The sequence below is a fragment of the Lethenteron reissneri genome, chromosome 21 (genome assembly GCF_015708825.2).
Source record: "Lethenteron reissneri isolate LAM-NWPU_2019-01 chromosome 21, ASM1570882v1, whole genome shotgun sequence".
Classification (NCBI taxonomy): domain Eukaryota; kingdom Metazoa; phylum Chordata; class Hyperoartia; order Petromyzontiformes; family Petromyzontidae; genus Lethenteron; species Lethenteron reissneri.
Window position 1 is genome coordinate 14,829,820 of NC_083799.1, and position 142,161 is coordinate 14,971,980.

The 142,161-nt window shown below is 47.4% G+C and overlaps 1 protein-coding gene and 1 pseudogene across 3 annotated transcripts; one reads left to right on the plus strand and one right to left on the minus strand.

The window, feature by feature from the left end:
- The first annotated feature begins 12,405 nt into the window (after positions 1–12,405).
- LOC133345288 (zinc finger E-box-binding homeobox 2-like) lies at positions 12,406–58,767 on the plus strand (annotated as a pseudogene).
- A 13,152-nt stretch (positions 58,768–71,919) lies between these two features.
- LOC133345291 (rho GTPase-activating protein 15-like) lies at positions 71,920–102,098 on the minus strand. Of its 3 annotated transcripts, XM_061555924.1 has the most exons (15): positions 102,019–102,098; positions 100,934–101,002; positions 97,745–98,005; positions 92,470–92,550; positions 91,267–91,328; positions 87,918–87,990; positions 86,747–86,833; positions 85,490–85,588; positions 84,534–84,639; positions 83,887–84,000; positions 82,623–82,721; positions 81,510–81,587; positions 79,320–79,457; positions 77,550–77,655; positions 71,920–75,899 (listed from the first exon to the last, which is right to left on the minus strand). In XM_061555924.1, exons 2-15 carry the CDS (start codon positions 100,991–100,993, stop codon positions 75,722–75,724), a joined length of 1,542 nt encoding a protein of 513 aa, XP_061411908.1. In that variant the 5' UTR covers positions 100,994–101,002; positions 102,019–102,098; the 3' UTR covers positions 71,920–75,721. The 3 variants fall into 3 exon arrangements, with proteins under 3 accessions (XP_061411908.1, XP_061411910.1, XP_061411911.1); XM_061555926.1 differs by lacking the exon at positions 102,019–102,098 and having other exon boundaries at positions 92,470–92,529; positions 100,934–101,071; XM_061555927.1 differs by lacking the exon at positions 102,019–102,098 and having other exon boundaries at positions 97,745–97,957; positions 100,934–101,052.
- Positions 102,099–142,161: the final 40,063 nt, after the last annotated feature.

Below are 142,161 nucleotides of genomic sequence, written 5' to 3' on the forward strand. Positions count from 1 at the left end.
ATGACAGTGCTGCTTTAAGAAAGGCCCCGGTTGGAATGTTAGTGTTGTGCAAATTAGTTCAGAGTACGTTCCTATTTTTGCAGATCTGCGGTCATTCGAAAAATACCCAGCGATACTATTGTGTGTTCATTGTGATCGTCATCCTCATCAACACCACCACCACCACCATAATCCACGAGCAATTAATCGCTGGACAAAGGCTTTCGCAAGCTCTAATGACTTGTGTGTGCGATTTACATAACATGAACTTGTTAACATGCTTTGTTCTACAAGTGTGTGCGCGCGATTGTTTTCACAAGGCAGGAGGGATTGCTGAACTCATAACCCCCGGTTAAAAAAGCAATACTGTAATTAAATAAATACGGTAATATAACATAAACATGTCTATTAACCCGAGTGAAAACAATTTAATCATACCTGGCCCTGCAAAATGCATTGCCAATGGAATGTTTAAGCACCTTACAGCCATGACAGTACAGTGTGTTGATATTAACATTTCATTAAGTGAATAATGAAAGCCATAACGTGAACCATTTTTTATATAATTAAAGTATTATTTGGTTATATGCAGAAGAAAAACAAATCCACGCAAAGATGTTTTTTTCAATGTCTAAATGCAACCAGATGCGATGCTAACATGGAGAGTTATGCTCAAATTCCATGCCCGTAAACGTGGTCATTTGTCCCCTTTATTAATAATGCAGCAGGGATTTGTGTTGTGTAACGACAACACAAAAAATCCACTAAAGAAGACATCTGTTAGCAGACTTCACAGCGGCGGTGGGGGCTAAACTAACCTGGAGCTGGGTAATTTAAACCTGTGAGTATTTCAGTATCCCCCCTCCACCCCCCCCCCCCCCGTGAGACGTGGTGCTTATTCTGTCACGGTAAAAAAATGAATATATACTCTTGATTCTTTAGGTAAAGAATATAAAAAAAATAAAAGATAAAAAGGTAATACCTATCCCAGTATAAACCCCATTGACTACGGCTTCTCTTCAACTTCAGTAAAATGTATTGCTGTGGTTGTCACACCTGATGATGACTGCTTGTGTTGCAATCTAAACGTCGTGATTAAATGTATTTATTTTGTATCAATTTTTTAAAATCTTCTTTACCTACGTGACTTTACCGAAAGAACCAAGAGTATGGATCCTTGCAGTCACGAAAACTTCAAATCTAGAAAAAACACAAGAAGTGCAGGGTTACGCCAATGACTAAACAATAGAACATGTTTACATCATCACGTGACTACAAATCCGTGTCGGGGTTACCAAGGTTACAGTCATTTATATTTGAATGTCTGCAAATGTCATTCGATATGCTGCGTTAGTAGTACCTGTGACAATGCTTCAAGTGTCTGATAATAATCATGTATATATATTTTTGGGAGTAGACTCAAACTACAGTAAATATGTGCTCGTAAAGACTTCAAATGCTACAATGGAGGACTTTAAATCAATTGTCAATTCCTTACATGTTACAGAAAATTGTCTGTACTGGTAATTATGCTTTATGAAATTGCCTCTACCTATGACTTGGATATGAGCATACACAACCCCAGCTGAAGTGAGTGAGAACACAACACGTTTGTGTATGTTAATATCCAAGTTGATCATAAATTATTGTCCAAGTGCTAACAGCAACTGTCCACCTCTGAATGTGTCTATAAACCCCTGCGGTGTCTCTTCAGCTCGGCACCACCACCACCACCAACTCGACTCCAGCTCCATGACACGTCAGTGGGCTGGAAGCACACTACTGCTGCTGCTGATATAGCATGCTGAGTGGCGTGAATATCAGCTGGCTTCTCTCCAAGGCAACTTAGCAGCACGCTGCTGCTGCTGCTGCTGCGAGTGTAAAACCCAAATCCCAGAGCAGGGATAAAGCTGTTCCTTTATGCCGGTTAACAGCTGATAAACAATATTTTTTTCCGTGCATTGGTAACTAAAAAAAAACATGCGTTGCGAATGCTGTACGTTCGAAAAGAATTTGGTCATTCACGAGGGCCGTGCTACAATAAAAAAAGCCTATAATGATAGATTCTAATGTAATTAATTTACAATGGAGTTAAAAACAATTTAAAAAGGGGTTTTACCCTTTCTGGTGATGAAACAGGATGTATTAAAATGTTCAAACACAAAAAATTAAGAACATTAGGGAACAGTTTTTTTACAGGGGTATAAGAACATTTTTCAAGGAATCAAGTCTTGCAGTAACCACACGTACTTGTGCTGAACATGCAAAAAACACGCTCTGATAATATATGCATTGTCCTGAAGTTTTGTTTATACATAACCTGCCTTGGTCGTTACCCTACTATTACTGGCAACTCTTATTGTGCATGGGAGTCGTTGGGTCTGCGAAAACTCCGATTATCCACGGACATATGCTTCCTAATATCCGTGATTTACTATCACAGATAAGCGGAGTACAATTACAGATAACTCGATAGATAATAGGATGCGCAATATCGTTAATTGATCAGCATTTTATAGGAAATATGTCATTGAATATAGTTACAAGTGGAGAAAATGGTACTCGAGCAAAATAACTGATAAATACATAAAGACACACAAAAACACACTTTTACACATATGTAACATACCGACACTAAAACACGCACACAAAATCACACGTAACTTAAAAAAAATTACTACTATACATCTTATCTCAGCAACACATAGGCTTAAAGGAGGGAACTATGACATCACAGAGGCCATGTTGCATGGGGTATTGTCCCTGCTGGCAGCCGATTGGCTGGTGTCAAGCTCGAGCGATGACGTAAACCCTAGCGACCACTGCCACGCGTTCAGCGTTTCTATTTCGCTGGGTGGAACACAGATATATACTCCTCGATTTGCACGATGCATTTTCGGAGGGGCCAACCAATCGTCCATCGTTTTGATGCCAGTTCAGTCTCAGGGGGTGCGTGCGTCTATTCTCGTGGGATCCGATGTGATTTATAGGAGGTGCATTTAATGGGCAGAGTGCTTTGGAGTGCTTTTCTATTGAACGACCTGTTAGCACAGAGCGTTAGGTGGGCGTGTCAGATTGTGTACAGATGCAGGACATTGTGTTTGTTTGTCTGTTGTCCTTCCCCCCGCACCTCCGATTCGTACGGTTGGCTACGTACGGTGCGAAACAAGTTCGACGCACATACAATGAATTGCAGCAGTTGTGGCGTTGTTACATTGATTTCTTTTACAGAATTTGATGTTTTCGAATGAATGTTCTTATCTGATTGAAACGTTGCAGTTATTAGTATTTTTTGTGATTCAATACATATCTGAAAAATAATGCAAGGCTTGCATTAATAAGTTACAGGCAGATCTCGTTTAGCGCGGCCCCGTAGAATGCTGATTCGCGGAAGCGCTCTTGGTCCCGGAGAAAAATGTTATTCAAAGAAATTAAGAAAATGCTAAATTCGCTCACGAATGAGAACACACAGCAGCGAGAAAAAAAAATCAATTTTAGGCGACCAGAAACACGTAGTAATATCAATGTTGTTAGAGGTAACGCGGTTCTTGAATTGAGCAAGGTTATTATTAGCAGAACTTGGGAAAAAAAAGAGACAATGGGAGGGAATTCCGAAGACGAACAGTGCGAGGGCCAAAGCAGAAAGGGAAGTATTTGTTTAGTTCCCTGTAGCGATTACCACCTGCCAAAGCATACCATAATCCACAATACACTACTGAATGAAGGCATTCGCAAGTCGTCATCAGCCGCAATCACACATTGACAATTCACAATCATTAAAACCATTACATAACTATGAAACATTTAACATTCAATAGTGGATGCCAAATATATGTTTCGCCTAAGGATGAGGACAGAGACGATGAGATCAATAGCAAATTTCCTCCTCCACGCACCGAGCGCTGCTATCATAAACATATCTCATTACCTGACTTAAACACGTCTCAATACCACAGACATCAAGTCCATCTGCCAGCCAATGGCATACCAAGGCCCACTCAGAGCTTTAGCATGGCTGCGTGTCGGCCAACTCCTCGCAAGATTATCGTTTTATTCAGACGCCAACGGAGATAAGACAAATACAATCATTTACAGCCCTGTTTCAATCCACTGCTGGATCAATGCTTCTCGGGGGTGGGGCACCATGAGGTCTCAGTGGGGTTAAGGGAGTAGCCAGGGCCAGCTCAGATATGCCCGTGCCTCCGATTACAACGGTTGGCTACGTACGGTGTGAAAAAAGTTCAGCATACATAGTACATGCATCACTTGCCACTGCTCTTATTTATTGCATGGTGGCCTGAATTTAGAAGAGATAGTCTGTGACACGCTTTCCTCGTATTAAAAATCCCAGAGGTCATACGACATCAACTCTTCTGCTTTTCTATTTTGTCATGAGATGTTCGGTATAAATAAATGACCAATACTGGCACAACCCTGTATGTTGGAATTGTAGACAAAAAACAGTCCATCACTCAATGCATTTGTCCCATGTTTGCAATAGTGTCTGAGGTGTTCTTCAATATGCTTTAGATAAAATACGCCCAGTGTAGCACGTTTCATGTCAGGGTCCTGTAAACAAGATAACATGAGCCAATGTACTTTGGACTCTGGTCTTGATAACACTGCAATGTAATTACAATTCCCTAATCAAAGTAAAGTTGTTATCCTGTATGTCGAAATGCCTATTTGAAGTACATTTTAGATAATGACACTCGTCATAAGTTTACATTACCTGAAAATGGCCAGAGGTTAAAAGTGTGTTTGGCATCAAATTATTTTTTTTTATTATAAAAGTGTCAATAAAAAATAGGCGCACGGATCAGGTAGCATCTTTCTGTTGAGTGACAAAGGCAGGTGTCAGGGACCTAAATACCTCACATACTCTGCCTCGACAGTATATCATTCCATCCTTTAACAATCCTGGACAGCCTCCGGGCTCACTTGGAATGACGACGTGAAGTTAGACTCTCATAATGTAACCGGATACACTGCAAATGTGCCAATCCACGAGCAACAGCGGAGGCCAAGTTTGCGATCTCCAGATAAGCACTTGGAGAATCCGTGAACTCGCCGGGTGCTGGAATGGCGAGACAGGAAACCCGATTCTCTCCGTCTGGTCTGCTGGCATCAGGCAAGCGCCGGGTCAGGTGAGCAGCCCCTCCGGAAGAGATGGGGGAGGGGGATGAGCACCCCGGAGGAGCTGCACGATCTCTCACGTGGCGTCCTTGAGCCCTTGCCCACGTTCTCAGTGACGTCCCCCCGTGCACTGCACGTGTAACGTACATGGACAGGTTGTCACAACAATCTCGCGGTGTGTACACTATGCGGGAGAAATTAGAGAACTATACTGTTTATATTCGATTTAAAGCTTTCGTGACTGCAGGGATTCATCTTCTTGGTTCTTTCGGTAAGTCACGTAGAAGGGAAATAATAAAATAATAAAAATAAAACATAATCAAATAATTCTCACGACGTTTCGGCCACAACGCAAGTAGCCGTCCTCAGGTGAAGACCAGGTCTGTCGGGGAGACAGCGTCTGAAGTTTATATTTCCTGAGTAAATGGCAGTTGGACAACATGTGAAGATGTTCATTTTCTGCCAGGAAGAGTATACACGTATTTATAATGTTACTTCAGCTGTGATCTTATTTCAAAGTAGAATATAAGGTTTGACTAAGAGTTGCCATCTCGTGCTGTATACCTCCGAATTAGATTTTTCGTTGCTGTGCTTTCGTATAAATTAGTTAAAGTTGAAATCCATCATCTGTCATGATCTATCCATTGCTGACTGACAGGATTCCCCAAGTCATCGCCATGTCTCATGGTCTCGCGCGATAACCACAATCATATGGGGCCCGCACATCAGCTGATCTCATAAGTCTCTCTTCACAGCGGTCATCTTGTCAGACTGCGTTCCCTCCTTTGGCTGCCATTCCGTCATCAGTGTTAGCCATCGGCCATTATCTCTTCTCGTGGTGTGTTTCCGCTTCTAGCCTACTTGCTTTTACGAAGTTAACTTGATGTCTGTAACTTGTGCATGTTCTCTGATACATGTGCAACTCTGTCTATTTGTGTAATTTTAAACATGCGGCCTCTCCACTCATCTTCGTGCATTTTTCAGAAAGTTCTCAATTTTCTTCATCAGTGCGAATGTCTTTTAGATCCAAATGCAACAGCAGGATAATATGCGCCGATGACACACTTGGGGCACATTGGTACGTTGCTTTTCACTCTCAAATCCAGTGGTCTAAAAGCACTCAAAGCTTCTCTCGCTCGCCTCTCATTCAGTGATTTGGATCGAGGTCTGCCGTCAATAATTGTGCCGATTGACAAACTCTGAAGTGGTTTCAAGCTGGAATTAGAAGATGTTAAACGTACCTGAAAAGGTGTCCAATTTCCCATGGAGGCAAAAGGTTCAAGTTAAGTTGGTTTTTGCTTCATATTTAACATGTAATGATGCATGCGAGCTGTGTTTTGATTCTTAGCGATGTTTATTTTCATACATCAACGTACATTCCTTTACTCAATTATTCATAACTCTTGTAAAAACAACCCAATAGAATTTATAATTGTACATTCTACAGCACATAAACCACTAATATATTGCAGCAGTTGTAAAACTTGCTTTAAAAGTTATATACATTTACTAAAGAATGTGAATGTGCAAATTAGTGTCCATTATATTTAATTCTTTATTGGGCTCGGTTATATTTTATTCATATAATCACAATTGCAAAGAGCAAATAGGCAAATACGCATTCCTGGAATGTGTCCACACACTCAGTGATTTGCCCGAGGAATAACCGACTCGCGTCTCCGCGTTCAGTGCCCGATGTCACAACCTCGCGTCTCAACGACCACTTGACAGTGATCATGTGATCGGAAACACACCGTGACACATACAAACCGGTCGTGTCGTGGTATTTCCCGGTGTTCTGGCAGGATTTCCATGTGTCTGTCCCTGTGTCCATTCCTCATACCATACGCTGTTGTTTTCTACTTGTCTCAGTGTATTGAGATGGTTCCATGTGGCCATGTCTATATCTGACAAACCCCTTATCAGTGATTCTAGATTTTAAGTTTTCGTGACTGCACCGAGATGGTTATCTCCCCCCCCCCCCAGCCTCATTGGCTCCTCCCTGCATAGCACCCTATATAAAAACACGTGCCTCTGAATAGCTCTCTTCATACGCTACAGCAATTTTACTGGAGCAGTTACACCTGATGACGGAGACTTGTGTTGCTTACGAAACGTCGTGAGTTAATTTATTTTAATTGTTTTACCTACGTGACTTTACCGAAAAAAACAAAGAGTATGAACCCTTATCAGTGCCCTACCTTATTACAGACAAATTCAGACCGTATTGGTCATCCCGTGCCCCTTATACATGTCAACGTTCATCCTACAAAGTCCCATCACAAGGGAGAAACACAAACAAATCTATATGTTGATGTTGTTGCTTTGCACGTATTGAAACGGATGTACGTCGCATGGACCTGAAAACTCAATTCCCCTGTACAGGAATACGGGTATGCATGTCCCATGTTGTCTCTCCTCATCTCCATGGCAAGGCTGTGTCCCACTGCCTGCATCCCCATGTGTCACAAGTTACTAGCATAGGTCCCGAGTCCTGTCGTCGATTAGCACGGCAGGCTACGTACGGCGCGAAAGAAGTTCAACATACGTACTCTCCATACAATCGTTGCCCCCATGATTACATAATACGAACTGTCTGACAGATAAGACAGACACAGAAATGGACAGGTTCATACAGGGGAATGCCATAGGCAGGTGATTAGGTCGATGGAACAACTGTAAAATACACACACAGGCAGATAAATTGCCAGGTATATATGATGATATGAGACAGACTGCCAGCATAGTGAACAGCAAGATGGACAGACACACCAAGTAATAACTAATAAAAGCAGGCAGTTATATAGAGAGATGTGCAAGATAAGAATAGTGGATTGACACATTGAAAGACGAGTAGTCATATAGGTAGATAGGCAGGTTGACAGGTTGACAGGTAGGTTGCCATATGGACGATAAAACGGCCAGACAAACGATTGAACAGGTACACGAACAGCCAAGTTGATAAATGGATAAGCAGACGGATGGATAGGGAGATGGAAAAGATAGGTAGTCAGACAAATACACGTATAGACAAACTTAAGTAGTTGGGTACGTATTTTAGCAGAGAGTGAGACAGAGCGGCTGTAAGACAGACGCACAGGTTTGACGTTTTCGTGACTGCAAGGATCCATACTCTTTGGTTCTTTCGGTAAAGTCACGTAGGTGATAAAAAAATAACTAAATTAAATCACGACGTTTCGATTGCAACACAAGCAATCATCATCAGGTGTGAAACTACAGCGAGTTGAGTTTTTTTCTCGCTGTGGTTTCGCACATGATGATGATTACTTGTGTTGAGATCGAAACGTCGTGATTTAATTTAGTTATTTCTATTTGTATTTTTTTAAACTATTTTATTTTTATTCTTTTTTTATTTTCACCTACGTGACTTTACCGAAAGAACCAAAGAGTATAGACATACAGGTGTGCAGACAGGTGGCTCGTGAGACTGATGGACAGGCAGTGGTGCAGGTAGATGGTCAAAGTCAGGTGTTCGATGAGAAAGACATGCAGGGAGTGGGACAGACAGGTGGTCAGATGTGTGAACGTACAAACACGTGTCCAGTGAGACAGAGTCAGAGGCCTGGTGATACAAAGAGAGGTCCGGGATGTGGACAGCTGCCCAATGAGACAGACAGATGAACATGCAGATGTCTGCTGAGATAGGCAGGCGAATAGACAAATTCATCCGACATATAAGCAGTGAAACACACAGGTGATCAAACAGAAATATTAACAAATTATCCGATGAGCAGACGCGTGCCACATTAAACGAGACAGATCAGACAGCAGGTACACAGGCAGGTGCCTCTGCGAGGCAGGTGTTCACCCGGGTGGACAGGCAGACACGCAACTACACCACAATGCACAGGCGAAGGTGCATCAGATAAGCGCACGAGTGAGCAAGCGAGCGAGGCAGCGCGCGTGTGAGCGTGAACGTGATTGAGCGTGAACGTGGGTGAGAGAGTGAGCGTGTGAGTGAGCGGTGAGCGCGTGTTAGAGTGAACGTGAGTGTGTGTGAGAGTGAACGTGATTGAGAGTGAACGTGAGTGAGCGTGTGAGCGGTGAGCGCGTGTCAGAGTGAACGTGGTTGTGTGTGAGAGTGAACGTGATTGAGAGTGAACGTGAGTGTGAGAGTGAACGTGAGTGAGAGGGTGAGTGAGTGAGTGAGCGAGTGAGCGGTGAGCGTGAGTGAGTGAATGAGTGAATGTGAGTGAGCGTGTGAGTGAGTGAGCGGTAAGCGCGTGTCAGAGTGAACGTGGGTGTGTGTGAAAGTGAACGTGGTGAGTGTGTGTGAGAGTGAACATAATTGAGAGGGTGAGTGAGTGAAAGAGTGAGCGGTGAGCGTGTGAGTGAGTGAGCGGTGAGTGTGTGTGAGAGTGAACGTGGTGAGTGTGTGTGAGAGTGAACGTGGTGAGTGTGTGTGAGAGTGAACATGATTGAGAGGGTGAGTGAGTGAAAGAGTGAGCGGTGAGCGTGTGAGTGAGTGAGTGAGCGGTGAGTGTGTGTGAGAGTGAACGTGGTGAGTGTGTGTGAGAGTGAACATGGTGAACGTGTGTGAGAGTGAACGTGGTGAACGTGTGTGAGAGTGAACGTGGTGAGTGTGTGTGACAGTGAACGTGGTGAGTGTGTGAGTGTGAACGTGAGTGTGTGTGAGTGTGAACGTGAGTGTGTGTGTGAGAGTGAACGTGGTGTGTGAGAGTGAATGTGGTGAGTGTGTGAGAGTGAACGTGGTGAGTGTGTGAGTGTGAACTTGAGTGTTTGAGTGTGAACGTGAGTGTGTGTGTGAGAGTGAACGTGGTGAGTGTGTGAGAGTGAACGTGGTGAGTGTGTGAGAGTGAACGTGGTGAGTGTGTGAGAGTGAACGTGAGTGTGTGTGAGTGTGAACGTGAGTGTGTGTGTGAGAGTGAACGTGGTGAGTGTGTGAGAGTGAACGTGGTGAGTGTGTGTGAGTGTGAACGTGAGTGTGTGTGTGAGAGTGAACGTGGTGAGTGTGTGAGAGTGAACGTGGTGAGTGTGTGAGAGTGAACGGGTGAGGTGTGGTGAGATGTGAACGTGAGTGTGTGTGTGAGAGTGAACGTGGTGAGTGTGTGAGAGTGAACGTGGTGAGTGTGTGAGTGTGAACGTGAGTGTGTGTGAGTGTGAACGTGAGTGTGTGTGTGTGAGAGTGAACGTGGTGAGTGTGTGTGACAGTGAACGTGGTGAGTGTGTGAGAGTGAACGTGAGTGTGTGTGAGTGTGAACATGAGTGTGTGTGTGAGAGTGCACGTGGTGAGTGTGTGTGAGAGTGAACGTGGGTGAAAGTGAACGTGGTGTGTGTGAGAGTGCACGTGGTGAGTGTGTGTGAGAGTGGACGTGGGTGAGAGTGAACGTGGTGAGTGTGTGTGAGAGTGGGTGAGTGTGTGAGACTGAACGTGGTGAGTGTGTGTGAGAGTGAACGTGGGTGAGAGTGAACGTGGTGAGTGTGTGTGAGAGTGGGTGAGTGTGTGAGACTGAACGTGGTGAGTGTGTGTGAGAGTGAACGTGGGTGAGAGTGAACGTGGTGAGTGTGTGTGAGAGTGGGTGAGTGTGTGAGACTGAACGTGGTGAGTGTGTGTGAGAGTGAACGTGGGTGAGAGTGAACGTGGTGAGTGTGTGTGAGAGTGGGTGAGTGTGTGAGACTGAACGTGGTGAGTGTGTGTGAGAGTGCACGTGGGTGAAAGTGAACGTGGTGTATGTGAGAGTGAACGTGAGTGTGGGTGTGTGTGAGAGTGCACGTGGTGAGTGTGTGTGAGAGTGCACGTGAGTGTGAGGGTGAACGTGAGTGTGTGTGAGAGTGCACGTGGTGAGTGTGTGTGAGAGTGCACGTGGTGAGTGTGTGTGAGAGTGCACGTGGTGAGTGTGTGTGAGAGTGCACGTGGTGAGTGTGTGTGAGAGTGCACGTGGTGAGTGTGTGTGAGAGTGCACGTGGTGAGTGTGTGTGAGAGTGCACGTGGTGAGTGTGTGTGAGAGTGCACGTGGTGAGTGTGTGTGAGAGTGCACGTGGTGAGTGTGTGTGAGAGTGCACGTGAGTGTGTGTGAGAGTGCACGTGGTGAGTGTGTGTGAGAGTGCACGTGGTGAGTGTGTGTGAGAGTGCACGTGGTGAGTGTGTGTGAGAGTGCACGTGGTGAGTGTGTGTGAGAGTGCACGTGGTGAGTGTGTGTGAGAGTGAACGTGGTGAGTGTGTGTGAGAGTGCACGTGGTGAGTGTGTGTGAGAGTGCACGTGGTGAGTGTGTGTGAGAGTGCACGCGGTGAGTGTGTGTGAGAGTGCACGTGGTGAGTGTGTGTGAGAGTGCACGTGGTGAGTGTGTGTGAGAGTGCACGCGGTGAGTGTGTGTGAGAGTGCACGTGGTGAGTGTGTGTGAGAGTGCACGTGGTGAGTGTGTGTGAGAGTGCACGTGGTGAGTGTGTGTGAGAGTGCACGTGGTGAGTGTGTGTGAGAGTGCACGCGGTGAGTGTGTGTGAGAGTGCACGTGGTGAGTGTGTGTGAGAGTGAACGTGGTGAGTGTGTGTGAGAGTGAACGTGGTGAGTGTGTGTGAGAGTGCACGTGGTGAGTGTGTGTGAGAGTGAACGTGGTGAGTGTGTGTGAGAGTGCACGTGAGTGTGTGTGAGAGTGCACGTGGTGAGTGTGTGTGAGAGTGCACGTGGTGAGTGTGTGTGAGAGTGCACGTGGTGAGTGTGTGTGAGAGTGAACGTGGTGAGTGTGTGTGAGAGTGAACGTGGTGAGTGTGTGTGAGAGTGCACGTGAGTGTGTGTGAGAGTGCACGTGGTGAGTGTGTGTGAGAGTGCACGTGGTGAGTGTGTGTGAGAGTGCACGTGGTGAGTGTGTGTGAGAGTGAACGTGGTGAGTGTGTGTGAGAGTGCACGTGGTGAGTGTGTGTGAGAGTGCACGTGGTGAGTGTGTGTGAGAGTGCACGTGGTGAGTGTGTGTGAGAGTGCACGTGAGTGTGAGAGTGAACGTGAGTGTGTGTGAGAGTGCACGTGGTGAGTGTGTGTGAGAGTGCACGTGGTGAGTGTGTGTGAGAGTGCACGTGGTGAGTGTGTGTGAGAGTGCACGTGGTGAGTGTGTGTGAGAGTGCACGTGGTGAGTGTGTGTGAGAGTGAACGTGGTGAGTGTGTGTGAGAGTGAACGTGGTGAGTGTGTGTGAGAGTGCACGTGGTGAGTGAGCGAGTGAGCGCGTGTCAGAGTAAAAGAGAGAGAGAGAGGGAGCGCGCACGCGTGCGAGTTAATAAAAGTGGAGTGAGCGAGCGAGAGAGGAGTGGAGTGAGCGAGAGAGCGAGAGGAGTGAGCGAGAGAGCGAGAGCGAGTGGACGAGTGAGTGAGTGAGTGGAGTGAGAGGAGTGAAGAGCCGAGCCGAGCGGGGGAGGCGCGTATTTAAATGCGACGGGGCCGCGGGATGAGTGCGCACAGCGGCGGCGCCGAGGAAGCAGCACCTCGCCCCCCCCCCCCCGCTCCTCCTCCTCCCCATCATCACCACGACCATCACCACCACCACCACGACCACCACCACAGTCGCCGAGCAGGCGGAGACATGGCCGAGCCGCGCAGGTGTAAGCGCAGGAAGCAGGCGAACCCTCGTCGCAAGCACGGTGAGTGGAGTGAGTTGAGCTGCTGCTGCTGCTGCGTCGTCGTCGTCGTCCACCCGTCCGCGATGTTCGCTCTTCACACCGGTGGGATTCGTCCGGTGCCGGGGGTTGAGTGGTGTAAGTAGGGAGGGTTGTAGGGGAGAGAGAGAGAGAGGAAGAGGAGTAAGGAGGTGTTAGGAGGGGGCTAGCACCTGAGCAACTCCTCCCCGGAGCGACTAACGGTGCCTCTCGGTGCGTCCGCTCGGCACCGTTATCCCTGCCGGGACCACCTCCTCCTCCACCTCCTCCCCTGTTGCTTCTGGAGATTTAAGGGGGGCACCCCCCCCCCCACAACCGACGGGGGTTCTCTGGGGGAGTCCCACGGCGGAGGAGGAGGAGGGGGGGTCTCGACCAGATCCACCCGCAGCTCCACTCCGACAAGTTGAGCAGAAGACGCCGGATTCAGCGACAACTTGAAGACGGGCGGAGGAGAGGCACGTGGGGGGGGGGGGGCAGGGGACGTAGATAAGGGGGTATAGCGATAGGGGGGCACAGGGATATGGGGGATAGTTATGGGGGACACAGGGATAGGGGGTATGGGATATAGCGATAGGGGGGCACAGGGGGTATGGGGTTAGTGATAGGGGGGCACAGGGATAGGGGTATGGGGTATAGCGATAGGGGGGCACAGGGGGTATGGGGTTACCGATAGGGGGGCTCAGGGATAGGGGGTATGGGGTTAGCGATAGGGGGGCACAGGGGGTATGGGGCTAGCGATAGGGGGGCACAGGGATAGTGGGTATGAGGTATAGCGATTAGGGGGGCACAGGGATAGTGGGTATGGGGTATAGCGATAGGGGGGCACAGGGATAGGGGGTATGGGATATAGTGATAGGGGGGCACAGGGATAGGGGGTATGGGGTATAGCGATAGGGGGGCACAGGGATAGGGGGGGTAGTTATGGGGGACAGAGGGATAGGGGACAATGCCAACTGGTATGGGGATAGGGGACAGGGCTACACGGCAATAGGAGACACGGGGATGTGTGACTGCAGTGTAGGGGATAATGTAATAGGGTTGGGGTACGGGGGGTGTAAGGGCTACGACCTATTGTGGATGCAGGGATAGCGGGTAGGGGTACAGTGATATGGGATTACTGCGGCTAGGGGATAGTTCACTACGATGCAAGGGGGTGATGTGAGAGGGGTACCCGATAAAGGGATAGGGGGACGAGGGGTAGGGGTCACGGGGATACAGGGCAAGGGGTTAACTGGTTAGAGCGTTCATGGATAGGGGGGCAGTAAGGGGGGGCACGTGTCACAGGGATAGGGGGGCAGTAAGGGGGGGCACGTGTCACAGGGATAGGGGGGCAGTAAGGGGGGGCACGTGTCACAGGGATAGGGGGGCAGTAAGGGGGGGCACGTGTCACAGGGATAGGGGGCAGTAAGGGGGGGCACGTGTCACAGGGATAGGGGGGCAGTAAGGGGGGGCACGTGTCACAGGGATAGGGGGGCAGTAAGGGGGGGCACGTGTCACAGGGATAGGGGGGCAGTAAGGGGGGGCACGTGTCACAGGGATAGGGGGGCAGTAAGGGGGGGCACGTGTCACAGGGATAGGGGGGCAGTAAGGGGGGGCACGTGTCACAGGGATAGGGGGGCAGTAAGGGGGGGCACGTGTCACAGGGATAGGGGGGCAGTAAGGGGGGGCACGTGTCACAGGGATAGGGGGGCAGTAAGGGGGGGCACTTGTCACAGGGATAGGGGGGCAGTAAGGGGGGCACGTGTCACAGGGATAGGGGGGCAGTAAGGGGGGGCACGTGTCACAGGGATAGGGGGGCAGTAAGGGGGGGCACGTATCACAGGGATAGGGGGGCAGTAAGGGGGGGCACGAATCACAGGGATAGGGGGGCAGTAAGGGGGGGCACGAATCACGGGGATAGGGGGGCAGTAAGTGGGGCCACACGACACGTGCAAACTTTGCGTGTTTTGTGGCCTCTGCTGCTGCTGTTGTTGTTGTTGCTGCTGTTGTTGTTATCGCTGCTGCTGCTGCTGTTGTTGTTGTTGTTGCTGCTGTTGTTGTTATCGCTGCTGCTGTTGTTGTTATCGCTACTGCTGCTATCCTCTTCCCCACTGTCTTGTGAGCTTGTCCATGTTGTTGCCAGTTGAACACGAAGTTAAGTAAAGGCTTTCGCGTCAAATATCTGCCATCATATAGCTGTGTTTGTTGTTGTTGTTGTGGGGGGGAGGTGATGATGGCGGTGTTTGATCTCGTCAACATACACGTGGCGTCAACAGAACGTGGTGGCAAGTTCGTTACTGGTACAGCAACACCGGTTGTGTGGTTGGGAGAGAAATAAATCGGCATCATTTTACACAATCGAGTAGTAATCAATAACCGGCATCGTCAGGCGGGCAGACAGATTTGTGGAGAAGTTTCTGTTGCAAAAATAAATAAAAACTTAGTTACTACTGGCCAATACTATATCAGTTTTTTTAATAAAACAATCTCAGATAAGCTTGGAGAGAACGGCGACCGTGAGTTTACCCACATGGAAGCCACCGGTTGACTTGCACACAAAAACAAGTTGCTTACCAGCCTCCTCCCCACCCACCCCCTCGTTTGTGTATCGACCCCCGAGGGTTGATGAACTCGGTTACTGTATTACTGTACAGTATTACTGTACAGTAATACAGTAACCACCTTGCAAACTAACTCTCATGGCACCATACAAGAGAGTAAGTCGTCTCTGAGCCCTTGCGATGGAGGTGTTCTTAATGAACATTGAGATTGGGGCGCTGCGGTGGCTTGGAGATGTTAACTACCTCGCCTGGTGTGCAGGAGATCGTGGGTTCGATCCTGGCCCTGACACCTGCTGCTGTATATTTGGAGTTTGCGTGTCTCATCATCATCACGGTGGCTAGGAGATGTTAACTACCTCGCCTGGTGTGCAGGAGGTCGTGGGTTCAATCCCGACCCTGACGCCTGCTGCTGTATATTTGGAGTTTGTGTGTCTCTCTCATCATTATCACGTTTGCTAGGAAATGTTAACTACCTCGCCTGGTTTCCAGGAGGTCGTGGGTTCAATCCCGACCCTGACGCCTGCTGCTGTATATTTGGAGTTTGTGTCTCTCTCATCATCATCATCACGGTGGCTAAGGGATGTTAACTACCTCGCCTGGTGTGCAGGAGGTCGTGGGTTCGATCACCAACCCTGACGCCTGCTGCTGTATATTTAGAGTTTGTGTGTCTCCCTCTCTCATCATCATCACGGTGGCTAGGAGATATTAACTACCTCGCCTGGTGTGCAGGAGGTCGTGGGTTCGATCACCAACCCTGACGCCTGCTGCTGTATATTTGGAGTTTGTGTGTCTCTCTCATCATCACGGTGGCTAGGAGATGTTAACTACCTCGCCTGATATGCAGGAGGTCGTGAGTTCGATCCCGACCCTGACGCTTGTTGTATATTTGGAGTTTGCATGTTCTCCTCATGGTCGCGTGGATTTGTCTCCGGGTCATCCGGTTTTTACCTCTACGTTTAGGATCAACATGCGTTTAGAGTATTTGGCTGCTATAAACTTACGCATAAGCCGCTTCGTTGAGCTATGATTTGTGGTCAGGTCGCTTCTGAAAAGAACGACATGACTCAGTGGGCCTTATTTGATAAAAAAAGTGTTTTTTATGATCATTGGGATGTGATGTTCTTGATGACCATTTAAATGTGATGTTCTTGACTCTTGGAATGAGGTGATCTTGATGACCCTCGTGATTTTAATGATGTTCTGATTACCATTATTGGTATTTGACCTTCTTGATGCCCATTGGAATTATTTGTTCTTGATGACCCTTGAAATGTGATGGTCTTGATGACCATTGGAGTGAGGTTCCCTGGAAGACCTTTAGGATGAGTTATTCTTGTTGAGCCTTGACGTGAGCTGGTCACAGAGACCCGATGGGGTAAAACGGTCGGGAGAAGTTTTGAGAGGTCAAGGAGAGTGGTGGGGTGAGGTGTTCGGGTAGTATGGAGGACCCCTATATATTTAAAACCTCTGCTTTTGAGTGCCAATAGGGCTTCAGCTGTCACCACATGATAGCGATGTCTGTGGATGAACGCTGTGCCTTCACCACCCCCCCCCTTGGTAGACCTCGCGCATCTCCGTAGACCACCAAGGGGACTGTGACCTGACACTTTGTCTCCTCTCTGGGTCGTTACTCCTTGCCTATCCTGAACAAGCCTTGCCCCTGCCGTGTCCTCATTTTCTCCCACATCCTCCCGTGGCTCACCCTGCTTCCCCCTGGCCGTCCCTGTCACTCATTTATCGTATTGACCCCCACGTATCTCAAGCTCCCACTCAGAATGCCCTTTTCTGTTGGTGGCCCACCTTACCTTTCGGTGACCCCTCTACGCTGACTTTTCTCTAGGGGGGCCCTATCTCTTCACTAACCCTCAGCGGCCCCTGTCACCCCCTCCATTCAACCCCCAGTTCACATTACTAATGGGCAACCTCCGCTCAGCTTGCCGCAATCTCTCAATTGGCTTCTCTCAGCTCCCACCTTGACTGAGTGCTCGCTCGCTGTGTTTTGGTGGTGGTTGGCCTCCTGCGTAGGATCTCTAATGAGTGATGCGATGCTACTGATGTATCATCCCGCACACCACCGATAAAGCAGGGGGAGACGGGCAAGGGGGTAGCCGAGTGGCCTCATTAGAGTGCCACTTGGCGCTCTGCTGCCACGCGTTCACTCTGCACTTTCTTCACACGCTATTCAAGCTTTTTAACGAGTCTAACGTTTCTCATGTCAGCAGCACAGTTGATCACTCGTATTGCTTGAGTGCAGAGTGGCGATTATGAATGGTTTTTAGCGATTGTTTCTTTGGAAATGTGAAAAAAACCAGTTTTGTCCTTTTCGATTTAAAGCTTTCGTGACTGCAGGGATTCATCTTCTTGGTTCTTTCGGTAAAGTCACGTAGAAGGGAAATAATAAAATAATAAAAATTAAACATAATAAAATACAATTCTCACGACGTTTCGGCCACAACGCAAGCAGCCGTCCTCAGGTGAAGAACAGGGCTCATTCAGACGCTGTCTTTCCGACAGTCCTGTTCTTCACCTGAAACGTCGTGAGAATTGTATTTTATTACGTTTAATTTTTTTATTTTATTATTTCCCTTCTACGTGACTTTACCGAAAGAACCAAGAAGACAGTTTTGTCCTGTTTATACTGTCCATATATTAGTTACTCTACCGTGTACGTGTTTGTGTACGTAGCAGTGTGTTAACATCGCCACTAGGGAGACAAAGGCGGCCGGGCGTGGTGCTGGTCACCCACCTTCCTCACGTGCCGTGCCGGCCTTCATAGGTGCTCGCTAACAGCACTGTTCAGGCTATAACGGGGGACATTTGCCTTTGTGGAATTCACGCACACAATGTGCCTGCGAAGGAACCTTGTGTTGTTGCGGGTTGTGTTTTGGCTGCTTTTGGTCTGGGTCACAGTCACAGCCCTCCCTCTCTGTGGGGGATGCTCTTATTCAATCTCACACAGCCAGCAAAGCTGCGTGATCCCTGATCTCCTTAGTTTTCTCGGTGCCAGGTGATGCAGTGCTGGGATGAATCTCGCCTCTAATCCCACACTCACTCTGCCTGTGCGTCCGTGGATCAGGTGGAAACGAGGTGTGGAGGGGCAGGACCAGCTGTTTTCGGCAGAACTATGATACGGCTGTGGCTCACGATGAATCAGTGCCCGGAGAGCACGGCAAGAGGCTTTTTAGCTCATCGCGATGGGTCGTGTTGAAATGTGCTCACAAATTTCAAAAAAACTCTGCACGGCCATTGCATTTTTTTTTGCGAGCGACACTGAAAACTACCGCTTCAAAAATCTACGGCTTCTACTTGACGCCATAATGTACTGGCTAGATGAAACGAGCAATCAAAGCTTCGAAACTTACCATGTTTTATTAATGTCTCAAGTGTTGTTGCTGCATGTTGTGGTGGTAGCTGGTAAACATGACGATGACATAAAATGCCTGTTCACTATATTTTTCTGGCGGGGCTCAGTAACGAGAGCGTAAAATGTGCTTATTCAGCTCCAAACGTGGAGCGGGATTCATGTTTACATGCCGCTTTACAGTGCCCTCGTTGTTAATTGACTAAGCTTTTTTCCAGATACAGTTGCTATGTGGCTTAGGTGATTCCATGTGTGTTTCGTTTATGACCCCATTGAGTCATATTAATATCTATTTGTCAATGCTGAAGCGTGGAAAGTGCAAGCAGTATTTTTCAAATTTTGCTAAAAAAATATTAAGGCTAAACTTTTTCGAACGTCCTTTTTGTCCCGAACATTTTTTTTCTTCGAACATACACTTTACACGTGCGAACTGATTTAGTTCTAAACTCGTAGGAGAGTAAATTAAAGTGCTTTACTTGCAGTTGAAAAGTGAAAATACGACTCCCTGCTTGATACATCATAACTAAATACAAAAACAAGTATTTTCAATAATAGCTAATGTAGAGATTTTGTAGCTTGGGATAATTTGAGACTGCCCTAAAAGTATCAGTGAGAAAGTGATGAAGATTTTGCAGAACTCAATTCTGTGTGTGTGGACACCCCAGTCCTGCGCTGTTCTTCTCGTGCAGGAAAAGCGGTGACCTACATTCCTCTATTTGGTCTCCTACAATCCATTGAGAACAAAGCATGCCTCTTCTTGCGAAGGAGCCACACACAAACACGCCGCTAAATCCAGCCTCTTTTTACAGCAATCCAGGGAACAAAATTTGCATTTCACGTATGAGGCTAGAGCTTGAGTGGGTGGGGGTGCCTGGGACTTGGGAGGTAAGGAAGGTTTCAGTCGTTTCAAGGGGAAATAGCTGGGGTTCCTCCAGCTATTGTGCACGCTTCCCCTGGATACAGGCTTGAGAAAGAATGAGTGACAGGCGTTGGATGGTAGGGAGGTACGGTGGGAGTAAGTGGCTTCATGGGGCACGGGGAGAAAAGCCACCTTCATGAGCCATCTGTCAGCACAGTGCCATGTGTGGGTTCTTGCTGCCCGTGGTGTCATTGCTATCTGCTTAGCATTGGCGCGCTTGTGTCTTGGGCAAGTTGTGGAGGTTTCTGTTGATTGCAGAGGAAGTTTTAGGTGTAGAAAGCTTATTTATGTTACATAAACAAAAAAAAGATCCTGTATACGTGTGCAATGGACGTTCTCTTATCCACAGTGATGTGGCGGACCAATATCATGGCTCCTATTATCCACCGGATAATCCGCGATTTTTCTCTATTTATCCGTGGGGGAAATAATTGTCAATAATTGCGCGTAAATGGAAGAAGAAAGCCGTGGATTATAGGAGTTTTCACTGCCCTATGGCTGTCGCAGATCATTGGAATCTGGGGTCATGGGGTCACAGATATGAGGAGTTCTCCTACAACACACTTGGGATGTTTCGACGTTATCTAATGTTTTTATACCAATATATTGTTTGTTGTCCACTTGAAGTGAAATTCAAATTTGCCTTTTTATTTACATGGGCACTGGGACTGGGTAAGATCGTGTTGGTGGTTTACACACTTTGCTATCAAGCTCAGGGAGCACTTGTTCAAAGGCATTGTGGGAATAATGTCCAATAAGTGCACCATCTGTTAATTTGCGTGAATGAAAAATAGACCTTGAATTGTGTGTTGTGTCATGGGAAAAGTAGTGAATTACCTTTTTTAAAGATTTCCCATCTGGCATTCTTGTCAGGGCAAGATGATCTTCCTATTGAGATGGAGATATCGCTCAATAACAAAAAATGTCTCACTAAGCCAGCTCTTGGTATTAAAATAAAAGATGAACATTAACTATTCCGTAGTTTTATGTCTCAGATGGGACTGATCCTACAGTATACGATTTTGTACGCCTCAAAGTAGATCAATGGATATAATTGATTTCAGCAGGAAGAGAATGACATTTGGAAAAAGGTACATTTCAAATTCTGGAATTTGACAAACGTATACTGCGATTTAAACTATATATTCAGAGCTCAAAGTATTCGCAATTGAACTTTTAGTTTGGCATGCCCAGGCCCATAAGTAGCATCCGTGATTGGAATTAGAGAGGAGATGTGCTAACAAGCTCATCGGCTATGTGAAGGTGGCAGCAATTGTGAAGCATGAAAGGGCCCTATTGTGCGACCCAGCAGAACAGTGCGCTGATCGATTTTGTCTGCACACACCGAGTAAAATCTATGATGCTAACATTGTCTGATCGGCCATTGTTCACCGTGGTTAATTTGTGAAAGAAGAAAATAATAGTGGACAAACCAAGTGTAATTTTCTGTGCTCTAAATACCAGGCCACTAGCATAAGTGAAGGAAAACACATTTGCTTCTTTATGTGTAGTAAGTTATAGTTTGTCATATACCAAAGCATTTACCAAACTTTGAGCCTGCTATGCTAGCTAGTGTTTCAGCAGAGGCTTTTATTGTGCGAGGGGCTCCATTCAGTGGCAAATGAAAAGAGCATCAGGAGGTTGCATTCAGTCAGCCATTTTCTCATGTGTGATGCCCATGAAACCTCTAAAGGAAAGGCATCGGAACGGGATGCTTTTAACTCAAAGGGCAACTCTTCACTGCCTCATTTTGAGCTCTTGGCTTCACCCAGCTATGATTTGTATGCAGGATTGTTAACGCATCTCTGTTCCGACAGAATCAACGGTGACTTCAAAGTTACAAACAAACAAGTAAATTTCATGTTTTCTTCACCTTCAGTCACCTTGCTTTGTAGCATGTTTAAAATTATTCGGGTTGAACAAAAGAATAATTTTCTGCAAATTGTTAAAGCAAGCGTAGCGTACTATTTTCAACCGTGCTTATCAGTTGTTTTTTGGGAGGCTGAAGAGTATAAGAATTAGTATATGGTTACAGATAAAGAGTTTCGGACTATATTTCACCAAAATATAAAGAGAATTACTTGGTTAAAAACGTTGGCTTTAGGTTATTGCGTTCGATATTTAATTTGAGACAAAAGTCCCCATTATTTTTGTCTGTGGCTTTTCCTGGTTACAAAACTCATCCAAACTTGGAGTAAAATAGTCACAGGAACGATTCTTAAATGGTGTTTAGTATTGACAGTCACTTAGTCACCTAGCTCTGCAGAGTGTGCCTGACCATCATCTTCCAAGCTGCCTCAGAGGAGTCCTGTCGACCTAATTGTCACTGCCTGTAACAGTAATGGGTCTCCTATTGGGCTCATTTGTGTTGCACATTAACCAAACAGCATACAAACTCTTCCTGCTGCCGTGGCAAGTAATGCAACCTCAGTTTCTTTTTGAATCACTCTTTTAGTAAATCTGCAAATTTCCTAAAATGGTTCCCGATTTAGGTCAGAATAAAAAGTGTTGGGGAGTGTACAGGAAATTGCATTTAGATCACTTTCGCACCCACGTACACGCACGTATGCATCAACCGACAGGGATTATTCCGCTGCCTTTTATCAGCCCAGTGCCAACATTTAAAATAACTGTAAATCGTTGTGTAAATCAACAATGATTCCTTGCACGTTTGCACGCACACAAGTGCATGGAGAGAGAGAGTCAATGTTTCACTTTTTTGCAAGTATCCATATGGGCCTTCAGTTGTCGCACGTGCACACACTGCCGTACTGGGTCCTTGCACGGAACCTTTTTTGTCGTTTTTGAGACATGATGAAGTCAACAATGAGACCATACCTTGACGCTGGTCAAGTATGCACGTACACAACCCGACTGCTCTGATTAGCTACGTACAACAGACATGCTGTGCACAACATGCGCTATAGTCGACGGATGCGTATTTATACTCTTTGGTTTTTTCGGTAAAGTCACGTAGGTAAAAAAATTAAATAAATTTAATCACGACGTTTCAGAGGCAACACAAGCTTCCGTCTTCAGGTGGAACCGTCACAGAAAAATTACTGTATCCAGTGAATTTTTTTACCTACGTGACTTTACCGAAAAAAACAGAGTATGAATCCTTGCAGTCACGAAAACTTCAAATCTAGAATGGATGCGTATTTTTTTCCCATTCGTTGTACATAATGAATGTTCCTCCAGAAGTGAGGATATTTAACAAGTCATTTCCTCAACCATGCTCTTCCGCAATTAAAATCGATAAACCCACATCATTGGTTGAAAAATTATTCTGGGAAAAGGTAAACTGGAGTAGGTACATTTGGTGAAGTTCCCACATTAAAAATAAACTAATATTTCATCGACATTTAAAGTGAATGCTGTAGTTTTGCATGCAAAAAAACATGCCATATTAAAGTTTATTAGAATTGTAATAAGTGAGTCTTGTGAGTTACAGATTAACCCCCACGAAATTTGTTTTACTCGATGTTAGTTAAGCTATGTTACAACATCAAATTAACTTCGGTTTCCTCATGTAAGCGGCCTTTATAAAGTTTAAGTGATTGGAGATTTGAGGACATTTTCATTAAACGAGCCTCTCATCCTGTTAATGTGTCACTGCGGGTTGTAGCACTTACTCAGACGCGGCCTAAATAAAACCCTTTGTCCATTGACCAGAATAAACTGTTCAGAGCAATACCTGATTTGTTTAGGTCTGAAGCATGAGTCGCTCCTCTCGAGAGAGAGAGACATGGCAAGCGGCACAGAAGGATGGGTTGTGACAACAGGTCCTTTGGTTGCGTTGTAATTACAGGATGCGTGGGGTGAAGTTGGCATGAGCACTCCCCTTGTATGCTGACGACCTGCCTTGGGGCCCTTTCCATTACCCTAATTCTTTTTGTCCTACTTGTTCGCGTACGTGCGCACGGGCGCACTGGCGGACAACGCTGGGACAAATGTCCAGACGTCCGTGGGTCGCAGAAAAGGGTCACATGCTGTGTGCCCTGCCTAACGATTGCGCGCAGTAGGATTCATGATGGGAAAACTCATGGGATTTCGTGGCCTTGGATGTATATGCATGTTGTAAATACAAGGAGATGAATACATCGACTGAGAAGAAAATTACTATTTCCGTTTTTTTAAAAAAGGTTTTGTAGTATGTCCTTGGGGTATATTATTGTTGTATTTTCAAAAAATGCTAATTGTTTTTCTACAATTTCTGGGTAAACTATATCCCAGGTTTGGCTCTGGTCAAGTATTCTATGCATGTTGTATTATTTAAAATATCCTCTCTCCGAGCCATCTGCCTTTATATCTCAAAACCCCTGGTTTGGTGCCACATACTATACACGTAAACACACTCCTATGTATGTATGTTGAACTTATTTCGCACCGAGCGAAGCCAACTGGGCTAATCTGACGTATGAAGTGAAGAACATATTAAGAAAATATTATAAGCTGAAAAAAGTGTAGTGTTAGGTAAAGTGAGATAACTTGCATAGGAAAACATTCATCATCAGCCATGGTCAATCCACTGCTACATGAAGGCCTCCACAAGCTGTCACTACGACTACCACCACCACCACCTCATGTGATTCTGTCATATAATCCACCTAGCACCAGCACATTAACTAATTATACAAGGATAAAGCATTACCGTTGTCTAAATAATACTGTTTAGAGACGAACAATACAACATGTGAAGTTGCTGTAATTCATCCCCTAGTTTTAAACCATGTATTTGTACAGGTGTAACTACTTTAACGGGATTACCTGGCAATGGCACCATCCTCAATGATTAAACTGAGAAGAGGTTTTAACTTCGAAAACATTCATATAGATTTTCCACATGTTCCTGTTCCAAGTCTCAAACTCATGTTCTGCTTAAAAATGTTTAGTACCCCATTTAGGTCATCCACATTCTTAAATGTGAATTTTAGGTGTCACAATGGAACACACATTTTTAGCGGTGAAGAAATGTCCTTGTAGATATAGTCATCGGCAAGAGTCATAAAAGAAGCATATAAAATAGCATTTTCACCTCCCTTTTCCGTGACGTGAGTCCACACCACCCCACAGCAGTTTGTCCCAGGGTGATGGTGATATCCCCGTTGCTTTCATGCAGTGTCCCTGTCACCTTTTACACACTCGAACTTGAATAGCGTACCTCTGCAGAACATTTCGATACGGCAAGGAGTCACGTTGATTATATCACAAGCATATTACAAAGAGCCATGATACACTTCTGATTAGATTGTTGAACTTTTATTTTTTTGCCATAAATCACAGAATTTCCAAGCAATGATGCCTGTTTTCACAGGGAGTGTGTGTGTATGTTTCCAAGCAGACATGTCCCTGTACGCTGGCGATATTCAGCTGCGGTACTTTCCATTTGATATTTACGGCCACGCATAATCGGTGTTCCCGGAGGCTTTTGCCACTCCGCTGCCAAATGACTTCCACTTCCTGTTTACTCCCTTAGAGACGATGGTTTCACCACGGGGCCAGCCATAGGCCGTGCTCTTTCTGTTTCTCCTGCACCAGTGTCAAAGGGAGGAGGCCACGATGACATGTTATGAAACTCGATCCGGTGGCTGGGTGGCTGTTGGCTGCCACGAAATGTTGGTTAAATCACTACTCCACTCTGTGATGGAACTTATTTAGCAAGCGCTATGACAGAATTTGTAATCGCTGATCAATTCGCGACTTTGATATTGGCCTACATTTTTTTGCTGGTATTGACACAACTTCATGATACATTTTTTGGGTTAGATCGCGTAATTGTAGATGTGTCGTAAACCCACCCACACCCGACACAGCCAATTGGTAAGGTTTGGCACATGAACAAAATGTGCCAATTAGTTACTACTTAATTCTAATACAAAGGTGTGCTAGAGAGCAAACCCACAATATTTACAAATTGAGTACGACGTTTCGCTGGTGATGCTGTAATCGCCAGAGAAAGACTATGTGTTGAATTGACTGGCATAACTTGTCTGAGAACTTTTAAATCAAATGATAATAAGGCATTCCCAATGCATTGGTTATTCAATAACCATCCAAATCTTGGGATTTTTTTCTTCATCATAAAATTACATAAAATGTCATCTAGCGATTAAATATCAGATTTTACATAAAATCACTGGGGCCGGTCATGCATCAATTTGCCACTTGCTAGCTTGCCATCGTAACGTAATATTATCAATACAGCTTTGCCATTATTTCTAGATTTCAAGCTTTCGTGACTGCAATGATTCATATTCTTAGGTTTTTTCGGTAAAGTCACGTAGGTAAAAACATTAAAAAGTAAAATAAAATAAAAATCACGACGTTTCGGAGGCAACACAAGCTTCCGTCTTTAGGTGGTACCGTCACAGCCACGACAGCTGCATCAAGTAAATAAGAGATTGCAGGAGCTACCACTCCGTTTATATAATGGTATATATATACCATTATATAAATAATGGTATTATATAAATAATGGTATATATAAACGGAGTGGTAGCTCCTGCAATCTCTCATTTACTTGATACAGCTGTCGTGGCTGTTACGGTACCACCTGAAGACGGAAGCTTGTGTTGCCTCCGAAACGTCGTGATTTTTATTTTATTTTACTTTTTAATGTTTTTACCTACGTGACTTTACCGAAAAAACCTAAGAACTTTGCCATTATGTTTGACCGGCCGAAGGACGCGTCTCTTTGTTCATGAAATTGCAAGCGATAAACACACGACGCGTTCCTGCTCGTCAAGACGCAGCAGCAGCAGCAGCAGCAGATACCCAGGGTGAGCATTTAGGGCTTTTTAAAAGGCTACAGAGCCGCATGCATATTTTATGAAGGACTTTTTTGAGACGGGACGAGAGAACTCTCATTCCTGGGAGCAAGGGGTTGGAGGTTACAGAGGTGACCGGAGCACTTGTCATCATCCTCTCAGCAGCCATCGCACGTGTGCGCAGAGAAACCCAGCCAGTAAACAGGGCTGATGTATTGCTTTATTGGCTCGTTTGTTGCTGTGGTAACAACACTCAGGGGTAGGAGGATAATGCACTTCAAGCTGAGAAAGGTCTATGGGGAGGGCAGTTTGATCACAAGGCTCAGAAAATGCCCGGCCAAATGGTGATACTCCATTTTAAGTGGCCAATATGCCAATGTAATTAACACTGGGTTACGTAAAGTTTCCTTTATGTCTATACAACTTTTTTTCTCTTTGTTTATGACACGGCGATATATTCTTTAGTGTGGAGTGGTTTCACCCATTGTAATATGTTTAATTGCACAAGGTACTCTGTTACCAGAGATTTAAAATAGAACCGTCCTATGGAAACGGTGCACATTGTTGTCTGGAGCATTTCCTCAGCCGTTGTACAATATCTCAGCGCGCCGAACGCCTTTTAGGATTGCGAAAACGTACCGTGCGTCGATTTGCCTCGTGCTTCGCGTCTGTGCACGTGAATTTCAACAATTTCAATCGAATGAATGCGTTTTACTTGAAGGGAATACTCCCGCCCAGTTTCTGACGCCGACACGCTTCCAACGGAGGCTGCCAGCGAAACGTCGGGACAACGTGCCGAACGACCACGCAGCAGGTACAATTCGAAAACGCATCGATCGGAAAATGCTAACATTTCGGTGGAAGATTAACGGCCTGCATCTTGAACTTTTTTGATAATCGTGGGAACGTGTTGTCATTAACCGTTTGCAGATGGGTAGCAACGAAAAAAACCACACACACACATCCCAAAATTTTGTTATCTGGAGTTAATTCCACATCTCACCCCCCAGGCCCGCCTGCCTTTGCCCCATGCCCGCCGCCACGTTCGAAGGTGGGAATCATTTCCCCGGGTGACTGTTTGCAGCCGTCAGCGATTGCTCGGTGGCAATGCTTGCCGTCTGTCACACGGCCCTGAGATGTGTAGGCAGGGAATACAAAGTAGTCCCGATTCAACGGAAATCGATAACAGGTGGCACTTGAAAAATCGTCGTTTATCCCACATGAAACAGTGGCCATTTTTTTTAAACATCCGTTTGGTATGTCTGTCAATCGCTGATGGCAACATTGTTTCCATTGCCTCTTTGCTAACAGCGTGATTCGTGACGCAGTCTCTGATGCGTTGCTGTAAGGTGGAAACGGGTGAGCAAAACCGCAACGATTAAATAAAGATTAAATAAAGATTAAATAAAGCTAGCAAAGAGGACTTCTGTAATATTCCCTTCGTCCACTCATATCTCGTAGAGCGGCGTTGGCTTTTAATTATTTTATCGGTATTAGAATGGTTATTTTAAGAACTGGCCTTATGCTTTGTGAACCCATTGCTACATTTTAATCTAGTAGCAGATATATAAAAGGTGAGTCAGTGCCTTTGTTTAACTGTCAGATCATGCTGTGATTTATCTGCGAATGCTCTTGGGCTGCCCTTATCATGTAGTGCTGTTTTGACAGCGGCAGGTTCCTACAAAAAAAGGTCTGCCACCCCGGATATCGTTCCCATGATGGCTCTTAGCCTTCATGGAAAATGCAGCACGACACAAGGCTCCATTGTTTATTTTTGCAGGATGATTATGGCTCCTTGTGTCCACTTGTGTCACCACACACACACACACACGCGGTTTCGCTTCCGAATATGAAACAGTTGTCCCGACAAGCCGCTTTGGTGGCCAGTTCGCATGGGAGTGATAACGCAGTTCATACAAGAGCTGTTTATCGAGTCAATTTGAGGAATACTACTTTAATTACCGTGGACTTTCTTTGAGAGTTTGGATTGCAAAGGTACGCAGCAATTAATAGGGATATGCAGATTGTACTGTACCATAGCAGAGGAAGTGAGTTAATATTGAAACTGACCAAGCTGACAAAATCACAAATTGTGTGTCACCTGTAAAGCAGAAGTGAATTTCCTGACTTCTTGGGTCAAACCGGTCGCTTTCGTAACCATGGAATGAGGATGTTCGTGACATAATCGTGGAAAATGTAATATGACACCCATAATGTCTTCTGGGGTGGAGCGGTGACGCACTGGTTAGCCCAGTGGTCGCTACCATCCATCTCGCCTCCTGCACGTAACTCGGACCTCATCGCTCCGTCTCCGCGATGGGGCGTCCCGTCCGTTCGGCCGTCCATCCCGTCCGGGACGACCTCTCTCCCATTGTTCATTTGTCCGGCAACGTAGTCGTCGTTGTTGTCGTTGGGAGTCCGCTAAAATATTTCGACTCATCATGGGACCTTCTTTGCCAGTACCAAAATATGAGAATAGGTTTTCCCCTTTTTTCTGGCAACAAAACAGGTGTTAAGAGGTTAAAACACCAAACTGAAACCTTTTACGCCGTTTGACGTCCTCTGGTCTAACACCGTTTTGAGACGTAGGTGTGGACCAATCAGTTTCAAGGACAATGCATATATTATCAGAGTATGATTTTTGTTTGCATTCTGACCACAAGTAGTGTGGTTAATGCAGACATGATTCTTTGTAAAAGGTTTCAGTTTGGTGTTTTAACATCTCAACACCTGTTTTTTTGCCAGAAAAAATTAGGAAAACCTATACTCATATTTCGACTCGACGATTAAAAATAATCAGCAAAGCCCTTGTTCTGAAGCCGACCCGCTGGGACGCCTTCGACCGCCATTTAGTTTGCCCGCCGCACGCACCCGCAGGCGGGTGGCCTGAGTGTTTGGGGCTTGGGGTGGCAGGTTGAGCAAGGGGAGGCTGGGTTAAGCAGGGGTCGGATTGAGGGGGGGGGGGAGGTTATTTTGACAGCTGAGCCACCGGTGCCCGCCGTGCCGCTTGTGGTGGCCGTGTGCGGCAATTCTGCGTTTCTGGGGTGTGGTGGGGTGTGCGGTGGTGGTGGTGATGGTGATGAGGGTAGGCGGCCGAATTAGGGGGCCGTGTGAGAATTCCGAGAGGTGAGGGGCCAATTTCAAACAAAGCGTCCGCTTCGCGTTTAAGCTTGCGTGTTCCTGAAGCGGTGGAAAAAAACCAACAAAGGATCTTCCGCGCGACAACACGAAATCGGGATGCCGAGGTTAATAAACGTCTAAAATAAATACCGGGGATTTTATGAATTCTTGAGGAAGACGTGACATGACCTTATCTATTCGGCTCTGTCATTTTGTGTCTTTTTACAGGATTTCCTTATTTATCAACTGCTTTATGCGTGGTTTTTTTGTGTCCTACTCATAGACAAACATTTCAACCTACACAACACATCAGCAATATGAATATCCAGGTGCAATTTGTCATCCCATTGCCTTCCGCTAAATTGAGTCCTACGATATTGTTGAGATTTTAACGACAATACCCGCGCTTACAATGTAAATTGCAGCATAAGAACGACATGCTCTCAGTTTTCCATATCTGCATGGTTTCCTCTTCTTGGTTCTTTCGGTAAAGTCACGTAGAATGGAAATAATAAAATAATAAAAATAAAACATAATAACATTAATATTTTATTTTTTATAATTATGTAATGTTTTATTTTTATTATTTTATTATTTCCATTCTACCTGACTTTACCGAAAGAACCAAGAAGATGAATCCGTGCAGTCACGAAAGCTTTAAATCCAAATTTGCATCGTTTCCATTCGTGCTGTTGGTTGGTGGCGCACAGTAAACCCAACAGCCGACGGAATGAATGTCTCCCCGTGGCCCTCGCTGACTCGCCAGCCACGGCAGCCGTGCGGTGATCGCAGGAAACAAGAGGAGGGCGTGAGACTTGGTCACGGTGCCACATTTCCGAACGTCGGGGGGGTGGTGGTGGGGGAGCGGGTGAACGAGTGGCGGTCGCTCACAGGCGCGTCTCTGTCCGAGCGCGCCTGCGTTGCGCACGCGTGTGCAACGCAGGCGCTACGTACGACGATTCCTCCCATCTGGCCCCTGTCACTCAGTTTATTTTAGCTCCTGATGCTCAATTGGCGTGCCTGAGCCGATCAGGAGAACGGCTGAACTAGCGAGAGTGCTCACCTGCGCTGTTCGTTATTTAATTATTTAGCCCCTCGTCGTGGTTTTTTTCTTCGATCGTGCGCTTTTCCAATTGACGGGAAGCAAAGCGTCCATTACAATAAATGCATCTTCTTTTTCTCCGTCCAGTCCCTTGGCGCTTTGGACAGTTGGGGGGCGTAACCATTTCCTTCTCCTTGTGGTGGCCTCTCTCCACTTATCTCTCTGTCGCTGCATCTATCAAGTGAGACGGCTTCCTTCCCGTTCACGGTTTGATGTCCAGTCACATTGTGGTCTTTCCCGTACCGTTCCTCTTGCAGTGTTCCCTTCATCGGTATGTGCACAAGGCTTGAACGTGCTATTGTGACAGATATCGTGTTATATAACAGCGTCGTGTTATTTAAAGCTCTCACTTGAACCAACGGAACTTACGGATTGTTTCGCTTTAATTACCAAGGCGGAGAAATTGTTTGTAAGGATTTCATTTCAACAGTGATTCACATCTATGCCCTACTTGGTCGAATTAGCGGAGAATGAACTCCGGTGTCAGTAACTCAGAGAGCCGCTTAATGTTTACATTCCACAATCATCTGGGGATATATCCAGCATTGTAAAGTAACCAGGAATAATACACAGCGTGGGAAAAGGGCTGGGCGCGCATGTGCCCCCCCCCCCCCCCAGATATGAACAACGTGACTCAATTTCACATGCAGGCAATTCCAGCCCAGAGCTTTGTCGGCGGGAGCAGTTAGCGAATCCCATTTGCTTCAGCCAAAGCATTGCCACGTTCTTTTGTGTCATGGATAAGAAACAAGAGTTTTGTGTTTGGCGGCTCTATAAGAATTCGAAAGGCCAGGAAGCGACTGGCAGGGGGGCATGGAAACCACAGAGCTGAGCTTTGCAATCGGGAGCAGGAACTTTGGGGCTTTTGGCTTTGCTGGATTAATCTGATTAGGGTAGACCCCAGTCACAGCTGCACAAAGCTGCCTGTTAACCCTCGCACAGCCAGTGCACGGGCGCCTGCAGTTGCTCCCCGCGGTCACCAATAACTGTGCTACCTGAGGGCACGGCGGCCAATGAAAGGAACGTGGTTTCCTGCAGCTGTGTGACATCTTTCATGCGTATGGGTCGGTCGCAGAGAGTGGCACGATTGGTTCTGTTTCGCACCTTCCCACCGCCGGCTTGCGGAATAAATACCGCGTTGCATCGTTTGCAGCGAATGTGAATGCTCTGAATTCAAAACTCACGTGTAACTGGTGTCGGCATGATGGATGTCCGTTACTCTTTATTAGGTTATCCATCTGTAGCTGATGCTTTAAAAAATATCGTCATGTGTTCCAAGCAAGGCCTCCGTTTGTTCAGTTTTTGTGCTTGAAGGTGATTGATTAGGCGGCGAGTCGCCTGAACGCAAGACAACGAAACTTACTTCAACAACAATTTCCGCTTATTAAGAGAGAAAAAAACTACTTTTAAAAGCAGATTCAGCAAAAAAAAAAACGGTCGCTATTTTTAGCGATCATGATGCTCCCCCTGCCAAGTGTTCCGTTCTGGCTCCAGGGCGCACCGGGGACTTTTTAGCTCTCCTGGCACAGAGCGGGAGAAGAAATCATTCCTGAGATACTGAAAGCCACATGTTTGGCAGGGTTTGACTCGCACCGTTACTTTGTTTGTATGTTTGTTCTCGGATATTAATTGCTGTTTCCGCTTTTCCACAAAGAAAGCAAAAAAAAATGATTGCGGTCCCATACATCTGTTGGGAAATGTTCCGGGTATCCGATGTGGACCTTGACAAAAAAAAGGTCAGTTTGTTTAAAAAGAACTGCAACCACTTGTGCAAACTAAACAGCAAACTGTTTTCGAGGCTGCAGCTAAGTGCGTGTTTAAAGGAACTTTTACGCAAAAAGGGCAAAGCCTGTTATTTTGTGGAGGAACTTTGGTCCTGCCCTGGATCGACATTCCATGCCCTGACCGAACATGGGCAGATTACACACGACCACGGTCAAACATGACCACGCATACACACCGTCACAGTCACACGTAACCACGGTCACACACGGCCACGGTCACACACCGTCACGGTCACACACGACCACGGTCATACACGACCACAGGCAAGTTGATACAATCACGTTCAAGCTCCCCGAGCACTTGTCGCCAGTGATTGTGTAAATCGTCCGGGTCTCCGGGCTGCTCCGCTTGTCTCTCTCTCTGCGCTATCTTTCGCGAGCATCGCCTGCTGTTTGCGAGCGAGGGACATGAGGCCACGACGTACAATGTTCGGGACATCAGTCATACTTGGGATAGCTTTCAGGAGATTCGAGGCATGTCCTGCTCACTTTCCTGACAATGTGCAGGGGATTTTTTTCTTTCTGTCCCTTTATTTCTGCCAAAGGTTTGTTCATGTGTCGGTGAGGTGGGGGTGAGTGGGTGGTGGTGGTGGGGGGGAGGATTTTTCTGCTTGTAGGAAGTATGTGAATGCATAACAGATTTTCTGGAAGGCGTTCAGGACTGACTCACTCGCTGGCTGTTTGCGTTTGGGATCTCTGCCGCGTTTCGTTCTTGAGCGACCCACGTGGGCACAAGGCAAATGGGCAAGGTCGCCGGGCTCGAACGCTCGCCACGAAAAACATGTGCGTCTCTTCGCGCCGCGAGCGCATTACCACATCGTCCGGCGTAGAATGTAATAATGAAGGATGTCATATCGTTCTCTTGAAATCGGTTCGGAGGAAATGAAATGGTTCATATCCTACGCATGGAAGAACCATTACGGAGAAAGAGGCCTGTCTGAAAAAAAAGGTCCTGGCCGACGCGCTGAGCCGCCCCTACGCTTCTGTACAATTCGTCACGGTACGCGCGTTGTTTTGCCGGGGGTTTCGATGGCTTTGCTACGTTACCGATGAAGTAACGCTTGGAACCCGGCTTTGAGACGAGAGACTCGGTTCTGCTGCGAACGGCGGTGGCGCCGCGGGCGGCGTGTGGCTGTGCGGGAGGGAGCCCCACTCTTGCCCCAATGCCATGTTCTCCCTTGTTGCCAGCGTTACGACCATACGTCCCTCGCGGATTCCATCCCCCGTGTAAAGTTTCCATGGATATCGGTTGCTAGAAAAAAAACAATGCATGTAATAAGCGAAAATGTATCCCACTTGACAGATGCCAGACAAACGGGGTGATTCATTCCAAGCCCGAGGAATTATGGAAGGATTCGAAAAAGCCAGCACGAATGGTCACTGCATAAATGTCAAATTGTGCCCACGTTTGGGTTTGTTGGCAGACGTCCCTCGCTCAACGCCTGCATCTGGAATCTGCTGCGTGGCAAGGGCTCCTTCCTGTTTTCATATTGGCCTTGTTGCCTTTGGCGCAGTTGAACGAGTGTCCTAACACCTTGTGAAAAGTCTTGCGCATTCGCATGCTCGCCAGCCTTTTCAGGAGCGGCGTATGAATACACAACTCCTTATGTAAGACTCCCACGATCTGACAGCTGTTCTTTATGCGTGAGAAATGCAGTGCAAGAACAAGTTAAAATCACAAATTAGTGTGTATACTCTTTACGTGGTAGTTGCCATGCCATAATTTCTCATGGAATATTTTACAGACCCCCCCCCCCCCACACACACACACTGCTTCCAACCAATCCCCATCCTTTCAAAGAAAAATTGTGGAGCTCAGCGCCGGACAGCAACGAAGGCCTGGTAGTGGTAGTTCCCATACAAATGTAAATCCTTTAAATGAAAAAAAAATGGAATGGAGAAGCAGCTGTTTACAGTACCTACGGGCGATGGGGGGGGGGGAGTCCACACGATATAGTTCCACCACTGGACAGCTGCTTCTAATCAGGCACCGCATTACTTTCAACACGGCTGTATGGGAGGCAAGGTCAGGAAACAGCTGGGATGGGATTCATCCAATGAGTGTATCGAGTCGGCAGGGCGGCGCGTAGGTGCTAATGTCCCGCGGACCCTCGACTTCTCGATCGCCTTCTGGTAACTGCGATCGCGGTTTCCGTGCATTAACAGCGCGCCGCGGTTTCCAGCTTGATCCGCGCTTGCCAATGCTAATTGATTCCTAACGGTGGTGGAGTCATTACATCGGCGTGCGCGTGCAGGGGAGCGCTCGCCGGAAGGATTTGTCAGGTCGACCACAGAGCCGTGTCGTAATGCAACAGCGGCTAGCAGCCTTGAAGTCAAACAACAGTCCCAGCAAAAGAATATTGGATTGCGAAGCCGAACGAACGCAAGATATTTCGTCCTCCCTTTCGGATGCGTTTGCTGTTCATCTGCCCGTAATTGCCTTTTAGTAGTTGTCTTAAATAAATGATTACTGCTAGGTAGGTGTAATGATAATAATTACGTAGTTAGTAAATTACTAAACAGACAATCTGCACATAAAACAGAACGGCATATTTTACACATCCCATCAGCCGCACGGCCATCTGGTAGTGCACCATTTCCACAGCGTTGGTTCAACGCGAGCAAACTCTAGACCAGATTGTCTGCTTATTTAGTCTCCACAACGACGGCGTCAATGGTTATTCCATCTTGATTTGAAGCTTTCGTGACTGCAGGAATCCATACTCTTTGGTTCTTTCGGTAAAGTCACGTGGTTAGAAATAGAATAAAATGAATCACGACGTTTCGAACGCAACACAAGCGCCCGTCTTCAGGTGAAAATCGCGACAGCTGCGATGTCTGCTGCGAAAGAACCAAAGAGAACGGTTATTCCATGATAACGCTGTCGCGTTGCACAAACTTCATGCTGCGGTTTCATGGAAGACTTGAGAGCTACGTCAGGAGTCGCGGGAAGTGGACGTGCAGGGATTGAAGTGGCTTTTTTCCCTCCCCTGCTGTTCAATGCAGCTGTTCCTCACTTTCTCGTTGTGGAATTCCACCAGACGCCTGCACATGCCACAGTTGTACAAACATCTGAGGGGCGTGTGCGGCAGACCGCAGCTACCTTGGGCCCACACGGTCCTCACTGAGTCACGAGCGCATCCCGCGTACTTACGTGCGCGCGTGCGTAAGTACGTGAGCCGCGCGTGGGTGGTGATGCGGCCGAGCACTGGCTCAACGGGGCGTGAGACGCACCGGAAAGATTTCTGAGAATCCACAGGATGTTTTTTCAGCTCGCAAACTTGCCACGGTAGTCACCCACACTCAGTTGAAAAACATATTGGCCACACCGTCTATGGCCAGGTTCCACTAAATAGTGACTGTCTCGTATTCATCTTTTCTTGCGTGTCAACATTAATTCTCGTACGTACTCACTGGAGATTAATGAACTCTGAATGCGGGATTCATACATGCTTGGTTGTTTTCATTTTCTGCTCGGTTTGAAAAAATACGGTGACAGCTTAGGGTGCAGCCTGGCGGAGAGCTTCGCTTGTGACCAACAGACACAGCGGCTTGTGATAACTCTGGACAAAATAAACAAGCGGACAATGCACCTCCTTCCTGTATCTGTCGTACACATCCCATCGGTACGCTCCATCACCCACGTGGCCTTCTGGAAGTTGGAAAATAATTCTGGGAGGTGTTGGTCGAGACGTAGGTAAACATGAAATTCGCTATCTTTTTGGACGCATGACAATAGCTTAACATAATGTTATCGTCATTTTGGGACTATTCTTTCGAAAATGAAGACCAATGAGCGCATAATGTAATCAATGCAGTTTGCATTTCTTAAGATTAGTTTGAAATGTGCGAGCTTAGAATGCATGCAATGCACTGTTTGCCAGACAAATCCTTTCCTTTACTCGCAATACATTTCGGCGTATGCAATACTTTCCCTCTTGATTTTGATTTATACAATCGAACAATTAAAAGTGAAGCCATCTCGGACTATTGACGTCAAAGATAAACGTCGGTCTGCTGCGTGTTTTATATTTGTCAACGTTCCTTTGCGTTTTTTACGGATTAGTGTAACGTTAAAAAAAGGAGAATTATCCCTCCGCGCGACAAGGTGTTCCATAATTGGCAATAGAGAGCACACACCACTCGGGCAACCGGGACGTCGCTGCCGCTCGCATCTCGCGAGCGTGCGCGCTCAAACACTCGCCTGCTCGCTACGCCGACGCGGATATAACAAAAAAAAACGCGTTCCGTTCAAAAGTTAATTTGCGGCAGGGAATCTGATGGGAAAATAATAAAATAGGTTTGGCAAGTGCAATGTGGAGAATTTTAAATGAAAAACCGCATGACACATGCTGCCACTCGTGTTTACCCCCAGTCATAAGCCTCACTGTCATCACTTCAGTATACAATAAGTTACATGGGGCGCTTGATGGCTCCTGCAGATATTACCGCTATCTCGCGCTTGGTGTGGAATGTCTGATGTCTGCGGCATTTTACGCACATCGCTTGTACGCAGTGACTCATGATTTGAAAGGGCTCACACTGTTTGCCTTTTACCTGCGATCTCTCAACGTCAAACACAGGGTCTGCATCAGATAGTCGCTATTAATGTCAAGGTGTTCAGCGGAATCCTCATGCCACGTGCACGGCAGTGGTGAGCGCGGGCCTCCAGTAGCGTGTCGCACGGGGCTCATCGCAGGTCAATTCTACGCCACGCCCGTTCTTCATCCATCGGCGTGCCACGTGTGGTGGGGTCAACTGTGGGTACACGCGCCTCTCCCCCAAGACCCCTCCACTAGAGGGAGTCTCTTAGAGCTTCCTCTGCCAGCGGTGGCGTGAGCAGGGCTGCGCCTTAACCTATTTTTAACTCCACATCCAACAGTAACTGAAGCGTTCAGGCCTAATGAGTGACAACCTGTCACTAGCACGTCCACGATTGTAACCTAACTCCCACAGGCACTCATTGTATCGTCAAGGTTTGCAGTAGGCTCTCTCGTGAGAACGAGCGTCTCTGGTTATGATGTCTTCATAACCGTCAGTAGTAAATAAACTCTCCGTTGTGCTTGATTTGAAAGGTGAAACGGGGCAGTTGTCAGTGTTGAAAATAATTTCGCTCTGCGTAAAAAAAACATGCCATCGTTGCCCACGTGTTCACGGACGTCAGTTCGGGAAGAATCATCGGTGGCAGCTCGCGACCGCAGATGAAAGTCCAACTTTGTGTGTCACCATCGGATTCCCGGTGATTCAACCGTTGATAAGCTAAAGGAGGGCTGGACACAACTGGACGGGTCAGCAATTGCTGGCTTCTTGTTGTTGCTCATGCTAAAGAAGATTATTGTCTGCAAAATCTATATCAGCCCGATTCCCTTTGTGTATTTGAAATGCATAATCAGACGGTTTAAGTAATTGCATTTGAAATCATTGTAAACTTTTTAGCGATTCATTCAAATTCAGAGGTTGTTTTGTTTTTGCAGGTGAATCTCACTGAGTGTAAACTATTTTATTCTGGAAAATTTACCGCTGGTCGTTTGGATAATTGTTGAGTATCTTTTTGCGTGTGGAACGAAACCAGAATATGTGGAGTAATCTGCCGCATATCAGATGCTCAAATACCACAGGAAGAGCTGAGAAAACCTACTTGCAAGTATTTTTTTAAATTGTTTAATATTTTTATTATTTTATTATTTCCCTTCTACGTGACTTTACCGAAAGAACCAAGAATATGAATCCCTGCAGTCACGAAAACTTTAAATCAAAATTTTAATTGCAAGTACTTTCTCACCTAACGGCGGGTGGGAGTTTCGTGAACAAGATCACTCTCAGCGTGCCCCACCAACCCCACCTTCCAAGTTTCTGGATTACCCGTGCGTGCCCCAACACATGGCCACTGTGATTCCATGTTTTTGGGGGTTTTCATTCAACCACGTTTCGGTCCAGCTCAAGGTTTTTTTTTTTGCAGTGGTTTTAATCGGAAAGCTCCTAAGCGCGTTGTCTTGAATAATTATTTAATCGCACCCAAAAGATGCGAGCGCATCACTCCCGCCTTACGTTTACAAGACGCCAGGAGCAGTCTGTGCGCACGCAAGGGGGGCGGCAGGCCTGACAGCTGGCTGTGCGCAGAGCAGGCGCCTGGGGAGAGGTGCACACAGAAGATTTATGTGTGGGGGGGGGGGGGGGACGTTTGTATGCTCGTGGCCACACTGCCGCACATCTGCCGGGGGATTTGCATATTAATTAACCTGCATTAACTCTAATTATGAAATGAATCGGAACTAAAGGTTTTCAGTGATTGCGTTCCAAAACGCGTTAGGTTGCGAACATTACGCGGGAGGTGACGCGAGCGGTTTGTCTTTTGTGCGGAGCCGCCGTTGCCTTCGTTCGACTTCGCTCGTTTTGGCCGACCGAGTGCAAGCTCGTCGGACGGCGAGCTGCCCGACACGCAGCGATCGCGACGCCCGAAATCTCCAACCCGCGCCGCAAAAGAACACGCGCTGCAACAGACACACGACGGCCCGCTGCAAAGAGGCTCGTAACGATACCGTGAGCACAACGTGCGTAACGGTCTTCATCACTCGGGGATTTTATTCCCCCCCCCCACCGCTCTCAAAGTGGGTGCAGGTTGCGCCTCCCCTAAAACAGATGGCGCCCCTCCAGGGCCCTTTTCTGTGCATGGGGGTCGCCGGATCACCCGAGGTTCACCTACGGCACAAGCCTGCATCGGGTGCTCGACCGTAAATTGGCCATGCGGCGGGTTTCAGCGTACCCACTTTAAGGGCGTCACGTGTGAGGTGTAAATATCCGGGCGGCCGATGGACGCGTCACGTCCCCTTGACCAGTGTCCCGAAAGTCGCTGTTTCAAAAATCCCAGATTTGAAGCTTTCGTGACTGCAATGATTCATATTCTTAGGTTTTTTCGGTAAAGTCACGTAGGTAAAACATCAAAATTAATAAAAATAAAATAAAGATCACGACGTGTTGCCTCCGAAACGTCGTGATCTTTATTTTATTTTATTTTTATTAATTTTGATGTTTTACCTACGTGACTTTACCGAAAAAACCTAAGAATATTCAAAAATCCCGGTCGGAGGTCAGCGCTCCGCGAATCGCCACCTTTGGGCAATGTAATGAGCACCGCCTTGTGGGAAGTCAGCAGAGGTCGCCCGATTCCTCGACTCGCCCTCGCCATAGGAACGTGGAGATTTCTACTCGCTGCATTACGGCCACCAGAAGAGTTGAGCGCCACCCACCTTGACTCTGACGTGGTGTTCTGTCCACTGCAGTAAAATGCATTGTATGGACCTCCAAAGTCTATAGTTTAATAATCGCATGAATACTTTGCAGAGTTTAACACATTGGCTTTCACGACCAATGTGATTCCTAATAGATTTTTTGGGTCAGATAAAGTTTGTGAACGGATTTATTACGCGATCTGAACATCACATCATTGTTCTCTGATAGCAAAAAAACACAGTAGTAACATCATAGAACAATACATTGTTATTGAATGTAGATTAAATCATTCTACATATTTTAACAATTTTTTGTATCGACAGCACTCGCATCTGTTGGACAATGCGACTTCCATATTAACCACCGTTACAGTTTCCTATCTATTTGGACGTCCCCCATTTATTACAGGTACGTTTGGTATTCGTAAGGCACATTTTCGAACGTGCGACGGAGTGCGTTGTGTGCAATAAGTAAAACGTGGGGAATCAGGAGATCTCTTTCGCTGAGAAACGATTTGTCCCAAGGGTTCACTAACCACTCAGAATGTAGCCTGGATGTGACGCTGCGTATTGACATCTACGAGAGATATACTTTCTTTTTTCTGTTGTTTTTTTGGTTTCCAATTTGTCTGCGCAGCGCCCGGCTCGTGAATTCCCAGCGCTCAGAGGCCAGGGAACCCATATTCTGTGGACACTTTTCAGTGCCGCCGAAGGCCCCACCACCTGTTTATCAAGGCCTCCTGTCTCTCTCTCTTTGGTTTTCGTGTTTTTCTTTTTGGTCTCTCCCCGAGGTTGCTTCTCACTTATATCCCTCCGTTCTATATTTAGAGTTTGCTGCCCATCGCTCTCTCCCTCTCTCTGGTTCCCGTGGTCACGTGGATTTTTCTCCGGGTCCTCCGGTTTTGCCCTCCACATTTAGAATCGACATCACGCGTTTTAGAGTATTTGGCTGCTATACATTTACACGTGATAAGCCACTTCATTGAGCTATTATTTGTGTCCAGGTCACTTCTGAAATATAGCTATATAGCTCAGTGGGCCTTACCGAGTAAAATAAAAGTAGTAGCTTTAGTTTTTATATGCATGGCACTCTGAGATCCATTGTTTAAGAGCACCTTATAGATACAAATTATGCATTTTTTATTTAAAGCTTTCGTGACTGCAGGGATTCATATTCTTGGTTCTTTCGGTAAAGTCACGTAGAAGGGAAACAATAAAATAATAAAAATATAAAACAATAAAATTATAACGACGTTTCGACTGCAACACAAGCAAGTCGAAACGTCGTGAGAATTTAATAGTTTTTTATTTTTATTATTTTATTGTTTCCTTTCTACGTGATTTTACTGTAAGAACCAAGAATACAAAATTATTAATAATAAAGAATTATTAAAATCTAAATATTTCGAAATTTATTTTGACGGTAGATATCATGCTCATCAACGTACATTTCTATCGCTACATCGGTAGATAAAAGTTTTTTTTTTCATCCCGATGATATTACAATCGTGATATCGGCACCGTGAGATTTCCGCTCGGGAACTCTGCAGCTGGCGGAGAAGATGACGTCACAGAACTACTTGCTGATGTCACTCCACTATCGACTGATCGATTGATTTTATTTGTCGATGCAGGGAGGAAGCGCTCACCCGCTAAGCTGTTTTTACAAGAATGACCCGCACAGGACCTTGGCGAAAGAAAGAGGAAGTTACGGGAGTGGATAAATCATAACATTGCAGACTGAGTAGCACAACACATTGGAGGAAAACAACATTCAGGTCATGCACCGTTCAGGTAACACTGCCAGGTGACTCACTAGGCCTCCGTGTGCAGCATAGAGACACAGTTTTTGAATGCCCCCTTGAAATGTAGTTAATCGCAGTGTCAAGTCCAAGCATTTTTTTTGTCAAGTCTCCGAATTGGAACGAGGCAAATGAAGTGAAAATCCAAATTTGAATGTGATGATTTTTCTTTTGCATGCAGTCATCAGTGACGGGGGGTTGCGACGATCAACTCGCTAAATTCGAGAACCCCGGTTTTACTCCAGATGTGTGCCGAGCTCATGATCTCAGTGGTGGCGGCTCTCCGTGCTCTGAACCCGCAGCCAATCAGCCTCCTCCACAGTTTACACATTAGTCTCCATACAGTATAATGCAACCGCACATTTAATGTTCACCATTTAGCAGACTATACGTGTTCGGTATTGATATTATAGTTATCATCTTCAATTCCAAATAGGCTTTCATCGTGATGGTTATGGAAATGGTAAATTTCAGGTTACGAGTTTAGGGTTTTTCTATCACCTTTACTTCCGCAATAACGCACCGAGAAGCGCAATTGTTTACACCAATCAAATATTCAGGGTGTTAACGCTCGCAGACAGTAGTGCTTTATATTAAAACATATAAATTACCCTCTGCGCGCCTTCGGCAAGACGAGCAGCCAAAACCTTATGAGCTCAGCAATAGGAAAAGGCTTATGAGTATCATCTTTCTGGTCCCCATCTCATTAGTGGTGGCTGTTGATTTTTTGGGTTTTGCTTCAAGTGACCAAAACTTCACGAAGCTTTCTGCAGGTTGAGTGGACGCTCTCTCCCACATGTGCCGTTGATTTGGCTCACACGAGGAAGGGATTAACCTGCTAAAGCCACCATTCCGCTGTTGTTCTAAGAGTTCAGTGACCCAGGAGGGTGCTGTCGAGATAAAACAGGGACGCTGCACCCATGCTGGTTTTTTTTTTGCACGTGCACGGCGTGGGGCTTCACACTCTTCGCTTTGGTGGCCATAAATAGGGTATTAAAGCCACATGTCCTCGCACAGCAGGTAGGACACAGGAGGCACTATCTATTGTGTCATATCTTGTGGCTAATTACCGTGACCTCCTCCCCCCCCCCTCCTCGAGGGGGTTTTGATTCCTTGCTGCGACGGGCAGTGCGTCTGTTCCACACCCCCCCACCCTCTTCACCGGCACATGTGCAATGGCAGCCCCGTGTCATTTAACCAATCCAATTTAGCCCGTGTCAAAAAAAAAGTTCCATGGGGACAACCAACCCAGCCCCGTCCAATGGGGATGTCCGCGTGCTCCGATGGCTCTCGAGGAATAACGGCCACTGAGGTGCAGAGGGACGAGGCCCCCCCCTCCCTCTTGCTCCTGACAACCAATGGGGAAATGAGCTGTGGCCATGCTAATCCTGTCAAGCTCAGCCCCCATTCCATGTCCCCTGCTGGGACGGGCAGTTTTTCATCTCTCCCCCCTCCGTGCCCCCGTGGCAGGTGAAAGGGACTCAGGTGGCATTCAAGGCGAGAGATGAAGTGGTGCGCTCTGCTACGGCCGCCACATGCATTTCTGCACCTGGGACCTCTGGCAATAAAAAGCGGTGCGCGCACTCGGCTCCACACCAGGCGGTGTGCGCTGATAGCCGCGCGCAGTCGTCGTTCGCGCGGTTTGTAATCGCACGCCACAGTTGAGCCTACGTTCGAATATCGCCGTTCTCTGTTCTTCGTCAAGTCCGCTTTGACCATGGCTGTAAACCTACAGAGAGGTATGTTTTACAGCTCGTTTTGTCGAAACCGTTGTGCTTGTGTGTGCCCCGCGTGCCATGCCGGCCTTCATAGGTGCTCGCTAACAGCACTTGTCCCAGGATATAAGAGGGATCTTTGTCTTTTGTGTGTGCCTTAAATGCACGTTGGCGCTTTGCAGAGAATCACGCTTGCTTTTATTCTTTTACACGTGGGATAAGAGTGGCAGGAGGCCTGGGAATTGTCGATGCTCGGTTAAAGTGGTATCATTGTCGGGTTTTAAACTCTGTAAAAGTGAGAGCATTTCTGGGAAAGCTGACTGTGGTATTGGAGTGAGTTTCAGACGTGTCGTGGTGTTGGGGTGAGCTTGTGATGTCGTGGTGTTGGGGTGAGCTTGTGTGACGTGGTGTTGGGGTGAACTTGTGTGTCGTCGTGGTGTTGGGGTGAGCTTGTGTGACGTGGTGTTGGGGTGAGCTTGTGTGACGTCGTGGTGTTGGTGTGACCTTGTGACATTGTCGTGGTGTTGGGGTGAGCTTGTGTGACGTTGTCGTGGTGTTGGGGTGAGATTGTGTAACGTTGTCGTGGTGTTGGGGTGAGATTGTGTAACGTTTTCGTGGTGATGGGGTGAGATTGTGTAACGTTTTCGTGGTGTTGGGGTGAGATTGTGTGATGTTGTCGTGGTGTTGGGGTGAGCTTGTGTAACGTTGTCGTGGTGTTGGGGTGAGATTGTGTAACGTTTTCGTGGTGTTGGGGTGAGATTGTGTAACGTTGTCGTGGTGTTGGGGTGAGATTGTGTAACGTTTTCGTGGTGTTGGGGTGAGCTTGTGTAACGTTGTCGTGGTGTTGGGGTGAACTTGTATGTGACGCGGCGGGATGCTTAAGCGGAGGCCTGGACGTCCTGGCGTCTTGTGAGATCATGAATCACAGCTGGCTGCTCGGCTTGGCCCAGCATTCGCCTCTTCGTAATCCTCAACCTCAGCATGACTATTGTCACAGGAAACATGAAACAAAAAACTCGCAGTTGGTTTATGTTTGGCGGGTGGGGGCAGTACGGACATTTCAAACCCAAGTGCGTTCTGCTCTGAAGCGTGTAAAACCGTGAGCACATGTGGCTGCGGTTTGCCTGATCACAAGACTTTGTCGCTCGCTCGCAGTGGATTATTGTCGTAATATCATTAGCGATACGTACGTACATATATATATACAACTTAAATCCGCGTTGAAACATGGGTCGGCTGCTGCTGGTGCTTATACTTGTAAAAAAAAAAAACCCTAATGAATACAACAACTCTGCGATGATGTATTCCTGTTCAATGTTTGATGACGGACATGAAATTTTAATTTCCCACATGCATCGCCTTTCATACGTTGTGTCGGATGGCAAGAGTGCGGGGGTTTTTTTTTGTGCCGCTGTCATTTGCATTTTATTTTAAATACCTTCAATAATTAAACGGCAATAGAAATGGGGTTTGCAGGAGCATTGTTTATTCTGTAAAATTTGATTACAGAGCTCGGTCGCGTGTGTTAATTAAGGTGTGGGCTGATCCTCCCAGGCTGTGCGTCATGTGCTTATGACTGCGTCTTGTAACGGGGATGTTGCAGCCTTGCTCCATGACCCAGGGGCTGGAGACCCTGGGCAGAATGTTACGTTTAGAAATCTACATGCACGTAGATTATTTAGATTATTTTGCTGCTAGAAATGTCCACATGACGATACGTCACTTCGTTGTGATATCATTTGTGGCCAGGTCGCTTCTGAAAAATAAGATAATAGCTCAGTGGGTTTAAGCTGCTAAAATAAAAACTATCGTTTAAGTCATTTGTTTACCTTTCCTCTGCTTTGCACTCGTATCGTGTTTTTTTGGTATCATTTTTGTTGTCACGTTCTGACCCGCCCCCTACTGGACACGCGGTAAATAAAGAGCTTCATAGCTCATCGGATTTCTCTAGGCCAAATAAATATTCTGATAATGAGAACACCACGTGTGTGGCCCCCGGTATTCATTACCGACAGAGAAAAAAAAACCCAACAGGCCCGTTTTGGGGCTCTCCTTTGCGTGAGGCCCTGGGCAAAATGCCCCTTTTGCCCTCCCCATTTGGGCGGCCCTGTCAAGTGCTGTCACATCACCACCGCCTGTGTCAGGACTCACACATGTCATTGTGGCCCACACAGGGGATAGGGGCCTATGAAAAAAAATCACCCGAAGTGTGCCCAATCTCTTTGGATGTCGGAAACCGAGTGCGATTGAGCCTGTTATTTTTAATTAAAATATTTCACGTGCATAATCCCTTGAGATGGAACATCTCATTTGCAAGGTTGTCCAGAGTGTCAGTTGCCACATATATAGCGTACATGAATTGACACGTATACTGTACAAACGTTGAAAATCTATGGTCAGTACTTGCACGGATGACCACTTGGGTTTTGCCAGGTATTGTGGGCTCAAGGTGACCAGAAGATGGCAACACATTTGCCATTAACATAGATAAGAAAACCACCGTCAGAGAACTTTTGTGCACTTCTGTATTGCGACTGTGTTTGAGGTGAGTGTGGGAAACAGCTGGTGTGTGCGTGTGTTGGCCAATTTGAGCATTGCATCGATTCAAGAGGCACGTAACCAGCATTTCCTGCACCGGGAACGGATCCAGGCACTTTCTTTATCACGGCAGAGAAATAAAAACGCTCGTAGCTCAGGAAACACATTGCTCACCTACCTGGCTGAAAAAAAGGTTTGAAAATTATCAGGGTGTTGAAAATTGCATAAAGTTAAATGGTGGAGTGGTCTCCATGATCACATGAGCCATTGTGGCTCTGTTCATCTCTGTATACAGGAGGTCATGGGTTCAACCTAACGCCTGTATATTTGGAGTTTGCATGTTCTTCCCATTGTCGCGTGAATTTTTCTCCAGGTCCTCCGGTTTTTCCCTCCACATTTAGAATCAACGTGCGTTTAGAGTATTTGTCTGCTATACATTTCCACATGATTAAGCCACATCATTGAGTTGTCATTTATGGCCAGGTCGCAGTGGCGCAAGCAAGTCTATCCATCGGGCGACAATTGTTGACTTCCCAAAAACGTTGGTTGAGCGTGCAAATCCTGCGCTCGTTGACAGTGACACGTGGGGACCGTCTCATTGGTTACGCTGTGAATTTTTTCAAAATGAAATCAGCACAAGCGGTGTTCATTTTTAGTGATATTTTTTAGCAACGGTGAAAAATATGCGTACGGTCGTGAAATAAAGCGAACTTTTTTGGGATAAGAAAACCCCCAAACAAAACGTGGAAGATGTAGCAATACTGTGCGTTGCTGTAACCATGAATGGTCAGCCAGTACGGCATGGAATTAGTCTTTGCCACATGCAGGAACACTTCCTCATAGGCATACAGATCCCCCGTAATGTAAAAGTTTTTTCACAGACCTAAGTCATTAGTGGGAGGGAGGAAGAAAAAAAAACTGGCCTTGGCAAAACACGTGGCGTCAGTCTCGCCTGGTCATCCTCGCTGCCAATGTGATGATGTTCGTGTCGGATGTGCTAGACCACACACTGGGAATAGAGGGGCGGGAGGGGGGAGAAAATAATAATAATAAAACAATGGTTCTTTAGAACCGAGCGTGAACCAATGCCCACCACAGTTGCCCTCTTGGTTGTTTCCTTTGAGTCACACCCTTGAAGGTAAGATTGTAAAACTTAAAAGGCGGCGTCGGCAAACGCTCTTGACGCGCCGCTCTGCTCGATTACCGTTGCAGTGGTGAGCTACGCGAGCGCGGCAATACGAGACTGCGACCCGGACGACGACGAGGAGGAGGAGAGGCTGCAGATCATCGAGGAGGTGGACGAAGAGGAGGAGGAGGAGGAGAAAGACGAGGAGGAAGACGAAGAGGAGGAAGCGGCGGCGGCGGCGGAGGAGGAGGAAGAGACGAACTTAGAGGGGAAAGGCGGCAATCCCGGCGTGGACAAGACTGCCGAGCCGCTGGGCAGGCAGGACGGGACGGTGGCGGAGTGCGATGTCCCGGGCAGTGGGGCCACTCACCGTGGTAAGAGCGCACGTACTCACACTTTACACGATTATAGCATTTGTCGACTTCTTGGCTCTTTCGGTAAAGTCACGTAGAAGGGAAATAATTAAATAATAAAAATAAAACATAATAAAATACAAATAAAATACAATTGTACAAATAAAATGCAATTGTTTAATTTTTATTATTTTATTATTTTCCTTCTACGTGACTTTACCGAAAGGCCTTCCGATTGCGAGCCACTCGTTCTACCCCTGGGCCACGTGGCCACACGTTATTTTGGATTGCGGCGAATTTCACAGGCGCACAACGTCGCGCCAAGTGAGAATTACGTTCAGCGGTTCGGGGGGGCCAACCAGAGCCGGGCGTGCCACACTTGCCGGCAGCGGTATCGCAAGACAGCCGGCAGTGCCGTATTTTCCAACACAGGCGGTGGCATCTCCGTTAGCTACGTATTCTCAGAGGTTTCACCCTTGATTTAAAAAAAGGGAATTTTCTTTTTTTAAGTAAACGCTGAGCCTAAATGACACTTGTCAACCAAGTTATATGGCTTAAGTGTCGCCAGCTAATTTGTTTCTGCTTGCTCCTTGTGAGGGCTTGTCTGTGCATCACGACAAACTAGGGGCGGGGGCGGGGGGGAGGGGGCTCTTGGGTGAATGCGAGAGAAAGAAACTTTCTGAAAAGTGGCTTAACATTCCGAAGACTTCCACTGTTTACTCGCAAGGAATTAATGAGAGCTAGCGGCAAAGTGAGAGGGTTGGAGTGAGAGGGAGGCGGGTAGCCCAATGCAATACGGCCAGGTATTATGCGCGACTGCAGGGCAAACGCTTGACACCCTCTCCTTCATTTAAAACTGTCGGAGCTCGGCCTTTCCTCTCAGCAGGTGTGAGCCAGCGGGGGCCTTTGCCACACGAGAAACAAGCACAATCACTTTGGCTCATGGAGTTCCACCACCATCCCCCCCCCCCTCCACCATCCTTTCTTCTCTTTCTCTGTCCGCGTTTCAGAGGAAATGGAAGATCACAGTGACGCCCCGGGCACCGAAGCCTCTCTCGGCTCTCAAGGACGTGTCGACGACCCAGGTATAGCGATCAAATTAAGTGTCCACTCATAGGTGCGTTAGCCGCCTGCCCCCTGCTCTGTAATTAACCCGTTGTTAAAGGTGCACCTCTTTCCCCGGCAGATTCACTCAAATGTCATTGTCATTCACACGCCCTGCGTTTCCCACGCCCACAGTTTGTTTAGAAAAACAATGATGGCTCAACGTGTTCCTAATGGTTAAAATCGGGAGAGAAAAAAAAACTATCAAAAGGGAAAGAATGTAACCTTTGGAGAGACGATGCAATCGTCAAGACTTTTGAATGTTTATTTTACAATGTATAATTCAGAGCATGAGATATTTAAATTTGGTAATAAAATCCCACACGTGTTTCACCTTTGCACCGAACTCTTACAAACATAAAACTTTGTTGTTTTCATAGAACCCATGTCTTTCTCAGTTCTATAGCCTTGCCCCGTATCCATTGCAGTACAGCCAACACAATGGATGTGCTCTCACGAATAGCGTGTGTTCAATCGATCGATCAGTCACGCGCTGTTAACACTCAGGCAAGAACTCACCGCGAGGAACGCTCCTCTATCAGAGTTGATATTTAGTGAAAATGAAACTATTTTTATTTTACCAGATAAGGCCCACTGAGCTATGAAGCTCTTTTTCAGAAGTGACCTGGCCACAAAGTGGCTCATCACGTGGACATTTATAGCAGCCAAATACTCTAAACGCGCGTTGATTCTAAATTTGGGGGGAACAACCGGATGACCCGGAGAAAGATCCACGAGACTACTCAAAAATATACTCCAAATATACAGCAGCAGCATCATCATTTTCAGCAGCAGCAGCAGCAGCAGCATCAACAGCAGCAGCAGCAGCCGCAGCAGCAGCAGCAGCATCATCATCATCATCAACAGCATCATCATCATCAGCAGCAGCAGCAGGCATCTGGGTTGGGATAGAACTCATGACATTCTGTATACCAGGCGAGGGAGTTCACATCTCGCCACCGTGCTGGTGGCATTAAGTTAAGGGGGGGGGGGTGTATAATTGGTGGCCACTGTTTTTAAGAATGGGACATCAACTCGGAGGCTGGCGTGTATTGTTCTACACAGCATTGTAATGATCACTCGCATCGGCGCAGCTTTTCTATGACTGCCCCCCCCACCATCAGAACTAGCCCAAGGTGGCCAGTGAGGGTGAAGAGCGCTGTCAAGCGATATTTGAGCGTGCAGCGGATGCCTTCACTTGACTAAAAAGTAAACTTTGAATGTGAGGTCGCCGCAACGTTTTGATCGCTCTGTTCCCAAAAGCTTTCTACGCAGTGTGAAAATCAAAGTGTCTTCAAACTCGTACATCTTCTTGCTAGTCGCGATTTCCGTTCTGATCGAAATTGGTCTCGTTGGTTAGCGGTGGAAATTCGACATTCTCATGGCAGAGGCCATGCCAATTGGTGCAGTGCAATGTATGTGTGTATGTTGAACATCTCTCGCGTCATACGTAGCCAACCGCGGGAGCGCGCATTACGGTGGGCGAAAGTGAGCCGTGCATAAACTATTCGGCGGTGGCGTTAAGAGCCCTGGGATTCGCCGTATAACAAAGGTTGCGCGTTCAATATTTGTAGAGTTTAATGCATCGTGGACACCGAGCAGCGTTAATTAGTTATTAGCGTTGCATTATCATTAACGTGTTTTATGAGCCAGCAGTCATGGTTACTGCAGAGAGCCATGCTCTTGAGCAGTAGTTAAAAACGTGTTATTGCCCAAACGTGTGTTTGTGTGATACGTTGGCGGAGGCAGTAGATAAAGCATCTTTGCGGCCCATCCAAAGGGGCTTATGCCTCGCCCCTTAAGACGACAAATCCACGCAGCAGCATAGCTGCCGACTCGCCGCATTAATAAAGTCCACGATCTTGATAGCATATGGTTAAAGAAATATTGACGGTATTTCACGAGGCACTTTTGTTCCTTGTTTAAAACATCATATGGGGGCTTGATTTAAAAAAATAAAAGCGATTTGCTCGTGTTTATCTTTGAAGGCCAGCTGGCGTACATTGCCCCCGTGAAGAAAAGCGTAGAAAAATAAACGTTGTTAGGAAAATCTTGACGCGTCCCAATTTCTGCCATCGTCCATGCGCGGTGAGATTGGCCGCGAGTTGTTTTGTTCACGGTCGTGCGTGTTCGCCTGTGGGAAATAACCGCAATCAACGTGGCCCATTTGCACTCGGAGCATTAGTAATGTTGCGTTTGGGAATTCAATGTGACGCCAAGCATCGGGGAGGCCGTCTTCCGAAATAACTGTGAGATGAGAGGAGCATTTATTGCTACGGTGACGAGATAAACTTAAAAAGTAAATTGTTTATTTTCACCAGGTAAAGCCCACTGAGCTATTGGCTCTTTTTCAGAGCTAAACTTGTTGCTTGTTGCTTGCCCAGAGATGTTTGTCTCGTAATGTGCATCAATCTGTCGGGGACATGGGTTGTTGATTTCATAGGTCGGCTTTCACGACCAAAATTGTGATTGACAATCAAGTTACTTTTGGGTCGGATCATCGCGTAAGCGTAGTGTCACTCTTCATCTCGACCCTCCACCACTCGACAGAGACGTGAACAGCATTTTACAAAACGTAAATAATTTTTTGGTTATATTTAAATAGGAGCCCAGTCCAGAGCACAAACCGCGCCATTGCCAGAGGGTACAGAAACTCCGCGGACAAAAGTCGCAAACACGGTGCCACAGTGCACCTGAGTTAAAATAAAAAAGTAAGCAAATATCTTATTTCGGCGAAGAAAATTAACCCCGCTTGTCTTCGAATTCGGAAAACCTTCTCAACGCGGTAACGTTCGACCACTGCCACGCTGCGCGCACGTGCCCGCGTGCTGCTCGGGGCGTGCGACGACTCTCGGTGGCGGCCCTTGACGCTCGCAATCCCCCCCCCCCCCTCTGCCGGCAGACGCGCAGGAGGGGCTCGCGGCCGCTGGCGGCGGGGCCGAGGACAGCCTCGCCGAGTTCCTGCGGCGCCGCGACACCGCCGTCATCTTCCCCGAGGACCCCGACGAGGGCCCAGGGCACCGGGCCTCACCCGAGAGCCTCCTCCGCAGGCACAACGGTGAGCGGCCGCACACGCCCATCGACACCGCCGCCGCCTGCTGCTGCTGCTGTTTGCCATTGCTGCTGCTCGCTTGCTGTTGCTGCTACTCCTGGCGGTGTAACAGCCGATGTCGCTGTGTCAAAGCGCTCGTAAGGTGACGAGCCCAAATTGTGGTTCTGGGTTGAATCGGTCATCATCATAGTCGCTCCAGGGTTGATAAAATTAGCACCACTTTGTGGATTGTCAGGAGTCGTTTTTTTTATTTCTATAAACTGGCCCCGTCATAGGAACATGGCATTTCTACAAATGGGCAGATGTTCCCCAGTGGCGATGAGCACTGCCGTATGCTCAATTGGGGCATCGAGTTATTTTGATTTGAATTGAATGTCTTGTAATGATCAGCTGTGATGTGCGTGCGCAGCAATAAGAAGCGCCGCTCCGCTCGGTGACGGCAGCGTGTGTCTAAAGTTGCGTCACAATAAAGACTTATTGCCGGCTTTCATAACGCGGCTTTTATTGGACCACATTAAAATTTGAAACTTAAAAGCCCCTTCTGAAAAACAGATGACAGGAGAATGATTTCAGAAATGCTAACTTCATTCTGTTGAACATTACATGAACACCGAATGCCCGCTGATACATTCCTTGGTGCGTCTTCAGGGGTTGGAGCTGGAATGCATAATGCAAAAATGCAGCATCGTTTATGCCGAGGGCAGTACAAGCACAAGCAATTTCGCGGAGTGTTAATGGGCAATAACAACGTCAACTGTATACACAATGGAGATACAGTGATTCACCTCCCCGGTGAATCGTTACAATTCAGGGTCGGAATTTGATTCGAGAACAATCATTATCTTCTCATTATTAACAATGCGCTGAACGTAGCGGCCACCAGTGTCTGGAAGGATCACGTAACCCTTTGAACCTGCAACATACACAAATCTATACATATCAGTTGCTGCGCGCGCAATTCGTCGCGGGAATGCCGATCTTTCTGACTCGATAGCAGTCCGTTAAATCGGTCGGATCACATCTCTTCACGCACCGGCGGTTGCGCGGGGCGTGACGGGAGGGGCACCTCTAGACGCGATCCCTTATCCTGTGCCTCCCCGCTAGGCGCGAGGACGCCCGGCGCGTTTGCCGCGCTGCTGGCGTGCCCGCACTGCGACCGCGGCTACAAGCGTCTGAGCTCGCTCCGGGAGCACATCCGCTACCGGCACGAGAGGGCCACGGGCGACGGTGGCGTCGTGGATCTCCACAAAGCACCGCCTCCTCCCCAGGCGGGCGAGGTAACTGACCACGTTTGCCGGCATCGTCGCACGTGGGCAATTTACAGCGGCGGCTCGGTCGTCTGAATGCGTCTGTCTCAATGCGTCTGTCTAAATGTGTCCGTCTGAATGCGTCTGTCTGAATGCGTCTGTCTGAATGCGTCCGTCTGAATGCGTCCGTCTGAATACGTCTGTCTGAATGCGTCTGTCTGAATGCGTTTGTCTGAATGTGTCCGTCTGAATGCGTCTGTCTGAATGTGTCTGTCTGAATGCGTCCGTCTGAATGCGTCCGTCTGAATGCGTCTGTCTGAATGCGTCTGTCTGAAAGCGTCAGTCTGAATGCGTCTGTCTGAATGCGTCCGTCTGAATGCGTCCGTCTGAATGCGTCCGTCTGAATTCGTCTGTCTGAATGCGTCCGTCTGAATGCGTCCATCTGAATGCGTAGGGGCTTACTTGCCCCTACCGAACATCTGTGCTAAAGAGCTTTACAGTTCATCCGATTCCTCCAGGAAATAAAAAATATTCTGATTCTCACTTCGCACCTCTGTTCCGTCTTTGCGCAGCAGGGTCAGCCTCCCGCTGCCGGGAGCCGCAAGTTTAAGTGCACAGAGTGTGGGAAAGCCTTCAAGTACAAGCACCACCTCAAGGAACACTTCCGCATCCACAGCGGTGAGTGTGGAACACCGTAACGTTTGGCAGAACGCACCCACTGATTTCCTTCCTGCGCATATGTCTACAGCGCAGGCTGCATTCGCTGCACTACATGGCACTTTGGATGATGCGTACATATTTTTTGGTTTAACACGGCGACTTATATATTATCCACAATTCTGGCTGTCCACCTGATGATGCTGGTTGTAATTACTGGCGAAACGTCGTACTTGAATTGTAAATGTCGTGGGTTTACTCTCCAGCACACCGGCGTGCTAAGCTCGTAATGAATCGGCATGTTTTGTTCGCGTCGCAAACTTAACGAATTGGCTGTGTCGGGTTTAACGGCACATTTATACTTACGCGATGTAACCCGGAAACCTCTATTATCGATATATTTGTTTGTAATTGCAGGGGAGAAGCCATACGAGTGCCCAAATTGCAAGAAGCGCTTCTCTCACTCGGGCTCGTACAGCTCGCACATCAGCAGCAAGAAGTGCGTCGGCTCCGTCCCGGTGAACGGCAGGGCGCGGGTGGCCGCGGCGCCGTGCCGGGCTCCCTCGCCGCCGCGCTCCCCCGTCGTCGGCATCGCCGCCGCCGCCGCCGCCAGCCCCCCCTCGGCAGAGTGCCCCACGGCCCGCCTGCGGGTCAAGGAAGAGCCGGCGGAATTTGCGGGCGGCGACTACGAGGGCACCGTCGTCGTGGCGTCGCGCGGCCTCTCCGGCCTCGCTCCCTTCCTGAACGGCTACGCGGCGACGGGGGGCGTCGCCGCGGCCGCTCACGCGCTCGCCGCGGCCCGGCGGTGGGACCGCGAGTTCGGCCTCGGCGGTCAGCGCGGCGCGGCGGGGCTGGCGAGCGACGGCCATCCGGCGTCGGCGCACGGCCCGGCAGGGAAGAGGAATGGCGGCGCGGACGGCTTCCATTGCCAGGCGAAGGCATCTCCAGTTGCCGGTGCCTTGATGGCTGACGCCGTCAAGAGGGAAGCGACCACCGCCACGTCTCCCAAATCCACCCGGAGCTCAAGTCACGATGACAACGAGGACGACTGTGGCGCGCATTCCGAGAAGAAGTTCGACGCCGACGAGGAGGACTTCCTGCGGAGCATTGGGCTGGAGGCCACGCGGCGTCCGTCCGTCAAGATAAAGACGGAAGAGCCGGATCTGGACGAGCGTTCTTCCCACGTGGAAGGGGCGGCTCACCACGCCTGCCAGTATTGCAACGAACCATTTCCAAGTCCAATACCTCTGCACCAACACGAGCGCTATCTCTGCAAGATGAACGACGAGATCAAGGCAGTGCTTCAACCGTCAGTGCCGCAACCTTCGTCTCCAGCTCAACCAAAGAAGTTGAAATTGTCGGCTGGAAAGGGGTTAAAAGGGAGCCGTGCAACGGCACTCGGAGACCAATTGGCTTTCCTAAAGTCGTATTGCTTTGCCAGAAATGTTGAGCCAAGTCCCGAGGAGTTGATTAAGATATCGTTGGCCATGAGCCTCCCCCGAGACGTTCTCTCCAAGTGGCTGGATAAGAAATCCAACACAGCAGGCAGAGCGCAAGAGCACTGTGCGTCCAGCTCGCCCTCCTACAAGCTCGCCCTGTCACCGGTGAGCCGCGGCTGTTCTCCGGCTGGGCAGGCCGGCTACGGCAGGGAGGGAAGTCCGGCGCAGCACCCACTGGGCTCGCCGATGGGTGCCCGGTCCGACTCGCCTAGAGGCAGAGGCGCCCTGCACGGCCCCGTGGCAGGTCACGCGAAGAACGGGCAGCCCAACGGCGTGGCGAACGGTCTTCACCACGGTCAAGAACAGGCCCAGCCGCTCGACTTGTCGGTGCCAAAGTTGAGCAAAGTGAGGCTTAGAGAGACAGGCTTCGCTAATTTCCATAATTCTAGCGGTGTTAATTGCAAAGAGGAGCCGTTAAACTTAACTTACATGAAGAGATCCTCGGCTCTGAAAAGCGTCAAAAGAAAATCGAACGCCAAGCTCGACTCGAGTGCTTCTTACATGACCAATGGCTCATCGAACAACAGTGTTGACCATTTACACGAGAACAAGCCAATAATTAACATGGTCACTTCCAGCTACGGCAACGGCCCCGTGTTCACGGCCTTTCCGCCGCTCAGCACCTTTTCAGTCGCCGCCCGGTCTGATTCCGGCCCTCCACATGGGTTACCCCGGCCTGAGGCCCTACATGGGCCTGGACCAAGCAGCCTTGCTGTCCCACATGTCACAGTACAGAGGCCTTGCGGACGCGGCTGCTCTCGCCGACTTCCACGACAAGAGGGGCCTTCAGATGCGCCACTTTGCACACGTAAGAGCAACGGCTTCGAGTTTGCGCTGTTGGAATAACACGAAAGCATGTGCACACACGCACAGGTGGTGCCGTTGGTTTACAATTCACGTGTTGAACCTTGTTCATTGTGCGGGGAGATAGATGTATGAATGTTTAGTTGCTTATATCCTTCGTATTATGTAATTTTGCGTCGAACTCGGATCCACATATTAAAGCGAGGGTCCTTGCAGATAAAATTTTGATGCAAGCGAGTCTGCCTCGGCTGATGAGACACTGTATGTCGAATATCGATCCCAGAATTTGCTTGTTGTGAATCAACGCTGCTGACATTGTGCACATCCATAAGGATGGAGCTGAGTTGGTGTAGCTGGGTGAGTGAGTAGCTGAGTGAGTGGATAGCTGAGTGGTTGGATGAGTGGGTGGGTAGTTGAGTAGGTGGGTAGCTGAGTGAGTGGGTCGCTGAGCGGGTTGCTGAGTGGTTAGCTGAACGGTTGGCTAAGTGGGTAGCTGAACGGTTGGATGAGTGGGTGGGTAGCTGAGCGGGTGGGTCGCTGAGCGGGTCGCTGAGTGGGTTGCTGAGTGGGTGGCTGAGTGGGTGGCTGAGCGGGTGGTCGAGTGGGTCGCTGAGAGACAAATACGCAAAGGAGAGGAATTCCGTCGGTTAACCTCGGCTCACCGGCGATCGCGTTCCACAGGGAGAGTCTCCTGAGCGGGGAGAGGGAAGCCCCGTGGGCTCGGACGAGGTGACGGACTCGGACTCGGGAGTGCCCACGCGCAAGCGGCAGAGGAGGGGGGAGTGCGTGCCCGGGGGCTCGTTCGCCTGCGACTTGTGCGACAAAACCTTCCACAAGAGCAGCTCGTTGCTGCGCCACAAGTACGAGCACACAGGTACGCGTTGCGTCCCCGCGCGCTTGTGCTCGCGAGCGGCGGGTTTCGTCCGTCGCGCGCTCTCGCACGACTTCTCCGGAGGTGCAGGCAGATGATTGATTATAATCGGGTGACGCACGACCGTCGTCGCTTGTTTTCCTTACTTAATTTTTTAACGAAATGGAAGAATGAATGGCATGACGGACACGCCGTATAATAAACCGGCGTCGCCAAGAAACACGATTCTGTGCGCGGTTGGGCGTGCGTGCGTGCGTGCGTGTGCCCGCTCGCGTGGGTATTTTTGGTTTCTGGGTGTCGCTGCCTCGTAATGTCAACACGCTGCTCACCCACCAGCATGAGAGAAACACTCCCGTGCAACAAAGCCGGAGTGCAATTAGCAGCACAGCTGGTGTTTATTTGTAAAACCGATTTCATGTTGGGGCTTATAATGTCGGCGGTGAAGAGTATCCCCAGTGGGCACCGCTGTATTTACCACCCTGGTTTCATACCGTTAGCCACGTGCAATGAATCTCGCAGCCTCCCCAGCCTCGCTGATGTTTTCTTTTACAAAAAAAAAACCCGATTAACTCTTATTTTTACCAGGTAAGGCCCACTGAGCAACGTAGCTCTTTTTCAGAATCGACCTAGCAATCACAAATTGTAGCCCAATTAAGTGGCTTTTCGCGTGGAAATTTATAGCAGCCAAATACTCTAAATGCATGTTCATAAATGTGGGGGGGGGGGGGGGGAAACCAAACACGCCTGGAGGATAAATCCACGCCACCATGGGGAGAGAGAACGCGCAAACTCCAAATATACATCGGGCTATCAGTGCCGGGATCGAACCCATGACCACCCACATGCCGGGCGAGGGTGATAACATCGCGCCGCCGTTCCCTGTCCGTCGCAGGCAAGCGACCTCACCAGTGCGAGGTGTGCAACAAGGCGTTCAAGCACAAGCACCATCTGATCGAGCACTCGCGGCTGCACTCGGGCGAGAAGCCCTACCGCTGCGACCGCTGCGGCAAGCGCTTCTCGCACTCGGGCTCCTACTCGCAGCACATGAACCACCGCTACTCGTACTGCCGGCGCGGCGACCCCGGGGAGCCGGGCGCGCCGGGGGGGCGGCAAGGCTTGTCGGGAGCAGATTTGGGGGCGCTGGGAGCGGAGCACGGAGCGACGGAGTCGCAGGAAAGCGCCGAAGAGCTCAACGAGGGGAGAGGACGGATTCGGGGCGGAGGGTTGTGCCGTCGCAGAGGACCGGAATGACGAGGCAGAGTCGGAGGACGCGCGCGGCGCGGGGGCTGTGGGAAACGAAGAGAGAGATCCCGCCGTTGAGTTGGACGGTGCTGACGGAGATGATACTGTGATGGAGGCTCCGCCGGATGAAGACCAAGAAACAAAATCCGGATCTGATGGGGGCAAATGACAACGATGCTTTGACTTGTGATGACTAACTGGTCTGCCTCTGACTTTCTGAGAACAAATGTGTTGTGTTGCAACTAGACCACTGCCGTGCCTGAAGTATGTTTTCTGGATACAGAATGTGTAAATTATGTAGGAACGGTTTTTTTGAACAAAGGTATTTCTGGACTAACTCAAATGCTGTTGGAATGAGTGGGTACTACAGGCTAGGTGTTTTTCGTATTAAAATGATTGTAAAGAGGTGGAAGACGGAGTTAGAAATGGGCATGTTAAATGTGGATAGATAATGCTATGATTAGGAACATCTATAGTTGGGAGATACAAGAACGATCTGGAAAAAGCCTTTTATATGCATACTTTAAAAAATAATAAGTTTTCTACCAGTGCCATCTTTTACAAAAGCAGTGTTACTCAATGTTTAAAATGTTAAAGCTTTGTTTTTGTTAGTCTCGGAAAGATAAAAGTATTCTGCTAAACATTCACACAGTATTATTTGACATAGCATGCAGCTTGTGTAGTTTACACTGTTTGTGCAATTCCTCCTCGGTTGTTGTTGTTGTCGTCACGGTATTATCATCGTCACCCTCGAGGTGCTCCCACGTGCACCGTCGTCTCTCTTAAGCTGTGGTGACCGTTAATTTATGTTTCGTTGTTTTAATGTTTGTTTGTTTGTTTTTTTTACACGTTGCCATCTCTGTAATTTATTCATTCCGTTTTAGATGCAAGTAGAATGATGATGTTGTTGTTGTTGTTTCTAATTGCCAGCCAGAACATGATTCAGTATTAATACTCTTTGAGCAAGATATTTGTAACATTTTCACAAATCGTTCAGACCACTGGTCTGCGTTGTACTGCGCGTACTATTTTTGCAGTGCATTTTAGCGTTCTCTTTCGAAGTTGCTGTTTGACAAACGTCAGTATTTTTCCTGGATGTACAACCCCGTTTTTAACGAGCTTCCATTTGAATACATTTTGTTTACCGATGCAGCCAAGGCTGCCAAAACTTGAATTTGTACATTAAAACTCAGAAATAAATCTCAGCGTCTTTATCGTAATGATCGCATTGCTCTGCAATGCGGGCCAGGGGGGGGGGGCATCACCCTGCCCCCTCTCCCCCATTCTGCCCGCCACCCCCCCTCCCTCCCTGCCACCCCCCTGTTTCAGACCCATTGTGCTGCCCCAGTGAGTGGTCCTGGGCCTTGTCCCCTGCTTTGTCTCGAGCTGCTCGGCTGCACAAATCCAAAGCGACGTGTCCACGAGCCGAATCGCGTGTTCCCACACGGTGGTGCCGGGCGCAGGTACAGCTCGACGCGGCAGGGGGCTACGGGGGGTGGGGGTGGGTGGTGTTGGTGTGCACCTCCCGCATGCGCGATCCTCTCTTAGGACAAGAGACGCACACTTCCATTGCTTGCGTATAACCAGAGTTCGAAATTAACGTTCTCCCATTAAGTAAACAGAAGCATGTTTGTTGCCCTCCCCCCTCCCGGCACCTCCGATTGTAGCACGGTCTGCTGCGTGCGGTGCGAAAGAGGCTCAACACACATCACGAGCGGATGCATTTATAATTCAAATGCGAAAGAAAAAAAACCCCATTACATGGGTGTATTTTGAGTGAAATAAAATTCCAAATATAGCGGTGGTGGCGATGGCGACTTCGCAGAACAGACGAGCCAATTGGGCGAGAGTTCACTCGGTCGCGAGGTCGTGACGAACGGGCGAGGGGCACAGGGAAGAGAAGCTCGCGATCAAACACACCCCACGTGCTTTGCGCCATTGCGTCCGCGGTAACTCAACCGGGCCCCTTTCACGCAAGCGCCGTTGGACTTTCCTCCCGCACTGCCGATGCGAAGGTATCGCAGGCAATTCCTGTCAAAAGGCTCGACTTTTTTATATTTAAGTTGGCAAAAGGCCATCACTCACATCGGGGGGGGGGGGGGGGGACCAACAGTGTCCCTTCGGTGGGCAAGTGGGTGAATGAGGGGCTGAAGCGGTGAATGGGAACAAAGGAATGAATAAGCGAGTGAGTGAATGAGAGTGATTTCATGATTTGTGACTTGGCATCTTGCTCCCCCGTCATTGTGTCCGATTAACCCACACAGGCGCTACCTTCCAAGGAGAGGTTAAGGGAAAGTCAGTGATGGGGGGGGGGGGGGTTAAAGGAGAGCAAATACTGCAAAGAGAGGATAAGGGAGAGTGAAGACTGGGAATAGAGATTAAGGGAGAGCAGATACTGGGGGAGGTGGGTTTACAGGAGAGGGGTAACCAGAGAGATGTTACGGAAGAGCAAGGAATTGGTCGAGAGGTGGTGGAGAGAGCTCACGGCGGCCAGGGAGAGAGAGAGATCTCAGGAGAGGGCAGCTTTGAGTCCTGTTGGCCTGATCCGTGAACGGCACGAGGGTCTGTGAGCCACATGGAGCACCGCGGAGAGATTCCTGGGATGACGTCCGGTCCCGTAAGGAGCGTGGATGGCCCGAACCGTGGCGCGGGGCAGGGCCCTCGACGAACGCAGCACCCCCACCCCCGCCCCGAACCACTGCACGGACCTACCTCGTTCTCTTCACACCACATACGAGTGTTGATTGTCAACCCTCACCCGGGTGCTCACCGGCTCGGCGTGCCGCCGTTGAAGCGTCGTGGTTGAAGTGACGTTGACTGGGGGCCGTGGGGTACTCACAGCGCGGCTCTGCAAGTCAGCCCACATCAAAGCGCGTGTGATTTTTACACTCAAATCAGCGTGGGGCAGTGCCCATCTAATAATTTAACTAAATAAATAACTTGCCTGCAGAACTGTGAGTCGGTGGTGGGACATGTGCACATTTCCACAGCAGGGTGAGTGTATTGTATAGGCCACAGACTTCTTCATCGCAAGGCCCGCAAGGCCACCAGCGGCCCGTGGTGGCCTTTAGAGCGGCCCCCGACATGACGCAAATGTGAAAACACCCCCCCCCCCCAATCATGCTGCTGTCGAAACCCCAAATGGTTTCACACGTGTGGTGGCCCTCACACTGATGATGCCTTCATGGCGAAAGTGCCCCCCCCCCCTCTGAAAATGAGTGAAATACACCGGTATAGGACAACCTCTGTTTGCTTTCCACAAAGTAGTAATCGCTTTATTGAGCCCCGAGAGATGATTTTTGAAATTACAACTTTTTGATGGGCAATCTGTGCTCTAGCCACTGGCGCTGTAACCGATTCTACGACTTGAACTTCCTTCAAACGGTCCAAAAAGGTTTCCCACCCAATGTGTTGACGGCACTGAGCGAGTGGTGGACATCGCAGAATTTCACGGCAGGGGGTAAATCTTCCTCAAGTACAACCACTGCTGACTTCACCACCAAAAAAAAATGGTTCCCGATGTATTGACCCTGTAGAGGTGAATGGCCGAGACATTCTCTGACCAAGATCTGGACTCGCAGCCTCACGATCGCCAGCCGCTGCACTCTGCCAAAGTGCAACAGCTGATAAACTACCCATCGGAAATTATTGATCGGACTAAACATCATTTGATCCACCTTAGGAATGTGGAATTGCCACTCCTGGCTCTGAGGATAAGCACCAATATATAAAGTGTAATCCCTTGAAAGCGTTTTATGTGTTGCTCAATCAGTGCTTTGTGCATAAATATCGTGCGTAGTTGAACTTGGCGTTGTGTGAATTTAAGTTGATGGCACAATGCAAATGTGGTCCTCTGGTGACCTGTGGGAAGTGGATGCTGGAACTAATTATTGTAGCAAACAAAGACGGTCGCCGCATCGCGCGCTTTCAGATGCGCTTCTGTGGCCGTCTGGAACGCTCTTCCTTCCGACATTCGGAAGCCACCAGAGATACGCACTTTTAAATCGTCTAGATTGAAACACTAACGTCTTTAAAAATGCTTTCTGTGCTTTAGTTTGTTGTCCTTCCCCCGCACCTCCGATGAACGACGGTTGGCTACGTACCGTGTGTGAAAGAAGTTCTACATACATACAACACGATCGTGTCTGCAGGATTGCAGCATGCCCGCCGCGGGAAGTAATTCACTTGGCTTGCGCTGTTGACTGTTAAGAGTTTGTAGCGGTACGCCGGAGGGGTTTTGATGAACGGCGATTTGTAACATGATGCCTGCCAAGGATGTACGTGACTTGTAATATGCGCCCCTCCTCAGACAATCAATGCTCAGGTTGTACATCCGTGCCTGCCCGACACGCGTGGGATGACGACAAACACGAGTTAATATATATTTTATTCACAACGGCATTGCGCGGGTCGCCTCTGTTTACATAACACGTGCCGTGCGATGTTCACCCATCGCGTGTAACTTTATCCAACGGGCAAAGGAAGTTCAAGAAGAAAAAAAACCCATCAGAAGCCAGCCAAACATGCCCCTTCTCTCTCTCTGGCCATTTGCGTTCCGTGCCCGGCCGCTGTGGTAGCAAGGAGACTTCCAGAGAGCGGTGGTGGTGGTGGGGTGGTGGGGGGCGACACCACACACTTCCCGCAGTGCTCGCTGCGAACGATTGCAGGACGAGGCGAGAGAGGCGAGGGGAGGAGGGTGGCTGAGCGAGAGTTGGACTTCTTACATTCCCAAATACATTCGAGCACCTGCTCTCTGCGGCCCCGCAGACCCTTGGGGCCAGTCGGCAGACAACTTGGTCATCTGCTATGCCACCCGGGATCTATGGAGATGACCCGGGGTTAGCCGAGGGGGGGGGGGGCGGGGGCGTGCTTTGGAGCTGTTAATCTGACTTTCCACTGTCTGATCCCGAGCCACGGCAAATGCGGACCTGGGAAAAGGTTAATCCCCGCCGCACGCTTTTCTTCTCGGAACTCTCTGTTGCCACACAAACAAAGGGAGCGAGTGTGTGCGCGTGTGCGCGCGTGTGAAGACATTGGAGCGGTAAGCGGAGCCGGTTCGCGCGCTGCGCTATGAACCCGGCGAACCGAGTTCGACTCCCTCTCACGGTGAACAGCAGTGGCGAATATCGGAACCGGTCCTGGGCCTCCCCTAGGTCGACTCAGCCTCGAATTGCTACACGGTACTGGCGTGTAAACATCGCCACTGGGGAGACAAAGGCGGTCGGGCGCGGTGCTGGTCACCCACCTCCTCCTGTGCCGTGCCGGCCTTCATAGGTGCTACTCGCTAACAGCACTTGCCCCAACAGTCTCTGAAGGCTACGCGGGGGATCTTTGTCTTTTTTGCGTGAAGAAATGGAAAGGAAGACACATCCCTTCAATTGTATGCCCATTTTATACGCACTGTGGCGATGCGCGTGGTTCTTATTCTTTACCTTTAACGTAGGTCATCAGATTGAAATGAGTAATATATTTTTTTGGCTTCTCATCAGAATTGGCAAATCCCGATGCAACCTCATTTGTGCGAGGTTATCCCCGTACCGTAGTGAGCTCAACCTCGGCACAGGACCTCTGAATGGTAATTCGCAGAGCTCTGCACAAAGCTAATGCCTTATTGTACATCTTCCATGGACCATTACTTTCGAAAGAATTTAAGTTACGAAATGGCAATCGTCGACTGCTCCGACACTTCGTCATTACTGCAGCGGACTGGAAGCAAAATGCCATTTTTTGTCACAGTGCCTTTGTTGCCTCATTTATTGCAATTGCATTTCCATTAACCTAATTCTTTTTTAATATTTCTGTCTAATGGAGTGTGCAGTCTGCTTTATTAAGCTGCCGGTGGAATGAGCCAGGAAACCAGGAGTCACGCTGATAGATCGGGGTCCGATAAAGTACGACGTGGTGTCATTATTCCGCACGCTCCCTTGCTTTTCCACACCGGACGTTATATATTTATTACCGAGAGCGCCATTTATTTATTTATTTTTCTTCCCTCCCCATTTCTTTTCAAAAGTTCTTTAAGAAATACTGGGGGGTGGTTGGGGGAGGAACGCAGAGCCTTGTGGGTAACATCGGGTTAATGAATGGGAGAGAGGACATTGTCGTGGGTCGACAATGTCTGTCACGCGAAAGGATTTAAAAGGTCAAAGGTTGCATAATTTAAGGATTCTCAGTGTCACGCGAATATAATACTACGGGAAAAAATAACAACAGCAAACGCGCAGCCGTTCGTCTTTGAAAATATTAACAATTTTAGTTTGTCGAAAATCGGATTGTTTATAGCTGCGGAGTTTAGCTGGTATTTAAAAATATATATTTTCTGATTCTGATAGGCGCAATAATTTGTTCTACGCCAAGGCATCATAAAGAAATTCCATTTTTAAGTAGTCGCTAAAGAGGGAAATGTAATTTCATATGCATCGTTGAGTGGGGAAAAGAGGTGGGGGTGGTGGTGGTGGTGGTTTGTACATCAAAGCTGACACGTTTAAGTCTCCCGTGCACGTGAACGTAAAAAAAATGTGAATATTGCGTTGGCATCCTTGCAAGCCTTGTGCATGTCTAAATAATTAATTTCAAATAATGACGGTGGAAAATAAACAGCCATCCGTCTCGCTAATGATGATTGTGCATTTTAGCCTGAGGAGGCAGGGAGACCCTGCTGTGTGGTAAATGGCGGTTAAGAAGACTGCTGACACTTTCCATTTTCCACACGGGGGGAGGAAATGTATTTCTTTTTTTTTGGCGGGGGGAGAATTGTGATAATGATCATGAATATCAGCATTCGTACACACACACACATACAAAAGGGGAAATGCAAAATAGAACTTGCTATGACTCTCAGGGAAAGAAAAAAAAGATGCAAGCGAGCGCAAAATTGTGTCATTTGTTATTGGAAGGCCTCACTCTCTCGCTCTCTCTCTCTCTTGCATATTATGCGATGAGGAGCTTGTCTGGCCAATTGGCGAAATTCGTGCAGTTGCAAATTAGTCATGTTATTGTTATTTTGTAAGATTGGGGTATTTTGTAGTCCGATAACATTTAGCACTTTTGTTAAATAATACTATTTTACTTTTCATGTTTATTCTACGTAAACAAAAACAGAATCGATACTGCTCACAGTGTTGTGTAACATTTCCATGGCATTATATTGTCTATGGCACATTTACGACGTATTATTTAATAAACAAAGTAGTTACGACACGAAGGGTCTTTGGGTTAGTCTCGAAACACGCAAACTAACGCTTCCAGAGCATTACTGTGCATGCATTGTTATGTATTTCGCCCAAATGATTAAAAAAATGTGTATAATTACTGTCATGAATAGAATACATCACCTAAAAAAATACTATGCAGTTTAATTACTGGGCTCCTATCCGATCAAAATAAAGATCTCTGCTCCACGCAGGTGCCATTTTTAAAATCCTTTATATTAAGTTCGCTTGCTTGCTTACGACCGTGCAAATCTTTCGGTCGTTTTTTAACCCACTTCCCGTGATCCAATCAAACTGACATTTTGCACACAGACAAATTTTCCCAAAATTTTACACTGTTTAGGGAAAAAATTTAAAATATTTAATTACCAATTGTTTAATGCTGCCAGACAATCATCTGACCCATAGGTGGCAGCCATCTCAAGCCAGAGGACGAGAGGACTCTAGCCGCCACGCATATAAAGGATTTAGAGTGAAAACTTTGTTTTTACGGGTTAATTTTGAGGGGTACGTTTATGTCATGAAAAACCGTATAGATTCGATATCTAATAAGATGAACATCCATCGTTCACCTGTCAGTACAACTTTGTACGTGTTGAACATTGTCAGCCTACGTCTGAAGTGTGCATTGTGGAAGGTGGTGCCACGAAAACGGTCACGGTGCATGGCTCTGCGTATGAAAACCTAACAACTATAATCTTGTTTCTCTGTACCTCCTCACTTTTAAACCTCCGTTTAAAATTTACGAATAACTACGGCTGGCATGAGGACAATCATAGAAAAAACACACACCAACAACAGCAAACAAAAATGGAACAATTGTGCACAGTCACAGACAGACAACGGTGAATCCGACACAATCCTGTGCCTTGCATCGAGGTAGCCGCGTTTCATTACAGGTTCGTGCAAACAAAAAACAACAACCACCGTGTCTGCAAGGACAGCTTGATGTATGGTGGGGGGAAGGGGGTGTAATCAGCATCCAGCAAAAGGAAACATTGTGATGCCCTCATGTATTTAAAAAAAATTCCCGCTGTTATTAACACATTCATTTGGAGCTACTGTGTGGGGGGGGGGGCTGTGGAGACTGAGAAACCCTTTCCCCTATTGACCTTGTGACCCCCCTCCCCCACGCATCACCCTGTAGTGCGGGCGTCTGCGTAATGCAGGCGGCTCGGGGCCCCCCCTGTGCAGTGATGTGGTGTTGCTGCTGCTGCAAGAGACCCCATGCCGGCCGGGCTGACATCATTTACTGCCGGAGTCCCATCGCAGCCAACCCCCCACCCACCTACCCCACCTCCCCCCCCATCCACCTCCCCCCCACCCACCCACCTCCCCACCCACCTCCCCCCACCTCTACCCCCCTACCCCACCCCCCACTGCCTGCGCTTGCTTGGCTGATCGCTCCGCGCGGCGCCCGTTTGGGAAAGACGCGGGGGAGAGGAGAGGTTGCAGGTGGTGGTGGTGGAGGTGGTGGTGGAGGTGGTGGTGGAGATGGTGGTGGAGATGTGGTGGAGGTGGTGGTGGAGGTGGTGGTGGAGGTGGTGGTGGAGATGGTGGTGGAGGTGGTGGAGGTGGTGGTGGAGGTGGTGGAGGTGGTGGTGGAGGTGGTGGTGGAGATGGTGGTGGTGGAGGTGGTGGTGGAGATGGTGGTGGAGGTGGTGGAGGTGGTGGTGATGGAGGTGGTGGTGGAGGTGGTGGTGGTGGAGGTGGAGGTGGTGGAGGTGGTGGTGGAGGTGGTGGTGGAAGTGGTGGAGGTGGTGGAGGTGGTGGTGGAGGTGGTGGTGGAGGTGGTGGAGGTGGTGGTGGAGGTGGTGGAGGTGGTGGGGGGGGGAGAATGTGCCCCCCCCCAATATATATTATAATTACGGCCTTGAGGTGCGTGACATAACAAGCGTTGCATTATTTGCATGAAAAAAAAGAAATATCATTTGATTTTCAGTTAACATCATTTCTGCGCTAAACTTCAACGATACTTGAATTTTCAACGGAAAATCGAGAGTGTGCAACTTTTATTTTTTTCACAACTTAATCGTTTAAGCAATTATCATAATTTAATTATAAATATCCACAGCAAACAATGTCACGTGCACGTAAGAAAGCGATGTGATTCGCCAACACCCCCCCACCGAAGATAACAAAAGGCGTATTGCCAATTATTTCATTATCACAACTGATGTGCAATATGCAGGCCACTTAAAGTGCAGAACAATCCGGTAATTGAGAATCAGTTGTCATGGATTTTGGGCCCTGCAGAGAGGCTCTCGGCAAGCACTGCGCCTTGAGACGCCCGTTGCATATTTCAATGCTCCATTAATCCGAATCACGTTGCAAGGAGCTGGTGAGCAGCATTGTCGTATTGTGCACGGGTGGTCGTCACCGCCATGCGTTGTCCTCTTTCGTACGTACGCGCAGTTACATTGAACCTCTTTCGCACCGCACGTAACCAACCGCGCTAATCGGACGTGCGGGGGGAAGGACAACAAACGGAACACAACGACAAGCAGTTCTAAAGAAATGCGTTTTCAATTTAAATGTAAACGTGAATAGCTCACAGTGGCTTCCTAATATCGAAAAGAAGAGCGTTCCATACGGCCGCAGAAAGCGCGCCTGAAAGCGCGCGAAGCGGTGATCGTCGTTGTGCGATGCACGTGCGTTGGGACTTCTTTCGCACCATGCTCATCGTAGGTGCAGATGGGTTACAGCTTCTCGTGACGGAACTGGCTGTGCGGGCTGATCGGGTGAAGGGCGGCGAACCCTCGCTGCTAAGCCACCCTCGCAGAAGATTATTCTCCGGAGGGCTACAATTTTCGAGGCACAAGTGGCAGCTTTTGCTGCGGTTTTTTTCGTGAGTCCCGACGGTGATAATTGGGCACCGCGGTTTCGCTGCGGTTGTGTTGCACACGTTTGGCTGTCGCTGCTCCGTAAATACTGCGCGTTGAAAGTTTTGTGCACATTGAAGAAAAATTCCATTTGAAGTAAAGACCTGCGCTCGTGCGTGTGCTTATATATATTTTTTTGCCTAAATAGGAGTCACAGTACTGTCTTTAAATGCTTCATTTAAACCCGCGAGAGAAATATTCAGACATTCTGCCAAAGCCCCCACCAAGGCGTTGGTTCACCGTTGATGAGTCGACAGCGGACCCGCGTGTCTTTTAATGAGAATGTACTCGTTTGACCTGCTTATTCTCATCAGAGCTGTTGCGCTATCACCTTCAGGGCCCCCTATTATTATTGTTATTTAAGTCGGGAAGGGGGGGAGGGGTGTCCCGTGCCGGTCCACCTGCAACACCCTCCCCCCCCACCACCCCCACGACTCGCCGTGGATATGCGGGGAGTCACGCGAGGCACCGGGGCACCCATTCACACCAGCCACATGCAGTCTGAATTGGGGCCCTTTCTTAATCACAGCCTGACACTTTCAATTGCAAATCAGACAGATTAAGTCACAGCTGGCTTCGTTCGGCCAGGGGTGTCGGTAATGGTTTTTTTTGTTGTTGTTGGATCGAGCGGTGATAATGGATTGTGTGTTTATTTACAAATATACAAAAGCGGCCTCGCTGACCGTCAATTTAAAAATGTATTGGGTCTGTAAAATTGCACCTGCTCGTGTGACATTATCAAATGCTCTCGGCAAAGTGATTGTTTTAGTAATTTTAACAAACGATCGTTGCCGTATGCACGCGTCATCTTTATCGTCGTCGTCGTAATCAGTTTGTTGTGAAATATAATCCAACAAATGCCATACGCGAAGACTCTGGTTACCGTGCACCAATCTCCTTCAAAGGTTTCCTCCGAAAAAAGCCTATCGAGAATTGAGTGGTCTCGGATCGTGTGGCCTCGTATCGACCGCTCGGCTCGGTAGTGCAGCTATTGAGTAGCGCAGCTATTGAGTAGCGCAGGTGGAACAACGCCACCAGAGGCCACGGGCTGGAGGGGAGAGCGGGAGGGGAGACATTGGACAGGGCCAGGGGGTTACATTTCGTGTCTTGCACCAGGACCCATTCCAAGCACGCTAACACCGCGGAGGAGTTATGATTATTGTGTAATAAAACTGGCTGAAAACGAGTTTTTGGAGTTAATTGCTGAGTTTTGGTGAATTCGCCAGCCGTGTGGGTTACCCCGAGTGACAGTACTGTAGAGTTCAGTTTGAGCATTGTGCTGTGATGAAAAACACACAACTTGTATATTGTCTCATGTGATTTCAGAGAACAAAAAGGGGCATTTGCACTCATCTTCTCCGTGAGTAAATCTCTCTTGAAAATCTCTCTTAAAAAAATATATGAATCACAACGATGATGTCACAACTGCTTTGCTTTGGCAGCAGCTTTTCAAGACTTTAGCATTCTGCTGAATGGGGACGTTGGAATCAAAGCGTTGGGGAGGCAAGCGGAGGATTTGGCAGCTGAAGCAGAGAGGGCCCCCATGCAGAGAGCCGGGCCGAGCTTTCCACCTTCCTCACTCCTCCCCGTGCCCACACACACACACCTCTCGTGTCTACTCACTCATTTGTAGAAGACCCCCGTGTTCCATGCGCCGATCCAAAATGTTAATTTCCCCTCTCCCTCTGGTTCACGCGGGCCGTGCCGGATGAGTCAAAGAATGGCTCGGCAATCAGCATGACAATTGTCATTTCCTGCCGCTTAAGCGCAGCCTGTCACTCAGGTGCCGTGAGCCGCGCGTTCATTGCGAATTCAGGCACAGGAGGGCAGGGAGGGAGGGAGGGCGGTGGATGGTGTCACCTCGCGGGGAACGGATTGAAACGGACGCTGTTTAAAAATAAAATGTCCATTTTTTTTACGATAGCGACGAACCGCGTTTTGTGTGTCGGTGTTGTTTATTCTTGTCGAGGGCACCTCCGTGTCCGTCTAGGTGTTGAGATTAATCGTACGAGACGCCTTTCTTCCAAATACCTTTCCCGTTGCTGCTCGCTGAAAAAAAAATGTAGTCTGCGCTCCGGTCTTGCAACCCTCGTATCTTGCCAGTGGGACCATGTCAGCTTCTTGTTTGACATTTCACGAGCCGCTGAAAGCCTTGTTCCCGTCGCTGGCGGGAATAGCAGCGTCACAAAGGCACTAATTATTATAATGCTAATGAGGGTGTTAATCTCGGCAGCAGGAAATTAACGGCCTTCTAGTCCCGGGAGCTCTGGCCCATTGTCTTGCGTGGGATGGCTCGACAGCTCGGTCCAATGCGAAACTGGCAGGAGACACGTGTTTTCTAATGACATACGCTGTTCGGGCCAGATTCGAGTCGGAGTGACGGGAGAAAATGCCATTTCTGTTTAACCGCCACAGACTTCAACAGATGCCCGACTCTCAAGGCATTCACCTACAGAAATCCCCAGCTAGAATAGACACATTTGTTTAATGTGGGATCCTGAATAAGGAAATGATTGTTGTGATAAGTGACCTTCGGGGAGACCACCGGTTTGTCGGGCGCCTTGCTTCATATCCAGCGTTGTGTCACACACACACACACTTGTGTTAAACATCCTTAATTGGCTATCGGTGAACACAGGAAAGCTTAATTGACACCTTTTTTTAAAACACATATATATTTAAAAAAATCCCAGACTGTGCCAATTAGGCGCAATTAGAGCATCTCACTTTTTTGATCGTCGAATCACTGGTGACAGTGGCTGAACATGGTCGCTCCCAGCTTGACGGAGCAGCAGCAGCAGCACCAATCGGCTCCCCGCTCAGCACGTCCGCGCGACACAACATATCCCCTCGCCTCCACGGAACAGGCCTTGCCCACTTCAATCACGTGTCTGCATCACAAGGCGCGATGGCTCACCGTCCACGTGGATTAATAGCCACACGTGACCGTGCTAAGAATGTCAAACTTAGCGATGAGCCTCAAGAGGCTTCTACGGGTGGATGGGTTGTTAATGGATTGCTTTTTTTCTCTCTCTCTCTCTGGCTACATTTAAACTTGTGACCCCCCCGCCGCTCTCCCATGCAGGTGACGGGTAACCGATAGGGGTTGCCACCTGTCCCATGTTTTCCCAGAATTGTCTTCTGTTTAAAGGCACCTGTCATGGTACATCTGCAAATCTTGCTGGGGCATTGCACGTCCCGATCAGTTGTCTAATAACACACCGCTCAAGACAACACATGTACGTGGAGTTCTCCCCCTATTCTGGTATAATAGGATATCCCACCATATTGTACCAGAACCACATCCACGACTGGTCAACTGAAACTACTGGACATCTGTGTAAAGAGCTTTATAGCTCATCGGATTCCTCCGGTATAAATATTCTGATGGCATCCAGCATCAATGATGATATCTGTGATAGTTTTTTCTTTCTTTGTTGAAAGAGTATTTTTTTTTTGCAGATGCGACCTCTGCCTGCGCATAAATGTTTAATGTTAAAGCACAAGAGGTTATTTGTTGTGCACGTTCATGACGGTGTTTGTGTATGCACAGCCTTAGCATCCGCCTGTAATTGATTTTCTTCTGGCTACATAAACCCAGCCCATATGCTGACCTCCCCTTTCTCATTAACGCTCATTAGCACCCCCCCCCCCCCCCCAATTAGCACGTCTACGTTGCCTCTGGTGAGAAAATTATGGTTAGAAGCAATAACATTCTTCTTCGCGAAGACGGCCGGCATCGAAGCAGCAATATTCCAGAGGGGAAAACACAAAAACAAACTTGGCAAGGCTGCCATTGCCCATCCCTGGCGAGCAGAGTTTAGCTTTGGATTTTTGTTTGTTTGTTTTTGCCCCAGAAAAGATCAAAAGATCCAGTTGATGCCTCTCATTAACGTAACCTGCAAAAACATAGAGGGCAGTCAAAGTTTGCGCATGCCATGTGTACACCAACCATGTTTTATTAACGGCACAGAGGAGACACCGGGCACGAGGTGTCTGTGTGTGCGCTGTACGTGAGCGCAGTCTGGGTTCAACTCATTTGCCTTAAACGCGCGGCTTGTGTAGGTGCGATGCCCTCCCAGCGTGACATTTCATCACCTACCCTGACATGGAATTTTAAGTTGGGAGCTTCTCTACGCTGCTGCGGAAACATGCTGTTATACTCTTTAAGTGTAATTATGCACGTGCGTATCATTTATACTGCAGTGAAGAATCCCGTTCCTCCTTTTAACTGTGTGTATATTTTGACTGTAAGGATTCATATTCTTGCTTCTTTCGGTAAAGTCACGTAGAAGGGAAATAATAAAATAATATTTCGATTTAAAGCTTTCGTGACTGCAGGGATTCATCTTCTTGTTTCTTTCGGTAAAGTCACGTAGAAGGGAAGTAATAAAATAATAAAAATAAAACATAATAAAATAATTCTCACGACGTTTCGGCCACAACGCAAGCAGCCGTCCTCAGGTGAAGAATGAAACACCACCAAGCTTGGAGCGTATATTTAAGCTGGGTTGGAGGAAGGGAGGTTGGGAAACTTCGTTTTCACACCTGATGATGATTGCTTGTGTTGCAATCGAAACGTCGTGAGCATTTTTTTTGTTTTATTTTTATTATTTTATTACTTCCCTTCTACGTGACTTTCCCGAAAGAACCAAGAATATGTGTATATATTATGGAAGAGCGTCGTGGTTAGCGCACTACACTGTGAAACCGGGTTGGATTTCTGGCCATGGCTAATATCAGAGAAGACTGGGTATCCGAATCAGACTTGCGGTCACCCCTTCACCAACCCCATACCGAGCATCGCGGTCAAGTATGGTTAAGCAACTTCCAGCAGTGGATTGGTAATCGGCTGTCAATTGTGACTTCATTATTAATAGGCGTTTTAGTTAAAATGTTTTTTTTAAGAACCGGTAGACACCACTGCACATACACACAAGTGAGAGCACGGTGCTTTAATTAATTGCAAGTAACAGTCAATTTCGAGCAAACAATTCGTGGCGACACGGCCGTAAAACATTGCGGCTCGGCATGGGCTGTGAGCAGACAGACACAGTCGCGAAAAACCCGGCGAAGAACAGCTCACACAACACGAGCCAAACGCACTGTAGCAAAGATCAAGAATGACGAATTTGTCACGGCTGCAGACACAAACTGCGCTGCTTGTGTGGGCATCATGGGTAAAAAAAAACATAAGCAGAACTCCATCCTGTTGTTTCCACATATAAATACAAAGAAAAGAAACATTTGATCCATCAGATCAACACATTAATGCAGCATTTGTCCAAGCAAACTGCAGACTGGTTTCGGCTTTCTTTGGGACTCATGAGCTTTGTGTCAAATGTCATATCAGCACCATCATTTCTAAAGATGATCTAATACTAAACATGTCACGTTTTTTTTATATATTATTTTTTTTTGCTGATATAGCGGCATTCACGTCCCGTTATTTACATTCCACATTCACACATTCACGGATGCTATCTGACACGCGCGCCGACTGCATCCGCAACCGCCCGTGCGTTAAAAAAAATTTGAAAGCGTGGAACTTTCTTAGTTACGCACGCACGCACGTCGGATTTCCCACTTGGCACCAAAGAAGACAAAACGAATCACGGTTTCGAAAGTAGCTCAGACGCGTCACGCTCACTGTACAATAACACTGGTCAACAAAAAAAAAAATTCTGGCCTGGACTTTTGCAGCTGTTTTAGACTAATTTCACAGGGTGCTGATTCCAAATCTGATCTCAGATATGCTCTATCACATCTCATTTTTAAATCCTTTATATTAAGTTCGCTTGCTTGCTTAGGACCATGCAAATCTTTCGGTCATTTTTTAACACACTTCCCGTGATCCAATCGAGCTGATATTTTCCACACAGACTCGTTGTGCGTGACAATTACTGTTCGTGAAAATTTTTTTCCAAAATTTTACAATGTTTAGGACAAAAATATTATATTTAATTACCAATTGCTTAATGGTGCAATGCAATCATCTGACCCATATGTGGCAGCCATCTGAAGCCAGAGGACGAGAGGACTCTAGCCGCCACGCATATAAAGGATTTATAGTGAAAAACTTAGTTTTTACGGGTTATACTTATTATGCTATCGGCATACCCCATTTCCATTGATTTTACCCGAAATTAACTCTGTCACTTATGATTGCAAGTTGTTGCGAGTCAGTGACTGCTTTAGTGTTAAAATATGGTGCTGTATTTTTAGGATAGTGTGTTTATAATATCATTTTATGTAGATACCCACATTTATTTAATGTTTTTCTTCTGCAGTTTTTATTGAAAATGCAATATTTGATATCTCAAACACCTGATGTGATAGACAAAAAACTGATGCCAGATTCGGAATCAGAACCCCAAAATTACCTTAAAATCGTTGGAATACCTTATGCCAGAAAAAGTGTGTTGACCAGTGTAATAAAACAATTCCCCCCATCCCCTAACCCCACCACCACCCAAGTGTCCACGCGATAAACTTCACACTAAACACGTCCCCACACACACAGCGGGCGTGGAGCACTTTGCACGTCCACCAACGGAACGCGACACCACGAGTCAAGCGTCCCGCATTCCTCTAGATTGGGGTTCCCTAAAAATAAAATCGGTCCGTCGGCTTCGCTTTTTCTAACCTCCCCCCTCCCCCCGCAGCTGCTGCTCGAACGCCTTCAAACCGCTGTGGAGGCCACGGTGGGGGGGGCAGTAGTTTTCTAGGGCATGTGGGGGGGGGGGGTCACCGATTGCTGAGTTCACAATGTCACGAGCCATCGTGGGAGTGTTGAAGTATCGGCAATAGGCAGACAGAGAGGCGTTGCTGCCACCTGCTGCGCTCACGAAGTCTCGCAGCGGGCTCGTCCTGCTGCATTCGCGGTCCCAATGAGATTGTCTTTGTAGTGCGTATTTAATGTGCCCGCTGCACTCTGATGTTGTAGGAGAAAACATTTACTTAAAAGTCTGTTTAATTAAGTAGATGTGACGTCACATTTCTCAACCCCCCCCCCCCCGTCACACATCGTCACAAATGTCTGACCCCCCCACCCCCCAGGTGCGTGACGTCATTTATGGACGACCCCTAAGCGAATCAAATGAGCAAGTCCGTGATGCAGAGTTTGCCTGGTCCTACACCCCTAATCGCTTCGGCCACGCGATACTTCTCGTACCTACATGGCCAGCGTATGTGTATATTGTCTGTCGCGTGTGCGACAACACGCACACGCTACAGACAATATACACATACGCCGGAGTTTATCAGATCGAATACGCCGGTATATTGGCGTAAAGGGGGTAAAAGCAACAAAAAGAGTGCACGTATTAATGTTAAACTACGTAGCCAGCCTTGCTCATCGATGGTGGAGGGGGAGGGGAAGGTCACCCAACATAAAAGCAGTTTAAAAGAAATTCGTTTTCAACCTCGATGATTGAAACGTGCGTAGCTCCAATGGCTCCCTAGTATCGGAAGGAAGAGCGTTCCAGACGGCCGCGCCTGAAAGCGCCGCGCGATGCGGTGGACCGCATGAGAGGGCGAGCGGAGTTCCCGTGATGGTGGTTTATGCTCCTTGACCAGATCAGCAAGGTAGTTGTGCTTCACTTGAGCAACGGAGTCTCTGTACAGGTCATCGATAGTTCGTAGAAATCTCCTAAAGCTTCTAATTCGCGGGTGGGAGCGGTTGTGCAATAGCTGGGCTCTCCAGTTGTTAAATTATCCCGACTGCTCTACCGACAATTATTACTGCTATTGGATCGATCGCTCCGCCAATCGGCGAACGCGACAACAGCTGACGTGTCTCGCTTCTGTTCCCGCGCGTGCCGCTGGACGGGGAGGCGATGGGCGAAGCTTGGTGGCATCATTGGCATCGTCGTCGCCCGTCGCTTCTCGCGTCCGTCGCCTCGGCACGCGCCTCCGCCTACCTCGTGCATCGCTTTGTCGAGTTACTCCGTCGTGGGATTCATCGTCGTCGTGGCAACTTTCAGGAACGCACCACGCACCCCCCCCCCCCCCCCCCACTCTACAAACAGGGGCATGACTCCTTTAGAAAAAATTATTCTGGGAATAAAGTGCTGAACTGCCCGAGGATGAACTCCAGCACCTGGGCTTGGTGGGGCATGTCGTTCATCGCCGACTGGGGACTGTTCAGCTCTGAGCGGAGCAACGTTGGCCCGAAGACGATCGCCAGATTCTCCACCGACATCCGATTCGCATCCCGGTGCTTCGCCACTCTGCAAAGACAAGGCAAAGGCAGAGATCTCACGTATGGCCTCGATAGAGCCTCAGAGCAGGTTGCTGTCAGCGAGCACCTATGAAGGCCGGCACGGCGCACGAGGCGCGAGGGGGGGGGTGGCAAGCAACCACGCCCAGCCGCCTTTGTCTCTCCCCTGTGGTGATGTTAGCAAGCAGCACCGAGGTGCTGGTTTATTGCCGAGTTCGAACGAGTGGTAGGCCCAGGACCGGTTCGTATATTCGCCACTATGTATTGGTCATGAGCGAGAATCAAACTCGGGTCGCCAGGTTCGTAGCGCGGCACACACTAGAGGACGAGCAACCTGCCAGTTAGCCCGAACATCAATTTGTTTAACAAGGTGAGAACTTAAGAGGGCCAGGATGAGTCCCCTTTTCAACAGCGACACTTAGTGGCCAAAATGACAAACACAGTGAAGATAAAAACGCAGAAGAACAAAGAAACAAAAAGAAATCGGAGAAATATCTCGAAAATGGAAATGAAAGGCAGAACAATCGCGTTACAGAAGCAATGGAAGAGAGTGCACAATCGTAGATCATTAGGAAATTAATTAAAAAAATTCCTGTAACAAAATTTGGCTCGGACAAATTGTAAAAAAAAATCCCATTCAAAGTAAAAATAAGTTACAGAAACAACGATAATTGCATGCTGATTATTGCGCAAGTATGCAAACAGGCGAATGAGATTTGTCAAATGCTGCTGCAAGTAAAGTTACCGTACATAGTCAACCAGCTTAGCATCGTATCATGATTTACATGGACGAGTCGTCGCATACAATTTTGACGCAATGGAATTCCAGGTGTTTGCATACCTTCAACCCCTTATCAGTGCCGACGTTATTACAGACCAATTCAGACCTTATTGGTCACCCCGTCGTGCCCTTATAAATGTCAACGTTCATCCTATAAAGCCCTATTGAAACGGCTGTATGCCGTATGGACCTGAAAACTCAATTTCCCTGTACAAGAATACGGGGTAAACCGTATGGGTTGACAGTTATGTGTTTGGGGGGTTTGCAACAGAGAACGATGAGTAACCACGTGGTTTATTTTGTCCTAGTAGCTGCAATGTATTTCCAGTCCTGCCCGGCATCTAAAAATTCGAGATCACATAAACAGACACCTCCTGCAAGGCTGGTTAGGAGTAGCTGATTAAGCCAGAACGCCACGCTTTTGAGTTGACCTAAAGAAATCTATTTACACAACAGATGCCAACATCTGCTGCGCAGTGTGGCTTGAAACCGACCCATATGTCTTGAGACTTCGGCAAGCCGCTGCCTCCCAAAGTGCGCAAGCTGTATTGACGCGCAGACGTGCGCGCATGCTCGCATTTTGAGCGTTTGCAAACGCAAACACTCCACCACGGCCCTGGCCTTGCCTTAGGAAGCGTGGGTGATCATCTAGCCACGGTGCAATGCTGTTAAGGGCGCACTGAGAATGTGTGTGAGCGAATGCCGTAACTTAACAAACAGGGGACACAAAAAACAGAGACCTATGCAGACACACAGAGACCACCATCGACTCCCGCTTGTTACGGCAAGAGATGCGCAACTGTTGTTGATCCGAGGCATCGTGCAAAGTCTGCCCTTGACTTCATAGCACCTTAACACGTGATACGTTGCGTCCCTTACCGTTTAAGGTGCCCAAAGAGGAACTTCATGGTCTCCAGATGTGGTCCAGCGAGGGAGTTGATCAGCCCTCCAATGGCATCTGTCCTTGCTTGACAGTTATTCATTCCTATGAGTTGGAGTCAAATTTTATTATCTCAGTGTAAGGAGCATGTGGTCAAATTGTGATCGGGGATTTACTGGGGTCAATTAATCTGGAGGAAGTACACAATACAACTAAAATATAAAATGAAACAGTTATTTTTATTTATTTTACCAGGTAAGGCCCACTTAGATTTACAGCTCTTTTTCAGAAGCCACCTGGCCACAAATGATAGCTCAACTAAGTGGCTTATCAGTTGGAAATGTATAGCAACCAAATACTCTAAACACGTGATGTTGATTCTAAATGTCGAGGGAGAAATCGGAGGACCGGAATAAAAATCCACGCAAACACGGGGAGGGAGTGACACGCCATCTCCAAAAATACAGCAGCAGGCGTCAGGGTTAGGACCAAACCCACGACCTCCTGCATACCAGGCAAGGTAGTTAACATCTCCTAACCACCGTGATGATGATAAGAGACACACAAACTCCAAATATACAGCAGCAGGCGTCAGGGTTGGTGATCGAACCCACGACCTCCTACATACCAGGCGAGGTAGTTAACATCTCGCCACTGTGGCACAGTTGCCCTATGGAGAGGACTCCAGCCACAGCAGGAACACGACTCATCTCCGTGAGCTCAGGCACTCCGACATGTACACGTGCAATTCCAATGGTCATTTGAAGCTGGGCCACATTCGACTTTCAAAAAGCACTTCGTCAATCCACTGCTGGAAGACGGCCTCCCCGTGCCTTGCCGTCTGCATCATCACGTGGGTTCTTTGACCGAAACTTCGCCGCGCTGGTCGGAGCGGGTTGTTGTTGTTGGTGAAGGCGGCGGGCATAGACGTTGGGGGCATAGAAGTACAGTTCAATAATTAATTTGTGCTGCACGGCCCCACGGCAGTCTATCGCTACCTGGCATGCGTGGCGGTCACCCATCCAAGCAACATCCAGGCTTCACCTGAGATCTGATGAGACCGGGCGCATTCTGAGCCATTTGGTGCTGACTTTTGAGAGCACTTCATCCCAAATATTTCACATCGAATACAACGATTCCCTCGAGGTTCATGTGCGCCAACACACTGACCATGGTGGCTGAACTGACTTGTGTCTACGGATGGGTGTTGAACTTCTTTCTCACCGTACGCAGCCAACCGTGATGAAGGGAGGTGCGGGGAACGACAACAACCTAAACACAAAAATGCAATTCTAAAGAAATGAGTTTTCAATCTTCACTGAAAGCTTTTCTGACTGCAGAAATACATATTCTATGGGTCATTCGGTAAAGCCACGTAGATAGAAAAATAATAAAAAAATATCACGACGTTTCGTTCGCAACACAAGCAATCGTTTTCAGGTGACGATTGCTTGTGTTGAAGACGATATTTTATATTATTTTTCTATCTACGTGGCTTTCCCGAAAAACCCATAAAATATGAGTTTTCAATGTTTTTAATATCGGAAGGAAGTGTGTTCCAGACGGCCGTAGAAACGCACCTGAAAGTGTGCACCACAATGACCACCGTCTTTGTTCGATGCTCCGCCAAAAGGCGCTGCTGCTGGAGTTAGCGATGATGGCTTCATGCTCCTTGACGACATCAGCAAGCTAATGTGGCTCATTTGTGGCAAACACTTTGCGTGTAACGAGCACGACCTCATGAAAGTGCGTTGCGCTTGCAGACTCACCGAGGGCCTTCACAAAATCCCCAAAGTTCTTCTGCGGGATGAGCGACTCCGGCAGCTCTCGGAAAAACAACTTGAGGGCCCCGGAGACCACGTGAATGTCCACCCAGGGGCTGTCCGTGCCGAGGTCCAGCTTATCCTCTTTTCGGGTGGCGTTGTCCGCGGGTTCATAGAGCAGGGTTCGTCAGGACAAAGCGTCGTCGTCGCGAGTGAATACCGCATGGAAAACTTTCAACAACCGGTCAACGTCCGAACGAAAGAAAAGTAAAACACACGCGCGATGGTTTAACTCGGGTCACCGGGGTTCGAAGTGCAGTGCGCTAACCACCGGCACCGCCGCTCACAAGCATCCTAAAGCTTTCTCACGGTAAACACGGTCAAGCGACGAAGCAGTCACAGCTGACGAGCAGGCGTCACCCCCATCAATGTTTACGGACAGGACGGTCATCCCACTTGCTTCTACTGCCTCCTCCTACAGGCCACATTATTTGCTCTGCACCTTCCACCGGCCCCACCTGCAAAGGCCGCTGGGCTTGCAGGCGCATGGCCGACGGTATTAACACGATGGGGTCCGATTGGAGTCTGATCGAGTCCAATTGGGTCCGATCGGGTCCGATGGAGTCTGATTGGGTCCGTCGTGTATGTTCGACGCCGAGGGCTCTCCCCCGCGTCCCAGCGCTCGTTGCGACTCCCGCTCGTAAAGCCTCGATACGTCGAGTTGCTCCCCCGCGTCTCACGGGAGACGGCTCCCGTGACCGCCACCCGCCCAGCCCAGCGAGCACCGGGCCTGCCGCTGCCGGGCGGCCCCCCCTTGCTAACTCCCATCCAGATTGAGCGCTACTGCGCGACAACGCAATCGATTTAAACGATTATTATAAACAACGATCATTGATTACACTGGTCAACACACTTTTTCTGGCATAAGGTATTCCAACGGTTTTAAGGTAATTTTGGGGTGCTGATTCCAAAGCTGGCATCAGTTTTTGTCTATCACATCAGGTGTTTGAGATATCAAATATTGCATTTTCAATAAAAACTGCAGAAGAAAAATATTAAATAAATGTGGATATCTACATAAAATGATATTATAAACACACTATCCTAAAAATACAGCACCATATTTTAACAGTAAAGCTGTCACTGACTCGCAACAACTTGCAATCATAAGTGACGGAGTTAATTTCGGGTAAAATCAATGAAAATGGGGTATGCCGAAAGCATTAAAATGAGATGTGATAGAGCAAATATGAGATCAGATTTGGAATCAGCACCCTGAAATTAGTCTAAAACAGCTGCAAAAGTCCAGGCCAGAAAAAAAATGTATTTTTTTTGTTGACCAGTGTAATCGGCGGCCTCGCTGCGTATCCCCATTACGTCATCCGCCGGGGTGTCGACTGCACCGCCGTTGTGGGGCCTGGCAGGAGGAGGAGGGCGACGGGGGCGCGACGCCACCGCACCACCTCCCGAGTGGCACGGTCGGCTACGTACGGTGGGAAGGAAGTTCAACATACAATAAACGAAGGCAAAGATGGCCCGTATAGCCTCAACAGATTGTTGGGGCAAGTCCTGTCAGCGAGCACCTATGAAGGACGGCAAAGTACACGAGGAGGTGAGTGGGTGGTGAGCACCACGCCCAACCGCCTTTGATGTCTGTACACCACACCAGGTATTCATTTGAGGCCGAGTTGACCTAGGGGAGGCCCAGGACCGGTTCATATAATCGTCACTGGTGTTGGCCATGAGCGGGAACTGAACATTGGTCTCCGGCTACGGCAAAGCCGCGCTAACCGCAACACTACCTCTCAACATACGATGACAGACAGACACCGCACGCATTGCTCGCTATGACCTCTTGATTGACCTCACTCTACATCCCTCGAGGTAAAAGCCTCCACACGGTGGATCCGCTTGCTGGATGAAGGGCTCCCCCCCAAGCCACTGCCACAGTTCTCTCGCGATCCCAGCGAAGTAATAAATCCAACCTGCGCGTGAAACGATTTACGAGCCCCTGTCGCCTCGGTGGCAGCACATGTCTGGTGCTGCCACTCTGTTGTTGTTATCATAATCATCATCATCCTGTCCTAGTGCGCTGACTATCCTCATCGGTTTGACAGGTCGGTTCTTTAAAACGGCGTCGCTACATTCTGACGGAGGGTGGAGGAAATCGCTTTTGAGAGTAAATTCGTCGCACACCTCGGTCGACTGCGTAGCGCAGCTTGTGCACCGAGGCGAGATTCCCACTCAGTCTGTAGATGCCATCGACCTGCAGGCCTGCGAGCGACACGTCAAGAGTTTTATGAAAAAAATTGTGAACACTTCAGTCATTTGAACCACCGCCCCCCCCCCCCCCGTCACAGAGAGTCCACGCGTCGCAGAAACTTTTTCTAATGCAACATTTCACTAATACACACCCCCCCCCCCTTTGTTAATTAGAGCAGGGTTATGCTCTTTGTGTTTGTCTGTGTGTACAAGCAAGCCCATTGCACATTTATGTTACCAGCGGCATGGACAAAGGTGCCTATGAAACGAAACCCAGCGCTTTCCCCAATCGGTATTTTATCCCGAACCTGGCTGCAGGGGCACTTTGCCAGGGCATTCAGCGCACAGCAGGAAAATGTTGCGTTACAATCTCACCACCTACTTGTCCATCCATTATAAAACATATTCCTGCGGAGGGAGCTGGTAGGAACGTTGGGTTGCTCGGTCCATGGCCAGGGTCAACGGCGGCGTGGTGTATTCCGCAAATATGCCCGACTGTGAGGGCGGGCACAAGCCGGCGTGAGTAGGTTAATCGGTGAGTTTTATAAGGGCATCACGGGGTGACCAGCCCCTCCCCACCCAGCCCCACCCTCCCCACCCAGCAAGCCCCTCCCCAACCTCCCCTCCCCACCCAGCCCCTCCCTCCCCACCCAGCCCCTCCCTGCACGACGGACGGACACAATAATCCCCTGTGGACTGGTGTAGCCAGGAAGTTCCTATAATAGTATTAACTTACTCTCGAAGAGAGAGAATGATTCAAAGAACCTGAAGGAATGATGACGGTGATGATGATGATTCATCATCACCATTCGCCCGGGTCAATTAAATTGTTTATCATTGTAGCAAATCGGCAGTGTTTGTCTTACGCAGAGACTGCCCGCTTATCTTTTGACTGCCAATTCACATGAGCACTATACATCGCTTGTTCGAGCGCACATTCTTCACTTTCTAACACCAAGCGTGGGTGTTGTTTGTCCCTCAGCATCGTGCCGTGCAGATTTGTTTTCTCTTGGAGCACCAAGCCCCTTGGCAAGCCTCCGTAACCACCTCTCTTATCCACTTCTTGCACGCAGAGCCTGACGAACGCAGGGACGGTGGAGTCTTCGCGCGCGCACAGCGACTGCAGGGGGCAGCCAAACACTTGGTCTGTGGAGACACGGGAAGGGTAGGGGGGGGGAGGCGCGTTTCAGCTACGCGTCACACCGAGAGCTCTTCAGAGCCCCTTGTCAATGCACCGTTGGGTGAAGGCCTGCCTACCCCACGCCGTGTTGGTCGCCGGCGTGGTGGCCGTAGCGGTCAGCGCTGCGCTACGGAACCCGGCGGCCCGATCTCGATTCCCGCTCACGACCAACAATAGTGGCGAATTTCTGAACCGGTCCTGGGCCTCCCCTAGGTCGACTCAGCCTCAAACGAGTACCTGGTGCAGTGTGTAAACATCGCCACCCGGCTGACAAAGGCGGTCGGGCGTGGTGCTGGCCACCCACCCCCCTCGTGTGCCGTTCTTGCCTTCATAGGTGCTCGCTAACAGCACTTGCCCCTACAGTCTGATAATGCTATACGGGGGATCTTTGTCTTTGACCGTGTGTCACCACGCTGATCAGTTTTTTTCTTCTTCTTCCTCCTCCTCCTCATCATCATTATATGGCCGATGTAGGTGTAGAGCAACAACTATAATTTTGCATTCAGGTGGTTGAGCCAGATATTTGCGTCAGGAGTAGCGGAGTGGACCGTTCGCGATGATGCCTCCTTCGTATTTGTGAATAGGGAATCGAGACGTCAGATGTTCCATGGTTCTGTTACTGAGTGACCACGGTCACACACGGGAGAGTTTTACATGTGTACGGCGACTTTTGGTCGGTGCCCGGGAGTGGGCATGGGTGGTGGTGCAGGACCGGCTCAGATTCACTCGCCGCTGACATTAGCCGTGGCAGGCAATCGAAGTCGGCTCGCCCGGGTTCACGGCACATTATAGAAAGAACGAAAACGCCGACAACATACGCATCGTGTGCACGCCATCGTGTTTGCTCATTGCGTTCACTCGTAACGTTCACATCCGATGCACAGCGCATCTCAAAATGCAGCACGGTCAGGGGTAGAACAGCAATGGTGAGCTTGACTCGCAGTTTCAAAGTCTCAGGTTCAAACCTCGGTCAAGGTCTTCATTCGGTCATCATTCAGGAGAGTGAGTTGGACTTCGGCCGACGCCGCTGCCGAGGTCACTCGCTCCCATCCATTCCACGGGATTAGGCTCGCACTTTGCCTGCCTTAACCCTGCACGCATTTCGTGAAATAACGCGACTTAAAATCGTACCTTTTATGATGCCTCTGTCTCTCAAAGATTGCCTGGGAGGCCTCTTCGAAATGAGCTTCCGAAGCTTCTCCCGTATGTTCGTCCGGTCCATCGGCGGTTCGGCTCTGCTTCTGGCTGCGGTGAAACAGCACGGCGCACAAGACACAGAAAGACGTTTCTCCTGGCGACACGGAGTTCCATTCCCACCCACGGTCAACGTCAGTCACGGATATCTGAAACCGGTCCTGGGTCTCTGCTAAGTCGACTCAGCCTTCAAATGAGTGCCTGGCGCAGTGTTTACAAAACCCAGCACTGGGCAGACACGTGTGCCGTGCTGGCCTTCACAGGTGCTACTCGCTAACAGCACTTGGCTCAAACAGTCTGCTCGGTTATACCGGGGGAATCGACACTAAAGGTTGCTTCAAAAATATGTTAACGCTTATATGAGACTATCGTTTTTAATAATACACTATACAAGTGATAACACATGTATGTTCATAGCTTCAGTCTACTCCACTTGTTCGCCATCATTATCAACACGTTGCCTGGAATCTTCTCCAGGTGGTCTCCAGCGTCTGGAGGCACATTGATTGTGTTGTTGTTGCAAATTCTCAGAAGCGTTGGTGTAAATGATGTGAGTTATCGTGTATGAAGCCACAGCTCCAAACCTGGTGATGTTCTTTCTTCGCACGGGCAGCCTGCAGGCTTTGGAGGGCCCTGTCCATCGATGATGACATCCTCGTAGATGCATTCACCTGTGGGACTCTGACAGGCCTGAAAGACAACATCAGGCCGTAACAGTGTAAATTTACTCTCGGCTCTCCGCCTTTGCCCAATTACAATCGCGCATCAATGCTTATTCATAAACGCACGGTGTTCGGAACGGTGTATTCAGATGCCAACTGGTGCACGTTTAATAATTATATTATTTGATGTGTGCATTGATGAGAATGAGCAGGGCAGTGGTTAGCACACTACCACTCCGAACTCGATGTTGGGTCATCCATAATAGAGGTTTTTTTTGGAGTTAGATCGCGTAAATATATAAATGTGTCGTTAAAACCCGCCACCACCCGACACAGACAACTAGTAAGGGTTGTCACGTAAACAGAACATGATGAAGCTAGTTGTAATTACTGGCGAAACGTCGTACTCAGATTGTAAATGTTGTGGCTTGGCTCTCCAACACACCGGTGCTGCTGTACTAGTGACGAATTGTCAACGTTCTGTTTACGTGACAACCCTTACTAGTTGGCTGTGTCGGGTGGTAGTGGGTTTTGACGACACATTTATATATTTACGCGATCTAACTCCCAAAAAAACCTCCATTATCGGTGTTGGGTTCAAGTTCTATTCCAAGCCATGGCTGACATCAGCGGTGGTCCTGCGTTCCTCCTCCCTTCACCAACCTGCGCTGACCGGCGTGGCGAAATACCTTCAAACAACCCTCACCGAGACAAACGTGGCACGGGGAAGTCCTCACCTGTCCAGCAGTGGATTGACAAGTGGCTGTAAATGTGTGTCCGTCAATTAACGGCGAGGTCACCGTTGTTCCCACGGGGCTGCCCCGTGTCTCCTCGTACCTTGGCGACAAACTACGGACGCTGCACCGCGTGGAACGCACCTGTGCCTGAGTCACCTCGTGGATGCGCTCGTACCACTGGGCGATGTTCACGTCAATGTCCGACTGCAGCAGGTAGCAGTCGCTCTCCGCCGTGGTGAGCTGCACGGGAATGCATCGGCGGGGGGACGGGCGGGGGGGGGGGTCAAGGGGGTGACGCTGACCCCTCGTGTCACGGTTTGACAAAATAAGAAGAGGTTTTACCCTTGCTGGCGTCAAGCTGCTAAAACGTCACGGTTATCGTAAAAACCGAGCGGTAGGGCGGCGGTGAAAGCCCTGCACTGTGGACCTGGCGACCTGAGTTTGAGACCTGCCCACTTGTCAACTCTCTGTAAAGAGTTGCCCTTTACAGAGGGGGATGTGTCCTTCATTGAGGGAAGCATATTGGTGTTGTATTGTTAAATCGCAAGAGTATACATTTAACGTACATTTAACTCAAATGATTTAAAACCAATTTCGTCGAAATTGACAACTCATTTCTTGAGAAATGTCGTTGTTGTGGTTAGCTTGGCCACGCAGGGTGTGAAAGAGCTTATACGTACATGTAACATCAATGACGAGTGAAGCGTGGACCGGCTCTAGCCTGCCTCCCCTGTGATCAACATTCACGAACTAGCGTGGTGAAGTACGATCTGGTCTGATGAGGTGTGGATAGGTCTTCAGCAGTGGATTGACAAAGTGTTGTACATGCACCTATCGGAACTTGTAGCCACCTACTCGTCCAGCCAACTGCATACCGTCCAACACGACCCCTACTGGGACAGTGCTTCTGTCCCCTTGACAGATACTTTCATATTAAAGCTCAACATCTTGACATAAACAGTCCCAATCACGGTGGTTCACCACACGTGTTCAATCTCCTAGTTCACACATTTTTTTGACCACCTATTCACCACCATCCAATGCATCATCCATTCTTGACAACAGTGTTTAACACTCATTCTTGATTTGAAGCTTTCGTGACTGCAGGAACCCATACTCTCTGGTTCTTTCGGTAAAGTCACGTAGGTAGAAGAAAAATTATAAAATAAAACACGACCTCTCGGCCACAACACCTGAAGACTCATTGTCAGAGGGGGGAGGAGGGCACTTTCACCGTTAAGCCATCATCAGTGCGAGGGCCGCCACACCATTTGACACCATTGGGGGGGGGGGGGGTTTGACAGCAGCACGACGATCAGAATGGGGGGTGGGGGGGGTGTTTTACTCGTTGTGTTGTCGCGGGGAGGGAGGGAGGGGAGCGTGTCCACAGGGCGCTACCTGGATGACGTTTCTCTTCCTGTATTCCTTGTCTGTCGCTCTTTGCAGCTGAGCTCCCAGGAGGCTGATCTCCCCTTGGGCAGTTTTCTGAAGCATGGAAGAAATAAAGAGGTTATCTTTGGTTTTGAGCGACCAAAAACGATGACAACTTCCAATTCAAGTGGCACAGTAAATTTTTATTTGGTTATTGCAATTGCTCATTAAACATGTACTGAACATTTATTATGGACAACATAGTAAACCACTGCAGTCTGCGTTCCTTCAAAGCAGGAGCAGTAGCAAAGCTATAGGATTTCTCTCCTAAAGCCATCTCGTCGTGGCTAGCATTGGCATTTAGCTCCTGAGCATATCGTCAGGCATAATAATAACATACAATTTTTACTCTCAGGATACACACATCAAATGGCATGCACAGGAATTATGTATATATAATATTTATATTATTATTATATGCCCGTGCTCTTAGATTGATATAGCGAATTGTTAAACGATCAACTGGCTAGTGCATGATTCAGCCATCTATACTTTGCATGCACATCTGCAATACAAGGCAATAACCAAACACTTTACATCGACATTTCTGGACAGCGGATATCTTGCAAGTTAATGTCATAATCTGTGCTTCTGTTTTTCATTACGACGGTGCTCAGCGGGTGGTCCGGCTTGCTTCGCCAGCGGTGCAAAGGGTCAGATTCACTTTTGTCTGACGTCAAGAATGCAGAGTCACGCTTTACTTTGCCAGGTGAGAATTTGAACTGTGCACGGGAGCTCTTTTACTAAACTAGAGACTCGTTTTATTTCACCGGTAAGTGCCCACTGAGCTATACAGCTCTTTTTCAGATTCGACCTGGCTATCGCAAATTATAGCTCAACGAAGTGGCTTATCACGTGGCAATGTATAGCAGCCAAATACTCTAAACGCGTGGTGATGTTGATTCTAAACGTGGAGGAAAAAAACCGGAGGGCCCGGAGAAAAATCCACGTGACCGTGGAGAGAGAGAGAGACACGCAAAACTCCAAATGTACAAGCGCCAGTATTGGGATCGAACCCACGAACCTCCAAAATACCAGGCGAGGTAGTTAACATCTTGCAAGGGGACACACACCCGAGTCAAGATGGTCCGCAGAGATAACGTCGAGGGGGGTAACAGAACAGGACGTGAACGCTGACCTTCGCACTCGAGGACTTCCTGAAAGTCAAGCCCGACTCGTGCAGCGTCACGTACACATTTGACCATTTTATCCTGCAAGGTCATGGAAGCGGGTAGGGGGGGGGAGGGTGCGACAAGAAACGTTTAACAAGCTCCATACGCGACCGCAGATAAACGAGTCCGCGCAGATGAACACGGCCAGCTCCTGTGCACACGAACGACCGCCACAGTAAGCCGCAGAGTTATTTTCGTCGGCGCAAATGCGCATCGAGGCCTTGGTGTTCATCGCCTGCTCACAGCATTGAGCTCGTGGTGAAAATTGACACACATTTGTACGGCACGAGGGCGAGTCTTTACATAGAACCACCGCTGTTGACTTCCCCACAAAGTGGTATTCAATGTATCTACCCCAGGAGGAATGATGGGCTGCGTCAACCAACCAACTCCCCCCCTACCAGGAATTGAACTCGCAACCTTCTGATTTGCGAGCTGGACCACTGAGCTACGCGATTTGAGCGGTGCACACGTACACATAACAAGTACACATAACAACAACTCAACACGTTTATCAATAACGTTACAATAAGAAGAAACAATATGTTTCGATTTAAAGCTTTCGTGACTGCAGGGATTAATATTCTCACGTAGAAGGGAAATAATAAAATAATCCCGCCACTTTTTTTCAAATTTTCGTGCTGTGGTTTTCACACCTGATGATGATTGCTTGTGTTGCAATCGAAACGTCGTGAGAATTTTTTTGTTTTATTTTTATTATTTTATTATTTCCCTTCGACGGGACTTTACCGAAAGATTCTAGATTTGAAGCTTCGTGACTGCAAGGATTCATATTCTGAAACACGGCAGAACTGACTCTTCGGCCGTTGCCGATCATTGCTACAACTCTGTGGGCTCTCATGAAATTGTCTTTTCCGAGACCAAGGTGCTCTGCAAACCTCCTGGCTACCATCAAAGGTTTGTACACGAAGCCATACAAATATACAAACACAGACATAATTTCAACCGTGATGATGGGTACAAACTGAGTAATCATTGGAAAGATGTGATTAACCATGCAAAAAAGATTTAACTACACATATTTGGACCATCTTATTTGACAGACAACTATTCTTGAGTTACTGTACAGGTTACTGATAGACAGCCAGTTTTGTTTTACCATGTTTAGCTTCTTTTTTCACACGCCGGTTTCCTGCTATAAGTTTTACCCACCAGGCAACATAGCAGGAGGCTGTTTCTTTCTGACCTGCTTTTATGCTTTTACCATGGCAGAGGCTCGGTCTCATTAGCAGCAGTTGCACTTTGAACAACTCTGGCACCCCCCCCTCCTCTCATCCAGTCTACATAACAAAGGCTCAGTCCTTTATTATGTAGACTAGCCGTAGTCTCAAGCCGCACCTTACCATAATAATAAAAAAATAACCCGTAAAAAAAAGTTTTTCACTATAAATCCTTTATATGCGTGTTCAATGGGCCACAACACAGCCCACATTGGTCTTTGAAACGGGCGGCTAGAGTCCTCTCATCCTCTGGCTTGAGATGGCTGCCACCTATGGGTCAGATGATTGCCTGCCACCATTAAGCAATTGGTAATTAAATATAATTTATTTTTTTACCTAAAAAGTGTAAAATTTTGGGAAAAAATTTTCACGAAAAGAAATAATCACGCACAACGAGTCTGTGTGCAAAATGTCAGCTCGATTGGATCACGGGAAGTGGGTTAAAAAACGACCGAAAGATTTGCACGGTCGTAAGCACGCAAGCAAGCAAGCAAGTGAACGTAATATAAAGGATTTAAAAAGGGGGCCTGTCCTGGCTCATCCCCCCCCCCCTCAATCAGTATATATACGGGGTAGTATCTCTTGGAATCTCTCATTTACTTGATACAGCAAGCGTGCTGTGACGGTTCCACCTGAAGACGGAAGCTTGTGTCGCCTCCGAAACGTCGTGATTTTTATTTTATGTTTATTTTATTTTACTTTTATTAATTTTGATTAAAAAAAATTACCTACGTGACTTTATCGAAAGAACCAAGAATATAAAAAAACAACATGTTGCCAAGTAATCAACCAACCTTCTTCATAACAAAAGTGATATTGCCTGAAACCTTGCCTATCATATATATTTATATTTGTTCCACTGTAGGGCAGTGTTGTTGCTATTTTATGTTCTGTGCGTTTGAGGAGAAAGTGTGATTATTAAAAATGCTAATTTTAGAAAGATAAAGTGATGAGAGATAAAGTGATGAGAGAGATAAAGTGATGAGAGATAAAGTGATGAGAGAGATAAAGTGGTGAGAGAGATAAAACGATGAGAGATAAAGTGATGAGAGATAAAGTGATGAGAGATCAAATAATGAGAGATAAAGCGATGAGAGATAAAGCAATGAGAGATACAGTGATGAGAGATAAAGTGATGAGAGATAAAGTGATGAGAGATAAAGTGATGAGAGATCAAATAATGAGAGATAAAGCGATGAGAGATAAAGCAATGAGAGATACAGTGATGAGAGATAAAGTGATGAGAGATAAAGTGATGAGAGATAAAGTGATGAGAGATAAAGTGACGAGAGATAAAGTGGTGAGAGATAAAGCGATGAGAGATAAAGTGATGAGAGATAAAGTGATGCGAGATAAAGTGGTGAGAGATAAAGCGGTGAGAGAAAATGTGATGAGAGATAAAGTGATGAGATACATAAATGAGAGAGAACTTCTCGAAGCTTCAGAAGCATCTGCCGAAGTTGCGCGCGCGATATTCGTCGAGACAACATTGTTACCCGCGAGAATTTGCGGGAAGTCGCTCCGAATAACGCGAGAATCCTGAATATGAGAGAGAGAGCGAGCGGTGTTGCTGTGTTTGTATATGGGGGGGAGGGAGTTCTCAAGTGGGAAGATGGGGGGGAGGTCGATCCTGGAGCATTGGACGAGAGAGGGTGGGTTGTAGTTGTATTGAGGCATTGCAAATGACACCATGGAGCGTACAGTGCTTGCTGAAAACAAGTCAAATTATTATTATTATGCCTTAGTGTTTCATTATTATTATACCTTAGTCTTTACGCTTTACTCTTTAGTTATTTCGGTAAAGTCACGTAGGTATAAAATAAAATGAATAAAAATTTAAAAACAAATTCAAAATAAATCAAATCACCACGTTTCGGAAGCAACACAAGCTTCCGTCATCAGGTGGGACAGCCACAGCAAGAAATACATTTACGTAGTGGGCTTGTGACGAGAGATTATATAAGGTTTAGAAGGGGGGATGAGCCAGGGAGGAGAGATGGAGAGGGCGGGGGGGGGGGGCTCCGCCAACTGGTCGTAATTATTATACTTTAGTCTTTTATTATAATTATTATACCTGAGTCTTTTGCCACCTTCCATTGCCTTGGCCGTGTTCAGTGTCCCCATTTTTATTTGTGCCTTGAAGAGAGAGAGAGAGAGAGAGCGACAACTCAAGCGGGTGCAACGTCTGCACATTCAAGAAGAGAAAAACACCTCAAATGGTTTTACTTAATCTGCCTCCAAATACATTTCCGTCTCTTTAAAATGGACCAGAATGCTAATACGTGGCACTGCGGGGACTCATCTACTTACAAACGAGTTAGGTTCCAGAGGTCTGTTCATAAGTCGGTTCCTAAGTTCAACTTTCCTCCTGTCGATGCCAAACATGTTGTACGGCATGGACACTAAACACGGACAATCTCTTTAAACGTTCTAGAATCTCCTGTAGATGTAGATGACACTGGTTCTTCACGTTCTGCAGATGTAGATTCCACTGATTCTTCACGTTCTGCAGATGTAGATGCCACTGATTCTTCATTTTCTGTAGATGTAGATGCCACTGATTATTTATGCTCTGCAGATGTAGATGCCACTGGTTCCTCACGTTCTGCAGATGTAGATTCCACTGATTTTTCACGTTCTGCAGATGTAGATGCCACTGATTATTTACGTTCTGCAGATGTAGATGCCACTGGTTCTTCATGTTCTGCAGATGTAGATGCCACTGATTATTTACGTTCTGCAGATGTAGATGCCACTGGTTCTTCACGTTCTGCAGATGTAGATGCCACCACCGCCGTCTATTGCGCGGCGGTTGAACTTACGACTCTCGGTCCGAACAGGCAACTGGACATACGGACAGGTTTGTTCATTCTAGATTTGTAGCTTTCGTGACTGCAAGGATTCATATTCTTAGTTTTTTTTGGTAAAGTCACGTAGGTAAAAATTTTAAATTAAAATTAATAAAAGTAAAATAAAAATAAAATAAAAATCACGACGTTTCGGAGGTAACACAAGCTTCCGTCTTCCTGAAGACGGAAGCTTGTGTTGCCTCCGAAACGTCGTAATTTTTATTCTATTTTACTTTTATTAATTTTAATTTTACATTTTTACCTACAGGACTTTACCGAAAAAAAAACCAAGAATAGGTTTGTTCATATCTCTGTTAGTTCGTAAGTCAAATGTGCGTAAGTAGAGGAGTCCCCGTACAAGATCTCTGCACAATGATGAAACAAACCCGTCAGATGCGATCAATCGAGTCGCGTGCGGCAACACTCACCGTTGTCAGAGACGCCATGGAGACACTCTTCGTGAGCATCCTTCCGTTTCCCGCCACGTCCTGCGGCAGATCACACGGGGCCTCCCCCCAGCACACGCCGTTCAAGCCATTGCTGGACACACCGACCTGACTGGAGTTTCACTCGCGTTAGCCAAGCGTTGTTGGGGCGGGCTGCAGCAGGTCGTCGCCGTTGTTGTTGTTGCGCAGCGTCTGGAGCTGCAGAGATTTGATCGACCCCCTCGTCTGGGCTTAAAATTCACGATTTGTTCGTTGTGAAAAAAAGCCGACAGCCCCAAGACAAAAACAAGTATTTTCATTTCGGTTCACAAAATGCACGCATGCACATCTTGTACCCGTTCTCTGCCAGCAAGGCAATCGGGTGTCATATTGATGATTTTTTTAAATGTATTAGTGTTATAGAACGATGAATTGCAGTAAATGCCAAAAGTTATGCCTAACGCATTGTAATCTGAGTTGTCATCATTCCGAGCGTGTCAGTTTGTCTTAATGTTTCTATCCGATTGAGAAAGCTTTTAATCGTCTGAGTGAGTGTCACTTTGACAGAGTACTTTAATGCACGATCATAAGGACGTGACTTCACATTTCATTGAGGGTTAAACATTTCCCCATCATCCGTTTAGGGCTGACAAAACAAGCACAGCTACGTGGAGATTAACTGCGGTACTCAGGGCAAAACTGATGAGCACCATGGAAATGTTTAATTTAGACCAATGATCCAGGGCTACCGCTAGAGAGGAGCATTGCTTCGTGGTTATTGGACGATGGCTGCCTTCGAACATATGGACTATATCATAAACTGCTGTGGTCTGCGCGCCTTCAATCGGAAGAGGAACAGCGACACGACGCGAACTCTCTCTCTCTCTCCTGAATCCCTCTCGTCGCGGCCAGCGGCAGACCTCGGCATCGGCTTTGAGCTCCTGAACACACCGCTGCACTCGTACGCTCGCACAGAACACAACTTAAATTTCGATTTAAAACTTTCGTGACTGCAGGGATTCATCTTCTTGGTTCTTTCGGTAAAGTCACGTAGAAGGGAAATAATAAAATAAAATAAATAAAACATAATAAAATAATTCTCACGACGTTTCGGCCACAACGCAAGCAGCCGTCCTCAGGTGGAGAACAGGTCTGTCGGAAAGACAGCGTCTGAATGAACACCACCATGCTTGGAAGCGTATATTTAAATTCCTCTTGATATGCAAATTCCTTTGTCAAGGCGCTCTTCCCCCTCCAACCCAGCATAAATATATGCTTCCAAGCCTGGTGGTGTTCATTCAGACGCTGTCTTTCCGACATACCTGTTCCTCACCTGATGACGGCTGCTTGCGTTGTGGCCGAAACGTCGTGAGAATTATTTTATTATGTTTTATTTTTATTATTTTATTATTTCCCTCCTACGTGACTTTACCGAAAGCACCCAGAAGAAGAGCACAAGTTGACGCTGACGTTGAATTCATGCGTCACATTAGTCCAGTGTTCAGGCTCCAGGAGGCGACGTTGCCTCGTCCCAAACACACAGGTCACGTGGACGCCGCGCTTTCGCTGCTGGTTGGATCAACTCTTATTAGCACGGCTGGCTACGTATGGTGCGAAAGAAGTTCAACCCATACGGTTTACTCAGTAGTTGTGTACAGCAGTTCCCATATGGGCAAAATGCATTTTTTTGTGTTTCTCCCTTGTGATGGGGCTTTGCAGGATGAACGTTGAGATTTATAAGGGCACGGGGTGACCAATAAGGTCTGAATTGGTCTGTAATAAGGTAGGGCACTGATAAGGGATTGACATGTATGCATACGTACATTGTGAACATCCTTCTTCCGCAACCTTCTGACATTACAAATGTGCTCAGCTGCTCACTTGGCCGCACGTAATTATTTATTATACAGCCACAGTGGCCACGGTAGTGGCTGAACTTAGCATGGTCCCCCTGTCACAGAGGCTCATCCTCCGTATAGCTGATAGGGGGTCATTCCTTGGAGTGGTGGAGAATGAGTCATTGAGTATTACGATGAAATCGCCCCAGATTCAGCAGACAACTGTCACAACAACACGGCTACCAGTCGCGCCGCCTTGCGTGTGTCTAACGGTGTTTCGAAAACCACACCGGGCAAGCGGCCGGTCGCAAATATTCAGCCGGGCGGTTGTGGCGCGTGCGCTTGCGACCCGGCGCTGCGGAGCACATGCTGTGAAACTCCCGGAGGTGCCGCACCCTGGCATGCCAGGAGGTGGGCTACAGCACGCGTGGACTCCAGCTGTCGCGTCTGTAGGGGATCGAGCGTTGCTCCCTCACGCGCGTGGACGGTAAACGTATCGATATGGAGCGGACCGCGGAATTTTGTGGGGTGGAATACAGCACCGGGTGACCACGTGGCTGCCTTCGCACTCGCCTGTGGTTCCTCCCCATGCCTCTTGAGTTGTTTTCTCTCTTCGAGAGCGAGTGGAAACAGTTGTTCTTATTATTACGATGTCAAAAATGACGGAGAGCAAATCGCAATCCAGAGATTCATTGCCTGGCCTGGAGATTGTTGGGCTCGAAAGACATGATTTGCAAAACAAGCAATGCTTCATTCGCAAAACGGAAGGAACTGCTCCAGAGACCCTTGGCCTAGCTGTAGCCTCATTGACTGTGGCACTTTGGGGGGACTCGTGGCAGCTTGTTGCTGGCCATGGCTCTCGTCAAAGGGCTCTTCTCAGGGCGGAATGCGTTTTTATCTCCCATGCAGCGGATGAATCATGATTTTCATCAAGGCAATTTTGTTACGAAAATTTGTCAACAAGTAAAATGTTCTCATCTCTTATGTGCGGCATATTTATTTAGAAACATTTTTGAGGCAGCATCCTAATTTAAAAGTTAGAACTGCTGTCCTTGGGGATTGCTGTATCAAGATCGAAAGTCGCAATCACAAAACAAACCGCTTCTATGTTTGTGCCTCTGTGCGAATGGGGAGCGGTGGTGCAGCGATTAGCGCTGCGCTTTGAACCCGGCGACCCGAGTTAAATTCCCACTCACGGCCAACACCAGTGACGATTATCTGAACCGGTCCTGGGCATCCCCGAGGTCGGCTCAGCCTCAATTGAGTACTTAGTGGGATGTGTAAAAACATTGCTGTACGAGGGAGACAAAGGCGGCCGGGCGTGGTGCTGGCCACCCACCCCCTCGTGTGCCTTTCCGGCCTTCATAGCGCTCACTAACAGCACTTGCCCCAGCTGTCTGTTAAGGCTATACTGGGGGATCTTTGTGTAATAGCAATGCATAGCAAGGCACATGGTGTCCGGAGCTCGGAGAACATCATGAGAGGCCTGAAATTCCTCCCTCTCGGTCATCTTTGCTCCTGGTGCCCTGCCTGTGTAGACATTCCTCTTTAGTCTTCTGCCTGTGGCTGTCCGGCTCTTCCCTTTCAAGTGCTTTCACCGGACCTCACCTTACGCACAATGCATGCAGGTTACTTTCCCTTTTCAACGATCGCGACGACGTGCGCTATCGACCGCTCTGCGCCAGCGTCTTTGGCAACGGATCGCATTCAAACGCTCCGCACATTTACACCGTAGTGGTGGTGGTGGTGTTGTTTTTGTCGGCCACGTGAAAGCTACGAAGACACAATGCCCTCCGGCGTGTAACCCGACAATAATACATCTCTCCCCCTCGGTCGGACACTGTCGTGCAAACTTTGGCGTGCAGCTGGCCCCGTCTCTTCCTCCTCACCGAGAAGTCATCCTTGCGGAGCAGCAGTTGGGCGTTTGCACTTCTTCTTTCACCCAACGTAATCCCCATTTCTCTGTTCCACCATTAGTTTACCGGCTTTGTGAAAGAAAAGAAAAACCCGCCACGGTTGACTTCAGTTTAAATATCATTGAGCGACATGCCACAAGAGGCTATTGACAATGGCCAACAGTAAAGTTCAAGGCGAATTCACGCTTGAATGGGCACCGAGTCGTTGTCCATTAACCGTTTACAGCCCTGAGCCAGTGATGGAAATTCCACATTCGTATGGCGGGAGAAAGCATATCCATACAACAACCACTGTTGACTTCCCCACAAAGTGGTACTAACTGTATTGACCCCTGAGGGGTGATGGGTTGAGTCAACCCCCGACCAGGATGTGAACTCACAACCTTCTGATTATGAGCCGCTCGCTCTACCGCTGATGCCCCTGGCTGGGCTCACACTGAGGGTGTGAAGTGGAAGCTGCAGCCATGTATCTGTACATTTTGCAGTCGGAGGTTCTTATCAGGCCTGGTCGCGTTGGGGCAGAGTGCCTGACTCTCAATCGGAAATCAGCAGTGGTTTCTGTGATGGCAGACACCTCACGGTGACTATGAACCCGAAAATCACGAGTTCAACTCCTGGCTCACGGCTAACGCCAGTAGCTCGTGAAATACTCTGTATATTTGTATATTTATATATATGCGTATATATATATGGAACGACCAGAAAGGACATCGGTGTCGTGCTGTAGGTCACGTCACAAAAATACTTTAAGTCACATAAATTGAAGAAAAAAACCCACAGTCCATGACACTGAACATCGGACAGCCCAAGTGTCTGCAGCCGGGTACGTGGGGAAACTAGTAGAGGCCAAAGGGCCCCTCCCCCTGTAGACATTGCCTCAACGTTGCTCCAACGTTGGGGCAACGTTGGTCCAACGTTGGTCCAACCACATGCCAACGTTGGTGTAACGTTGGCAAGTTTTTCTGGAATTGTAACAACATTCGTGCTCAATTTTTTTTTTATAAAAATGACCGAGACGAGGTGGCTGTGACACTCTCGGCTTCCAAGCAAAAAATAATTATTTTTGCCCCATGTTCCCCCCCCCCCATGCACCATGCACAGAATCACTGCTCTTCAACTCATGTGTGAAGGTGTCGAGCCGCTCAGCCGCTAAAGGCGAGGTCAGAGTCATCCGAACGTGAAGGTCGCGCAAAGGGGTAGCTGACCTCGATGAAAAACGACCTCTGCAAATATCGCCCATCACCTCCAGCCATGGCGTCCACCCCTCCTCCGCCCGTTCACCACACTGAGTCGGTGCCGGTTGCGTTGTGGGGTGGAGGTCACCCCTCCACCCCACGTTGGTCAGTCTCCTGCATCCCTTTAACCGGCCCGGCACTGACCAGCCTGGCAAATTATGTTAAAACAAATCCCCATGGCCGCCAGGCATGGGAAGTCCTTCTCTATAGCACACGTTGACAAAGAGCTGCGCGGAATTTTTTTTGACGATCCCAAGATGATTCGCAATGGTCGAAAGTTGTTGCTCACCTCTTTTCCCGTCCGTACAATCTCGTCCTCGACCTCATCATCCAGGCCCTCGTCAGTGAGCGAGCCACCGTCATTCTCCGCATTCGCCGTTGGTTGTTCGTGCAGTCGGCTGTGTTCCTCGCTGTATGGGCGCTCAAATATTCCGTGCGTGAGGTCGGGAACGCTGGCTGCCTTGTCACTACCACCCGATGCCTCCTCCTCCTCCTCCTTCGACTGGATCATGGAGACGAGAAATTCCACGTCTTTCAACCCTAAATCCTTCTGCTCACCGTGGACAAGAATGGCGTGTTAGCAAGCGCTGTAAAATGTCACCGCCGAGTTATATATATATATATTTAAATGCCACATTTCACAATTTATTTTGAACAAAATATATATTTAATTTCTGCTTTTCAGTATTGATGCAGAACCGAAAAAAAAAACAGGATGACGAAAGTTGGTTGCTGAATTAAATATTCTGCTCTTTTACCTGGCCGTCATCTAAGGGAGTAAAAGGAGAGCTGAGCTAGGGATGGGGGAGCAGAAGGGGAAAGAGAGGAGACGAAAGAGATGATAGAGAGGGCATCACTGGCTATGCACACCTGTAATCCAGTACTGTGGAGGAGAGGGTTGGTAGATCACACAGAAGGCTATAGGGGCCGTCCATAAATGACGTCACGCGATTTTGGACAATTTTTGATCCCCCCCCCCTCGTCACATGGTGTCACAAAAAGTCAGACCCCCCCCCCCCCTCAAATATGACCTCACAAAGCTCTGCCCCCCCCCCCTCCCAAAAAACCATATTTCCATTTTGAAAAGAAAACATGCTTCAAATCGCTTTAAACTATTGTCATTGTAGTGCGTATTTAATGTGGCGACGCACTCTGATGTTGTAGGAGTGTTGTTATAACAATTCTATATTTATTTAAAGTTGCGCATTTTGATGTGACGGCACATTTCTCAAACCCCCCCCCCCTCCTCGTCACACATCGTTACAAATGTCTCACCCCCCCCCCCTCCTAGGTGCGTGACGTCATTTATGGACGGCCCTATACAGAAAATTTGGACTTCATCTGTTTTCTTTGTATGGGATAGAGTGTTGCCCCCTCGCACGTGTGGGTCTTCTCCGGGTGCTACAGGCTCCTCCCACGTGTATATAAACACTCATTTCAATTGGCTGAAAACATCTTAACATTTCTCTAGGGAGAGGTGCACCGAGTTTGGAAAAAAAGGTGAATACATTCGTATTGTTGTTGTTAGAAATGAGTGTCTGCCCAGGTCAGGGGTTGGCACGTATTAAGGGACCACCGTCTGGCAGTCTCGGATTCACACGCATCGCGGCTCTTCAAATGGTTCTTGTTATTGTGACTGCCGACCACTGGGGCTAGAGTCACATCGACAAGGGGGGGGGGGACCCCACCCCCCACGTCTTCAATGATTGATGCAACATAAAGCCGCCCCCCGCAAACCACAATCCCACGCCGCGTTCCACATACAAACTCCATTCATCCACGTGAGTAGTTTAGAACACGTGCCTGTAACGCAGCTATCGGTGTGAAATCTCGGGTTATGATGAAATGCGTGACAAGCATTGACATCAGCGCGTGTGAGCTGCTATCCGACCAGACGCACGTTTGGCTACGTGCGGTGCGAAAGAAGTTCAACATACATAAGTGGCAAACGCATCGAGTGGATGACGGTGCGGTAGTTCGATGGTTGTCCGTGGGTAGAAGAATGCCTTGATTTTAATTCGAATTCACCGTCACCGGTTTTTTTTGTCCTCGACAGACGAAACAGAGAACGTGGAACCGGAGTTTCTGGTTTTGAGACGCAAATAAAATATCTGAGATTAGACCGACCGATCCAGTTCTACCAGAAGCAGAGAGAGCACACACAGGGAAAGCCATTCACCCCGTGGTGGTATGTACAGCGTGGCCCACGACTCTGGAATCGTGGGGAAAAATAACAAATTCATATGTTTGTTTCTGCAGGCCCAAGATGTCTCTGAGCAAGGAAGACCGACTCCGGATAATTATATTCGTAGGAAAGCGGGAGTCATTTGCGCACGTTTTGCGAATACAAGCGTTATTGTTACCTTTTGTATTAAAATGTCCTATGATTCCAGACTTATGGGACACCCTGTATACAGTACTTTGGGGGAAAACAACATGGGCAAAAATAGCAGGGCGTAATTTCACATTGCTTTACCGCTATACAATAAGAATGTCTTGGTACGGTGCTGTTGACTTGTATAATTTTTATCCATAACACATACGCATTGTACGTATTTAAAAAAAATAGCTTAAAGGTATTTAGACATCTGTAGTTATACGTGGCTGAAGTACATATTTCCAATGGCGGAGCCAGGATTTTCAGGTAGGGGGGCAACCCATCCAGCAATAAAAAATGATAGAGGAGTTGTTAGTAAGTAAGGAGTTGTTAGTAAGTAATAACTTGTCCCCTTGCTTTTTATTCGACGCGTGTGCGGCGATGACGCAGGCATCGATCGAGGGTCGAATTCGAACCGCGTTGTGTGATCGGCATCGCGCTCGCTGAACGTGAATGCCTTCAGGGAAGTCGTGTACTGTATACGCAACTGCGCACAATTCTGAGTCACTTATAACCGCTTTGCCGTTACTTATTGCCAATTATGGACTCAGACTATCGTCCTATCATCTCATAGAGTCCCTGGCACGTAATAATATGCTACACAGTGGCAGTGGGGGTCGCAAAATGCCGATTTATTACTTATAAACCCCAATGATCCGATCGAAATTAGGGATTTCGATCGGATCATTGGGGGTGCACGTGCCACCCCCCCCCCCCCATGACTCCGCCAGTGCATCTTTCAAGCGAGTCGTTTGAGAAAGTAACACGTGGCCCCGACCTCGTGTTTAACAATGAGTTGACACCCACGAGTCGGGTTTGAAATAAGGGTTATTGATTATGAGGGTTATTGATTATGATTTCTGTATTGTCATTATTGATATATTTTAATCACCCTGACCTCATGTGAAACGTATCTTCCGGTGAAGAAAAAGCAACGTCTACTGCTTACATAGCTGCCAAAAGACAAATGCATTTGTGCGCGCGGTTTTGTAATTCAATTCGGAGGCTGGTCAAGTGACGCGTGATTATTACACATTCGGCACCAGCGTGGCCGCGTAAGACGTACACTCGACATGAATTAATTGTAGAACAAATTCTTACTTCACTCAAAGAGTCCTCGCCGTTTGCGATGAAGCCTCTGGGTCTCCGTGCTTGCGCCATGTGGCGCACCTTGGGTACAAAGGTGCAAGGTGAGAAAGAGGAAGCTCATGGCAAAGCAGGTATGCGGATGCATCTGGCGGACTCATTTGCCAAAGACGGGTGTCGTCCCGCCCCATCAGCAGCTGGCCGCCCACTCTGTTGACTCGTTTGCGTGTCCCTCGGCGCAGAAGGGAAATGCAATTTCCTCCAACCGCTGTGTCGCCACTGTAAGGGAGGGCCTTGGCACTGTGCAGCGTTGTTCGTGATGCTGCAACGGAACAATCAAAGCCAACCGATGTGTATGGCGGTATAATCGTACATTTGAAAGTAGGGGTTAAAGAGCCGTAAGTAAAACGTAGAATTTCTCAGAATAAAATAATTCTGACACTCTTGCGCTTGTTTTCGTAACAGCATTGCGTCATGCATAATGCACTTATGACTGCCGAGAGAGGGAGCTGGTAGGAACGTTGGGTTGCTCGGTCAATGGCCTGCAGGGTCAACGGCGACGTGGTGTATTCCGCAAATATGCCCGACTGTGAGGGCGGGCACAAGCCGGCGTGAGTAGGTTAAACGTTGAGTTTTATAAGGGCACCACGGGGTGACCAGCCCCTCCCCACCCAGCCCCACCCCTCCCACCCCCCACCCAGCCCCTCCCTGCACGACGGACGGACGGACACAATAATCCCCTGTGGGCTGGTGTAACCAGGAGGTTCCTACCAGTAACAACAGTTGAGACGTATCACGAGAGAAGAAGAATAATCTCGTGATAATTGTATTTTTACCCTTCTATCTGGCAACAAAACTGACACCTTTTTTACAAGGAGTCATGTTTTGTTGCCAGATAGAAGGGTAAAAAAACAATTATCATATTTTTTACTGCCAAATGAGGTTCCAATGGTGTATAAGAATAATCTCGCAATCCCAGAATAGGCAAGAAACACGCGTGGATGTGCCATCGTCACACGCCTGACAAACGTCCCCGGCAGATTGACAGATTTGCCCACCAACAGCTTCTTTAAAAAGAATGACATTCTGCGAAAACCCACGACATGCTTGCGGTTGTTGTAGTTTTTTCACGGTCGTTTTAGTTCCATGATACAACACGAGAGACACTGCGCGTGCCTGCGCGCCTGAGCACGTCCCGTCCGCATCCGGCTGGAATTTAGACAAAGTCTTGTTCGGCTACTTTTGTCAGAAAAATGAAACTGGTTTGTACATATGGACTTGGGGGGGGGGGGGGGGGGGGGGGGGGCTATCATTCTAAATATAACCTGCCGCTGGATGTTAATCCAGCGTTGCGTGAAGACTTACCCACGCCATATAAGTCATTGGCGTTGTTTAACCATACTTCACCGCACTGGTCAGTGAGGGTTGAAGGAGGGAGCCAGGACCTAGTTCAGGCATTACTCGCCACCGATACGAGCCGTGTCTGGGAGTTGAACATCAGTCACTGGACACACAGAACAGTCGCGCTAACCACTGCACCACTGCCTTCTTCCTTAGTTCAACGCCAATGGAAATGTATCAGTGAGATTCAGGCAGGGTTTGCATAGGTCACATCCCATTCACATTGTTATTATTTTCACAGTTTTCCTCTCGGTTACTAAATGTTTGCAGCAATGTCCCTCACCCCTGCTCAGCCGAGGCAAACTGTATGCAATGGATACTGTGAGGTTCATACAACGGTATTTAAAGTACATTAATGCAGGTATCTGTAAGGACGATGTTTTTGTATAGGTTATATTGCAGACATCCAATAATTCGCCTTTCAATAATCCGCGAATCCCTCTAACTCGTCCAAGTGGACAGGGCTGACGTGGAGCTGAAGAGAGAGAGCTGCAGGGGTAAACCGAGAGGGAAAGATTTGCATTTTATTTTGCAATTCACATCTTTGTTGTTTGACGTTGCACAGATAGTTATTTTTTTTAGCTGTTTAAATTTGGATATCAAGTCTCAAACAACAGGTGCAATATTCTTTCGTCATAGACCCATGTGGCAGATTTGTGTCATTTTGGGTCTTAGATAAGCTCGTAACTTGCTGATGTGCTAGATTATCGCAGATTATTGTCGCCACCAATCACGTGTCGAGGTTCTCCGGGAATCCGAAACATTTCCGCGAATGAATGGAATCACGCGGCAAATTCCCGCCCGTATACTCCGTGGCACACCGCACTGGCGAGAAAAATATATTTTACAAATGTTTATGAAATATTTACGGCTAATCTCCGCGGTGTGCCGCACATAACAGGGTCCACTATGTGGTCCCCCCCACATCAAGGCAGAATATTGGATTTCTGATGTACAGCATCGCTGTGAAGGGCCGAAATCATAAGGTCAAGGTTCAAAATTTGGTCATGCGTCAATTCTGGTCCAGTAAGCGCCACTTTTTTCGGAAGTCAACATTTTGGGTCTCATGGAGAGAGTGTCCCCCGCCATAGTAATGTTGAATTCCCACCACTTGCTCGGGACAGCCAAGAGAGATGAGCACCAGCCAATATTCAATTAATCCCGGAGACAATTTGACACGTTGATAAATGTAGATGACATATTGCTCAAACAATTTTCTTGACTGACTGTTCCACGTATGCAAACATATACAGCTCGTTCTAATCTCCATTTATATTGCATTCAGGGCATAACACTTTATACATTTTCCTTGAAATGAAAAAAAACGTTATGTGTCAAGGTAAAGGTGCAGCGCCTGCAAGTGCCCATTCACACCACTGCTAACAGAAGGTGCCTCGGCTAGAGGTGAGCTCAAGAGAGATCCATAAGAGGTTTTTTGGAGGTAGATCGAGTAAATCTATAAATGTGTCGTTAAAACCCACCACCGCCCGACACAGCCAACTAGAAAGGTTTGTCACGTAAACTGAACGTGGCCAATTCGTCACTGGTACAGCACCACCGGTGTGTTGGAGAGCCAAGCCACAACATTTACAATCTGAGTACGACATTTCGTCAGTAATTACAACTAGCTTCATCACGTTCTGTTTACGTGACAACCCTTACTAGTTGTCTGTGTCGGGTGGTGGTGGGTTTTAATGATATATTTATATATTTACGCGATTTAACCCGAAAAAAACCCTTATGGATGATATTGGTCGCGAAAGCCTCCTACGTGTTAAACTCAAGAGATAAATGTTTGCCATTTTTTGGCAAGAACACGCAGATTCTTTCGTGTCGTTCTGTACCATGCTGCTCTACGATGCCTGCCGACAGAGCAAGCGCTGGCCTCATCTTTCTCATGGTGATTCTAATGTTCGTCTGGCTTCCATGTGCGCTCGTACAGAGGGTGCTTATCAAACTGTCCTCACTTTGGTTGCGACCAAAATCGGAATCGCGTTGTTTTAGGGTTTTATCGCGCGTCGTTCGGCGTCATGTCCGACGTTTCGCAGAAGAACGTGCGATGCGATACACAACCAGAAAACACGCCGGAGAGCGTGTGCAGCAGTGCGCACACACACACAGTTGCATTGTGGGCCCAATTCGTGCTTGGTGGGTGAATCTTTTCCCACAGATGTTTGACGAAGAAAAACGGTCTAAACTTTCCATATTATCTGCTGATTTGGCTGTTTTCCACAGAAAATTGACAGAAGAGTTGTTTTCACCAATGAATTAATTATGGCGCTTGGCTGTAAGCTGAGGCCGATGCCAATTGTGACGCTTTTGTGTTTGGCTGGCGTAGGCATGAGCCTTGCCTGTGTGCGCACTGTGTGGCTAGGCTGAGCACACACAGCACACTGCTGCAGGACGCGTGCCCTCTGTGGGTGGGTTGCTAAGGGCTTTCATGGCCATTATTACTCTTGAATTCACTGTATGACGGTCGGGATCCTGGCTGCCTCGCTGGTAATCATATCAAGGGCAATTTGAGCACTCGAGACTTTCATTTTCTTCTCAATGAAAACATAAAACAATGGTTTAGCTCATCAGCCGGAGGGCTTTAATGAATATTCTCCTGCGCCTCGTTATTGCGCCTTTTGTGCTTGCATGTGCAGATTCAAAGCAAGAATGTCAGCTTTGCCAGCACTGTGCTCTAACCTGAGCCACCGGGGCCACGTGATCTTCAATGTCACCGTCGTTTACGTATTTCCACCACGGTAGTGCAATCGTTACAGCACGTAACCAACGTTTTGACATTTCCCAGAAAATAACGTATGGGGATCCAGTGTTTGTTTGTTTGTTTGACCACAAGCACGTGAATCATTCATCCGCAACAAACGGACCTTCGCACGAGACTTTTATCAGGAGCCTCTCGACAAATATTTGCTGCCAGCCCTCTTGCCCAGCGAGAGTCCATTTGAAGCGCATCGCGTTATTGACGTTCGACAAATGGGCACAAGGTCACCCACCGCACGCCGGGACGTGGCACGGCCAGGAAAGTGGCTGGCTTGAGTGTGGGCCCTGCACCTGAGAATTCGGCTTTTGCTCTTGGCCACCACGGGGCCGTCTGGCCTTGGCAAGGATAGGTGTGGCATGGGATGGGGATGGCATCGCCACGTGCCACCTTCATGGTGGCCGCTTGTATACAGCGCCACAGCACCATCTGCTGTTGCCATGTTGTAATTTCAATGCCCCATGACTGACCCCCAAGTACTTTTCACCGTCACTGAACAGCCAAGCAACGTGTTGTAATTCACCGCAGCAGCAGCAGCATCGCGATGCGGACAAAGTTGACTTCGAACTTTTCTCTACGGATCGAAATTGGCTCTCTCGGTGCCACGACACTGTCGAGCAGTATACAGAACGATGCACGTCATCATCAACCTGTATTATGGGTCATCATCATCATGGGAGGGTCAGACGCCCAGCAAATGCAAGGATACGTCCGTCGGTTACGCACGGAGTCCGCGTGCCTTGATAAGTGTGCGCTTATCGCTTCCGCAATGAAGAGGGATTTGACAGAGCTCGCGGCTGAAGGTGGATAAGGATTGTCTGCTTTCGATGGCCGTTAGAGCCTATTCATTGTTACCTTGGAAATGCCAGAAGCCTTATATTTTACCTTAATGTGTTATTTCGCGCGGGCCTTGCTTTTGAAAAACAGCCGTTGCATTTACTACAACGCACCCCTCGACACAGTTCTGCTCTGTTAGCGAACGCTGCACGTGCTTTCTTAAAGGCGGGCACGGACGCATCTCCGCAGGGGCCTTGCACCGCGCAACACTGGCGATGCGCCACACGTGTCGATGGATTAGCACGGGTTGGCTACGTACGGTGCGAAGTAAGTTCACCGTACATACGTGCGTACGAGAGGTACGGATGGGCTGAAGAGGAGCAAGTCCGCTGTTATGCGACAATACATTTAGAAATCTACATTTATATCCCGAACACGGAATCTGCACGTTGTGGCTTTTTTCACATTGCCTTTTTGTTCTCCGTTGACTATTTGTGCCTGTTGGCTGGTGATCAGGGCTGTGCTTTTTTTTTTTACAGTTTCCCAAATGGGCTTGCAAAACAATAACCGTCTGGGAGGTGAACATCATGATGACGCTGATGACTGAAACCAAATGTGGCATAATCTGTGGCTGTCGCGCGTGCAAAGTGCACTCTGTATGCTTCATGTCCGACACTTCAATCGCGTGTGTAGACCACCTTCTCACGTCTGGCTCACTGCGAGAACATTCTCATCATCAAGGTGTCCCCCCCCCCCCGCTTTGTTCTTTCGGAAATAATTTCTCCCTGCTTGTTTTACTGCGCCTCCCACTTTACAAGACCTATAGTTTAGGTTTCATTCAGGACCTTACTCTTTGGTTCTTTCGGTAAAGTCACGTAGATGAAAAATAAAAAATAAAAATACTAAAATAATTAAATGAAAATAACTCAATTGTATTTTTTTTCATCTACGTGACTTTACCGAAAGAACCAAAGAGTATGGATCCTTGCAGTCACGAAAACTTCAAATCTAGAATTCAGGACCTTGTTTTGCTAGAGACAGGGTCCCTTGTAATATTAATGCCATCGTATCAATTTGCTTGCAGAAGGCAGTTTATAATTGATGATGGTTCTCACCTGCTATGGCATCAGAAAACATTTGACATCGACTGAGACAATGGGGCAAAGGCTGATAAGGGGGGGCGCAAAGAAGCGTGGGTTACGTTTCGCGTTGAGAATTTCGCAAGAGAGAAAAACACACGACCAGGTAATACACGCGACCGAGAGGCATGGTGCTTGCCTGGCTTGCGTACGACGCATCTCTGGAAGGGATGATGGATGAGACTCGCGATGACAAGGCAATTCAAGGAGAGAACACGCCTGAGAGGATATCCGCCATGGAGTTTATTGCCATGGAATAACCTCGTGGACAGGCGCGATATTGAGAGGGGGTTTCATTACAAGACAATGAGAGGTGGAGACGGCTTGGCAAGGTGTTCAACCAGCAGTGGATAGCTCACGGATGATGATGACGAGGACCTATGGCTGAAACTATATTTACCACTTCTATACTATGTAACAATATTAATTCTGGGGTTCTGCCAAAGAGATATTGACTCCAAATGTGCTCTTACCAAGTTATCGAATTTCTTCATTCAACCAGACCAGTTTCATTGAGCCTGAAAATTCACGCTCTCAGCACCTCCAAGTCACATCCCTGACCACCACTTCGCAGCCACGAGCCAACAGATCTGGATAAATATGAACGCAAGTTCCACGACATTAACCAACGTATGTTTCACACACTTGTTAAGTCGTATATGTTTACGTTGGTTTAATATAAGGTTGCAATGAGGCAGCAATTAAATTGTGGAGTAGAATAAATTGGCATAATTTTGCATTATTCCCGTATGCAGATACAACAACAACAGTCAACAATTACGGTGCTGCACTAAAATGTTACAAGTATTAGAATGTTTATGATATTTTTACGTTTTAATTATCCGACACCTGACTGATATTTCTCATTACTCTCTCTGAAAAGAACAGATTTTAACGAGAAAATACACACCACACACTTGACACTCTCACAATGTTATGACCGTTAATGTTTTAATACATTTGAATTCCGTAATAAAAAAAAAACATTATTTTATTGGGTGTAATACATTTTTAGTTGCAGTTATGTACGAACTAAAATATTAAATAGTTTCCCGATGTATTTCTCATCATGAACAGTGGCGGAGTCCACGCACAAAACTCGTGTAAACTGTGATCTGGCCGGGTTGAACCCTGTGGTAACGGGGCGTGACTCGCAAAATGGAGTTCACGAGTTCACATCCAGATCGACGTCGACTCAGCCCAATGGCAAAATAAATATCACTTTGTGTGGCGAGAGAGAAGTGGTCATCCGATACGTAAAATATTCCCTGCCACGTGAATGTGGAATTTTTTCACTGCTGGCTTTAAATATAGAGGCAAGCATTTCCCCACGCGCTTTGTTTGAGCGTGGAGACAATTTGACTTGACTTTGCATTTCACGAGCTTCCGTATATCACAAAGCACGAATGGTGAATGTGTGGTGAGGCATACTTCAGAGGCCACACAAAGGTTGTAAAATGGTACAACTGAGGGTCTGTCAACTCTGCGCGCTTCCTGAATCAGCGTCGGACGCGACCGTATACCGACGACCATGGGAGGAGGATGAGGACCTTTCCCTCTGCGGGAGGCAGCGGTGTCCTGCTCAGCTCCCTCCTCATTGCCATGATAATTAAGTCCAGGTTGGTGGAGGGGGGGGGGGAAGGAACTTCTCATCCAATATTCATTTCCTCGAGTCAGTCACACGGTTGTAGCTTTGATTAATGTTGACTGGAAGCCGCAACGCTGTGTCAAGGAGAGGAGTTTTAACTGAATCTGAGGCCTGGCTGAGAAATCTCACGGCACAATTATCATGTCCATCTACAGCGATAAATGCCAGCGGCGCGGCAGGCAACGCTTAGCTTTGTCAGATGGCCCCGTGCCAGATGTGAAGATGTAACACATCCTCGCGGAGGCAGGCTCTCTCACCAGAGCGCAAGCGTCATTAGCGTTCTCACAAAATGGTAACCTATTTTATCGACCCGTGGAGAGACGATGGACACGTGTAGTTGAGACCCATGACCGGAATTTGAACGTGCGTCCTTGCGATCGTTTAGTCACAGTGCTCTGTCGCGGCACCGTCTGTTCGCAATATTCATGTTTGTTTCATTTACTCTGTGGAAACAGGCCGCTGATGTACTGACGGAAATACGTGCTGCTCAAGTCAATGGTGTAAAATGATCGGGCAAAATCAGGTGTTTTACACACCACTGCTCATCTTTGCGGGGTCAATCAATGTGTTGGTTATCGCTGTGCTTATTTGCTGCGGTGCGTGTGTGTGTTTTTTATTTTTATTCTACACCAATGATTATCGCAAGCTCTGTAATTTAAACGTTAAAACTTGCCACTCTCACACCATCAAATGTTCAAAGATCGAGATGACAACACGAGTATATATGCTTTTTTTTCATTGTGAAATATTTGTTGTATCTGGCTTTCGGCTGTTTGTTGATCTTCAAAGCCACGGGCTGAAAGGTCACTGTGATTGTACATTGGGAAGTTTGCAGTTTGCAGTGCAAAGGCCACAATTTCGTGAATCCTGTCTCGCTGTGATTACTTTCAAAACAGCCTATTTATTTTTTTGGTTATTTTCGGAAAAGAGAGTAACCGCCGAAGAAACGGTGGCGTTGTGAAACGTACAAACGGCGGCAAAGAAGCAATAGCATGAGTGCTGCGCAGTCAAAAGCCGTTTCAGTGTGAGACCCTTTTGCCTTTAATCCAGACCATCTCGAGACATTTGTTATGAATCTAGTGCCTTAACGCGCGCTGTTGTGACATCATTCCAAAGTCAAGGTGTTTGTTTGTGTTTGCTCCAATGTTTATTGAAGCGATGTTGCCCCTCTCCTGCATACAGCCCTGAGAGCCAACCGTAGAAATAGTCCACGTCTCATAACTATTAAATTTTTTAACCAGGTAAGGCCCCACTGATATGTGTAGCTCTTTGTCAAAAGCCACCTGGCTATCGCAAATGATAACTCGACGAAGTGGCCCAATCGTGTGGACATTTATAGCAGCCAAATACTCTAAACGCGTGTTTCTCAATGTGGCGGGGAAACCGGAGGACCCTGAGAAAAAAATCCACGTGAGCATTGGGAGAAGATTCAAAAGTTCAAATATACGGACGTCAGGGTTGGGATCGATTACTATAAATGAAACAGCCATGTCAAGTAAGCAACCTTCCCTCTGCATACGAAGGTATGGTTGTGATAATCCTTCATCAACAATGACTACCCAAATCTTATCGTCTTCAGTGTTCCACGTCTAATTTTTGCCATTGCATACAGATGTGAAGTTTTCCATTAGCAATAACTACATATGCTCGCGATTTCAATTTCCGCAAGTCAACCAGAAATGCATAGCTTATATCCCGTATAAACCTTACATTTGCCTGATAATGTGTAGGTGAAGAAGCTATCTCCCCGTGGCAGAAAAAAATATGAAATAACTCACCCCTGTTTGTTGTGGCTGAAAATACGTGTAGCACTTAATAATAATAATGATGCATTACACTTGGTATTCACACCATTTGTATAGCGCAAGGCGATCACGAGGGTGCGATGCTTCACACACTCTCCACTCGTTTTATTTCAGACGGGGCAGATTTTGCCACGTGTTATTCCAATTAGTAATTTGCAGGTGATAGTTTTTTTTTCGCACGGAGCAAATTTGAAATCATCACTGAGTTTATGGCTCTTTTGCAAAATGGTTTGTTGAGCACAGTGCACTCGCTTCTATCCTGCACGGCGATTGACCCGCAGAATGACTTCTCACAACGTAGCAACACGAACAAAATTGGGGGCGAAGTGCGTGATAAAAATAAATGCCATCGTAGCCGCTGTAAATAAATAAAAAAGAGGTACGTTCATCACATTACCTTGACATTAAAGTTTTTATAACATATTAAAACAAAAGACATCCAGACGTGAATATAACGGAGTTTTTTTTTTACACCCGTGTACTGTCAAATGCACAACACATTAAAATTACATTTCAGAGAGTTGCGAAGCGATGTTAAAATATTAACAACAACAACAAAACAGCAGCCGGAATACAGATGTACTGAAGGCACATCACGGGCTGTGTTCAGCCACCAGCGCTGCTCACTGCTCAGGCTGCGTGTTGCACCACGCGCGTTTGGCCGTGAGCGCTAGGGGCTGTCCTTAGCATTTGGGCGGGCACATTCTCGCATGCATTCTCTGAAAGCTCAAAGCACGGACTCTATGGATACATTTGACGGCCTTGCGAACGACGTAGGTTGACGGTTACAATTACAGTGCCGTGGTAACCGACACTACATTTCACACGTAGGCTTTTCACGACCAATATTATGATTCATAATTGGTTTCTTTCCTGTTAGATTGTGTAGGTATAATGCGGAATTTTAAATACTTGTATAAGTCCCAGCTACTCAAGCTGTCGCGTGCGCAAACACGCCAATTTGTTCGGGTATTCAGCAAACTGGAACGTTGAAAAGCAAAGCAAATCTGCAACAATGTTGCACGACATTTAGTTGAAGATTACATCCAGCATCACGAGGCGTTGACGAGAGCTCAGCTCTTTCATGAGGGAGCTTCCTAATCTGGGCCCTTAAGTCGGTGCAGTGACGTTATTGTCTGCTTGGCCATCCTCATGGCATCGTTGAACTCGGTTTTGAATGGCTCTGTTGGGTGGTAGAGGGTTATTATTATACATTTACATTATGCCTGAACGAACTAACCCAAGAGAAACTCATGATGAACCAGCACCTACTTTCGGAAGTAGACCAAGGAACATTTAAATAGAAAAATCAGAAACTAAGGACGCATTGAAAAGTCAATGTTACCGTGCGTCCAATAACACGGCACAGCGAGAATATCTGCTGAGCACTCATCCCCATTACAACACTCACGAGTCGATGGCAGGTCTCGGAAAGCGTGATTCCCGCACCTCCGATTATCTTGTCGCGGTTGGCCACGTGGAGTGCGAAGGAAGATCAACGTGCGCGCAAACCACAAACGCTCAAACGAGACCCCGCCGTGCGCCGCTATCAGAGAGCATGGCTCGGTGAGATCAGCGGTGGCGGGCATGAGACTCGATCAAGAGACTCGACGAAACCAACAAGAAGGGCAGGGACAATCGTAAGCCCCCGGGGCTCCGGATCGACGGGAAAAAAATGGGGTTTCATCAAATACCAGCTCAAATTCAAAACCCCCGTAATTATAAGGGCAGACAACTCTGGCTGCCGCCTGATGAGGCTGGTTGCAATCACCGGCGAAACGTCACAGTACTCTAAATGTAAATATAGTGGGTTTACTTTCCAACATACAACCGGTTAGTGCTGAACAAGTAACTTAATTGGCATGCTTTGTTCACGTGACAAACCTTCGTAATTGTCTATGTCAGGTGGTGGCGAGTTAACGACACATTTATATCAACGCGATCTAACCCTCAGGATACTATTTGGTGGCGAAAGCCTACGTGTTAAACTATAATAACAAATGAGATCTCTTTTACCAGTGGCAAAATATAGTAGTCGGTCTTTACCCTTTAAAACTGGTACAAAAGGTGTCAGTTTTGTACCAGTTTAAAAGGGTAAAGACCTACTACTATATAATAACAAACTCATTCCTCTAAACTAGCAATCTCTCTTTTGTCTGCAATCCCTCTTCTGATGTCACGACATTGCGTTTTTTTTTGTTTCTCGAGTCTCACGAGTGTGTATCGCTATCTGCCAAAATAACTCTGTGCTCAGGGCCTCCCAATGGGCCGACACCAACGCTCCAAATAACCATTGCGGCTTCTGTATTACTCCTGAGGCTCGCTCCTGAGTCTCGCTCCCGAGTCTCACTCCTGAATAATACAGAAGTCAGGAGTCCTAGATAAGCTGTTGTCTCATTGGCTCACTTCATGTGCGCCCTCGGTCAAGAGTCCTGACCCAGGTTACACACAAAGTATGTTTTTTATATTCTTTGGGTCACGCGGTAAAGCCACGTAGATAGAAAAAAAAAATCTAAATCACGACGTTTCGATCGCAACACAAGCAATCGTCTTCAGGTGAAAAATAGAGGGAAATCTGCAGTGACAGGCTGCTTATAAAGGTTTAGAGCTGGGCGGGACAGCCAATGCCACAATGTAGGAGCGAGTAGGAGAGAGAACATTTGAGGAGCGAGTAGGAGAGAGAAATTTGCTTGTAAATGTAAACTCGGCGAGGGCCATTTACGAACACACCTAAAGGTTGGCTGTGTCAGTGAATGTAACTCAGAGAGTCGAAAATTGGCCTTAGCTGCTCCGCCCATCTCTCTCTCTCCTACTCACACATGCCGGCGATGTGCGCGTCTTCTTCGAACGCTGGGGAGCCGGACAAGCCCTTTGTTACCAGCGTGGACGGCACCCTCGTGGTGTTCACCTTGTGAAGCGCTCGCTCGTCACCGTGGCGTGCGCGATGACCACCACCACCACGTGGCTTTTATTTCGTGTTGTGCGCGCTGCATTTAGCGCCACAGCGCGTGGATTTATACAGTTCATTTGTTTGCTGGTGACTATGTATTTCATATCGGAATCGCCTCCTGTGCTGTTGCTACTGGTGGCAATAAAAGTGGTTTTAAAAGTCTAAAAAGTCTCTCCTACTCGCTCCTCAAATCTCTCTCTCTCCTACTCGCTCCTACATTGGCATTGGCTGCCTCGCCCATCTCTAAACCTTTATAAGCAGCCTGCCTCAGCAGATTTCCCCCTCTCTTTTCCACCTGAAGACGATTGCTTGTGTTGCGATCGAAACGTCGTAATTTTTATTTTATTGTTTTTCTATCTACGTGGCTTTACCGAAAGACCCAAAGAAGATGAATTCCTGCAGTCACGAAAGCTTTAAGTCAAAGTTGTATTGTTGTGATCGCCCCAGTGGCAGAATGAACGAGGCAGCTGGTCGGGCCAGCTTTGGGACGTTCCTCCCACCACTCTTGGGATCTCAGACGAGTTGATTTCGGGTTTTTTGGTTGATTCATTGTCGACAAGAGAGGAGGCCCAGGACCGGTTCAGATATTCGTCACCGATGTTTTTTGCCGTGAGCGAGATTCGAACTCGCCTCGCCAGGTTTGTAGCACACTCCCAAACCACTAAACTACCGCTCCCAACATAAATATTTATGCACAGAGACAAAGATCCGCCCTTATAGCCTGAACAGATTGTTGGGGCAAGTGCTGTTAGCGAGCACCTATGAAGGCCGGCACGGCACACGAGGGGGTGGGTGGCCAACACCTTGCCCGGCCGCCTTTGTCTCCCTAGTGGTGATGTTTACTACACCGCACCAGGTACTCATTTGAGGCTGAGTCGACCTAGGGGAGGCCCATGACCGGTTCAGATAATCGTCACTGGTGTTGGCCGTGAACGGGAATCGAACACGGGTCGCCAGGTTCATAGCGCATACATGTGTGTGTGTATACGTAAACAACACACGTCGATTAACACACATGTACCGTACATATGCAGAGTGTTAAATATGCACACATATAGTGAATACACGCACAAATTTTGCTATGTGCTATCCATGCAGAGTGCATTAAACCATGCAACACACAAATGTATCTTACATGCACATCCACAAGACACACACCTTGATATATACACACAGGCGACCCCACCCCCACAACCTCTGCTAACCTCTTAGGGGTTATCCAAGCACACGTGCAACACATCTTGTGATGATTCCCGATAAGGCCGTGTTTAACCCGTTGATTTCGGTACGATCAATATCATATATTTCACTGCACTGTACACAGTGGTCAAAATGGAAATATAATGAGTGTCTGCCCGCGCTCGATACCTGTGAGCACCCCGCATGCAAGCCCGTGCTCACTGCTGCCACAGGGAGCGTTGCCTGTTCACCAGCACCGTTTCTCCCGTGCGGAGACATCCTAGGGCAGGAACGGGAACGTTTCTCTGCACGGTTCACGGGTTTCAGTTGTCCTGAGATATACCGTCGTGTACCGCTACATTTCCACCACTGACAATGCGGTATGTTTTTTTTTATTATTGCATCACGTTACAGATGTGTAAATAATGAACTATACGCATCGATTTAGTTATGTTGCTGTTAACATGTGAGTGCAGTATTGCAGAATTATTATAACGGTGTTTCATCCGTATAATTTGTTTTTTTGGATGCACTGTGTAAGCTATTTTTGCATATCCACACGCAATTACAGTTGCTTTGACAACTACTCAAACGCACTGCATCGTCCACCACTCACTGCACTGATTGTAACCCTAGAAATATCCCATGAAGGTTGCGCAAGGAATATCCACGAATGATTGTAACCGTAACTATATAATAATCAAATTCGCAATATATGAATCCTCATTTTCTCAACACTATAAAATAAATTTTTTTGTTTAATGAATCTGCGTATTATTGCTTTCTTTATTATGTTGACAATTAACTATAATTACGGCCGCATAACCAGACAGTTGGCTCGGCAGTAGAGCAAAGGGGCTCGCGGTCGTGAGTTCAAATCCTGGTTGGGGGTTGACTCAGCGCATCATTCCTCCGGGTCGATAAAACAAATACCACTTTGTGAGGTCATTAGCAGTGGTTGCCCGATGGCTAGACTCACTCCTGTCATAGTAATGATGGATGTTAACCACTGGCTCAGGGTTGTAAACACAAGTTGACGACCGCCTCAATCCTCATTTGAGCAAGAAATCTCTTTGACTTTACTAAAACCAGGGCTTCATCACTTTCACTGCTCATGTAATCACTATAAATACATCATCATCATCATTATTTGGAAGTAGACACATTATTGGTGGCACCTGAGTCTGCCCCGTGACCTCCTGCCAGCAGACGTTCGATGCTCCACGTGGCCTCAACGTGGACAAGCGCCGTGGCGACATCACCACCATTTCGAGGCGAATGGCGGTTGTTGTTGTGAAGGTAGGAATATAGTACTTGAGATATTTATATATATATATATCACGGACCTCTGAAATTAGCTATTTCCCCTACGGGAGAAATTTCCAAGACAAATCTCATTCTCCAATGTGTATAAAGGTGTTCTAAGCACGATCCTATAAGTTGTTAATTGTCTGCTTATATGTCTTGTTCATTTCTCGTGACGAATTGGCTAATATCCAATTCACACTTTCAATGTAATTACAGCCAGATGAAGACATTTTCATCACAACACTAGCATGTCGGAATAATATGCGTGATCATCTGGTGGTGGCTTTGCTAAGGCACAAATGAGTTTCGGGTCACCCATAGGCAACCACTGGTGCTCTACTCATCGCCACACACACTCACGGCCACTCGCCGTCATCAACACGTATGATTTATACTGGCCCTCCAATGCAGTACATCATAAGGCTCAGAATGTTCCTCTGCCATGCATGGCCATCAGTGCCTGCTGCTAACACCCACATGGACCCATGGGTACCCAATTCATCATCACAGACAGCCCCAGCATGCCCTGGTGTTCCTAATTATCCAGGACACACCCATTGCCACCCATGGTCATGGATAACCCAGAAACTCTCAAACACAGACACTGCAGGTGTCCATGACCAACCACAGATGTCCCCTGGCACCTCGACCATATACACGTCCCGAAGCGCCTGACACCAGCCACTCCTATCCACGGTCTGCACACACGACTGCACCTACACAGAAATGCAGATATTAATGTATTCCTTATCTCTAGAGGAGCCTCTTAACGTTTGGACTCAGCTCTCACAACAGGACGCTCTGGGAGATGCACCCTTTAATTTATGACCTCGTAAATTAATTTTGCATCCAGTATTTAAGATCCTCCTTTTCAAGGCCAGCGGGGCTTTTGAAATCCGCTATTGGAAAAGCAATCTTACAGGAGACACATTATTGTCTGCATTTTGAAAACTTTCAAAAATTGGGTTCTTAAATTGGAACATCAATGGGGAGCATACTTGAAACTGAATTAGTTAAGTGTGACATGCGCTCCCCTGAATGCTGATAAAGACTCTTGAAATATACGACTTTCACGATACACATTATGTTTAATACACTCGTATTGCAGAGCATTTCTGTGTTATTATGAATTGTATTTCTTCTTAAATACAATAGTAAGTAGTATTGTTGTTCCTTCCATTACTATACCTTTGTATGATGTTTGAAACGTGCCTCTGTTGGTGTAGGCTTTCATCTGTGTTACGCTGGATTTAATCAAATCTATTTCCAGTGACTTGCATATGAACCTGCATATCAATGACAGTTCATGCAATGCCAATATTATTGCATTATATGAAGGTCGGTCTCTACTCAGATTACAAATGTGATTGGTTTGATATTTTTCAATACAGCCTATAAAATGAGAACTAGGTTGATCGCCTTAAAGGAGATAACCGTGAGGGAGTGGCAGCCAAAGATTGATACGGGTCCGAGAGGACGTTCACCCAGGAGATGGAGCGATGGAATGATCTCGTGTGCAGGCGCTAGGTGAATCGCTGCGTCGCATGATCGTGTTTGGCAGATGAAGACGATTTGGGGCGGTGATACCTGCATCAAGCAGTAGATTGACCATGGCTGGTTGATGATGATGATGGTAAAAGGAGGTAACTACAATTCATACTCGTGCATTGTTGCAATAACATGTTCACTTAACAAGCTGAACATCATACTGTCGTGACTTTACTAACCACAATTGTGCGTGTATCATTATGTGCGTATGAGTGCCATTACGGGTTAGCAATGTATGTGTCAATCAACCCCGGCGGTGATGCTTGGGAAGCCGAAAGGGTTTCACGAGAAGTCACAAACAAGCGGCTCCTCGTTAAAGACCCAACGCAGAAGATCCCTGACTTCGATCTTCCAACGAAACTCATGGATAACAGCTCAAAGTCACGTCCGCACGCAAGCCGTGGCAGCAGATGCGGATACTTGACGATGCACTGTTGAAAATAAAATAAAAAACACATCTCCGTTGTGCCACTGCAGTCACCCAAAACAGAACCGTGAGACGTATAAGGAATCCATGGCCGATTCACAAATAGAACAGAAGCACCTTCACAGCAAATATGTGGCTCAACCACCAGCCTAATGTAACATATACAGCTGTGGCTCTACAGCAGCATCAGCCGCACGAACAAGAAGGCACCCTGGACACCCGTGCAAATGAGATGTTCCGTTCTCAAGGGATTATCCAGATGAAATTTTTCATTTCCGAATTTTTTCTTTTTGACACCAACTCCTTCAAGCAAAGGCCGGGTTATTGTTTCCCGCAAGGCTGCGTTGTGGAGGAGGATTGTCGCCGAGGGGCAGGGGTGGCTGCACGCCCCCCGTGGCTTTGTGCCAAGACGCGGGCTGGTTTTGGAGGAAGACTCGTTCAGAGACAGCGAGATCATCATCGCCGCCGCCAGTGAGCGCAGCGCTCGCGGGACGCACATCCCGCCGGAGTCTGCGCATCATTCTCTCACTCTCTCTCTCGTGCCCTCTCGATCTCCTTCTCTCTTTCGACGGAGAGGGCCACGACCAACCAAGCGAGTTGGTTTCGACCGTGTCGCGTCTGGAGCCGGAGATGAGCTGGTTGGCCCTCGCTACGCTGGCCGCCTCGTGCTGCCTGGCACGCTGCCTCGACCAGCGTGACTCCACCAACGCGGTTGACTTCCCCCCAGGTGAACACCCACGGATGACACCCGCGATAGCACGCGTAGGCACGCGTTGAAGAAGCGTCGTCGCGTTTAGGGAAACGTTGCGCGCCACGGAAGCATCGCGCGGAATCAATTTCCTACGTTTGGGTTAACGCGCCACTGGAGTTCCACGGTTTTTTTTGCTTGGGAATTGAAGGCAACACCAATGAGCACCGGCGGGGAATGTTCCGAAGTGGGTCGCGAGTGCGTGAGCAGAAGGCCGCGCTGTGGGTGGGGAAGCCGACGTGTCTCGGAAATGCGTGTCTACCCATATTACAAAAGAAGAAGAAAAAAACCGTGCCAGTGTGGTGATACTCATCTTTGTGCGTGTGCTTTCGTGTCTGTGTGTAAATGCACTTTTGTTGTGATAACTTTTTGGTTGTTGTTATTTATTCGTGTTTGATTTTTGCTTGGTCGTAGTTGCTGTATATGGGATTTGGTCCTTATATGTAATTAATGTACAGCGTTGTAGGATGCTATTAGCAAGAATGACGCCCTATAAAATGAGAGTATTCTTCTTGGTTCTTTCGGTAAAGTCACGTAGAAGGGAAGTAATAAAATAATTTAGACTCTGTCTTATCGACAGACATGTTCTTCACCTGAGGACGGCTGCTTGCGTTGTGGCCAAAACGTCGTGAGAATTATTTTATTATGTTTTATTTTTATTATTTTATTACTTCCCTTCTACGTGACTTTACCGAAAGAACCAAGAAGATTAATCCCTGCAGTCACGAAAGCTTTAAATCGAAATTTAATGAGTATTGTTATTTTTAGAGGTGGCACTACAAAGATAATTGTGTTTTTTTTTCTGGACTTTAAAGAAAGTGAAAGTGAGTGCTTACTCAAACGAGCTCGTGGTCATCTCCTGCTCACAGTCGTGAGCCAGTGGTGGAGGTCTCTCTATAGGACAACCACCATTGACCTTCCCCTGTCAAGCTGTACTTGTATCATCAACCCCAGATGGACGAAGGGCTGAAGTCACCCCTCCACTCCCCAACCTGAACTCGTGAGCATTCACATTTGTGAGCCGCTCGCTCAACCGCTGAGCTCCCAAAGCCACCACGCAAGTCACATGACATCAGCTGGTGAAACTCTGGATGAGATTGTAACGTCTCCGGAAAGGGGAGATCTTGCGACCCAAAAAAAACCAGATTGGGCAGTTCATACGGCTGCATTAAATTGTCAGTGCGTTTCAAAAAATCCCGTTCGGCCAAAAAAAAAGCGTTAAAAATAACAACGTGAAGAGATAAAATGAGACGGATATGGTCTCGATAAGGATTACTATTGCATTTTTGAATAAAAAAAATGGTTTTGCATAATTGATGTCAAATGTATAAACCTGTAGCGTCTTTCAAGCGGAGAGAATAAACTAAATACGGTTTGACCGTGGAGGCAGCGGTGTGTAATGAATCACATCTCGTAACTATATCAATACAAAATGAGGTGAGGGCCAAAATGAGAGAAAAATAACTATCTGGAGAACCATTGCTTTGGTAATGTCAATGTCTCGACTACTGAAATGACACGTCTAAAATGCAATGTCATTTTTTTTTGTAAATCGGGCCACTAAAAAAAAGCCATTTCGAGTGTACACTGTGCACAGAATGAAAATGTTCCAGGTGAGTGGTAAGTGCTGAGAGGGGGCTGTGGTCCTTCAGAGTGCAGAGCTATCTCTCTCAGCCAGCTATTGGTCACATTCCCCGGCGAAACGCGTGGCACGCTTGAAGCATAATTGCGTGTGTGACGCTAATAAATAAACTGCGCCGCCCTACATAATTCATGGGGACACACTCAATATCTTCCGAATTTGACGACGTAATTTTCTTGGGAGGTTTTCGCTGGTCGAATCAAAATGCTGGAAGTATTTAATAAGAGCAACAGAACGTATGACACACACTTGATGCAAAAAAATACATTAAAACAACTCACTTTTTCATTTCGGCAGTTTGAAGATTAATATCCCTGGCTGAAATGTATATGTGACAACCTAGCCAATGCCCTACATGAGGAAATCATTTATCAGGGATGCAATTCATTACAGTAATTTGATGGATAGGAAAATATGAAAAAACACAGAAAAAGTGGCTTCTGGAAATAATTGCGCTAATTTATATTGATTACGACTCACGTATACAACTTAAAATTTTGGAATATTCAACAAAATATGTATTTACGAGAGCGTGCAGTGTTTTGTCTGCATTAAGCTAACATGTAATAAGTATGTGAACTCACCATTTTAACTTACCATTTCAAATCAAGATTTTACCATTTTAAATCAGCGATTCGGAAAACATAGCAGACAATGGATTAAAATTACCCGAATTTCAAGCGGTCAAAATGTAAAACAGATTCAAATGATTGGCACAAGCAGCAGCTGACTTATCAAAGGCCGGTTAGTCATTGACTGTGCTCCTCTGTCCATGAACCCACAACCCCAGCATCGGAGTTGACAGCGTTCCGAGTTGATGCCCTGCCCACCGAGTGTACCACGTGTGTGTTGCCGTGCCCACCGAGTGTACCACGTGTGTGTTGCCGTGCCCACTGAGTGTACCACGTGTGTGTTGCCGTGCCCACCGAGTGTACCACGTGTGTGTTGCCGTGCCCACCGAGTGTACCACGTGTGTGTTGCCGTGCCCACCGAGTGTACCACGTGTGTGTTGCCGTGCCCACTGAGTGTACCACGTGTGTGTTGCCGTGCCCACCGAGTGTACCACGTGTGTGTTGCTGTGCCCACCGAGTGTACCACGTGTGTGTTGCCGTGCCCACCGAGTGTACCACGTGTGTGTTGCCGTGCCCACCGAGTGTACCACGTGTGTGTTGCCGTGCCCACCGAGTGTACCACGTGTGTGTTGCTGTGCCCACCGAGTGTACCACGTGTGTGTTGCCGTGCCCACCGAGTGTACCACGTGTGTGTTGCTGTGCCCACCGAGTGTACCACGTGTGTGTTGCCGTGCCCACTGAGTGTACCACGTGTGTGTTGCTGTGCCCACCGAGTGTACCACGTGTGTGTTGCCGTGCCCACTGAGTGTACCACGTGTGTGTTGCTGTGCCCACCGAGTGTACCACGTGTGTGTTGCTGTGCCCACCGAGTGTACCACGTGTGTGTTGCTGTGCCCACCGAGTGTACCACGTGTGTGTTGCTGTGCCCACCGAGTGTACCACGTGTGTGTTGCTGTGCCCACCCGAGTTCGATTCCCACTCGCGACCAACATCAGTGACGGATATCTGAACCGGTCCTGGGCCTCCCCTAGGTCGACTCGGCTTCAAATGAGAAACCTGGTGCAGTGTGTAAACATTATATATATAACTTGTATAACTTGGAACGGGGTTTTATCCTTCGCTGACAAGCATGCGCGGCTTGTTTTACCAGTGGCCTGCGATTAGACGTAATCCACGCGTGTATTCGCAGTGTGGACGGCGATTTGCGAATTCGGCGGCGCTTTGAACGTTGGCACCAGCAGCACCCCCTCCTCCTCCTTATTGCCAAGTGTGTTGCGTTTGGACAATCACAGTTGGAGAATGTGTTCCATTTGTCACGGCAGCGCTTAATCGTTTACTGGGGCGTGTTGTGTCATTAGCCGTGTTGGGGTCGCGCTTTCTTTTAATGAGGGGTTTCGTTAACATTGTAAGCTGTGCAGTAATTTTTATTGCTTAATGTAGCCCCCCCCCCACTTCTAAAGAATATGTGCATTTTACAGGAATTGGCAGAGGTATCTCAAAAGTACCAACCATAACACCGAACTTTAATCTACAATTTTCGATTTAAAGCTTTCGTGACTGCAGGGATTAATCTTCTTGGTTCTTTCGGTAAAGTCACGTAGAAGGGAAGTAATAAAATAATAAAAATAATTTATTATGTTTTATTTTTATTATTTTATTACTTCCCTTCTACGTGACTTTACCGAAAGAACCAAGAAGGTTTAATCTACAATGTTTCCTGCTGCGATCTTTGATGACTCTTCCACGGGAATGGTCAATTATACTTAACGACACATACATTCTATGGATAAAATATGGCATTCTCATCTGAACACATTTGTTTACGCGCGTCCCCCCCCCGCCCACAACATTAGCATACCATCGATTTACATACATTAATTATTGAAAAGGGTTTTAAACGCTTCATTAACATTTTAGTGCGGCTTTGTTGTGCGCTGTGTGATATCCTTGGCTTGAGGACAAGACTTCCCGAGCTAATCTGATCTGTTAATCTCCAAGGGCCACTTTAAGCCAGATTAATGCAGCAAGAATGGAGGGCTTCATTGTCGGAGACCTTGAGAGCAATATTTTCACTGCGTCGGTCAATGGGAGCTATTTATTTAGGAACAAATTAATTGTGCGATCTTAATTTGATTGAGTTGTGATTTAGTTGAGTGGGAAACAAATGAAAGACGAGCGACAACATAAACATCCTTGCGATACAAATCCTAAAATTACGCAGAAACTCTCTCTCTCTTATTGTTATGTTCTCACCAAATTTTGTCAAATAAAACATCACGCTGTGAGCATAAACCAGATTTACGTGAGCTTTTCAAAAGTTTCTATACTATATTTTAAATTAGCGGATCGATCTCTCTGTGTCGAACAACCGCAGTTGATTACCACCATCAAGGTGTAAGTGTGCTGCTGTTGCTGCTGTTGCTGCTGCTGTTGTGATTGTTGTTTACCAACCAAAGAGAAATGATGGTGGGCAGAGATTGAACGTGAATAGCACGGACTTCTCATTGTGAGCCGCTTCGGGTGCCTCTCCGTTGCAATCTCCACGATGAATAAATAACGCAGCGCAAAACCTGGTCGCTGCGCGAGACGAAACCCCCTCCACTCCACACCGCTTCGATAAGCAGGGGACGAAGTCTGCGTAGCTGCGGGGCATGGAAACCAGAGCCACATGCAACGCTCTGGGGGGAGAGAACATCAAATTGACATTAGCATAACTGCAAATCACTATGGGACACTGCCGGCACAAAATGCCCTATATATTCTTTTTTTTTTGGGGGGGGGGGGGCAGCCTCGTGTTAAAAAGGAATTGAGCAACTCTCGTCTTGGCGATGTGATCCTTCAGCTGGTCGTCCCCCAAGGACATCGGACGGTGTTGGTGTTTGTGACCGACCAAATACTGCTCGTTGCAAGAAATGCATTTATCTCTTTTAGAATATATTTCTGTGTTTAGTCTGTTGTCCTTCGCCCGCACCTCCGATAAGCACGGTTGGCTACGTATGGTTTGGAAGAAGTTCAACATGCATACATTGAATTTCGATCTAAAGCTTTCGTGACTGCAGGGATTCATCTTCTTGGTTTTTTCGGTAAAGTCACGTAGAAGGGAAATTATAAAATAATAAAAATGAAACATAATACAATAATTCTCACGACGTTTCGGCCACAACGCAAGCCGACAGACCTGTTCTTCACCCGAGGACGGCTGCTTGCGTTGTGGTCGAAACGTCGTGAGAATTATTTTATTATTTTATTAATTTTATTTTATTATTTCCCTTCTACGTGACTTTACCGAAAGAACCAAGAAGATACATACATTGGTTCGTGTTTTTTTTTTTGTATTCATTTAAATAATCGCAATGCTTTTATTATTTAGTAACAAAAATTTTGATGAGTGCGTTATTACAGATTTTTTTTAATTTGTAATGTATCGTGTCAACGTGGAATAAATTAATAGATACGTCAACATGTTCTCTTTTCGCCAACAATAACATTTCATTCCGCATGTACGACTGCTATTAATTTAAATGGATGAGTTGTAAGTTCATCAATGTATCTAAATTTGGCATTCCGCGTGCCCCAGACGTAACTCACAAGTGTAAATGACGGCAGGCACAAGCACATGCTGACTCGCACTGCTTTCAACCAGACTGCATACTGCTATCATCAGACTCTTCCTGTAAATTTTTGATGTTTTATTTACCATGTATTGATTCACAGTGAGCAGCATATTTACATAAACCACATGAATTCCATACTCTTAGGGTTTTTCGGTAAAGTCACGTAGGTAAAAAATATATATATAAATTAATAATACAATATTTTTCTTTTATTAATTTTAATTTTATTTTTTACCTACGTGACTTTACCGAAAAAACCTAAGAGTATGAATCCTTGCAGTCACGAAAGCTTCAAATCTAGAACACGTGAATTCCATAATAAGAAACATGTAAACTGTTAATCTTCGTGATTTTTGCATATGCTATGCAATTTCGTAGCCGAGCAGTGTAACTGAATATGCCAACAGTGAAAGTTTATTTTCATCATCAGCCATGATCAATCCACTGCTCGATGAAGGTCTTCTAAAGCTGTCACTATCTCTCGCGATCCTGCGTGATGTCATAATCCATCCAGCACCTGCACATGCATGAGCCGATTCCATCTTGAGTTAGTAAATGTGTGTGTGTTCGCTTGTTGTTAGGCATGCGCTTATTAATTGGTTGCCTCTAGCATGGATGTACGAGGGAAGTGAGAGAAGGTTCATCTTTATTCTATTCAGATGAAATTCCCCTCCTTACATGGACTTTAAATTGAAAAAGCACTCACTCGTCAATCGCAGTAGAATGATTATTTTAGGAAAAGCAGATGGGCATAATTTGACTTTTAAAGAACAAGTTTTGAAATTGGCTTTCATTTTGGAAAGTAAAAAGAAATATCTGATGTGGCAGAAAATTATAATTTGACATTCAATATGTTCCAGTACTAGGAGCCTCATGTGTTATCTTAATTGATGACATTAATATTTACGCCCCCCCCTCCTCCTCAATGATATCTAAATTATGGTATCGGCATCATGCCATGAAACGAAGATTTGTCAACTTGGTAATGCCGCAGCATGCAGTGCTTTGCAGAGCTGAATTTAAACAAATTCAGTGAAAACCAAACTTAAGACGACGAGCATTTGTGTGCGTGTGTGCAGTCATTGGGTGACTAGCCTGAGGCAATCAACGAAACGACCTTTGAGAAGGCGCGGTTTCGTCACGGATAACTGCCTGCATTAGAACACCTCACCGCAGACGATTCTGGCTCAGTGCTCTGAGCTGTGGGTTATTATACAGGGTGCTTCATAAAGATGTTAACACTTCGGAGAATTTGCAACAATACCACGAGAAATGTGCATCCGGCGCTCTGGATACCACCTGGAGAAGATTACAGGTGTAGAGGAGTAAAATGGGGACGTGACGTCAGGTGTGCCGTTCAGTGCGACGACGTCACGTCTCCTAGGGTACTTAAGGGGGACCCCGTGACGTAAGCGGGGTCACTGTGGGAACGGGTAGAGTAAGCGGGGTGAAGAGGGAACCAGGGGTAGACAGAGGGATCGAGTGGTGAGTCTGGGGAGAAGCCGGTGGTAGCCGTAGAGGTGCTTCTCTCTCCGCTCGGTGGAGTCGGCAAAGTCCACGATCCGACACGAGAGAGACCGGAGCGAGCCTGCAGGGACCCGGACTCAGAGTAGGACCCCTAGCCCCTGGGAGTTGTGTACCCTTGTGTGTAATATAGTAACAGCTTTAATAAACCCTGGCGAAAGCCCTTAACTTAACTCCGTCTCCGAGTGCGTCCGTGGGAACTTCTCTCCACAGGCAACGTGTTGACAATGATGGCGAACAAGTGGAGAATCTGACTGTTTGGAGCTAGTAACATTTACATTTGTTATCATGTTACAGTGAATTGTCCTTTCTTTTTCCCCCATTAAAAACGATAGTCCCATTTAAGGGTTAACCTTTTTTGAAACGCCATGTGTGTGTATATATTATTTTAAAAAGCCCACTCAAAACATTCGTAAATTAGTTATCCAACCACTTTGGTGAAACTTTCGTTTTGTGCCAGCTTCGTTTGAGAACGAAATGTGTTGTTTTGAAATGTAAATGTATTTTGAGCAAAATAACTATTAATTGCAACGCGTATATTTTCTATGAAGTTCGCAGCAGGAAATCAAACAATCAATTAAATTAGTTTTCATAGAAATATACCATTTATTTCTCGGACAAGTGGTACGATTTGCAAAGGATTCGGTGCCAAATTCAAGGGGGCATACGACTCCTGCTATCAAATAAGAATTAGCTTCAATACGAGACGAATGAGCACACCGCATTTAAATTTCGATTTAAAGCTTTCGTGACTGCAGGGATTCATCTTCTTTGTTCTTTCGGTAAAGTCACGTAGAAGGGAAATAATAAAATAATAAAAATAAAACATAATAAAATAATTCTCACGACGTTTCGGCCACGACAGACCTGTTCTTCACCTGAGGACGGCTGCTTGCGTTGTGGCCGAAACGTCGTGAGAATTATTGAATTTTTATTATTTTATTATTTCCCTTCTACGTGACTTTTACCGAAAGAACCAAGAAGACACACCGCATTTCTTACCTTTTCCCACAGCAGTGCTGCGATGTTCAAGCAATGTGTTTGGGCATCGTGCTAATTGTATTGAATGCACACCGATGCATTTGGTGTTAAAGTTCACCGCAATTAACTTTACAATTCGAAAATAATCGACGTACGCATGAGGAAAATTGCACACACATGCCATCGACAATTTTTGTTGTTAACGAAGTTTCTGAAGTCAACATTTGCACTTCAACAATACGTCCACGTAGCGACGGCAAGTACTTTATTGGAAAACGACGAATCTATCTGCTTCATTATTGGTTATAAAAATGAAAAAAACGTATCTTGCCATTTTTGTTGAATAACCGTGCACGTAAAATGAACGTCGTTGTACGCAAACCATCGTGAATTCTCTTGGCTGCAAATGCCCAGGATTGGCTTCGGCTCCATGCACCCTCACCATTGCTTCCACAGGAACACGTACATACAGATGTGCCGGAAATCTGCCGACCCACCAATGCCGGTTGCACGCGAGCGGAGGCCCGTGGTGATGATGGTGGCGGGGAGATTGATGAGAACGGCCACCTTGTCTGTTCCCTTCTCCTCTCTCAGCAGATGAAGGCGAGCAGGCGACCTGCGGGAACACTCAATTTCGGTGTTGGAGTGGCAAGTGCCTCCCGCGCAGTTGGGTGTGCGATGGAGATTACGACTGCCGAGATGGCTCCGATGAACTCCACTGCCGTAAGTTTCTTGTCGAATTGTTGTTGTTGTTGATGTTGTTGTTGTTGTTCTATTTTGTCAAATCGCCTCGCGGCACGCCGCTTTTTTTTCCCGTCGCCTTTTTTTCGCGTCGCCACGCACGGCAAATTTTAATAGCAGAGAAACCGATCCTCCTCCTTGCCACGTGGGCTGGGTTTACTGCTGGCTTTGTCAATAAGCAAGCCTCGCTCCGCGCCACCAACACAGATGAAGGTGGGGCGAGATGGGAGCAAGTGCTGACGACGTCGAAAACAAAAATAAGCATCTCCCATCCAGGACCCTACCATGGAACCTCCACGGTGTCAACCTTGCACACCGGCAATGGTCGACCATCAACCGGGGGGGGGGGGGGGTCATCCCGATGCCACAAACGGCGGATTGAAGATTCGGCAGATCTGCGATTTTGGTGCGGTCACGAATCCCATATGATCGACTCGCATCGTACGCAGCTGGCGTCTTCACTCGTTTACGGGAGGAGGAGGTGGAACGGACGAGATCCACTCCGCGTGTGAACCGGACAACTGAGCGGATAGCAACATCGAAAAATTCCACCTTTAATCTGCCGCTATGCATCCATGCGAAAGAAAAATAAGCGACTGCGAAAATGTCAAAAGCGTTGACATTAAGGCTACCGCGGTAGACGGGGGTTGTTGGTGCTGTCAACGTTCCCGCACCTTTGCGTTCTGATACGCCGATGTCCTCGCAGCGAACAATGCTGATGATGAATAGAGAAGAAAAATGCGTTCCCCTTTCTGGCAATGATACGGTATTGAGTTGTTCAAACACCAAATGGTATTTCCAGAGAGTAAACAAAACTTTTCTTCATACATTTTTCATCATCTTGATACTGGCAAAACACATTCCTGCGGAGGGAGCTGGTAGGAACGTTGGGTTGCTCGGTCAATGGCCAGAGTCAACGGCGGCGTGGTGTATTCCGCAAATATGCCCGACTGTAAGGGCGGGCACAAGCCGGCGTGAGGAGTTTCAACGTTGAGTTTTATAAGGGCACCACGGGGTGACCAGCCCCTCCCCATCCAGCCCCACCCCTCCCATCCCGCACCTAGCCCCACCCTCCCCACCCAGCCCCTCCCCACCCTCCCCACCCAGCCCCTCCCCACCCTCCCCTTCTCCACCCAGCCCCACCCCTCACATTTTTGGATGCACGACAGACGGACGGACACAATAATCCCCTGTGGGCTGGTGGAACCAGGTGGTTCCTACCAGTAAAAAAAAGATCCCATGGGTCAAGGCTGAGCTGAACGACTATTTCCTGGAGTCCGGAAAGAATTAAAAAAAGCAGAGAATAGTCTCATTTAGTAAGTGCGACTTGGGTCGTCAAAAGGAATAACATTAAAAACAACAGTTGCAAGCAATGAAGCAATTATAAATCAGAGCTCCTGGAGAAGCTGAGACGCCACACGCCACTGAAGTACCTAGCAGGGAATCAAAGCCAGGCATCCGTGATCATAGCGTGGTCCATGAACCACTGTGCTACAAATCCCCCATGTTCACAGACTGCCACATACGCACGCACACACACCACACACACATGCCGGTTCTTCTTCGCGTGTTCTCGTAAAGACTCGTTGAACAATAGCTAATTAAAACAGGCGCTGTAAATTCAGCTCAGTAAGTGGTATGAGCCGGGCAAAGCGTGCAATAGCCAGGCGTAATCAGAAACAGCTGCCGTTTTGACAACAGGTCATGTTACACTTTTTTCGCACACCTTCAATTACCCGCACAAAAACCGTGCCATCAACACAAGAGAGGACCGCATTCTGTCTAGATGCCATTATGTTGACACTCAAACTTAAATAGTGTTGTTTTGAATTGTATGGCCCCAATTTAAACATATTTACTCCTTTGTTCAGACTTAAACAGCATAATTACACTGGCACTAATCTTACATAGTTGCATTAAACATGCATCATACAAGTTTGGAATCGCTTGTGCATCCTTTATTGCATTCAATCGTGGCGCACGCCCTCAAATTCAGCATTTAGGGGGCAGCAGCGAGGGTTGGTGGATTAGACACGGACGTTGTGAAACTCGCTTCCCGTGGGTGGCGAGGAGGTGCCGTCCCCTCCGGCTTGCCAGGAGAATGCGACGCAGCAGACGGGGACCCCCGCCTGTTCTACCTGTACGGGATAGAGCGTTGCTCCCTCACGCGAGTCGTGTTTCTCCGGGCGTTCCATTTTCCTCCCATGGGTATAAACACTCATTAATCGGCCGATGCCATGTTAATATATAGAGGACCGCAGAACTGGGAGGTGGGGGGGGTGGCGCTTATTATTAGGACCCGTTATAGCAAGACGAACCTCCACTAAATACGTAGGTATGCTAACGGAAAAGAAGACCTCTTTATACCAAACAAAACAATCACATATTCTTATTCATATTCACAATCACAAGCAGGCATTGCTGGCTCATCTGTAAGATAAAAGGAGAAGATGGTACAGCTGTCAACGTTTTCACAGTTGTGCCGTGGAGGTCCCCCAATGTGTTTTGTGGCACCATATCTTGACGTTTAGCTCCACGTGCCAGAAGCCTCTTCGGGAACTATTTTAGCTTTCAGTCAGTTCAGGGGACTGTTCAGTTCCTGTCGGATGCTTCCAGCGCATGGAGTGAGGCGGACATTCTGCTGAACAACACACGTCGCAAGCAGCTGTCTGCGTAGGCTCTCGATGATGCCCGTTTCTTAATTCACGTATTGCCCCCTCTTCCACCGGTACATTTTAGCCACTGTGCCCTCATTGGCCGAGTTGTCTTCCATCGTCTACTTGCACAGCTGAGCCACCAAACCGTGACACTCCGTGGCCTTACAAGACACTTGAATCTGGCTTAGAGTCGAGCGGAGCCTGAGATGTCAGCGGCACGGTACGGCTTCTGCGGTGGAAAACAATCCGTTGCCTCGTGAGCCGTGCTGAGCTGGCTTGGCACAGCCCAAGCGCAGCTCGGTTGTACGGTGGAAAATAGATATTAGTGCAGCATCCTTGAACATCACGACAGTGCTGAAATTGCCTCCTATGATCCAGCCAGACTCAGTGGTGCTCCTCAGGCATCCAATAAGGTCATTCATGCACAGCTCTCTCTTTAGTGTCGGGAAATGAAATTTCCTCTATATTTCCTTGGCAGAAGGTAGTTCAAACACACAAATCCACACACAGCCACCCGTGAAACAATGTGTCCTGGTGTTGGATTGCTGAGGCTCTTGGGGCAAATGTACTTGGCCAGCACAAAAATGAATTTGGCCAGCCCAAAGACAAAGATCCCCCGTATAGCATGTGACAGACTGTTGAGGCAGGTGCTGTTAGCTAGCACATTTGAAGGCCGCAACGGCACACCAAGGGTGAGTGGCCAGCACCACGCCCAGCCGCCTTTCGGTTCCCGAGTGGTGATATTTTACACATCGTGATCAGGTACTCATTTTAGGCTGAGTCGACCTAGCGGAGGCCCAGGACCGGTTCAGATAATCGTTACTTGTCTTGGCCGTGAGCGGGAATCTAACACGGGTCGCCAGGTTCATAGCCCAGCGCTAGCCGCTGCACCACCGCTCCCCATTGGCCAACCCACGCATGCGTGCACACAACATGTGCACCACAGGAATTAAATGTTAGTGCTCACATTTCTCGGGTTAAAATAACTTTATAATGTCTAGGGTGGTAGGGTTTTGATTCAAGGAGCTTGTATGTATTTACATAATGTCCTTGCAACCTGCTACCTAATGCCATTAAGAAGATTGACTGATTTGGCTGTTGCTGGTATGGTAATGCACGCAACAAAGTAAATTGCTATTTGGCGAGAATATATAGTGCTTTCTGATAGACTGCACTATGTTCAGCCCGAGTGCTCTTTATTGCACATTTTGCGCTGTGTGTGATGCACAGTTTTAAATACTTGGTCACCTCCTAGATGCAGCGAAAAAAAATGCGCATCAGCAAACACTGAAGAGGCTCAGCTAATGTCATATGTCAGCACTTCCAAACAAACGGTGCATTGTAAATGCTTACTTTGGTTAAATGACACAGAGCCTTATATCACCAGCTATAAAATTATCACTGAATGTCATAATTGTAATTTATACGGTTTGCAACACGACGGTATAATACCATTAATTGCATTCTCAAAGTTGTGTATTTTTGTGAGATAAGAATAGCTGACCGTGCGGTTTGAGTTCCGGCACTGCTGTCTCTGTAGTGCGCGTGCGACTCTGCGTGTGTAAATTGCTATAATACACTCACAGTGTTCTGTTATTGAATAGGCTGCCTTGATGGTGGGGGATCTGTGTATGAAAGATGATATTCGGTAATTGCTGTTGTGAGTCAGAGGTGAAATCTTCAAAAGCTTCCCGTGTGAATGCACCACCCCTACGTTGCTTGTGTTTACATGCCCTTGGTGAGACTTTGGTGGCTTTGTACCTTTACGTGTTTAATGCATTTACATTTGTTTGATCAACCCGATTTACAGGAAAGAGAGCCACGGTGGAATTCTCAAATTTGTATTTTTAATGGAGAAAAAAAATCCCCGTTTCTGCGAGGCAACTTTAAACATGCGTCTCCACTATTCGCAATGAAGATGAACATTCTCCAAATGGGTCGACGTTAATATAATCATTATCAAGAATAGCAAGCCGCATCTAATATCAGACTGGGGTAGAGGAATAAAGGGAACAATGGCATCAATGTCAGGACACACTAAGTACAGCACACGGGTCATTAATGTGGAAGGATAGGATGCGCCTAAAGTGTGAAAAGAAAATTCATTATCAAAACGACATCTGATCCATAATGACAGTCTATCACCGGCTACTGCATTGGCATGCGATGTGTGTGTTGAACAGCTTGTTGAACTATACTAACAATCGGTTGTTACCCGGAAAAAGATTGTACAGCAGAAGAAATGCCACCGTTTAACAATAACCGAGCGTACACCTATTTCTTTTGCCACTCAAACACTCATTTTACCAAAACACTTCAAAGAGGGAATCATTTTGCATTGTGTAATAATAGCAGGCTCTTATATTCTGCAGACTCATTACTCTGGGATTGTGTTTAGCGGTGGAATGTATCCCCTGCCTACGGTAAAAATCATTAGTCTTAATTCCACGGCCATACATCTTTGCGGGAGCCTTCTCCGTGCGCGCGGTGGCTCTGGCTCAGTCCAGTTGCGTCTATTAATCAACAGAACAAATGGCTCGGCGAACGGAGAGGAATCCACGCGTTGTAACCTGCGAGCGCTAATTTCGAGTTCCACGTTGAATGGGAAGTGACCGGTCTCGCATCCTCGGCAACCCCGCGCCCAGCAGACTCAGCTCGCAATGTTGTGACGTGGACGTGGGAGGGGGCGGGGTGAGTGGGGTTTGTTGTTGTTGTTGTTGTCGCCGCCGCTAAATGAGTTTTCTATATATATATAAAAGGGAAATGTGTGAATATGTGTGTCTGTTCGAAATGTTTATCAGACGCTGTCTCCCCGTCAGACCTGGTCTTCACCTGAGGACGGCTACTTGCGTTGTGGCCGAAACGTCGTGAGAATTATTTTATAATGTTTTATTTTATTATTTTATTATTTCCATTGTACGTGACTTTACCGAAAGAACCAAGAAGATGAATCCCTGCAGTCACGAAAGCTTTAAATTGAAAAATGTTTATCATACTTCTCGACATGCAACAAACTTTAAATTTGGCATGTGGGTAGCTTCTAGAATGTACACAATGCAAAAGGTACAAAAATTGACTTTTGTATTTTGGGGGGGGGGGGGGGGGGGCGCAATAATGGATACATTTTGCACGCAAGTGAGCGGTGACGTCCCATCTGTGATGTCACCCGCATGCGGCAGCGTCACGCAGTGTGCCTGCTGACGTCACCCCCCCCAACCCTCCGCGTCGGCCGTGTATTAATCCAAGACAAGAATCCAAGTCCCGGGCGAAGCCGGGAAGTAAAGCTAGTTCGTTTATACTGGTAGGAACCTCCTGGTTACACCAGCCCACAGAGGATTATTGTGTCCGTCCGGCCGTCCGTCGTGCATCCAAAAATGGGAGGGGTTGAGCTGGGTGGAGAGGGGAGGGTGGAGAGGGGCTGGGTGGGGAGAGTGGGGAGGGGCTGGGTGGGGAGGGGAGGGTGGGGATGGGCTGGGTGGGGAGGGGAGGGTGGGGAGGGGCTGGGTGGGGAGGGGAGGGTGGGGAGGGACTGGGTGGAGAGGGTGGGGCTGGGTGGGGGGTGGGTGGGGAGGGGCTGGGTAGGGAGGGAGGGGCTGGTCACCCCGTGGTGCCCTTATAAAACTCAACGTTTAACCTACTCACGCCGGCTTGTGCTCGCCCTCACAGTGGGGCATATTTGCGGAATACACCACGCCGCCGTTGACCCTGGCCATTGACCGAGCAACCCAACGTTCCTACCAGCTCCCTCCGCAGGAATGTGTTTTTTCGGAAGGCTCGAGGTCGTGACGGCAACCAATCGTTACATTCAGATGAAATATTTTAACATTTTCGGAGATCTTTCCCGCCATGCTCCCAATTCCGACCCTCACAATTCTGTCGCTTTTCTTTATTAAGTGAGAACGTAGCTCCCTCGTTTCACGGAATTAAAACTTGCAAGTTTAGTTCTGGTGACTGGTTACGTCACTAATGATGAGTGATTTAAACAGCCAAGATAGACTGCTTTGCAGATGGTTTTGTAATTTGAATTATGTCAATGTTACTGTTTAAAAAAAGTTCATTACAATTTGTGAACAGACATCTATTAAGCGGCAGGCAGACGCAAACAGATACCGGTCTTGCTCTGGAAAATCATTTGTAATTTACGAGGATGAACTTGTTGATATTTAGCTGATTTAGGACCTCTCCATTTACCGTGTTGCATTAACTAAATAATGTCAAGCAATCATCGAAATGTGGAGGGGCGGATTCATTTATATGCATAAAAACAAACACTCCATCAGTCATGCAAATATCTGTCAAGAATGTCATTTGTTGGCAGACTATCAGAAGGTGGCATTTCATTCACTTAGATTAATAAACTCCTGCCATATTTTACTATTATGAATTAATGTCTTCTGCGGGCCCATCGTAGTTATACATCTAAATGAAGATCCACGCTTGACATTGAACGGGTGCTAGCTAATAAAACACAGAGTAATGCCTCAACGCCCGGAACACATCGCAGCGAGCGCCAGAGATGGGTCTCACACTTCTTAGTGTCTGCGCTTGCCAATGTTGATTCTCCCCCATTCAAGTGTGAGGCCACGGTATACATTGGCCGTCCTTGTCAAAAAAAGTCAAAGAGTCTTCCACGTATTTTTTTTATTTCACCTCTAATTCCTATTTGCGTCACGGTTGTACTTTGTGTGGATCTTCTTGCTTTTGACATTTCGATAACGCGGGTTGGTCACTCTTGCAAATTAGACGATTCTGGTCAAACAAAATACAAATTCGTTACTTGAAATCAGGGGTTTAAATTCTACATTCACATGCCTGGGGCCAGTTCTGTCCATAGGTGAACAACTGTTGGCTTCCCATTAAGTGATACTCTCCTCACTGGTCCCAGAGCAATGATTGGGGTTGAGTCAGCACGTGATGGGAATTTTAATTCGTACCCTTCCAACTGCGAGTCGAGTTCTCTAACCACAGCACCCCTCGTCCTTGGAGCGGTGAGTATTAGGCATCTAATGATACATCGCTTCTTCAAATCTATTAATCACACAACAGGCAGAAAATGATTTGTGTGAGAAGCATTTATTCGCAATGCATGCAAATCACATGCCGACGTTACGTTTATGTCAGTGGAATGAAAACACATTCAAACGAAATTAGACAATGGGGAATGATTCAAATGATATCCTGTATTAAAAACGATGTAAAATGATCATCATCACCACCCATGGCCAGTCTATTTCTGGATGGAGGTCTCCCTAAACCAGAAGCATCTCTCACAATCGTGCCATCTAATAATGAATCGAGCACCCACACACGAGCGGATTTCAATTCCTTGGTGGACGTTCTCGTGGAAGTGTTTCATTCCCTGGCTGCCTCTCCATCTGCTTTTTGTGTTCAGTTCGTTCAGGAGTCAGGAGGGTCCTGCCAGGTTTTTGCAGTACGGGGTGAAGTTACTGCTACTGTGTGTAATCTCAATTGGGTAATTTCCAGCGAAGTTTTTCAGCATTTGGGCGTTTGGGCAACGTAAGTTACTTTTTACGTGTATTTTATCGGTGGGAGGAAACCCATGCAGAACATACAATAGTCTTGATTGTCAGTCATCATCATCATGAAAAATAAGAATCAAGTCTTGAATATAATTTGCAACCCTGATTCGGGAAATTTCAGCATATTTCTGGTAAGGGGATACAAGGGGTGAATTCTTACGTCCTGCGTAAACGCAGAGGTATGTGTGGTGAACTTCTTTCGCACCGTACGTAGCCCACCGTGCTAATCAGAGATGCGGGGTAAGACCAACAAACTAAACACAAAAAGCAGTTCTAAACAAATGCGTTTTCTATCTAGTTTTAAATGTGCATATATCCAATGGCTTCCTAATATCGGAAGAAAGATGGTCCCAGACGGCCGCAGAAGCGCATCTGAAAGCGCGCGATGCAGTGACCACCTTTGTTCGACGATTAGCCAAAAGCGAGAAGTCTGGACATCCCACATACAAATATTGCGCCATCTCTGTTTTTAAAAGCTTCTCCTCGGCCACTGGCTTATCGGTGCCAGGCTACTGCCTGTCCACGAATAATTAGCAAATAGGGAAGATCGTGCCAAGTGGAAGGAAAATATGAGGGATGAACCTTGGGGCAGTTTCGCACCACCGCGAGTGGGAGCAGACGCCACGTTGCACGCCACGCAAGCGGCTTGTGCCATTGGCCAGCAGCAGAGGGCCACAGTGCACTTGGTACGACCCATCAGAAGTTGGGAACCGCTCCAGCGACCCGGCGAATGTGGGGGTTTGTGCAAACATTCGGGCGAGACAGCACCGTCGCCGCATCTCTAAACCCACGCGTCCGGCCCCGTTCCCCTTTCCTTTGTTTGTCTTTCGTGGCAGTAATTTCTCGGGCAGTTCTCTTTATGAAGTCTCACCACATTATTCCACCTGTTCGTCGGCCCGCTGTGTTACTCCGTCTCCTTCCCTCCCGCACGCGCCTTCATCTCATTGCGCGAGTTGCATTTCCTTGCCGACTCTGCGTCACGGGAGTGCTTTTTAATGAATGCTCCTCGTTCACGGCTTGCGCGGCTACAACTCTGCCAATGTCATCACCCGCCCCGCTTTGTTCTCTCACAATCGCAACCGACCGCCGTCTCGCGTCTCTGCTGTTGAATTTTCACCGTTTATTTTTTGGGATCTCTTGTTTCGGATAGTTATTACATTCGCAATGTATCACGGCATTGCGTATGAAACTGTAAATTTATACATATATAAGCTAAGTACCTGAACTCATACATATTTATCTGGCCTCAAAACATTAACTAATGGGTTCTGCAAAGTGGTATCCACTTGTCCTTCGACGTGGATGTACCCAACAGCCAACCTTGCAAACTCTGCATGCATAATCGCATGTCCACTTCCTTTCATTTGATGCTTAGTTACCGAGCCAAAGCCTCTCAGCAGCAGCATGCTAAGTATTTTGTGATCATTCACGTTTAATAAAAACTGAAAAATAGAGCAGTAAAATTGCACGCAACGAGCCTTTATAATTGTAATTGAATGTGCTGTTAAGTGGCTTTTCCCTTATTTTCGCTGTTTTGCATTAGTGGGATGCCAGCTACAACAAACGAACTGGATCTAGCCGCGCGTGCGTGTGTCGTGCTCGTTGTGTGTGGGCCTGCTTGGCTGGGCGTGTCCGATCATCCGTCTTCGTTAGTTAAGCACGGTGCTTTACGTGAGTCCAGGAAGAGTCAGCAGTGCCACACGAATTCCATCAACTAAGCTATTCCATGCCCAGTCACCGACTCCATCGGTGATTTTGAATGCTTCACATTGTATTCCACCACGATCGTACGGGCTCCAGATGTAAAATTCAATCGCAAAAATGGCATGTCCAGACGCTGAACAGGCATTGAAATGAATTGGTCAATGATAATGTTGGATAGTGCAATGGCATATTGACAGTTTAAGTGTTCTTCACAAGAGGCAGCAAAAACGTAAAGTACAAACATGTGGATGCCCAAAGTGGTTGTCAAAGAAATCAAGGTAATTGTTTAATTGTAAACACTCTGCTCATGTATTTGTGTATGTATGTTGAACATCTTTCGCACCGTACAGAGCCAAACGTGCTCATTGGAGGCGCATGGGACACGAGACATCGGAAATTAAAAATGCATCCATTGTTTATTTGACTTATTTCAGCATATGCTAGCGGGAACCAGTGGTCCATGAAGCACACAGGTCGATGGACTTTTGGCGGAAAAAAAAATGACGGCTTACACATAGAGCCGTTTCAGATAAAGGGTGAGCTTCCAGTGCGGGATTTGAACAGCGGGGGTTGATTTATTCGTACGGTTTTCCAAAAAGGGTGGTTACTGCAGAGTGCATGCGCAGAGAGAGAGAGAAAGGGAGAGAAAGCACGACCTCTCGCCGTGTGAAGCGTAAGCCACACGTGCGGCTGGCTCACAGGTATTCGGGGGAAATCGATGAGCGAGCGGTGGTACTTGAGGCGTCGCAAAAAAACAGAGCGCCGTGGCTGCTCGCCTGTCTTCTTGGTTCTTTCGGTAAAGTCACGTAGAATGGAAATAATAAAATAACAAAAATAAAACATAATAAATAAAGATGTATTTTATTATGCTAAATAAATAATTATTTTATGATGTTTGATTTTTATTATTTTATTATTTCCATTCTACGTGACTTTACCGAAAGAACCAAGAAGATGAATCCCTGCAGTCACGAAAGCTTTAAATCGAATTGCTCGCCTGTCGTTACGGGCAATGGCGAGCACGCCCGAGCCGTTCCTCGTGTGTTTGCATACCACAGAGTGTTGACTTAATGGCTCGCGTTTGCCAAGACCCCGTTCAATTGCCGTTGCAGGTTTATCATCTCAGATGCAGGTCGTAAGCAGGTTTTGACGTACTACCAAATTAAACATATATATAATGCTGATGCAATGGACGTTATATTAATATAATTTTGACCAATAACGGTTTTCGTATGTGTGGAGCAACGGTGGGGAGAATTTGGTGCGCTGAGTTTGAAACCTGGCCACCTGGGTTCGATTCCCTGGCAGTCGATGACATCAGTGGCGAGTTATATTTGAACCGGTCCTGGAACCCCCCCTCAACTTCACCAAACCGTGCTGACCATTCATCATTGATCTGTGGGTCACATCACCGTGTGGGTACAATGCCAATGTATCTCGTACCTCCTCTCCTCCTCCTCTGCCTGGTACAGCGGAATAAGTGCACGTGGTCACGTGAACAGGCGTGTCGATTTGTTATTGCTTCAGCACACCGGTGTGCTGGAGAGCAATTCGCGCACATTGAACGAGTGGGTAAGACGTTTTTCTGGTAATATCAATCAGCATCGTCAGGCGACTGCTAGAATTCAACTCCTGCGGTGACTGCAGGAGTAAAATTTTGACAATTGCCTGATAATGCTGGTTCTAATTTGCAGCGAAAACGTCAGAGCACATTGTTAAATGTTTTGTGGGTTGCTCTTCATGGCACCAGTGTGCTGGAGCAATGGTACATTGGCACGTTTGTTCGTGTCGTAACTCTATTTATTACGCGTTGTTAGGTGGAGGAGAGTACGGAACACAGATTAGCATTGCATTGAAATGGCGATCTGACCAAGGTAACAATTATGAGTCATTGCATTGTTCGCGATGGACTATGTGTTAAATTTACCTTTATGACCAGTTTGGTGAAGTATGGCCAAACAACCCCCAGGACCAACACATTGTGGGTTGTGGGGAAGCCGTTCATACATTATTGGACTGATTAACGACTCTAAATTATTATTTTAAAATTTCATTAAAAAAATCAATACGCAGTATCTTGTAGAATTATCCATCAGATCTCTAGGTGATTTCTTACAGCACATAGCCTGGAAAGTTCTACACAGACTAAACATGGATATATTTTATTTCTCATTTGTGTGTGTGTGTTCACACTCGTTTGCGTGAGTAGAATTAGCGTATGAAGTGAAATGGAATATTTGATTTTAAAATACGATATAAATTACAACAGTTCTGCAGTTTTGTGCACAAAACCGTGGAAGGGACTTTGAGATCGGCGTGTGGACCGGGGCGTACTTCGGATGAACATTTTGTACATGGGGCAATGACCCACCCAAGTAGGATGGCACAACACAAACTCTACAGAAACAAACAAACAAACACGCACATTCCTCTCAATATTTGCAAATGAGTCAATGATTACCAACACGTGGCTTAAATACTTAGCTCGAACAGGAATATATAGCAACGCGGCGTATTTCGATTCGTTTTGTGCTTTATTTTACATTTCTGTTGAGCATATACGTCGTATCTGTTTAGCATCGGAGCTTTGGTGCAGTGTGTAACGCACTGCACCACATCGCTTTGGCCAGGAATTCAATTGCTGCCCAAAGAGTTTAATTCCTGCCCAAAGCAAACATTTACCGGTGATGGGCATCTGGACCTGAACCGGTCCTGGTAATCCCCACTCGCAACTTCTCTATCCCGCATTGACCAGTGCGGGGAAGTATGGACAATGGCACAGAATGGGTTGGACAATCTATAAATGTATTGACAAAGGGCGTATTTTACATTTGTGTTATTATTACCGTTGGTTTATATAGGTGTCCTTCCTCCACACCTCCGATTAGCACGGTTGGCGACGTACGGTGCGAAAGAAGTGCAACGTACATACATTTAGTGGTTTTTTTCTGCGTGGATATGGTGGGTTTTTGGTGGCTTGACGAAACGTTATGTTGGGTTGCACTCGCAACACGGGTAATTGAGGCTGTTTAAATCTGGCACCCTCTGATTATCGAGATGGGTGCAGAACAGGACAATTAAATGCTGCTGTGTGTTTCCGCCGATCTATTAAACGCCTCTCAGCAGATACAGCCGAAGTAAATATGTTTGAGTACTGGCTTGGCTCGTGACTCATGTTTGTGTTGATTATCAAGAAGCCACGTGGTGTTCTCAAACTGTCACCCAGCTGAGGTTGCGTGAGTCACACACACACTGCAATACTAGGTGTGTGTGGCTGCTCTATCGTCGCGATTTGAGTGACTTATTGATCTATTGAGTGGAAATTTCCAAGGTGTTTAATTGTCAGCTTTAACTTTTTGGTATATATGTTTTTATGTTTGCGTTGGATGCGATGAAATGGGAAATTGATGCAAATTTAAGACGGAAAAGCGAGTGGTTGTTATTGTCCAGTTGCTCGAATAGTTTCTTAACATACCAATGTTTTCACGTTAATATCGGCTGTTATTGGCGATTACAAGTAACATTGTACAGGAGCACGTTGGAATTTCCAATTCAAATGTAACTGACGGAAACAATTGAAATGTGAAAACATGTGAATGACAGGCCTTGCGAAATTTCACCAGTACATTTGTCGAACTAATTAAATTAGTTTTCACATGAAACAAGTAATTTACACGTTTGCATAAACTGAACAATTATTTTAAATGAAGTAGAAAATAAGTCACGAGAGAAAGAGCTTTGTGGCATGGCCTTATTTATTAGTTTTATACATATGTAGTGACGTGTCTTGAGTCACTACGGCGCTTAGAGCCAGCTCCTGAGAGAAGAGTGTAACTGTGCGTGTTAGAGCCTCTCTCTGGCACCAGAGTAGGTATGGCATGGAAAGGGGACCCTTGGTGCAGGGTTCCGGTGACAGTCAGAAAGAGGGCAGTTGAGGACGTGACAGTCTGGGTGAACCCGAGAGGGCACTTGACCAGAGCAGGATAATGAGGGGGGGGGGGGGGGGGCAAAAGGTGGCGAGAGGGACACGTGGTGTATGGCCCAGAACCTTCTAGTAGGATCTAGAAGGGGGCGTGACCGAGGGCGGAGCCAGGCCACACCCAGGGGCATAACAGGGAGGTCGCGAGCGCCGATCGAGGCTGTCTGATGGAATGAAACCCGTCGGTGCTACGTCTCTTCCATCCTCGGTCCTCGGTCTTCACGCTCGGTATCGTGGGTCAGGCAGTGTGCTTCTGACTGACCCGGTTATGTAGTTACCCCGTTGTGGTCTAGTTAACAGTGGTAGCTACCACCTATGTCATTACCCTGTGTACGTTATGTAGTTACCCTGTTGGGGTTGTAGAGGAAACGTGTTGCCTCCAAGTTCAAGTGTGTGCCTCCGTGGAAGCCACTACACATATGTATCATCTAATAGTTGCATTTTTACACTAGTCAAACCCAGGTCGCCCTGGCAAAAAGAGGCATTGCTTCACCGTGTCTTAATGTATTTATTTAATCTCTTGGCTGAATAAAGGACACATTATTACATTACACGAGAGGTGATAATCCACTTTTGTGAAACAATTTCACTG

Coding starts and splice junctions, on each gene's coding strand:
- LOC133345291 (XM_061555924.1), bottom strand. CDS start 100,993: ATGGCGCAAGCACGGAGACCCAGAGGCTTCATCGCAAACGGCGAGGAC. Junction 77,656..79,319: donor GGATTTTGTGAAGGCCCTCG/GTGAGTCTGCAA, acceptor TCCAACTCATAG/GAATGAATAACTGTCAAGCA. Junction 75,900..77,549: donor CTCTTTGGGCACCTTAAACG/GTAAGGGACGCA, acceptor TTGTCTTTGCAG/AGTGGCGAAGCACCGGGATG.